This window comes from Poromitra crassiceps, assembly GCF_964638095.1.
Source record: "Poromitra crassiceps genome assembly, contig: HAP1_SCAFFOLD_297, whole genome shotgun sequence".
NCBI classification, from domain to species: domain Eukaryota; kingdom Metazoa; phylum Chordata; class Actinopteri; order Beryciformes; family Melamphaidae; genus Poromitra; species Poromitra crassiceps.
Genome location: NW_028152104.1, coordinates 1 through 144,179, shown reverse-complemented (window position 1 = coordinate 144,179; position 144,179 = coordinate 1). Strand labels below are relative to the sequence as shown.

Here is a 144,179-nt window from a genome sequence, read left to right as displayed (position 1 = left end):
GGCGAGGCTCTGACTGACGACCATGTTTAGGCCGTTAGCCTAACAAGGGTAGTGAGCCCCTCTAGAGTGCTCGCCCCCCACCCGACTCGCTATAAAACACAGAGACAACATCTACGTCACATCTCTAAGCCCGTGTGCCACTCCCACTTATTTCAGTGTCTGCCCCTGGGACTTTGATTATGAGATCACTGATGACGACATCATCACCAGCGGGGACTGATGACATCACCAGTGACATCACTGACATAATCACCAGCGGGACAGACAGAAACACCAAACAGACAGAGCCGGCTCCCTTTTATTATGTCCATTATATATCTATTTTTTACATGCATTCACCAGGGATCCTAACTGCATCCTAATGTATGTAGGAGTAGTTATTTTACATTATGTTACCTATGGATGGAATTATAGTGAGAACCCCGTGATCTGTAATTGATTGGTTTTCCTGTCCCCTGCCTTGAAGCTATTTCAGAAGCCTTTTAAAGCTAGGTTTTGGCTCTTTCAATTAACACACATGTGACATTAGCTTACCTTTAAAAAGCTAAGACGTGTATTAATGTTAACGCATGTGTGTGAGTGTGACAGCACCAAGCAACACTGAAAACAACATTAGCTTTGCTTCTAAAAGCTAAGCAAGCTTGTCATCCCTGGTCATCCCTTTACTAGCGCTAGCATGAGCTAACCACAGCAGAAGGTAAATAAACCGGAGTTGATCATCTAACATAACATTAGCGTTAGTTTCTAAAAGTGACGGTAGCCTGTTGATGGAAGCAGAAGGTTAGCCTGGCTAGCAGAAGCTAGGTAAACACACTCGCCTGGAGTTTAATGTGACATTAGCTTGTTCTTCTAGGATTAGCATGCTAGTAAAAACCACTCACCTTGAGTTTGCTAAGCTGACGGGCAGCTAGCGACCACAAAGCTGTTTTATACGCCAGTGCAATGCATTGAATGGGAAAATGAATCCAACCCGCATAACCTGCGCTTTGCGCATGCGTAGTAGTGTCTGCAGAGGTGTGCGGTGTGCTTAGTAGAACCGCGCATGCGTAGTAGTGTCTGCAGGGGTGGGCGTGGTGCTCGAGAGAACAGCCAATGGCGAGTCTGAACCATTCCATGGGCTTTTCACAGTAACCTCGGCAACCCGGCTAAACTGGGTTGTAGAGATTGTACAACTCCTCTCCATTCGATGGGGGCATTTGAATGCAATTCCTTTCCATTCAATGAGGTGATTCATAGTAGATCGGGTGTCTTCTTCTATTGTTTTATGGCGCTTGGCAAACAGCTTTTTGTGCATTACTGCCACCTACTGGTCCGTCTATTCATAGACATATATAAGGCTAGATGGCTTACCCGCGCTGCCGGTCAATGGAGAGCGACGTCGTCGCATGGTGGCCATCTTGCTACGGCACCACAGCTTTATATATATCTATGGGTTAAAAAAACGCTAACATTTTATTATTATTTTTGGCTCCAAATTACACCAAACTTAAACTGAAGCATCATCATCATGAGATGAATTCACGCACCTAGTTTCATGCAGTTTCATCCATTTTGCTAGGAGCTATGAGCATCTGTTGTTGGGTTAGTATTATCACATCAGATGATCATAACTCCTAGGGAAATGGATGAAACTGCATGAAACTTTGTGCCTGAATCCCTCTCATGGCATAGATGCTTCGGTATAATTTTGGTGTAATTTGGAGCCCATCAAAAATATAGTGTTTTTAGTGTTTTTTGTTTTGTTGTTGCCATATCTCGGGAACGGAATATGCTTGTAATAAACCAAACCGTTTGTAAATCCGTCAAGATTTCAGCAAGTTATGAGTATTTTTGTCTGTGCACCCTCCAACAGCTACCAGAGAACGTACCAGAAAGCCTGCCGTAGCAAGATGGCGGCGCTTCAACGACGCTGGTGACTCCGCCTTAAAGGATGGGTTTTCCGTGGGGAATATGAATATATATTAAATCTCACGCCCCTAAGGTTTTCGAATCCGTTGAAATTTTTGAAATTGGATATTCACTGCCAGAGATATCAAGCATCTCTCACATATTTTTTGGGCCAGCCGACGCGTTTCGCGTCATCTGGCCTAAGTCCGCCTTGCGGAAGTCGTGCACCTATGAACTACAACTGTTGTTGGCCATGGTCCCGCCTCTAGAGGTCCTCCACGCCCCTTCAGAGGCCTTGACCAAAACAAAAACGCAGCCATCTTGTCAACCGCCTAGCCTGCTGTAGCTAATATTAGCTTCCCATAGTTCCTTGCAAAGAGACCATTATCTCGGGAACGGAAGCACTAATCGACACGGGACTGGCGGCATTGGAAAGCTCGTCAAATTTTACATCTAGTAGTAGGTGGGTTGAAGTAACGAAATCAACGCTGAGCAATGTACCCGTTTTTACACATTTTTACAGAAAATAGTTACAACATCAGATGCGCGTAACTCCTACGAAAATGCCTTAAAATGCATGAAAATTTTTTTATGAAGACATCTCCCGACATATATACTACCGTTTACATTTGGTGCAATTTGGAGGCAATTGATTTTCGATTTATTTTCGATTTATTTCTTCTTCTCTCCATGTCTTCTCTCCATGTCTTCTTCTTCTTTGAGTTTTATGGCGGTTGGCAAACATATATGTGCATTACCGCCACCTACTGGAGTTTGATATCAGCCAAACGCCTGAGGGGTGGGCATGGAAACGAAGGCCACGCGAGCCCAGTGCATTGTGGGAAATGTAGTATTTCGAGTCCCCGCACCCCCGCCCCCACCACCCCCCCCCCCCCCACACACAGAGTGGATTTCTGGTGATATCTCAGGCTGTAAACAACCAATTTCAAAAATTTCAACGGATTCTAAAACCTTAGGGGCGTGAGATTTAATATATATTCATATTCCCCACGGAAAACCCGGCCTTTAAGCCATCTAGCCTTATATATGTCTATGCGTCTATTGCCAAAGGGAAGTTTCTTCTTCTTCTGACAGCTTTCCGGCAGACTAGATGCCTTACGGCACAAATGTATGTCACAAGTTGAAAAATTATATTAAATCATATTATATTATAGAACACATAAAATAATAATTAGATAGATAGATAGATAGATAGATAGATAGATAGATAGATAGATAGATAGATACATACATACATACATACATACATACATATACATACTGTTGGAGCCAAATTCTACTTTTGTCTGTTTGTGATCTGACTGTGTGTGTGTACATGCAATCCTGACATTGGACACTGGGTGGAGCATGGTATGGGAGAGAAAAGTGCATATAGGTATGCTCCCAGGTGAGGGGAATCAGGTGCTGATTGGGAAAGCACACAGTTTTCGACCGTGCTGCAGTGTTTGGTGCTGCTCCATGCCTTTCACTATTACCGTGTTTGTTCATTTTCTCCGTGTTATCAGTATTATGTGAAGTCATGAGTTTGGTTACTGGGCATCATAGCGTGACTGTTGCTGTTGGACTATGCTGTACATATGGTGAGCAATGACAAACATGCATTGCCAAATAAATGGAGGGTCGGTGAGACATCCAATTATAACAGTGAATGGACATTGATTTCTTGGACTTGAACACGCGTCTGAAACTACTCCCAATTCGCCCCTCAGTGGCTTTATTATTTTGGTTTAATTTAGCCTCTACACATACGGTCTCAGCACTCTGTCTGATTTTGGATTTTTTTTTTTTTTTTTTTTCAAAATCAGACTTGACACCAGAGAGGCTGAATACCGCACTGAGTCAATGCGGTCTTAGCCTCTCTGGTGTCAACACTCTGTCTGATTTTGGATTTTTTTTTTTTTTTTTTCCAAAATCAGACTTGACACCAGAGAGGCTGAATACCGCACTGAGTCAATGCGGTCTTAGCCTCTCTGGTGTCAACACTCTTGTCTGATTTTGGATTTTTTTTTTTTTTTTTTTTCCAAAATCAGACTTGACACCAGAGAGGCTGAATACCGCACTGAGTCAATGCGGTCTTAGCCTCTCTGGTGTCAACACTCTGTCTGATTTTGGATTTTTTTTTTTTTTTTTTCCAAAATCAGACTTGACACCAGAGAGGCTGAATACCGCACTGAGTCAATGCGGTCTTAGCCTCTCTGGTCTCAACACTCTGTCTGATTTTTTTTTTTTTTTTTTTTTTTTTTTTTCCAAAATCAGACTTGACACCAGAGAGGCTGAATACCGCACTGAGTCAATGCGGTCTTAGCCTCTCTGGTCTCAACACTCTGTCTGATTTTGGATTTTTTTTTTTTTTTTCCAAAATCAGACTTGACACCAGAGAGGCTGAATACTGCACTGAGTCAATGCGGTCTTAGCCTCTCTGGTGTCAACACTCTGTCTGATTTTGGATTTTTTTTTTTTTTTTCCAAAATCAGACTTGACACCAGAGAGGCTGAATACCGCACTGAGTCAATGCGGTCTTAGCCTCTCTGGTCTCAACACTCTGTCTGATTTTGGATTTTTTTTTTCTCCAAAATCAGACTTGACACCTGTTATGTGACCAGCTCTCCTCCTCCTCCTCTTCTTCTCTCTCTCTCTCTGATCTCAACTACTCTCTCTCTCTCTCCCCCCTCCCTCTGGTGTTTCTGCTCTAATCACCTGAGCAGGAACACCTGGAGTTGATCAGCCCTGCAGGGTTAAATGGAGGCTGGAGTAGAGAGCAGGCAGATCTCTCTCTGACCCACACATGCTCACAGCAGCTCCTGGAGAGGAATCTCTTCTCTCCAGTGGTGACTTTTCTTTGTTACTTTCTTTGTTATTTTGGTTTAGGCTGGAGTCCCCGGTAGTCCTGTTTTCGGTTTAGTTATAGGTTAACTCTTCTTGTTTTTAGGTTTATACTGGCTCCAACGGCCCAAAGGGGTTGGCCCAGGCCCTTTTTGATGAGTTTGGCCGGATCTCCAGTCTGTTTGGTTTGTATTATTTGTGACTTGAATATTTTTGGGTTTATTTAAATAAATATTCTTTACCAATTTGCAACCTTGTCTGGCGTCCTTAATATGTTTTGGTCTTCTGTTGAGCCATTTGTTGACATGATTTGAAGACCGTAACATATTATGGGGGCTCGTCCAAACTTTTTTGTGATCCATGCGTAATCCCATTGTTTCATCTTTTTAGGGAGCGCTGTTTTTCCGTGCTGGCGTTGTGCGGTTTTTGTGCTGGTGGCTCTGATTCCTTGGGCCTCGGTGCTGTAGCTGATTTTGCGGTGGGTACTGTGATTGCAAGCTGTGTCAGTAACTTTTTTTTCCATGTGTCTGGTATGACATGTGTGTGTTGCTGGGCACTTTGTTTTTTTCACTAAAGTACCTTACAGGCACGCAGTTACTTTTTGTTCACAATTTGTGTTAAAGCAATTATTTTTCCTCCACATATTGAGCGTTATGTGTGTTAACAGTGTGGAGTGTTGCTTGAACAGTTGGTAGGCTATTGGTGCGCTATTTTTTCGGCTTTAGTGCCTGTTGCTTGTTTGGCAAGCTGTTGCGCGCACGCGTGGCGGACGCCGCTCATATTGCTGCTGTGTGTGGGCAGTGATTTTCTATTTTGTGTGCTGCTATTTTTGAGCTGTGTGGAGTATCAGGCTTATTTACACCTGGTTTTTGGAGCTGACGGGGACACAATTTTTGAAGTCTAGTCCAGATAATGGGAGACTTTGATTTAGAGGAGTTTGTGGGACAACCAACACTTGGGGTTTTTCATAAGTGCAAAAAAGTTGATTTGATTGCTATCGCCGAACATTTCGGCATCACTGTTTCAAAGCAATCAAACAAGCAAGCGATCAAAACAGAGCTGTTTTCCATGTTAACTAAGAAGGAGCTTTTGCCTTGTGCGTCGCCAGAGGATAAGCAGTCTCCGGCGGGGGTGCATGGCCCAGGGGAAGCGATCCGAATTAAGGAATTAGATCTTGAGATGCGCCGTTTAGCATTGCAGGAGATGGAGATGAATTTGGAACTTCGGAGGATGGAGGAGGAAACTAAAAGTCAGCAGTTACGCGTACAGGAGCTTGAATTGCAGCGGGCTTCCTCCTCCACTACATCCGAACACCGGTCAGAATCTCGTCGATCTGATGAGTTTGATGTGAATCGCTGCATTCGCATGGTTCCTCCTTTTAGTGGGAAAGATGTGGATAAGTATTTCGTCCTGTTTGAGCGTGTTGCAGTAACATTAAAATGGCCCAAACACATCTGGCCTCTGCTTCTCCAGTGCGTGCTTACCGGTAAAGCGCAGGAGGCGTATGCATCCTTGTCTCCTGAATCAAGTCTTGACTATGAACATGTCAAGGTCGCTGTGCTTCGAGCGTATGAGTTGGTTCCTGAGGCGTATCGGCAGAAATTTCGCCGGTTCAAGAAAATGGAAAACCAAACATATGTTGAGTTTGGTCGTGAGAAAGAAGCTCTGTTTGATCGCTGGTGCCACTCTAAAAATGTAACTGATTTTGACAAACTCCGTGATCTGTTACTGCTGGAGGAGTTTAGAAACTGTTTACCAGATAAAATTGCTACTTATATCAATGAGCAGAAAGTTTCCAAACTGTCTGAGGCAGCTGTCCTTGCAGATGAGTATGTACTCACTCACAGGGAGACGTTTGAGAGGGGTCATTCCTCCTCTGAGCGTAATGTCCAGATGTCCAAATCTTCTTTTTTCCCAGCTAGGCAAAGTGGAGAGTGGGAAGGAAGGCCTAGTGGTAAAGAGGGGGTGGGGGCTAAGGACAGGCCTGTTTGCGCTTACTGTAAGAAGCGGGGTCACACCATGAGTACTTGTTTTGCCCTGGACAGTAAGAACAGAAATAAATCCTCAAAAGCAATTGTTCTGATGAAAACAGAATTCCCACCCAGAGCAGTGACAGCAGTGAAAGTTGAAACCCCGCCCAGTCTACCTGTTCCAGTGAGTGCTGATCCAGTGTTTGCTCCTTTCATCATGAAGGGGTGTGTTTCTCTGATGGATGGAGGGCCCACAATGCCTGTCACCATCTTGAGAGACACTGCAGCTTCCCAGTCAGTCATTTTGGGGAATGTATTGCCGTTCTCAGAGAAATCCTCTGTCAGGTCTGAGGCTTTAGTCCAGGGGTTTGGGATGGAGTTTGTGGGGGTTCCCCTGCATTTCATTTACCTGGATTCAGACCTAGTTAAGGGGCGCGTGAAGGTGGGGGTTCGTTCTGAGTTCCCAATAGAAGGCGTGTCTTTTATTTTGGGCAACGATTTGGCTGGGGGTAAAGTGCTTGTTAATCCTGAGGTTACGGCTGTGCCTCTGTCTGAGCATCCAGATGAGTTGGAACTCAAATTTCCAAAAGTCTTTCCTGTCTGTGCTGTGACCCGTGCGATGGCAAAAAAGCAGAAAGAGGATTTATCTGGGATGGAGGAGGAAGTGGAGTTGACTCATAGCTTCATGGCTAGTTTTGATCAGCTCACTTCACCTCCTGTTTCTCCTCCGGTTCAGAGTGCCTCTCCGGTGTCTTCTAATTCACCTCCGGTTGTTTTTCCTCCTCCTGTGAGTAAGCCAGGCTCGGACATACACATGTCACAGGAACAGCTTGTTGTTGAGCAAAAACGAGATCCGTCTCTAACCCCACTTTTTGAGGCTGTTGTTCCAGTGGATGATGTAGAGAAAATGCCCACTGGTTATTTTTTGAAAGGGGAGGTGCTCATGCGTAAATGGACACCGTTGCGCATATCCACAGAGGATGACTGGGGTATTGTGAACCAAATTGTAGTCCCACAGACCTGTCACGGGGTGACTGTGTGTGGGTGTGGGTCATCTCTCCTTCACTGCACTCTGTATGAATGCACCCATCCAATTCCGTCCCTCACCTGGTGATTAGTGTAAATGTTTCCACCTGGGGTGATTGGCGCACCTGGGGTGAGCTGTGGGTTTTCTTGGCCACACAAACTGCCATATATACAGGTGGAGAGTGGAGAGAAGACAGAGCAAACCGGCAGAGCAAACCGGCACGAGCAAGTGACAGATGGGCTTGGACGGGACGGAGACAGGACAGCCAGGGCCATGAGTGGTACGAGAGCTGGTGACGAGGCCATGAGTGGTACGAGAGCTGGTGACGAGGCGGTGCGTGGGACAGCACGGCGGACCGGATTGAGGAAAAGAGAGAGGACGCCCTGTGGAAATGGTAGAGGGGTGAACTACGCTTCACTCCTCTCTGAGCTAAGTACCTCTCTATAAATCTACAAGTTGATACACGTCATTGGAACTCATTGTGGCACTGCTGTATGTGCTTGGGACAACTAGTTATTTTTGGCTTAAATACGTTTGGTTTGCTGTGGCCTCATATTTGGAGTTGTTTTGAGTTTGGAGGAGTATTGGCCTCGTACTTTCGTTTATTTCGTTTATTTATTGAAAACATTAGTTTACTAGCTGTCCCAACACACGCGACTCTACTTCGCCTATGAGGCTGAATATTCGCCTATTGCCTCTAATTGACATGTTTGGTCGTAGGCTTTCCTGAACGCTGGACCCGCCGACAAAGGAAGCTGCCCTCCGACGATCCGGGCTGCAAAACCCCTGCTGCGGGTTGGACTGAGTTTAAAGACTTTTAGCCGGGACTCTTTTTATCTTTTTAACTGTCAAAATAAATGCCTCTTGAGAACTTTGAACCTGTGTCTGCGTGCTGGTTTGGACAGAGTGCTCCCCAGTAAAGAGGAATATTGAACAACTGAGGGGTTTCTCCCCCTGGTTACAGACCTACAGAAGTGAAATTCTGAAATTGGCTCATGATAATCCACTTGCTGGACATTTGGGGGTAAACAAAACTTTTGATCGTGTCTTGCGATGTTTTTTCTGGCCGGGGCTAAAAGGGGACGTGAGGCAACATTGTAAAACATGTCATATCTGCCAGGTCGCTGGTAAACCAAATCAAGCCATCCCTCCGTACCCGCTCTATCCAATACCAGTTGTTGGTGAGCCGTTTGAACGCGTAATTGTGGACTGTGTTGGGCCACTTCCCCGCACAAAGAGTGGTAACCAGTTCCTTTTAACAATTATGTGTTCTGCGACTCGTTTTCCTGAAGCCATTCCTTTGCGTAAGATTACTGCCCCTGTGATCGTGAAGGCTTTGGTGAATTTATTTTCAATGTTTGGGTTACCCAAAGTGATACAAACTGATCAAGGCTCAAATTTCATGTCGCGAGTTTTTGCGCAGGTTATGAAGCAACTTGATGTCACTCACAGGTCAAGCGCATACCTCCCAGAAAGTCAGGGGGCGATTGAACGCTTTCACCAGACTTTAAAGTCTATGCTTCGGGCTTACTGTCTGGAGTTTGAAAAGGACTGGGACGAGGGGGTTCACCTACTCCTTTTTGCGTCTCGTGAGGTGGTGCAGGAGTCCTTGGGCTTCAGTCCGACGGAGCTCGTGTTTGCACATACGGTGCGCGGGCCTCTTAAACTCTTGCAAGAGAAGTGGCTGGGTGACAGTGAACCGCAAAACTTGCTTGACTATGTTTGTAATTTCGCTTCAAACTTCATCGTGCTTGCGAATTGGCAAGGCAGAACATGGCTGTCGCGCAGTCCAGAATGAAGAGATGGTTTGACAAAAACGCTAAAACCAGGAGTTTTGCTCCAGGAGATAAGGTTTTGGTGTTGTTGCCCATACTTGGTTCTGCACTGCAGGCAGTTACACTGGTCCTTATCTTGTCAAAGAGAATATTAATGACCGAGACTACATTATTGCCACTCCGGAGCGCAGGCGGCGAAAGAGGCTATGTCATATTAACATGCTGAAACCTTATCTGGACAGGGAGGCTGACCTGTCATGTCCTGTCGGGGCTGAGGAGCTGTCCAGTGCTGAAAGTCAAAAGACCGGGGTGGTTCTGGCGCTGTCCAGCGCGGAACGTCCTGAATCCCAGGCTGATTCACTGTTGCCTGATGTCGAAACCGATGACGTGGCTGGTTTGTCCAGTGCTGTTGTTCATGGACGACTGAAAAATTCCGAAAGGTTGACTAAACTTGATAACTGTTTTGCACATTTGATTCCATGTCAGCGCGAGGATGTGGTCAGTCTAATTGAATCTCATTTGTCTCTGTTTTCAGACGTGCCGAGCCAAACCCATGTATTACAACATGACATTGATGTGGGGGATTCACCGCCGATAAAACAACATGCGTATAGGGTGAATCCTGATAAACGTGTCCGTCTGCAGAAGCAGGTGAATTATATGCTGGAGAACGGCATAGCCGTACCGAGCTTGAGTTCTTGGAGTTCACCGTGCCTCTTAGCTGACAAAGCTGATGGCTCAGACCGATTTTGCACCGATTTTCGTAAAGTAAATGGAGTCACAAAGCCTGATTGTTTTCCACTTCCCCGGGTCGAGGATTGTGTAGACCATGTCGGCAGTGCCAGTTATGTCACAAAACTGGACATGTTAAAAGGATATTGGCAGGTGCCGCTCACTCCCCGGGCAAAAGAGATTTGTGCATTTGTGACTCCTGATGCTTTCCTTGAGTATACGGTAATGCCTTTTGGCGTGCGTAATGCCCCCGCTACATTTCAACGCTTGGTCAACACAGTCTTGTCAGGGTTGCCAGGCTGTGAAGCTTATCTGGACGACATTGTGGTTTTTTCCACATCTTGGGATGACCACATTCAGCAGCTTCATGCTGTGTTTGGGAGGCTGCGCGACGCCAATCTCACACTTAACCTTGCAAAGTGTGAGTTTGGTCAGGCTACTGTGACGTACTTGGGCAAAATTGTGGGTCGAGGCCAAGTTAAACCGGTGTACTCCAAGGTTGAGGCTGTTGTGTCGTTCCCTGCTCCTGTTTCTAGACGCAGTCTGATGCGTTTTTTGGGCATGGCAGGCTACTACAGGGGTTTTTGTAAAAACTTTTCGACCGTAGCGGCTCCGCTCACTGATATGTTAAGCCCAAAGGTGCGTTATCAATGGTCTCCATCTTGTCAGTCTTCATTTGAGAGTGTGAAGGCTTTGCTGATAAATGCACCTATGCTTGCGGCGCCTGTGTTTGAGCGGCCGTTTAAACTTGCTGTTGATGCAAGTGATGTAGGAGCCGGTGCTGTCCTCCTGCAAGATGGAGATGATGGCGTGGAGCACCCGGTTTCGTACTACTCCAAGAAATTTAACCGGCATCAACGGGGGTACGCTGTATCAGACTTGACACCAGAGAGGCTGAATACCGCACTGAGTCAATGCGGTCTTAGCCTCTCTGGTGTCAGCACTCTGTCTGATTTTGGATTTTTTTTTTTTCAGACAGAGTGTTGACACCAGAGAGGCTAAGACCGCATTGACTCAGTGCGGTATTCAGCCTCTCTGGTGTCAAGTCTGATTTTGGAAAAAAAAAAAAAAAAAAAATCAAAATCAGACAGAGTGTTGACACCAGAGAGGCTAAGACCGCATTGACTCAGTGCGGTATTCAGCCTCTCTGGTGTCAAGTCTGATTTTGGAAAAAAAAAAAAAAAAAAAATCAAAATCAGACAGAGTGTTGACACCAGAGAGGCTAAGACCGCATTGACTCAGTGCGGTATTCAGCCTCTCTGGTGTCAAGTCTGATTTTGGAAAAAAAAAAAAAAAAATACAAAATCAGACAGTGTTGACACCAGAGAGGCTAAGACCGCATTGACTCAGTGCAGTATTCAGCCTCTCTGGTGTCAAGTCTGATTTTGGAGAAGAAAAAAAAAAAATCCAAAATCAGACAGAGTGTTGACACCAGAGAGGCTAAGACCGCATTGACTCAGTGCGGTATTCAGCCTCTCTGGTGTCAAGTCTGATTTTGGAAAAAAAAAAAAAAAAAAAATCAAAATCAGACAGAGTGTTGACACCAGAGAGGCTAAGACCGCATTGACTCAGTGCGGTATTCAGCCTCTCTGGTGTCAAGTCTGATTTTGGAAAAAAAAAAAAAAAAATACAAAATCAGACAGTGTTGACACCAGAGAGGCTAAGACCGCATTGACTCAGTGCAGTATTCAGCCTCTCTGGTGTCAAGTCTGATTTTGGAGAAGAAAAAAAAAAAATCCAAAATCAGACAGAGTGTTGACACCAGAGAGGCTAAGACCGCATTGACTCAGTGCGGTATTCAGCCTCTCTGGTGTCAAGTCTGATTTTGGAAAAAAAAAAAAAAAATCCAAAATCAGACAGAGTGTTGAGACCAGAGAGGCTAAGACCGCATTGACTCAGTGCGGTATTCAGCCTCTCTGGTGTCAAGTCTGATTTTGGAAAAAAAAAAAATCAAAAATCAGACAGTGTTGACACCAGAGAGGCTAAGACCGCATTGACTCAGTGCAGTATTCAGCCTCTCTGGTGTCAAGTCTGATTTTGGAGAAGAAAAAAAAAATCCAAAATCAGACAGAGTGTTGACACCAGAGAGGCTAATACCGCATTGACTCAGTGCGGTATTCAGCCTCTCTGGTGTCAAGTCTGATTTTGGAAAAAAAAAAAAAAAATCCAAAATCAGACAGTGTTGACACCACAGAGGCTAAGACCGCATTGACTCAGTGCAGTATTCAGCCTCTCTGGTGTCAAGTCTGATTTTGGAGAAGAAAAAAAAAATCCAAAATCAGACAGAGTGTTGACACCAGAGAGGCTAAGACCGCATTGACTCAGTGCGGTATTCAGCCTCTCTGGTGTCAAGTCTGATTTTGGAAAAAAAAAAAAAAAAAAAAAATCCAAAATCAGACAGTGTTGACACCAGAGAGGCTAATACCGCATTGACTCAGTGCGGTATTCAGCCTCTCTGGTGTCAAGTCTGATTTTGGAAAAAAAAAAAAAAAAAAATCCAAAATCAGACAGAGTGTTGACACCAGAGAGGCTAAGACCGGATTGACTCAGTGCGGTATTCAGCCTCTCTGGTGTCAAGTCTGATTTTGGAGAAAGAAAAAAAAATCCAAAATCAGACAGAGTGTTGAGACCAGAGAGGCTAATACCGCATTGACTCAGTGCGGTATTCAGCCTCTCTGGTGTCAAGTCTGATTTTGGAGAAGAAAAAAAAAATCCAAAATCAGACAGAGTGTTGAGACCAGAGAGGCTAATACCGCATTGACTCAGTGCGGTATTCAGCCTCTCTGGTGTCAAGTCTGATTTTGGAGAAGAAAAAAAAAATCCAAAATCAGACAGAGTGTTGACACCAGAGAGGCTAAGACCGCATTGACTCAATGCGGTCTTAGCCTCTCTGGTGTCAGCACTCTGTCTGATTTTGGATTTTTTTTTTTTCAGACAGAGTGTTGACACCAGAGAGGCTAAGACCGCATTGACTCAGTGCGGTATTCAGCCTCTCTGGTGTCAAGTCTGATTTTGGAAAAAAAAAAAAAAAAAAAATCAAAATCAGACAGAGTGTTGACACCAGAGAGGCTAAGACCGCATTGACTCAGTGCGGTATTCAGCCTCTCTGGTGTCAAGTCTGATTTTGGAAAAAAAAAAAAAAAAAATACAAAATCAGACAGTGTTGACACCAGAGAGGCTAAGACCGCATTGACTCAGTGCAGTATTCAGCCTCTCTGGTGTCAAGTCTGATTTTGGAGAAGAAAAAAAAAAAATCCAAAATCAGACAGAGTGTTGACACCAGAGAGGCTAAGACCGCATTGACTCAGTGCGGTATTCAGCCTCTCTGGTGTCAAGTCTGATTTTGGAAAAAAAAAAAAAAAATCCAAAATCAGACAGAGTGTTGAGACCAGAGAGGCTAAGACCGCATTGACTCAGTGCGGTATTCAGCCTCTCTGGTGTCAAGTCTGATTTTGGAAAAAAAAAAAAAAAAAATCAAAAATCAGACAGTGTTGACACCAGAGAGGCTAAGACCGCATTGACTCAGTGCAGTATTCAGCCTCTCTGGTGTCAAGTCTGATTTTGGAGAAGAAAAAAAAAATCCAAAATCAGACAGAGTGTTGACACCAGAGAGGCTAATACCGCATTGACTCAGTGCGGTATTCAGCCTCTCTGGTGTCAAGTCTGATTTTGGAAAAAAAAAAAAAAAATCCAAAATCAGACAGTGTTGACACCACAGAGGCTAAGACCGCATTGACTCAGTGCAGTATTCAGCCTCTCTGGTGTCAAGTCTGATTTTGGAGAAGAAAAAAAAAATCCAAAATCAGACAGAGTGTTGACACCAGAGAGGCTAAGACCGCATTGACTCAGTGCGGTATTCAGCCTCTCTGGTGTCAAGTCTGATTTTGGAAAAAAAAAAAAAAAAAAAAAATCCAAAATCAGACAGTGTTGACACCAGAGAGGCTAATACCGCATTGACTCAGTGCGGTATTCAGCCTCTCTGGTGTCAAGTCTGATTTTGGAAAAAAAAAAAAAAAAAAATCCAAAATCAGACAGAGTGTTGACACCAGAGAGGCTAAGACCGGATTGACTCAGTGCGGTATTCAGCCTCTCTGGTGTCAAGTCTGATTTTGGAGAAAGAAAAAAAAATCCAAAATCAGACAGAGTGTTGAGACCAGAGAGGCTAATACCGCATTGACTCAGTGCGGTATTCAGCCTCTCTGGTGTCAAGTCTGATTTTGGAGAAGAAAAAAAAAATCCAAAATCAGACAGAGTGTTGAGACCAGAGAGGCTAATACCGCATTGACTCAGTGCGGTATTCAGCCTCTCTGGTGTCAAGTCTGATTTTGGAGAAGAAAAAAAAAATCCAAAATCAGACAGAGTGTTGACACCAGAGAGGCTAAGACCGCATTGACTCAGTGCGGTATTCAGCCTCTCTGGTGTCAAGTCTGATTTTGGAGAAGAAAAAAAAAATCCAAAATCAGACAGAGTGTTGACACCAGAGAGGCTAAGACCGCATTGACTCAGTGCGGTATTCAGCCTCTCTGGTGTCAAGTCTGATTTTGAAAAAAAAAAAAAAAAAAAAAAAATCAAAATCAGACAGAGTGTTGACACCAGAGAGGCTAAGACCGCATTGACTCAGTGCGGTATTCAGCCTCTCTGGTGTCAAGTCTGATTTTGGAAAAAAAAAAAAAATCAAAAATCAGACAGTGTTGACACCAGAGAGGCTAAGACCGCATTGACTCAGTGCAGTATTCAGCCTCTCTGGTGTCAAGTCTGATTTTGGAGAAGAAAAAAAAAATCCAAAATCAGACAGAGTGTTGAGACCAGAGAGGCTAATACCGCATTGACTCAGTGCGGTATTCAGCCTCTCTGGTGTCAAGTCTGATTTTGGAAAAAAAAAAAAAAAAATCCAAAATCAGACAGAGTGTTGACACCAGAGAGGCTAAGACCGGATTGACTCAGTGCGGTATTCAGCCTCTCTGGTGTCAAGTCTGATTTTGGAGAAGAAAAAAAAAAATCAAAAATCAGACAGTGTTGACACCAGAGAGGCTGAATACCGCACTGAGTCAATCCGGTCTTAGCCTCTCTGGTGTCAACACTCTGTCTGATTTTGGATTTTTTTTTTTTTTTTTTTTCCAAAATCAGACTTGACACCAGAGAGGCTGAATACCGCACTGAGTCAATGCGGTCTTAGCCTCTCTGGTCTCAACACTCTGTCTGATTTTGGATTTTTTTTTTTCTTCTCCAAAATCAGACTTGACACCAGAGAGGCTGAATAGTGCACTGAGTCAATGCGGTCTTAGCCTCTCTGGTGTCAACACTGTCTGATTTTGTATTTTTTTTTTTTCCAAAATCAGACTTGACACCAGAGAGGCTGAATACCGCACTGAGTCAATGCGGTCTTAGCCTCTCTGGTGTCAACACTCTGTCTGATTTTGATTTTTTTTTTTTTTTTTTTCCAAAATCAGACTTGACACCAGAGAGGCTGAATACCGCACTGAGTCAATGCGGTCTTAGCCTCTCTGGTGTCAACACTCTGTCTGATTTTGATTTTTTTTTTTTTTTCCAAAATCAGACTTGACACCAGAGAGGCTGAATACCGCACTGAGTCAATGCGGTCTTAGCCTCTCTGGTGTCAACACTCTGTCTGATTTTGGATTTTTTTTTTTTTTTTTCCAAAATCAGACTTGACACCAGAGAGGCTGAATACCGCACTGAGTCAATGCGGTCTTAGCCTCTCTGGTGTCAACACTCTGTCTGATTTTGATTTTTTTTTTTTTTTTTTCCAAAATCAGACTTGACACCAGAGAGGCTGAATACCGCACTGAGTCAATGCGGTCTTAGCCTCTCTGGTGTCAACACTCTGTCTGATTTTGGATTTTTTTTTTTTTTTTTTTTCCAAAATCAGACTTGACACCAGAGAGGCTGAATACCGCTTGGGTCAATGCGGTCTTAGCCTCTCTGGTCTCAACACTCTTGTCTGATTTTGGATTTTTTTTTTTTTTTCCAAAATCAGACTTGACACCAGAGAGGCTGAATACCGCACTGAGTCAATGCGGTCTTAGCCTCTCTGGTGTCAACACTCTGTCTGATTTTGGATTTTTTTTTTCTTCTCCAAAATCAGACTTGACACCAGAGAGGCTGAATACCGCACTGAGTCAATGCGGTATTAGCCTCTCTGGTCTCAACACTCTGTCTGATTTTGGATTTTTTTTTCTTTCTCCAAAATCAGACTTGACACCAGAGAGGCTGAATACCGCACTGAGTCAATCCGGTCTTAGCCTCTCTGGTGTCAACACTCTGTCTGATTTTGGATTTTTTTTTTTTTTTTTTCCAAAATCAGACTTGACACCAGAGAGGCTGAATACCGCACTGAGTCAATCCGGTCTTAGCCTCTCTGGTGTCAACACTCTGTCTGATTTTGGATTTTTTTTTTTTTTTTTCCAAAATCAGACTTGACACCAGAGAGGCTGAATACCGCACTGAGTCAATGCGGTATTAGCCTCTCTGGTCTCAACACTCTGTCTGATTTTGGATTTTTTTTTTCTTCTCCAAAATCAGACTTGACACCAGAGAGGCTGAATACTGCACTGAGTCAATCCGGTCTTAGCCTCTCTGGTGTCAACACTCTGTCTGATTTTGGATTTTTTTTTTTTTTTTTCCAAAATCAGACTTGACACCAGAGAGGCTGAATACCGCACTGAGTCAATGCGGTATTAGCCTCTCTGGTCTCAACACTCTGTCTGATTTTGGATTTTTTTTTTCTTCTCCAAAATCAGACTTGACACCAGAGAGGCTGAATACTGCACTGAGTCAATGCGGTCTTAGCCTCTCTGGTGTCAACACTGTCTGATTTTTGATTTTTTTTTTTTTTTCCAAAATCAGACTTGACACCAGAGAGGCTGAATACCGCACTGAGTCAATGCGGTCTTAGCCTCTCTGGTGTCAACACTCTGTCTGATTTTGATTTTTTTTTTTTTTTTTTTTTTTTCAAAATCAGACTTGACACCAGAGAGGCTGAATACCGCACTGAGTCAATGCGGTCTTAGCCTCTCTGGTGTCAACACTCTGTCTGATTTTGGATTTTTTTTTTTCTTCTCCAAAATCAGACTTGACACCAGAGAGGCTGAATACCGCACTGAGTCAATGCGGTCTTAGCCTCTCTGGTGTCAACACTCTGTCTGATTTTGGATTTTTTTTTTCTTCTCCAAAATCAGACTTGACACCAGAGAGGCTGAATACCGCACTGAGTCAATGCGGTATTAGCCTCTCTGGTCTCAACACTCTGTCTGATTTTGGATTTTTTTTTTCTTCTCCAAAATCAGACTTGACACCAGAGAGGCTGAATACCGCACTGAGTCAATGCGGTATTAGCCTCTCTGGTCTCAACACTCTGTCTGATTTTGGATTTTTTTTTCTTTCTCCAAAATCAGACTTGACACCAGAGAGGCTGAATACCGCACTGAGTCAATCCGGTCTTAGCCTCTCTGGTGTCAACACTCTGTCTGATTTTGGATTTTTTTTTTTTTTTTTTCCAAAATCAGACTTGACACCAGAGAGGCTGAATACCGCACTGAGTCAATGCGGTATTAGCCTCTCTGGTGTCAACACTCTGTCTGATTTTGGATTTTTTTTTTTTTTTTTTCCAAAATCAGACTTGACACCAGAGAGGCTGAATACCGCACTGAGTCAATGCGGTCTTAGCCTCTCTGGTGTCAACACTGTCTGATTTTTGATTTTTTTTTTTTTTTTCCAAAATCAGACTTGACACCAGAGAGGCTGAATACCGCACTGAGTCAATGCGGTCTTAGCCTCTCTGGTGTCAACACTCTGTCTGATTTTGATTTTTTTTTTTTTTTTTTTTTTTTCAAAATCAGACTTGACACCAGAGAGGCTGAATACCGCACTGAGTCAATGCGGTCTTAGCCTCTCTGGTGTCAACACTCTGTCTGATTTTGGATTTTTTTTTTTTTTTTTTCCAAAATCAGACTTGACACCAGAGAGGCTGAATACCGCACTGAGTCAATGCGGTCTTAGCCTCTCTGGTGTCAACACTCTGTCTGATTTTGGATTTTTTTTTTCTTCTCCAAAATCAGACTTGACACCAGAGAGGCTGAATACTGCACTGAGTCAATGCGGTCTTAGCCTCTGTGGTGTCAACACTGTCTGATTTTGGATTTTTTTTTTTTTTTTTCCAAAATCAGACTTGACACCAGAGAGGCTGAATACCGCACTGAGTCAATGCGGTATTAGCCTCTCTGGTGTCAACACTCTGTCTGATTTTGGATTTTTTTTTTCTTCTCCAAAATCAGACTTGACACCAGAGAGGCTGAATACTGCACTGAGTCAATGCGGTCTTAGCCTCTCTGGTGTCAACACTGTCTGATTTTTGATTTTTTTTTTTTTTTTTTCCAAAATCAGACTTGACACCAGAGAGGCTGAATACCGCACTGAGTCAATGCGGTATTAGCCTCTCTGGTCTCAACACTCTGTCTGATTTTGGATTTTTTTTTTCTTCTCCAAAATCAGACTTGACACCAGAGAGGCTGAATACCGCACTGAGTCAATGCGGTCTTAGCCTCTCTGGTGTCAACACTCTGTCTGATTTTGGATTTTTTTTTTTTTTTTTCCAAAATCAGACTTGACACCAGAGAGGCTGAATACCGCACTGAGTCAATGCAGTCTTAGCCTCTCTGGTCTCAACACTCTGTCTGATTTTGGATTTTTTTTTTTTTTTCCAAAATCAGACTTGACACCAGAGAGGCTGAATACCGCACTGAGTCAATGCGGTATTAGCCTCTCTGGTGTCAACACTCTGTCTGATTTTGGATTTTTTTTTCTTCTCCAAAATCAGACTTGACACCAGAGAGGCTGAATACTGCACTGAGTCAATGCGGTCTTAGCCTCTCTGGTGTCAACACTGTCTGATTTTTTTTTTTTTTTTTTTTTTTTTCCAAAATCAGACTTGACACCAGAGAGGCTGAATACCGCACTGAGTCAATGCGGTCTTAGCCTCTCTGGTGTCAACACTCTGTCTGATTTTGTTTTTTTTTTTTTTTTTTTTTTTCCAAAATCAGACTTGACACCAGAGAGGCTGAATACCGCACTGAGTCAATCCGGTCTTAGCCTCTCTGGTGTCAACACTCTGTCTGATTTTGGATTTTTTTTTTTTTTTTTTTTTCCAAAATCAGACTTGACACCAGAGAGGCTGAATACCGCACTGAGTCAATGCGGTCTTAGCCTCTCTGGTGTCAACACTCTGTCTGATTTTGGATTTTTTTTTTCTTCTCCAAAATCAGACTTGACACCAGAGAGGCTGAATACCGCACTGAGTCAATGCGGTATTAGCCTCTCTGGTCTCAACACTCTGTCTGATTTTGGATTTTTTTTTTCTTCTCCAAAATCAGACTTGACACCAGAGAGGCTGAATACCGCACTGAGTCAATGCGGTCTTAGCCTCTCTGGTGTCAACACTCTGTCTGATTTTGGATTTTTTTTTTCTTCTCCAAAATCAGACTTGACACCAGAGAGGCTGAATACCGCACTGAGTCAATGCGGTATTAGCCTCTCTGGTCTCAACACTCTGTCTGATTTTGGATTTTTTTTTTCTTCTCCAAAATCAGACTTGACACCAGAGAGGCTGAATACCGCACTGAGTCAATGCGGTATTAGCCTCTCTGGTCTCAACACTCTGTCTGATTTTGATTTTTTTTTTTTTTTTTTTTTTTTCAAAATCAGACTTGACACCAGAGAGGCTGAATACCGCACTGAGTCAATACGGTATTAGCCTCTCTGGTCTCAACACTCTGTCTGATTTTGGATTTTTTTTTTCTTCTCCAAAATCAGACTTGACACCAGAGAGGCTGAATACTGCACTGAGTCAATGCGGTCTTAGCCTCTCTGGTGTCAACACTGTCTGATTTTTGATTTTTTTTTTTTTTTCCAAAATCAGACTTGACACCAGAGAGGCTGAATACCGCACTGAGTCAATGCGGTCTTAGCCTCTCTGGTGTCAACACTCTGTCTGATTTTGATTTTGATTTTTTTTTTTTTTTTTCAAAATCAGACTTGACACCAGAGAGGCTGAATACCGCACTGAGTCAATGCGGTCTTAGCCTCTCTGGTGTCAACACTCTGTCTGATTTTGGATTTTTTTTTTTCTTCTCCAAAATCAGACTTGACACCAGAGAGGCTGAATACCGCACTGAGTCAATGCGGTCTTAGCCTCTCTGGTGTCAACACTCTGTCTGATTTTGGATTTTTTTTTTCTTCTCCAAAATCAGACTTGACACCAGAGAGGCTGAATACCGCACTGAGTCAATGCGGTATTAGCCTCTCTGGTCTCAACACTCTGTCTGATTTTGGATTTTTTTTTTCTTCTCCAAAATCAGACTTGACACCAGAGAGGCTGAATACCGCACTGAGTCAATGCGGTCTTAGCCTCTCTGGTGTCAACACTCTGTCTGATTTTGATTTTTTTTTTTTTTTTTTTTTTTTCAAAATCAGACTTGACACCAGAGAGGCTGAATACCGCACTGAGTCAATGCGGTCTTAGCCTCTCTGGTGTCAACACTCTGTCTGATTTTGGATTTTTTTTTTTCTTCTCCAAAATCAGACTTGACACCAGAGAGGCTGAATACCGCACTGAGTCAATGCGGTCTTAGCCTCTCTGGTGTCAACACTCTGTCTGATTTTGGATTTTTTTTTTCTTCTCCAAAATCAGACTTGACACCAGAGAGGCTGAATACCGCACTGAGTCAATGCGGTATTAGCCTCTCTGGTCTCAACACTCTGTCTGATTTTGGATTTTTTTTTTCTTCTCCAAAATCAGACTTGACACCAGAGAGGCTGAATACCGCACTGAGTCAATGCGGTATTAGCCTCTCTGGTCTCAACACTCTGTCTGATTTTGATTTTTTTTTTTTTTTTTTTTTTTTCAAAATCAGACTTGACACCAGAGAGGCTGAATACCGCACTGAGTCAATACGGTATTAGCCTCTCTGGTCTCAACACTCTGTCTGATTTTGGATTTTTTTTTTCTTCTCCAAAATCAGACTTGACACCAGAGAGGCTGAATACTGCACTGAGTCAATGCGGTCTTAGCCTCTCTGGTGTCAACACTGTCTGATTTTTGATTTTTTTTTTTTTTTCCAAAATCAGACTTGACACCAGAGAGGCTGAATACCGCACTGAGTCAATGCGGTCTTAGCCTCTCTGGTGTCAACACTCTGTCTGATTTTGATTTTTTTTTTTTTTTTTTTTTTTCAAAATCAGACTTGACACCAGAGAGGCTGAATACCGCACTGAGTCAATGCGGTCTTAGCCTCTCTGGTGTCAACACTCTGTCTGATTTTGGATTTTTTTTTTTCTTCTCCAAAATCAGACTTGACACCAGAGAGGCTGAATACCGCACTGAGTCAATGCGGTCTTAGCCTCTCTGGTGTCAACACTCTGTCTGATTTTGGATTTTTTTTTTCTTCTCCAAAATCAGACTTGACACCAGAGAGGCTGAATACCGCACTGAGTCAATGCGGTATTAGCCTCTCTGGTCTCAACACTCTGTCTGATTTTGGATTTTTTTTTTCTTCTCCAAAATCAGACTTGACACCAGAGAGGCTGAATACCGCACTGAGTCAATGCGGTATTAGCCTCTCTGGTCTCAACACTCTGTCTGATTTTGGATTTTTTTTTCTTTCTCCAAAATCAGACTTGACACCAGAGAGGCTGAATACCGCACTGAGTCAATCCGGTCTTAGCCTCTCTGGTGTCAACACTCTGTCTGATTTTGGATTTTTTTTTTTTTTTTTCCAAAATCAGACTTGACACCAGAGAGGCTGAATACCGCACTGAGTCAATGCGGTATTAGCCTCTCTGGTGTCAACACTCTGTCTGATTTTGGATTTTTTTTTTCTTCTCCAAAATCAGACTTGACACCAGAGAGGCTGAATACTGCACTGAGTCAATGCGGTCTTAGCCTCTGTGGTGTCAACACTGTCTGATTTTGGATTTTTTTTTTTTTTTTTCCAAAATCAGACTTGACACCAGAGAGGCTGAATACCGCACTGAGTCAATGCGGTATTAGCCTCTCTGGTGTCAACACTCTGTCTGATTTTGGATTTTTTTTTTCTTCTCCAAAATCAGACTTGACACCAGAGAGGCTGAATACTGCACTGAGTCAATGCGGTCTTAGCCTCTCTGGTGTCAACACTGTCTGATTTTTGATTTTTTTTTTTTTTTTTTCCAAAATCAGACTTGACACCAGAGAGGCTGAATACCGCACTGAGTCAATGCGGTATTAGCCTCTCTGGTCTCAACACTCTGTCTGATTTTGGATTTTTTTTTTCTTCTCCAAAATCAGACTTGACACCAGAGAGGCTGAATACCGCACTGAGTCAATGCGGTCTTAGCCTCTCTGGTGTCAACACTCTGTCTGATTTTGGATTTTTTTTTTTTTTTTTCCAAAATCAGACTTGACACCAGAGAGGCTGAATACCGCACTGAGTCAATGCAGTCTTAGCCTCTCTGGTCTCAACACTCTGTCTGATTTTGGATTTTTTTTTTTTTTTTCCAAAATCAGACTTGACACCAGAGAGGCTGAATACCGCACTGAGTCAATGCGGTCTTAGCCTCTCTGGTGTCAACACTCTGTCTGATTTTGGATTTTTTTTTTTCTTCTCCAAAATCAGACTTGACACCAGAGAGGCTGAATACCGCACTGAGTCAATGCGGTCTTAGCCTCTCTGGTGTCAACACTCTGTCTGATTTTGGATTTTTTTTTTCTTCTCCAAAATCAGACTTGACACCAGAGAGGCTGAATACCGCACTGAGTCAATGCGGTATTAGCCTCTCTGGTCTCAACACTCTGTCTGATTTTGGATTTTTTTTTTCTTCTCCAAAATCAGACTTGACACCAGAGAGGCTGAATACCGCACTGAGTCAATGCGGTATTAGCCTCTCTGGTCTCAACACTCTGTCTGATTTTGATTTTTTTTTTTTTTTTTTTTTTTTCAAAATCAGACTTGACACCAGAGAGGCTGAATACCGCACTGAGTCAATACGGTATTAGCCTCTCTGGTCTCAACACTCTGTCTGATTTTGGATTTTTTTTTTCTTCTCCAAAATCAGACTTGACACCAGAGAGGCTGAATACTGCACTGAGTCAATGCGGTCTTAGCCTCTCTGGTGTCAACACTGTCTGATTTTTGATTTTTTTTTTTTTTCCAAAATCAGACTTGACACCAGAGAGGCTGAATACCGCACTGAGTCAATGCGGTCTTAGCCTCTCTGGTGTCAACACTCTGTCTGATTTTGATTTTTTTTTTTTTTTTTTTTTTTTCAAAATCAGACTTGACACCAGAGAGGCTGAATACCGCACTGAGTCAATGCGGTCTTAGCCTCTCTGGTGTCAACACTCTGTCTGATTTTGGATTTTTTTTTTCTTCTCCAAAATCAGACTTGACACCAGAGAGGCTGAATACCGCACTGAGTCAATGCGGTATTAGCCTCTCTGGTCTCAACACTCTGTCTGATTTTGGATTTTTTTTTTCTTCTCCAAAATCAGACTTGACACCAGAGAGGCTGAATACCGCACTGAGTCAATGCGGTATTAGCCTCTCTGGTCTCAACACTCTGTCTGATTTTGATTTTTTTTTTTTTTTTTTTTTTTTCAAAATCAGACTTGACACCAGAGAGGCTGAATACCGCACTGAGTCAATACGGTATTAGCCTCTCTGGTCTCAACACTCTGTCTGATTTTGGATTTTTTTTTTCTTCTCCAAAATCAGACTTGACACCAGAGAGGCTGAATACTGCACTGAGTCAATGCGGTCTTAGCCTCTCTGGTGTCAACACTGTCTGATTTTTGATTTTTTTTTTTTTTTCCAAAATCAGACTTGACACCAGAGAGGCTGAATACCGCACTGAGTCAATGCGGTCTTAGCCTCTCTGGTGTCAACACTCTGTCTGATTTTGATTTTTTTTTTTTTTTTTTTTTTTCAAAATCAGACTTGACACCAGAGAGGCTGAATACCGCACTGAGTCAATGCGGTCTTAGCCTCTCTGGTGTCAACACTCTGTCTGATTTTGGATTTTTTTTTTTCTTCTCCAAAATCAGACTTGACACCAGAGAGGCTGAATACCGCACTGAGTCAATGCGGTCTTAGCCTCTCTGGTGTCAACACTCTGTCTGATTTTGGATTTTTTTTTTCTTCTCCAAAATCAGACTTGACACCAGAGAGGCTGAATACCGCACTGAGTCAATGCGGTATTAGCCTCTCTGGTCTCAACACTCTGTCTGATTTTGGATTTTTTTTTTCTTCTCCAAAATCAGACTTGACACCAGAGAGGCTGAATACCGCACTGAGTCAATGCGGTATTAGCCTCTCTGGTCTCAACACTCTGTCTGATTTTGGATTTTTTTTTCTTTCTCCAAAATCAGACTTGACACCAGAGAGGCTGAATACCGCACTGAGTCAATCCGGTCTTAGCCTCTCTGGTGTCAACACTCTGTCTGATTTTGGATTTTTTTTTTTTTTTTTTCCAAAATCAGACTTGACACCAGAGAGGCTGAATACCGCACTGAGTCAATGCGGTATTAGCCTCTCTGGTGTCAACACTCTGTCTGATTTTGGATTTTTTTTTTTTTTTTTTTTTCCAAAATCAGACTTGACACCAGAGAGGCTGAATACCGCACTGAGTCAATGCGGTCTTAGCCTCTCTGGTGTCAACACTCTGTCTGATTTTGGATTTTTTTTTTCTTCTCCAAAATCAGACTTGACACCAGAGAGGCTGAATACTGCACTGAGTCAATGCGGTCTTAGCCTCTGTGGTGTCAACACTGTCTGATTTTGGATTTTTTTTTTTTTTTTTCCAAAATCAGACTTGACACCAGAGAGGCTGAATACCGCACTGAGTCAATGCGGTATTAGCCTCTCTGGTGTCAACACTCTGTCTGATTTTGGATTTTTTTTTTCTTCTCCAAAATCAGACTTGACACCAGAGAGGCTGAATACTGCACTGAGTCAATGCGGTCTTAGCCTCTCTGGTGTCAACACTGTCTGATTTTTGATTTTTTTTTTTTTTTTTTCCAAAATCAGACTTGACACCAGAGAGGCTGAATACCGCACTGAGTCAATGCGGTATTAGCCTCTCTGGTCTCAACACTCTGTCTGATTTTGGATTTTTTTTTTCTTCTCCAAAATCAGACTTGACACCAGAGAGGCTGAATACCGCACTGAGTCAATGCGGTCTTAGCCTCTCTGGTGTCAACACTCTGTCTGATTTTGGATTTTTTTTTTTTTTTTTCCAAAATCAGACTTGACACCAGAGAGGCTGAATACCGCACTGAGTCAATGCAGTCTTAGCCTCTCTGGTCTCAACACTCTGTCTGATTTTGGATTTTTTTTTTTTTTTCCAAAATCAGACTTGACACCAGAGAGGCTGAATACCGCACTGAGTCAATGCGGTCTTAGCCTCTCTGGTGTCAACACTCTGTCTGATTTTGGATTTTTTTTTTTCTTCTCCAAAATCAGACTTGACACCAGAGAGGCTGAATACCGCACTGAGTCAATGCGGTCTTAGCCTCTCTGGTGTCAACACTCTGTCTGATTTTGGATTTTTTTTTTCTTCTCCAAAATCAGACTTGACACCAGAGAGGCTGAATACCGCACTGAGTCAATGCGGTATTAGCCTCTCTGGTCTCAACACTCTGTCTGATTTTGGATTTTTTTTTTCTTCTCCAAAATCAGACTTGACACCAGAGAGGCTGAATACCGCACTGAGTCAATGCGGTATTAGCCTCTCTGGTCTCAACACTCTGTCTGATTTTGATTTTTTTTTTTTTTTTTTTTTTTTCAAAATCAGACTTGACACCAGAGAGGCTGAATACCGCACTGAGTCAATACGGTATTAGCCTCTCTGGTCTCAACACTCTGTCTGATTTTGGATTTTTTTTTTCTTCTCCAAAATCAGACTTGACACCAGAGAGGCTGAATACTGCACTGAGTCAATGCGGTCTTAGCCTCTCTGGTGTCAACACTGTCTGATTTTTGATTTTTTTTTTTTTTTCCAAAATCAGACTTGACACCAGAGAGGCTGAATACCGCACTGAGTCAATGCGGTCTTAGCCTCTCTGGTGTCAACACTCTGTCTGATTTTGATTTTTTTTTTTTTTTTTTTTTTTCAAAATCAGACTTGACACCAGAGAGGCTGAATACCGCACTGAGTCAATGCGGTCTTAGCCTCTCTGGTGTCAACACTCTGTCTGATTTTGGATTTTTTTTTTTCTTCTCCAAAATCAGACTTGACACCAGAGAGGCTGAATACCGCACTGAGTCAATGCGGTCTTAGCCTCTCTGGTGTCAACACTCTGTCTGATTTTGGATTTTTTTTTTCTTCTCCAAAATCAGACTTGACACCAGAGAGGCTGAATACCGCACTGAGTCAATGCGGTATTAGCCTCTCTGGTCTCAACACTCTGTCTGATTTTGGATTTTTTTTTTCTTCTCCAAAATCAGACTTGACACCAGAGAGGCTGAATACCGCACTGAGTCAATGCGGTATTAGCCTCTCTGGTCTCAACACTCTGTCTGATTTTGGATTTTTTTTTCTTTCTCCAAAATCAGACTTGACACCAGAGAGGCTGAATACCGCACTGAGTCAATCCGGTCTTAGCCTCTCTGGTGTCAACACTCTGTCTGATTTTGGATTTTTTTTTTTTTTTTTTCCAAAATCAGACTTGACACCAGAGAGGCTGAATACCGCACTGAGTCAATGCGGTATTAGCCTCTCTGGTGTCAACACTCTGTCTGATTTTGGATTTTTTTTTTTTTTTTTTTTTTCCAAAATCAGACTTGACACCAGAGAGGCTGAATACCGCACTGAGTCAATGCGGTCTTAGCCTCTCTGGTGTCAACACTCTGTCTGATTTTGGATTTTTTTTTTCTTCTCCAAAATCAGACTTGACACCAGAGAGGCTGAATACTGCACTGAGTCAATGCGGTCTTAGCCTCTGTGGTGTCAACACTGTCTGATTTTGGATTTTTTTTTTTTTTTTTCCAAAATCAGACTTGACACCAGAGAGGCTGAATACCGCACTGAGTCAATGCGGTATTAGCCTCTCTGGTGTCAACACTCTGTCTGATTTTGGATTTTTTTTTTCTTCTCCAAAATCAGACTTGACACCAGAGAGGCTGAATACTGCACTGAGTCAATGCGGTCTTAGCCTCTCTGGTGTCAACACTGTCTGATTTTTGATTTTTTTTTTTTTTTTTTCCAAAATCAGACTTGACACCAGAGAGGCTGAATACCGCACTGAGTCAATGCGGTATTAGCCTCTCTGGTCTCAACACTCTGTCTGATTTTGGATTTTTTTTTTCTTCTCCAAAATCAGACTTGACACCAGAGAGGCTGAATACCGCACTGAGTCAATGCGGTCTTAGCCTCTCTGGTGTCAACACTCTGTCTGATTTTGGATTTTTTTTTTTTTTTTTCCAAAATCAGACTTGACACCAGAGAGGCTGAATACCGCACTGAGTCAATGCAGTCTTAGCCTCTCTGGTCTCAACACTCTGTCTGATTTTGGATTTTTTTTTTTTTTTCCAAAATCAGACTTGACACCAGAGAGGCTGAATACCGCACTGAGTCAATGCGGTCTTAGCCTCTCTGGTGTCAACACTCTGTCTGATTTTGGATTTTTTTTTTTCTTCTCCAAAATCAGACTTGACACCAGAGAGGCTGAATACCGCACTGAGTCAATGCGGTCTTAGCCTCTCTGGTGTCAACACTCTGTCTGATTTTGGATTTTTTTTTTCTTCTCCAAAATCAGACTTGACACCAGAGAGGCTGAATACCGCACTGAGTCAATGCGGTATTAGCCTCTCTGGTCTCAACACTCTGTCTGATTTTGGATTTTTTTTTTCTTCTCCAAAATCAGACTTGACACCAGAGAGGCTGAATACCGCACTGAGTCAATGCGGTATTAGCCTCTCTGGTCTCAACACTCTGTCTGATTTTGATTTTTTTTTTTTTTTTTTTTTTTTCAAAATCAGACTTGACACCAGAGAGGCTGAATACCGCACTGAGTCAATACGGTATTAGCCTCTCTGGTCTCAACACTCTGTCTGATTTTGGATTTTTTTTTTCTTCTCCAAAATCAGACTTGACACCAGAGAGGCTGAATACTGCACTGAGTCAATGCGGTCTTAGCCTCTCTGGTGTCAACACTGTCTGATTTTTGATTTTTTTTTTTTTTCCAAAATCAGACTTGACACCAGAGAGGCTGAATACCGCACTGAGTCAATGCGGTCTTAGCCTCTCTGGTGTCAACACTCTGTCTGATTTTGATTTTTTTTTTTTTTTTTTTTTTTTTCAAAATCAGACTTGACACCAGAGAGGCTGAATACCGCACTGAGTCAATGCGGTCTTAGCCTCTCTGGTGTCAACACTCTGTCTGATTTTGGATTTTTTTTTTCTTCTCCAAAATCAGACTTGACACCAGAGAGGCTGAATACCGCACTGAGTCAATGCGGTATTAGCCTCTCTGGTCTCAACACTCTGTCTGATTTTGGATTTTTTTTTTCTTCTCCAAAATCAGACTTGACACCAGAGAGGCTGAATACCGCACTGAGTCAATGCGGTATTAGCCTCTCTGGTCTCAACACTCTGTCTGATTTTGATTTTTTTTTTTTTTTTTTTTTTTCAAAATCAGACTTGACACCAGAGAGGCTGAATACCGCACTGAGTCAATACGGTATTAGCCTCTCTGGTCTCAACACTCTGTCTGATTTTGGATTTTTTTTTTCTTCTCCAAAATCAGACTTGACACCAGAGAGGCTGAATACTGCACTGAGTCAATGCGGTCTTAGCCTCTCTGGTGTCAACACTGTCTGATTTTTGATTTTTTTTTTTTTTTCCAAAATCAGACTTGACACCAGAGAGGCTGAATACCGCACTGAGTCAATGCGGTCTTAGCCTCTCTGGTGTCAACACTCTGTCTGATTTTGATTTTTTTTTTTTTTTTTTTTTTTCAAAATCAGACTTGACACCAGAGAGGCTGAATACCGCACTGAGTCAATGCGGTCTTAGCCTCTCTGGTGTCAACACTCTGTCTGATTTTGGATTTTTTTTTTTCTTCTCCAAAATCAGACTTGACACCAGAGAGGCTGAATACCGCACTGAGTCAATGCGGTCTTAGCCTCTCTGGTGTCAACACTCTGTCTGATTTTGGATTTTTTTTTTCTTCTCCAAAATCAGACTTGACACCAGAGAGGCTGAATACCGCACTGAGTCAATGCGGTATTAGCCTCTCTGGTCTCAACACTCTGTCTGATTTTGGATTTTTTTTTTCTTCTCCAAAATCAGACTTGACACCAGAGAGGCTGAATACCGCACTGAGTCAATGCGGTATTAGCCTCTCTGGTCTCAACACTCTGTCTGATTTTGGATTTTTTTTTCTTTCTCCAAAATCAGACTTGACACCAGAGAGGCTGAATACCGCACTGAGTCAATCCGGTCTTAGCCTCTCTGGTGTCAACACTCTGTCTGATTTTGGATTTTTTTTTTTTTTTTTTCCAAAATCAGACTTGACACCAGAGAGGCTGAATACCGCACTGAGTCAATGCGGTATTAGCCTCTCTGGTGTCAACACTCTGTCTGATTTTGGATTTTTTTTTTTTTTTTTTTTTTCCAAAATCAGACTTGACACCAGAGAGGCTGAATACCGCACTGAGTCAATGCGGTCTTAGCCTCTCTGGTGTCAACACTCTGTCTGATTTTGGATTTTTTTTTTCTTCTCCAAAATCAGACTTGACACCAGAGAGGCTGAATACTGCACTGAGTCAATGCGGTCTTAGCCTCTGTGGTGTCAACACTGTCTGATTTTGGATTTTTTTTTTTTTTTTTCCAAAATCAGACTTGACACCAGAGAGGCTGAATACCGCACTGAGTCAATGCGGTATTAGCCTCTCTGGTGTCAACACTCTGTCTGATTTTGGATTTTTTTTTTCTTCTCCAAAATCAGACTTGACACCAGAGAGGCTGAATACTGCACTGAGTCAATGCGGTCTTAGCCTCTCTGGTGTCAACACTGTCTGATTTTTGATTTTTTTTTTTTTTTTTTCCAAAATCAGACTTGACACCAGAGAGGCTGAATACCGCACTGAGTCAATGCGGTATTAGCCTCTCTGGTCTCAACACTCTGTCTGATTTTGGATTTTTTTTTTCTTCTCCAAAATCAGACTTGACACCAGAGAGGCTGAATACCGCACTGAGTCAATGCGGTCTTAGCCTCTCTGGTGTCAACACTCTGTCTGATTTTGGATTTTTTTTTTTTTTTTTCCAAAATCAGACTTGACACCAGAGAGGCTGAATACCGCACTGAGTCAATGCAGTCTTAGCCTCTCTGGTCTCAACACTCTGTCTGATTTTGGATTTTTTTTTTTTTTTCCAAAATCAGACTTGACACCAGAGAGGCTGAATACCGCACTGAGTCAATGCGGTCTTAGCCTCTCTGGTGTCAACACTCTGTCTGATTTTGGATTTTTTTTTTTCTTCTCCAAAATCAGACTTGACACCAGAGAGGCTGAATACCGCACTGAGTCAATGCGGTCTTAGCCTCTCTGGTGTCAACACTCTGTCTGATTTTGGATTTTTTTTTTCTTCTCCAAAATCAGACTTGACACCAGAGAGGCTGAATACCGCACTGAGTCAATGCGGTATTAGCCTCTCTGGTCTCAACACTCTGTCTGATTTTGGATTTTTTTTTTCTTCTCCAAAATCAGACTTGACACCAGAGAGGCTGAATACCGCACTGAGTCAATGCGGTATTAGCCTCTCTGGTCTCAACACTCTGTCTGATTTTGATTTTTTTTTTTTTTTTTTTTTTTTTCAAAATCAGACTTGACACCAGAGAGGCTGAATACCGCACTGAGTCAATACGGTATTAGCCTCTCTGGTCTCAACACTCTGTCTGATTTTGGATTTTTTTTTTCTTCTCCAAAATCAGACTTGACACCAGAGAGGCTGAATACTGCACTGAGTCAATGCGGTCTTAGCCTCTCTGGTGTCAACACTGTCTGATTTTTGATTTTTTTTTTTTTTCCAAAATCAGACTTGACACCAGAGAGGCTGAATACCGCACTGAGTCAATGCGGTCTTAGCCTCTCTGGTGTCAACACTCTGTCTGATTTTGATTTTTTTTTTTTTTTTTTTTTTTTCAAAATCAGACTTGACACCAGAGAGGCTGAATACCGCACTGAGTCAATGCGGTCTTAGCCTCTCTGGTGTCAACACTCTGTCTGATTTTGGATTTTTTTTTTTCTTCTCCAAAATCAGACTTGACACCAGAGAGGCTGAATACCGCACTGAGTCAATGCGGTCTTAGCCTCTCTGGTGTCAACACTCTGTCTGATTTTGGATTTTTTTTTTCTTCTCCAAAATCAGACTTGACACCAGAGAGGCTGAATACCGCACTGAGTCAATGCGGTATTAGCCTCTCTGGTCTCAACACTCTGTCTGATTTTGGATTTTTTTTTTCTTCTCCAAAATCAGACTTGACACCAGAGAGGCTGAATACCGCACTGAGTCAATGCGGTATTAGCCTCTCTGGTCTCAACACTCTGTCTGATTTTGGATTTTTTTTTCTTTCTCCAAAATCAGACTTGACACCAGAGAGGCTGAATACCGCACTGAGTCAATCCGGTCTTAGCCTCTCTGGTGTCAACACTCTGTCTGATTTTGGATTTTTTTTTTTTTTTTTTCCAAAATCAGACTTGACACCAGAGAGGCTGAATACCGCACTGAGTCAATGCGGTATTAGCCTCTCTGGTGTCAACACTCTGTCTGATTTTGGATTTTTTTTTTTTTTTTTTTTCCAAAATCAGACTTGACACCAGAGAGGCTGAATACCGCACTGAGTCAATGCGGTCTTAGCCTCTCTGGTGTCAACACTCTGTCTGATTTTGGATTTTTTTTTTCTTCTCCAAAATCAGACTTGACACCAGAGAGGCTGAATACTGCACTGAGTCAATGCGGTCTTAGCCTCTGTGGTGTCAACACTGTCTGATTTTGGATTTTTTTTTTTTTTTTTCCAAAATCAGACTTGACACCAGAGAGGCTGAATACCGCACTGAGTCAATGCGGTATTAGCCTCTCTGGTGTCAACACTCTGTCTGATTTTGGATTTTTTTTTTCTTCTCCAAAATCAGACTTGACACCAGAGAGGCTGAATACTGCACTGAGTCAATGCGGTCTTAGCCTCTCTGGTGTCAACACTGTCTGATTTTTGATTTTTTTTTTTTTTTTTTCCAAAATCAGACTTGACACCAGAGAGGCTGAATACCGCACTGAGTCAATGCGGTATTAGCCTCTCTGGTCTCAACACTCTGTCTGATTTTGGATTTTTTTTTTCTTCTCCAAAATCAGACTTGACACCAGAGAGGCTGAATACCGCACTGAGTCAATGCGGTCTTAGCCTCTCTGGTGTCAACACTCTGTCTGATTTTGGATTTTTTTTTTTTTTTTTCCAAAATCAGACTTGACACCAGAGAGGCTGAATACCGCACTGAGTCAATGCAGTCTTAGCCTCTCTGGTCTCAACACTCTGTCTGATTTTGGATTTTTTTTTTTTTTTCCAAAATCAGACTTGACACCAGAGAGGCTGAATACCGCACTGAGTCAATGCGGTATTAGCCTCTCTGGTGTCAACACTCTGTCTGATTTTGGATTTTTTTTTCTTCTCCAAAATCAGACTTGACACCAGAGAGGCTGAATACCGCACTGAGTCAATGCGGTCTTAGCCTCTCTGGTGTCAACACTGTCTGATTTTTTTTTTTTTTTTTTTTTTTTTCCAAAATCAGACTTGACACCAGAGAGGCTGAATACCGCACTGAGTCAATGCGGTCTTAGCCTCTCTGGTGTCAACACTGTCTGATTTTTTTTTTTTTTTTTTTTTTTTTCCAAAATCAGACTTGACACCAGAGAGGCTGAATACCGCACTGAGTCAATCCGGTCTTAGCCTCTCTGGTGTCAACACTCTGTCTGATTTTGGATTTTTTTTTTTTTTTTTTTTCCAAAATCAGACTTGACACCAGAGAGGCTGAATACCGCACTGAGTCAATGCGGTCTTAGCCTCTCTGGTCTCAACACTCTGTCTGATTTTGGATTTTTTTTTTTCTTCTCCAAAATCAGACTTGACACCAGAGAGGCTGAATACTGCACTGAGTCAATGCGGTCTTAGCCTCTCTGGTGTCAACACTGTCTGATTTTGTATTTTTTTTTTTTTTTTCCAAAATCAGACTTGACACCAGAGAGGCTGAATACCGCACTGAGTCAATGCGGTATTAGCCTCTCTGGTCTCAACACTCTGTCTGATTTTGGATTTTTTTTTTCTTCTCCAAAATCAGACTTGACACCAGAGAGGCTGAATACCGCACTGAGTCAATGCGGTATTAGCCTCTCTGGTCTCAACACTCTGTCTGATTTTGGATTTTTTTTTCTTTCTCCAAAATCAGACTTGACACCAGAGAGGCTGAATACCGCACTGAGTCAATCCGGTCTTAGCCTCTCTGGTGTCAACACTCTGTCTGATTTTGGATTTTTTTTTTTTTTTTTTCCAAAATCAGACTTGACACCAGAGAGGCTGAATACCGCACTGAGTCAATGCGGTATTAGCCTCTCTGGTGTCAACACTCTGTCTGATTTTGGATTTTTTTTTTTTTTTTTTTTTTCCAAAATCAGACTTGACACCAGAGAGGCTGAATACCGCACTGAGTCAATACGGTATTAGCCTCTCTGGTCTCAACACTCTGTCTGATTTTGGATTTTTTTTTTCTTCTCCAAAATCAGACTTGACACCAGAGAGGCTGAATACTGCACTGAGTCAATGCGGTCTTAGCCTCTCTGGTGTCAACACTGTCTGATTTTTGATTTTTTTTTTTTTTTTCCAAAATCAGACTTGACACCAGAGAGGCTGAATACCGCACTGAGTCAATGCGGTCTTAGCCTCTCTGGTGTCAACACTCTGTCTGATTTTGATTTTTTTTTTTTTTTTTTTTTTTTCAAAATCAGACTTGACACCAGAGAGGCTGAATACCGCACTGAGTCAATGCGGTCTTAGCCTCTCTGGTGTCAACACTCTGTCTGATTTTGGATTTTTTTTTTTCTTCTCCAAAATCAGACTTGACACCAGAGAGGCTGAATACCGCACTGAGTCAATGCGGTCTTAGCCTCTCTGGTGTCAACACTCTGTCTGATTTTGGATTTTTTTTTTCTTCTCCAAAATCAGACTTGACACCAGAGAGGCTGAATACCGCACTGAGTCAATGCGGTATTAGCCTCTCTGGTCTCAACACTCTGTCTGATTTTGGATTTTTTTTTTCTTCTCCAAAATCAGACTTGACACCAGAGAGGCTGAATACCGCACTGAGTCAATGCGGTATTAGCCTCTCTGGTCTCAACACTCTGTCTGATTTTGATTTTTTTTTTTTTTTTTTTTTTTTCAAAATCAGACTTGACACCAGAGAGGCTAAATACCGCACTGAGTCAATACGGTATTAGCCTCTCTGGTCTCAACACTCTGTCTGATTTTGGATTTTTTTTTTCTTCTCCAAAATCAGACTTGACACCAGAGAGGCTGAATACTGCACTGAGTCAATGCGGTCTTAGCCTCTCTGGTGTCAACACTGTCTGATTTTTGATTTTTTTTTTTTTTCCAAAATCAGACTTGACACCAGAGAGGCTGAATACCGCACTGAGTCAATGCGGTCTTAGCCTCTCTGGTGTCAACACTCTGTCTGATTTTGATTTTTTTTTTTTTTTTTTTTTTTTCAAAATCAGACTTGACACCAGAGAGGCTGAATACCGCACTGAGTCAATGCGGTCTTAGCCTCTCTGGTGTCAACACTCTGTCTGATTTTGGATTTTTTTTTTTCTTCTCCAAAATCAGACTTGACACCAGAGAGGCTGAATACCGCACTGAGTCAATGCGGTCTTAGCCTCTCTGGTGTCAACACTCTGTCTGATTTTGGATTTTTTTTTTCTTCTCCAAAATCAGACTTGACACCAGAGAGGCTGAATACCGCACTGAGTCAATGCGGTATTAGCCTCTCTGGTCTCAACACTCTGTCTGATTTTGGATTTTTTTTTCTTTCTCCAAAATCAGACTTGACACCAGAGAGGCTGAATACCGCACTGAGTCAATCCGGTCTTAGCCTCTCTGGTGTCAACACTCTGTCTGATTTTGGATTTTTTTTTTTTTTTTTTCCAAAATCAGACTTGACACCAGAGAGGCTGAATACCGCACTGAGTCAATGCGGTATTAGCCTCTCTGGTGTCAACACTCTGTCTGATTTTGGATTTTTTTTTTTTTTTTTTTTTTCCAAAATCAGACTTGACACCAGAGAGGCTGAATACCGCACTGAGTCAATACGGTATTAGCCTCTCTGGTCTCAACACTCTGTCTGATTTTGGATTTTTTTTTTCTTCTCCAAAATCAGACTTGACACCAGAGAGGCTGAATACTGCACTGAGTCAATGCGGTCTTAGCCTCTCTGGTGTCAACACTGTCTGATTTTTGATTTTTTTTTTTTTTTTCCAAAATCAGACTTGACACCAGAGAGGCTGAATACCGCACTGAGTCAATGCGGTCTTAGCCTCTCTGGTGTCAACACTCTGTCTGATTTTGATTTTTTTTTTTTTTTTTTTTTTTTTCAAAATCAGACTTGACACCAGAGAGGCTGAATACCGCACTGAGTCAATGCGGTCTTAGCCTCTCTGGTGTCAACACTCTGTCTGATTTTGGATTTTTTTTTTTCTTCTCCAAAATCAGACTTGACACCAGAGAGGCTGAATACCGCACTGAGTCAATGCGGTCTTAGCCTCTCTGGTGTCAACACTCTGTCTGATTTTGGATTTTTTTTTTCTTCTCCAAAATCAGACTTGACACCAGAGAGGCTGAATACCGCACTGAGTCAATGCGGTATTAGCCTCTCTGGTCTCAACACTCTGTCTGATTTTGGATTTTTTTTTTCTTCTCCAAAATCAGACTTGACACCAGAGAGGCTGAATACCGCACTGAGTCAATGCGGTATTAGCCTCTCTGGTCTCAACACTCTGTCTGATTTTGATTTTTTTTTTTTTTTTTTTTTTTTCAAAATCAGACTTGACACCAGAGAGGCTGAATACCGCACTGAGTCAATACGGTATTAGCCTCTCTGGTCTCAACACTCTGTCTGATTTTGGATTTTTTTTTTCTTCTCCAAAATCAGACTTGACACCAGAGAGGCTGAATACTGCACTGAGTCAATGCGGTCTTAGCCTCTCTGGTGTCAACACTGTCTGATTTTTGATTTTTTTTTTTTTTCCAAAATCAGACTTGACACCAGAGAGGCTGAATACCGCACTGAGTCAATGCGGTCTTAGCCTCTCTGGTGTCAACACTCTGTCTGATTTTGATTTTTTTTTTTTTTTTTTTTTTTTCAAAATCAGACTTGACACCAGAGAGGCTGAATACCGCACTGAGTCAATGCGGTCTTAGCCTCTCTGGTGTCAACACTCTGTCTGATTTTGGATTTTTTTTTTTCTTCTCCAAAATCAGACTTGACACCAGAGAGGCTGAATACCGCACTGAGTCAATGCGGTCTTAGCCTCTCTGGTGTCAACACTCTGTCTGATTTTGGATTTTTTTTTTCTTCTCCAAAATCAGACTTGACACCAGAGAGGCTGAATACCGCACTGAGTCAATGCGGTATTAGCCTCTCTGGTCTCAACACTCTGTCTGATTTTGGATTTTTTTTTCTTTCTCCAAAATCAGACTTGACACCAGAGAGGCTGAATACCGCACTGAGTCAATCCGGTCTTAGCCTCTCTGGTGTCAACACTCTGTCTGATTTTGGATTTTTTTTTTTTTTTTTTCCAAAATCAGACTTGACACCAGAGAGGCTGAATACCGCACTGAGTCAATGCGGTATTAGCCTCTCTGGTGTCAACACTCTGTCTGATTTTGGATTTTTTTTTTTTTTTTTTTTTTCCAAAATCAGACTTGACACCAGAGAGGCTGAATACCGCACTGAGTCAATGCGGTCTTAGCCTCTCTGGTGTCAACACTCTGTCTGATTTTGGATTTTTTTTTTCTTCTCCAAAATCAGACTTGACACCAGAGAGGCTGAATACTGCACTGAGTCAATGCGGTCTTAGCCTCTGTGGTGTCAACACTGTCTGATTTTGGATTTTTTTTTTTTTTTCCAAAATCAGACTTGACACCAGAGAGGCTGAATACCGCACTGAGTCAATGCGGTATTAGCCTCTCTGGTGTCAACACTCTGTCTGATTTTGGATTTTTTTTTTCTTCTCCAAAATCAGACTTGACACCAGAGAGGCTGAATACTGCACTGAGTCAATGCGGTCTTAGCCTCTCTGGTGTCAACACTGTCTGATTTTTGATTTTTTTTTTTTTTTTTTTTCCAAAATCAGACTTGACACCAGAGAGGCTGAATACCGCACTGAGTCAATGCGGTATTAGCCTCTCTGGTCTCAACACTCTGTCTGATTTTGGATTTTTTTTTTCTTCTCCAAAATCAGACTTGACACCAGAGAGGCTGAATACCGCACTGAGTCAATGCGGTCTTAGCCTCTCTGGTGTCAACACTCTGTCTGATTTTGGATTTTTTTTTTTTTTTTTCCAAAATCAGACTTGACACCAGAGAGGCTGAATACCGCACTGAGTCAATGCAGTCTTAGCCTCTCTGGTCTCAACACTCTGTCTGATTTTGGATTTTTTTTTTTTTTTCCAAAATCAGACTTGACACCAGAGAGGCTGAATACCGCACTGAGTCAATGCGGTATTAGCCTCTCTGGTGTCAACACTCTGTCTGATTTTGGATTTTTTTTTCTTCTCCAAAATCAGACTTGACACCAGAGAGGCTGAATACTGCACTGAGTCAATGCGGTCTTAGCCTCTCTGGTGTCAACACTGTCTGATTTTTTTTTTTTTTTTTTTTTTTTCCAAAATCAGACTTGACACCAGAGAGGCTGAATACCGCACTGAGTCAATGCGGTCTTAGCCTCTCTGGTGTCAACACTCTGTCTGATTTTGGATTTTTTTTTTTTTTTTTTTCCAAAATCAGACTTGACACCAGAGAGGCTGAATACCGCACTGAGTCAATGCGGTCTTAGCCTCTCTGGTCTCAACACTCTGTCTGATTTTGGATTTTTTTTTTTCTTCTCCAAAATCAGACTTGACACCAGAGAGGCTGAATACTGCACTGAGTCAATGCGGTCTTAGCCTCTCTGGTGTCAACACTGTCTGATTTTGTATTTTTTTTTTTTTTTCCAAAATCAGACTTGACACCAGAGAGGCTGAATACCGCACTGAGTCAATGCGGTCTTAGCCTCTCTGGTGTCAACACTCTGTCTGATTTTGATTTTTTTTTTTTTTTTTCCAAAATCAGACTTGACACCAGAGAGGCTGAATACCGCACTGAGTCAATGCGGTCTTAGCCTCTCTGGTGTCAACACTCTGTCTGATTTTGATTTTTTTTTTTTTTTTTTCCAAAATCAGACTTGACACCAGAGAGGCTGAATACCGCACTGAGTCAATGCGGTCTTAGCCTCTCTGGTGTCAACACTCTGTCTGATTTTGGATTTTTTTTTTTTTTTTTTTCCAAAATCAGACTTGACACCAGAGAGGCTGAATACCGCACTGAGTCAATGCGGTCTTAGCCTCTCTGGTCTCAACACTCTGTCTGATTTTGGATTTTTTTTTTTTTTTTCCAAAATCAGACTTGACACCAGAGAGGCTGAATACCGCACTGAGTCAATGCGGTCTTAGCCTCTCTGGTGTCAACACTCTGTCTGATTTTGGATTTTTTTTTTTCTTCTCCAAAATCAGACTTGACACCAGAGAGGCTGAATACCGCACTGAGTCAATGCGGTCTTAGCCTCTCTGGTGTCAACACTCTGTCTGATTTTGGATTTTTTTTTTTTTTTTCCAAAATCAGACTTGACACCAGAGAGGCTGAATACCGCACTGAGTCAATGCAGTCTTAGCCTCTCTGGTCTCAACACTCTGTCTGATTTTGGATTTTTTTTTTTTTTTCCAAAATCAGACTTGACACCAGAGAGGCTGAATACCGCACTGAGTCAATGCGGTATTAGCCTCTCTGGTGTCAACACTCTGTCTGATTTTGGATTTTTTTTTCTTCTCCAAAATCAGACTTGACACCAGAGAGGCTGAATACTGCACTGAGTCAATGCGGTCTTAGCCTCTCTGGTGTCAACACTGTCTGATTTTTTTTTTTTTTTTTTTTTTTTTCCAAAATCAGACTTGACACCAGAGAGGCTGAATACCGCACTGAGTCAATGCGGTCTTAGCCTCTCTGGTGTCAACACTCTGTCTGATTTTGGATTTTTTTTTTTTTTTTTTTTTCCAAAATCAGACTTGACACCAGAGAGGCTGAATACCGCACTGAGTCAATCCGGTCTTAGCCTCTCTGGTGTCAAGTCTGATTTTGGAAAAAAAAAAAAAAAAAATCCAAAATCAGACAGAGTGTTGAGACCAGAGAGGCTAAGACCGGATTGACTCAGTGCGGTATTCAGCCTCTCTGGTGTCAAGTCTGATTTTGGAAAAAAAAAAAAAAAATCAAAAATCAGACAGTGTTGACACCAGAGAGGCTAAGACCGCATTGACTCAGTGCGGTATTCAGCCTCTCTGGTGTCAAGTCTGATTTTGGAAAAAAAAAAAAAAAAAATCCAAAATCAGACAGAGTGTTGAGACCAGAGAGGCTAAGACTGCATTGACTCAGTGCGGTATTCAGCCTCTCTGGTGTCAAGTCTGATTTTGGAAAAAAAAAAAAAAAAAATCCAAAATCAGACAGAGTGTTGACACCAGAGAGGTTAAGACCGCATTGACTCAGTGCGGTATTCAGCCTCTCTGGTGTCAAGTCTGATTTTGGAGAAGAAAAAAAAAATCCAAAATCAGACAGAGTGTTGAGACCAGAGAGGCTAATACCGCATTGACTCAGTGCGGTATTCAGCCTCTCTGGTGTCAAGTCTGATTTTGGAAAAAAAAAAAAAAATCCAAAATCAGACAGTGTTGACACCACAGAGGCTAAGACCGCATTGACTCAGTGCAGTATTCAGCCTCTCTGGTGTCAAGTCTGATTTTGGAGAAGAAAAAAAAAATCCAAAATCAGACAGAGTGTTGACACCAGAGAGGCTAAGACCGCATTGACTCAGTGCGGTATTCAGCCTCTCTGGTGTCAAGTCTGATTTTGGAAAAAAAAAAAAAAAAATCCAAAATCAGACAGAGTGTTGACACCAGAGAGGCTAAGACCGCATTGACTCAGTGCGGTATTCAGCCTCTCTGGTGTCAAGTCTGATTTTGGAAAAAAAAAAAATCAAAATCAAAATCAGACAGAGTGTTGACACCAGAGAGGCTAAGACCGCATTGACTCAGTGCGGTATTCAGCCTCTCTGGTGTCAAGTCTGATTTTGGGAAAAAAAAAAAAAAAAAATCAAAATCAGACAGAGTGTTGAGACCAGAGAGGCTAAGACCGCATTGACTCAGTGCAGTATTCAGCCTCTCTGGTGTCAAGTCTGATTTTGGAGAAGAAAAAAAAAATCCAAAATCAGACAGAGTGTTGACACCAGAGAGGCTAATACCGCATTGACTCAGTGCGGTATTCAGCCTCTCTGGTGTCAAGTCTGATTTTGGAAAAAAAAAAAAAAAAAATCCAAAATCAGACAGAGTGTTGACACCAGAGAGGCTAAGACCGGATTGACTCAGTGCGGTATTCAGCCTCTCTGGTGTCAAGTCTGATTTTGGAAAAAAAAAAAAAAAAATCAAAAATCAGACAGTGTTGACACCAGAGAGGCTAAGACCGCATTGACTCAGTGCGGTATTCAGCCTCTCTGGTGTCAAGTCTGATTTTGGAAAAAAAAAAAAAAAAAAATCCAAAATCAGACAGAGTGTTGAGACCAGAGAGGCTAAGACTGCATTGACTCAGTGCGGTATTCAGCCTCTCTGGTGTCAAGTCTGATTTTGGAAAAAAAAAAAAAAAATCCAAAATCAGACAGAGTGTTGACACCAGAGAGGTTAAGACCGCATTGACTCAGTGCGGTATTCAGCCTCTCTGGTGTCAAGTCTGATTTTGGAGAAGAAAAAAAAAATCCAAAATCAGACAGAGTGTTGAGACCAGAGAGGCTAATACCGCATTGACTCAGTGCGGTATTCAGCCTCTCTGGTGTCAAGTCTGATTTTGGAGAAGAAAAAAAAAATCCAAAATCAGACAGAGTGTTGACACCAGAGAGGCTAAGACCGCATTGACTCAGTGCGGTATTCAGCCTCTCTGGTGTCAACACTGTCTGATTTTTGATTTTTTTTTTTTTTTCCAAAATCAGACTTGACACCAGAGAGGCTGAATACCGCACTGAGTCAATGCGGTCTTAGCCTCTCTGGTGTCAACACTCTGTCTGATTTTGATTTTTTTTTTTTTTTTTTTTTTTTCAAAATCAGACTTGACACCAGAGAGGCTGAATACCGCACTGAGTCAATGCGGTCTTAGCCTCTCTGGTGTCAACACTCTGTCTGATTTTGGATTTTTTTTTTTCTTCTCCAAAATCAGACTTGACACCAGAGAGGCTGAATACCGCACTGAGTCAATGCGGTCTTAGCCTCTCTGGTGTCAACACTCTGTCTGATTTTGGATTTTTTTTTTCTTCTCCAAAATCAGACTTGACACCAGAGAGGCTGAATACCGCACTGAGTCAATGCGGTATTAGCCTCTCTGGTCTCAACACTCTGTCTGATTTTGGATTTTTTTTTTCTTCTCCAAAATCAGACTTGACACCAGAGAGGCTGAATACCGCACTGAGTCAATGCGGTATTAGCCTCTCTGGTCTCAACACTGTCTGATTTTGGATTTTTTTTTCTTTCTCCAAAATCAGACTTGACACCAGAGAGGCTGAATACCGCACTGAGTCAATCCGGTCTTAGCCTCTCTGGTGTCAACACTCTGTCTGATTTTGGATTTTTTTTTTTTTTTTTTCCAAAATCAGACTTGACACCAGAGAGGCTGAATACCGCACTGAGTCAATGCGGTATTAGCCTCTCTGGTGTCAACACTCTGTCTGATTTTGGATTTTTTTTTTTTTTTTTTTTTCCAAAATCAGACTTGACACCAGAGAGGCTGAATACCGCACTGAGTCAATGCGGTCTTAGCCTCTCTGGTGTCAACACTCTGTCTGATTTTGGATTTTTTTTTTCTTCTCCAAAATCAGACTTGACACCAGAGAGGCTGAATACTGCACTGAGTCAATGCGGTCTTAGCCTCTGTGGTGTCAACACTGTCTGATTTTTGATTTTTTTTTTTTTTTTTCCAAAATCAGACTTGACACCAGAGAGGCTGAATACCGCACTGAGTCAATGCGGTCTTAGCCTCTCTGGTGTCAACACTCTGTCTGATTTTGATTTTTTTTTTTTTTTTTTTTTTTTTTTCCAAAATCAGACTTGACACCAGAGAGGCTGAATACCGCACTGAGTCAATGCGGTCTTAGCCTCTCTGGTGTCAACACTCTGTCTGATTTTGGATTTTTTTTTTTCTTCTCCAAAATCAGACTTGACACCAGAGAGGCTGAATACTGCACTGAGTCAATGCGGTCTTAGCCTCTCTGGTGTCAACACTGTCTGATTTTGGATTTTTTTTTTTTTTTTTTCCAAAATCAGACTTGACACCAGAGAGGCTGAATACCGCACTGAGTCAATGCGGTCTTAGCCTCTCTGGTGTCAACACTCTGTCTGATTTTGATTTTTTTTTTTTTTTTTTTCCAAAATCAGACTTGACACCAGAGAGGCTGAATACCGCACTGAGTCAATGCGGTCTTAGCCTCTCTGGTGTCAACACTCTGTCTGATTTTGATTTTTTTTTTTTTTTTTTTTCCAAAATCAGACTTGACCCAGAGAGGCTGAATACCGCACTGAGTCAATGCAGTCTTAGCCTCTCTGGTCTCAACACTCTGTCTGATTTTGGATTTTTTTTTTTTTTTTTCCAAAATCAGACTTGACACCAGAGAGGCTGAATACCGCACTGAGTCAATGCGGTCTTAGCCTCTCTGGTGTCAACACTCTGTCTGATTTTGATTTTTTTTTTTTTTTTTTCCAAAATCAGACTTGACACCAGAGAGGCTGAATACCGCACTGAGTCAATGCGGTCTTAGCCTCTCTGGTGTCAACACTCTGTCTGATTTTGATTTTTTTTTTTTTTTTTTTTTTTCCAAAATCAGACTTGACACCAGAGAGGCTGAATACCGCACTGAGTCAATGCGGTCTTAGCCTCTCTGGTGTCAACACTCTGTCTGATTTTGGATTTTTTTTCTTCTTCTCCAAAATCAGACTTGACACCAGAGAGGCTGAATACCGCACTGAGTCAATGCGGTATTAGCCTCTCTGGTCTCAACACTGTCTGATTTTTGATTTTTTTTTTTTTTCCCAAAATCAGACTTGACACCAGAGAGGCTGAATACCGCACTGAGTCAATGCGGTATTCAGCCTCTCTGGTGTCAAGTCTGATTTTGGAAAAAAAAAAAGAAAATCCAAAATCAGACAGAGTGTTGACACACTAGAGATGCTAAGACCGCATTGACTCAGTGCGGTATTCAGCCTCTCTGGTGTCAAGTCTGATTTTGGAGAAGAAAAAAAAAATCCAAAATCAGACAGAGTGTTGACACCAGAGAGGCTAAGACCGCATTGACTCAGTGCGGTATTCAGCCTCTCTGGTGTCAAGTCTGATTTTGGAAAAAAAAAAAAAATCCAAAATCAGACAGAGTGTTGAGACCAGAGAGGCTAAGACCGGATTGACTCAGTGCGGTATTCAGCCTCTCTGGTGTCAAGTCTGATTTTGGAGAAAGAAAAAAAAAATCCAAAATCAGACAGAGTGTTGAGACCAGAGAGGCTAATACCGCATTGACTCAGTGCGGTATTCAGCCTCTCTGGTGTCAAGTCTGATTTTGGAAAAAAAAATCCAAAATCCAAAATCAGACAGAGTGTTGACACCAGAGAGGCTAAGACCGCATTGACTCAGTGCGGTATTCAGCCTCTCTGGTGTCAAGTCTGATTTTGGAAAAAAAAAAAAAAATCCAAAATCAGACAGAGTGTTGAGACCAGAGAGGCTAAGACCGCATTGACTCAGTGCAGTATTCAGCCTCTCTGGTGTCAAGTCTGATTTTGGAGAAGAAAAAAAAAATCCAAAATCAGACAGAGTGTTGACACCAGAGAGGCTAATACCGCATTGACTCAGTGCGGTATTCAGCCTCTCTGGTGTCAAGTCTGATTTTGGAAAAAAAAAAAAAAAATCCAAAATCAGACAGAGTGTTGAGACCAGAGAGGCTAAGACTGCATTGACTCAGTGCGGTATTCAGCCTCTCTGGTGTCAAGTCTGATTTTGGAAAAAAAAAAAAGAAAATCCAAAATCAGACAGAGTGTTGACACCAGAGAGGCTAAGACCGCATTGACTCAGTGCGGTATTCAGCCTCTCTGGTGTCAAGTCTGATTTTGGAAAAAAAAAAAAAAAAAATCAAAATCAGACAGAGTGTTGACACCAGAGAGGCTAAGACCGCATTGACTCAGTGCGGTATTCAGCCTCTCTGGTGTCAAGTCTGATTTTGGAAAAAAAAAAAAAAAATCAAAAATCAGACAGTGTTGACACCAGAGAGGCTAAGACCGCATTGACTCAGTGCAGTATTCAGCCTCTCTGGTGTCAAGTCTGATTTTGGAGAAGAAAAAAAAAATCCAAAATCAGACAGAGTGTTGACACCAGAGAGGCTAAGACCGCATTGACTCAGTGCGGTATTCAGCCTCTCTGGTGTCAAGTCTGATTTTGGAAAAAAAAAAAAAAAAATCCAAAATCAGACAGAGTGTTGACACCAGAGAGGCTAAGACCGCATTGACTCAGTGCGGTATTCAGCCTCTCTGGTGTCAAGTCTGATTTTGGAAAAAAAAAAAAAAAAAATCCAAAATCAGACAGAGTGTTGACACCAGAGAGGCTAAGACCGGATTGACTCAGTGCGGTATTCAGCCTCTCTGGTGTCAAGTCTGATTTTGGAAAAAAAAAAAAAAATCAAAAATCAGACAGTGTTGACACCAGAGAGGCTAAGACCGCATTGACTCAGTGCGGTATTCAGCCTCTCTGGTGTCAAGTCTGATTTTGGAAAAAAAAAAAAAAAAATCCAAAATCAGACAGAGTGTTGAGACCAGAGAGGCTAAGACTGCATTGACTCAGTGCGGTATTCAGCCTCTCTGGTGTCAAGTCTGATTTTGGAAAAAAAAAAAAAAAAATCCAAAATCAGACAGAGTGTTGACACCAGAGAGGTTAAGACCGCATTGACTCAGTGCGGTATTCAGCCTCTCTGGTGTCAAGTCTGATTTTGGAGAAGAAAAAAAAAATCCAAAATCAGACAGAGTGTTGAGACCAGAGAGGCTAATACCGCATTGACTCAGTGCGGTATTCAGCCTCTCTGGTGTCAAGTCTGATTTTGGAAAAAAAAAAAAAATCCAAAATCAGACAGTGTTGACACCACAGAGGCTAAGACCGCATTGACTCAGTGCAGTATTCAGCCTCTCTGGTGTCAAGTCTGATTTTGGAGAAGAAAAAAAAAATCCAAAATCAGACAGAGTGTTGAGACCAGAGAGGCTAATACCGCATTGACTCAGTGCGGTATTCAGCCTCTCTGGTGTCAAGTCTGATTTTGGAAAAAAAAAAAAAAAAAAAATCCAAAATCAGACAGAGTGTTGACACCAGAGAGGCTAAGACCGGATTGACTCAGTGCGGTATTCAGCCTCTCTGGTGTCAAGTCTGATTTTGGAAAAAAAAAAAAAAAATCAAAAATCAGACAGTGTTGACACCAGAGAGGCTAAGACCGCATTGACTCAGTGCGGTATTCAGCCTCTCTGGTGTCAAGTCTGATTTTGGAAAAAAAAAAAAAAAAAATCCAAAATCAGACAGAGTGTTGAGACCAGAGAGGCTAAGACTGCATTGACTCAGTGCGGTATTCAGCCTCTCTGGTGTCAAGTCTGATTTTGGAAAAAAAAAAAAAAAAATCCAAAATCAGACAGAGTGTTGACACCAGAGAGGTTAAGACCGCATTGACTCAGTGCGGTATTCAGCCTCTCTGGTGTCAAGTCTGATTTTGGAGAAGAAAAAAAAAATCCAAAATCAGACAGAGTGTTGAGACCAGAGAGGCTAATACCGCATTGACTCAGTGCGGTATTCAGCCTCTCTGGTGTCAAGTCTGATTTTGGAAAAAAAAAAAAAAATCCAAAATCAGACAGTGTTGACACCACAGAGGCTAAGACCGCATTGACTCAGTGCAGTATTCAGCCTCTCTGGTGTCAAGTCTGATTTTGGAGAAGAAAAAAAAAATCCAAAATCAGACAGAGTGTTGACACCAGAGAGGCTAAGACCGCATTGACTCAGTGCGGTATTCAGCCTCTCTGGTGTCAAGTCTGATTTTGGAAAAAAAAAAAAAAAAAATCCAAAATCAGACAGAGTGTTGACACCAGAGAGGCTAAGACCGCATTGACTCAGTGCGGTATTCAGCCTCTCTGGTGTCAAGTCTGATTTTGGAAAAAAAAAATCAAAATCAAAATCAGACAGAGTGTTGACACCAGAGAGGCTAAGACCGCATTGACTCAGTGCGGTATTCAGCCTCTCTGGTGTCAAGTCTGATTTTGGGGAAAAAAAAAAAAAAAAATCAAAATCAGACAGAGTGTTGAGACCAGAGAGGCTAAGACCGCATTGACTCAGTGCAGTATTCAGCCTCTCTGGTGTCAAGTCTGATTTTGGAGAAGAAAAAAAAAATCCAAAATCAGACAGAGTGTTGACACCAGAGAGGCTAATACCGCATTGACTCAGTGCGGTATTCAGCCTCTCTGGTGTCAAGTCTGATTTTGGGAAAAAAAAAAAAAAAAATCCAAAATCAGACAGAGTGTTGAGACCAGAGAGGCTAAGACTGCATTGACTCAGTGCGGTATTCAGCCTCTCTGGTGTCAAGTCTGATTTTGGAAAAAAAAAAAAGAAAATCCAAAATCAGACAGAGTGTTGACACCAGAGAGGCTAAGACCGCATTGACTCAGTGCGGTATTCAGCCTCTCTGGTGTCAAGTCTGATTTTTGAAAAAAAAAAAAAAAAAAATCAAAATCAGACAGAGTGTTGACACCAGAGAGGCTAAGACCGCATTGACTCAGTGCGGTATTCAGCCTCTCTGGTGTCAAGTCTGATTTTGGAAAAAAAAAAAAAAAATCAAAAATCAGACAGTGTTGACACCAGAGAGGCTAAGACCGCATTGACTCAGTGCAGTATTCAGCCTCTCTGGTGTCAAGTCTGATTTTGGAGAAGAAAAAAAAAATCCAAAATCAGACAGAGTGTTGACACCAGAGAGGCTAAGACCGCATTGACTCAGTGCGGTATTCAGCCTCTCTGGTGTCAAGTCTGATTTTGGAAAAAAAAAAGAAAAAAAAATCCAAAATCAGACAGAGTGTTGACACCAGAGAGGCTAAGACCGCATTGACTCAGTGCGGTATTCAGCCTCTCTGGTGTCAAGTCTGATTTTGGAAAAAAAAAAAAAAAAATCCAAAATCAGACAGAGTGTTGAGACCAGAGAGGCTAATACCGCATTGACTCAGTGCGGTATTCAGCCTCTCTGGTGTCAAGTCTGATTTTGGAAAAAAAAAAAAAAAAAAATCCAAAATCAGACAGAGTGTTGACACCAGAGAGGCTAAGACCGGATTGACTCAGTGCGGTATTCAGCCTCTCTGGTGTCAAGTCTGATTTTGGAAAAAAAAAAAAAAAATCAAAAATCAGACAGTGTTGACACCAGAGAGGCTAAGACCGCATTGACTCAGTGCGGTATTCAGCCTCTCTGGTGTCAAGTCTGATTTTGGAAAAAAAAAAAAAAAATCAAAAATCAGACAGTGTTGACACCAGAGAGGCTAAGACCGCATTGACTCAGTGCAGTATTCAGCCTCTCTGGTGTCAAGTCTGATTTTGGAGAAGAAAAAAAAAATCCAAAATCAGACAGAGTGTTGACACCAGAGAGGCTAAGACCGCATTGACTCAGTGCGGTATTCAGCCTCTCTGGTGTCAAGTCTGATTTTGGAGAAGAAAAAAAAAATCCAAAATCAGACAGAGTGTTGAGACCAGAGAGGCTAATACCGCATTGACTCAGTGCGGTATTCAGCCTCTCTGGTGTCAAGTCTGATTTTGGAGAAGAAAAAAAAAATCCAAAATCAGACAGAGTGTTGACACCAGAGAGGCTGAATACCGCACTGAGTCAATGCGGTCTTAGCCTCTCTGGTGTCAACACTCTGTCTGATTTTGGATTTTTTTTTTCTTCTCCAAAATCAGACTTGACACCAGAGAGGCTAATACCGCATTGACTCAGTGCGGTATTCAGCCTCTCTGGTGTCAAGTCTGATTTTGGAAAAAAAAAAAAAAATCCAAAATCAGACAGAGTGTTGAGACCAGAGAGGCTAAGACTGCATTGACTCAGTGCGGTATTCAGCCTCTCTGGTGTCAAGTCTGATTTTGGAAAAAAAAAAAAGAAAATCCAAAATCAGACAGAGTGTTGACACCAGAGAGGCTAAGACCGCATTGACTCAGTGCGGTATTCAGCCTCTCTGGTGTCAAGTCTGATTTTTGAAAAAAAAAAAAAAAAAAATCAAAATCAGACAGAGTGTTGACACCAGAGAGGCTAAGACCGCATTGACTCAGTGCGGTATTCAGCCTCTCTGGTGTCAAGTCTGATTTTGGAAAAAAAAAAAAAAAATCAAAAATCAGACAGTGTTGACACCAGAGAGGCTAAGACCGCATTGACTCAGTGCAGTATTCAGCCTCTCTGGTGTCAAGTCTGATTTTGGAGAAGAAAAAAAAAATCCAAAATCAGACAGAGTGTTGACACCAGAGAGGCTAAGACCGCATTGACTCAGTGCGGTATTCAGCCTCTCTGGTGTCAAGTCTGATTTTGGAAAAAGAAAAAAAAAAAAATCCAAAATCAGACAGAGTGTTGACACCAGAGAGGCTAAGACCGCATTGACTCAGTGCGGTATTCAGCCTCTCTGGTGTCAAGTCTGATTTTGGAAAAAAAAAAAAAAAAATCCAAAATCAGACAGAGTGTTGAGACCAGAGAGGCTAATACCGCATTGACTCAGTGCGGTATTCAGCCTCTCTGGTGTCAAGTCTGATTTTGGAAAAAAAAAAAAAAAAAAATCCAAAATCAGACAGAGTGTTGACACCAGAGAGGCTAAGACCGGATTGACTCAGTGCGGTATTCAGCCTCTCTGGTGTCAAGTCTGATTTTGGAAAAAAAAAAAAAAAATCAAAAATCAGACAGTGTTGACACCAGAGAGGCTAAGACCGCATTGACTCAGTGCGGTATTCAGCCTCTCTGGTGTCAAGTCTGATTTTGGAAAAAAAAAAAAAAAAAATCCAAAATCAGACAGAGTGTTGAGACCAGAGAGGCTAAGACTGCATTGACTCAGTGCGGTATTCAGCCTCTCTGGTGTCAAGTCTGATTTTGGAAAAAAAAAAAAAAAATCCAAAATCAGACAGAGTGTTGACACCAGAGAGGTTAAGACCGCATTGACTCAGTGCGGTATTCAGCCTCTCTGGTGTCAAGTCTGATTTTGGAGAAGAAAAAAAAAATCCAAAATCAGACAGAGTGTTGAGACCAGAGAGGCTAATACCGCATTGACTCAGTGCGGTATTCAGCCTCTCTGGTGTCAAGTCTGATTTTGGAGAAGAAAAAAAAAATCCAAAATCAGACAGAGTGTTGACACCAGAGAGGCTGAATACCGCACTGAGTCAATGCGGTCTTAGCCTCTCTGGTGTCAACACTCTGTCTGATTTTGGATTTTTTTTTTCTTCTCCAAAATCAGACTTGACACCAGAGAGGCTAATACCGCATTGACTCAGTGCGGTATTCAGCCTCTCTGGTGTCAAGTCTGATTTTGGAAAAAAAAAAAAAAAATCCAAAATCAGACAGAGTGTTGAGACCAGAGAGGCTAAGACTGCATTGACTCAGTGCGGTATTCAGCCTCTCTGGTGTCAAGTCTGATTTTGGAAAAAAAAAAAAGAAAATCCAAAATCAGACAGAGTGTTGACACCAGAGAGGCTAAGACCGCATTGACTCAGTGCGGTATTCAGCCTCTCTGGTGTCAAGTCTGATTTTTGAAAAAAAAAAAAAAAAAAAATCAAAATCAGACAGAGTGTTGACACCAGAGAGGCTAAGACCGCATTGACTCAGTGCGGTATTCAGCCTCTCTGGTGTCAAGTCTGATTTTGGAAAAAAAAAAAAAAATCAAAAATCAGACAGTGTTGACACCAGAGAGGCTAAGACCGCATTGACTCAGTGCAGTATTCAGCCTCTCTGGTGTCAAGTCTGATTTTGGAGAAGAAAAAAAAAATCCAAAATCAGACAGAGTGTTGACACCAGAGAGGCTAAGACCGCATTGACTCAGTGCGGTATTCAGCCTCTCTGGTGTCAAGTCTGATTTTGGAAAAAAAAAAAAAAAAAAAATCCAAAATCAGACAGAGTGTTGACACCAGAGAGGCTAAGACCGCATTGACTCAGTGCGGTATTCAGCCTCTCTGGTGTCAAGTCTGATTTTGGAAAAAAAAAAAAAAAAATCCAAAATCAGACAGAGTGTTGAGACCAGAGAGGCTAATACCGCATTGACTCAGTGCGGTATTCAGCCTCTCTGGTGTCAAGTCTGATTTTGGAAAAAAAAAAAAAAAAAAATCCAAAATCAGACAGAGTGTTGACACCAGAGAGGCTAAGACCGGATTGACTCAGTGCGGTATTCAGCCTCTCTGGTGTCAAGTCTGATTTTGGAAAAAAAAAAAAAAAATCAAAAATCAGACAGTGTTGACACCAGAGAGGCTAAGACCGCATTGACTCAGTGCGGTATTCAGCCTCTCTGGTGTCAAGTCTGATTTTGGAAAAAAAAAAAAAAAAAAATCCAAAATCAGACAGAGTGTTGAGACCAGAGAGGCTAAGACTGCATTGACTCAGTGCGGTATTCAGCCTCTCTGGTGTCAAGTCTGATTTTGGAAAAAAAAAAAAAAAATCCAAAATCAGACAGAGTGTTGACACCAGAGAGGTTAAGACCGCATTGACTCAGTGCGGTATTCAGCCTCTCTGGTGTCAAGTCTGATTTTGGAGAAGAAAAAAAAAATCCAAAATCAGACAGAGTGTTGAGACCAGAGAGGCTAATACCGCATTGACTCAGTGCGGTATTCAGCCTCTCTGGTGTCAAGTCTGATTTTGGAGAAGAAAAAAAAAATCCAAAATCAGACAGAGTGTTGACACCAGAGAGGCTAAGACCGCATTGACTCAGTGCGGTATTCAGCCTCTCTGGTGTCAAGTCTGATTTTGGAAAAAAAAAAAAAAAAAATCCAAAATCAGACAGAGTGTTGACACCAGAGAGGCTAAGACCGCATTGACTCAGTGCGGTATTCAGCCTCTCTGGTGTCAAGTCTGATTTTGGAAAAAAAAAAAAAAAAAAATCCAAAATCAGACAGAGTGTTGACACCAGAGAGGCTAAGACCGGATTGACTCAGTGCGGTATTCAGCCTCTCTGGTGTCAAGTCTGATTTTGGAAAAAAAAAAAAAAAATCAAAAATCAGACAGTGTTGACACCAGAGAGGCTAAGACCGCATTGACTCAGTGCGGTATTCAGCCTCTCTGGTGTCAAGTCTGATTTTGGAAAAAAAAAAAAAAAAAATCCAAAATCAGACAGAGTGTTGAGACCAGAGAGGCTAAGACTGCATTGACTCAGTGCGGTATTCAGCCTCTCTGGTGTCAAGTCTGATTTTGGAAAAAAAAAAAAAAAAATCCAAAATCAGACAGAGTGTTGACACCAGAGAGGTTAAGACCGCATTGACTCAGTGCGGTATTCAGCCTCTCTGGTGTCAAGTCTGATTTTGGAGAAGAAAAAAAAAATCCAAAATCAGACAGAGTGTTGAGACCAGAGAGGCTAATACCGCATTGACTCAGTGCGGTATTCAGCCTCTCTGGTGTCAAGTCTGATTTTGGAGAAGAAAAAAAAAATCCAAAATCAGACAGAGTGTTGACACCAGAGAGGCTAAGACCGCATTGACTCAGTGCGGTATTCAGCCTCTCTGGTGTCAACACTGTCTGATTTTGGATTTTTTTTTTTTTTTTCCAAAATCAGACTTGACACCAGAGAGGCTGAATACCGCACTGAGTCAATGCGGTCTTAGCCTCTCTGGTGTCAACACTGTCTGATTTTTGATTTTTTTTTTTTTTTTCCAAAATCAGACTTGACACCAGAGAGGCTGAATACCGCACTGAGTCAATCCGGTCTTAGCCTCTCTGGTGTCAACACTCTGTCTGATTTTGGATTTTTTTTTTTTTTTTTTTTCCAAAATCAGACTTGACACCAGAGAGGCTGAATACCGCACTGAGTCAATGCGGTATTAGCCTCTCTGGTCTCAACACTCTGTCTGATTTTGGATTTTTTTTTTCTTCTCCAAAATCAGACTTGACACCAGAGAGGCTGAATACTGCACTGAGTCAATGCGGTCTTAGCCTCTGTGGTGTCAACACTGTCTGATTTTGGATTTTTTTTTTTTTTTCCAAAATCAGACTTGACACCAGAGAGGCTGAATACCGCACTGAGTCAATGCGGTATTAGCCTCTCTGGTCTCAACACTCTGTCTGATTTTGGATTTTTTTTTTCTTCTCCAAAATCAGACTTGACACCAGAGAGGCTGAATACCGCACTGAGTCAATGCGGTCTTAACCTCTCTGGTGTCAACACTCTGTCTGATTTTGGATTTTTTTTTTTTTTTTTCCAAAATCAGACTTGACACCAGAGAGGCTGAATACCGCACTGAGTCAATGCAGTCTTAGCCTCTCTGGTCTCAACACTCTGTCTGATTTTGGATTTTTTTTTTTTTTTTTTCCAAAATCAGACTTGACACCAGAGAGGCTGAATACCGCACTGAGTCAATGCGGTCTTAGCCTCTCTGGTGTCAACACTGTCTGATTTTTGATTTTTTTTTTTTTTTTCCAAAATCAGACTTGACACCAGAGAGGCTGAATACCGCACTGAGTCAATCCGGTCTTAGCCTCTCTGGTGTCAACACTCTGTCTGATTTTGGATTTTTTTTTTTTTTTTTTTCCAAAATCAGACTTGACACCAGAGAGGCTGAATACCGCACTGAGTCAATGCGGTCTTAGCCTCTCTGGTGTCAACACTCTGTCTGATTTTGGATTTTTTTTTTTTTTTTTTCCAAAATCAGACTTGACACCAGAGAGGCTGAATACCGCACTGAGTCAATGCGGTCTTAGCCTCTCTGGTGTCAACACTCTGTCTGATTTTGGATTTTTTTTTTCTTCTCCAAAATCAGACTTGACACCAGAGAGGCTGAATACTGCACTGAGTCAATGCGGTCTTAGCCTCTCTGGTGTCAACACTGTCTGATTTTTGATTTTTTTTTTTTTTTTCCAAAATCAGACTTGACACCAGAGAGGCTGAATACCGCACTGAGTCAATGCGGTCTTAGCCTCTCTGGTGTCAACACTCTGTCTGATTTTGATTTTTTTTTTTTTTTTTTCCAAAATCAGACTTGACACCAGAGAGGCTGAATACCGCACTGAGTCAATGCGGTCTTAGCCTCTCTGATGTCAACACTCTGTCTGATTTTGGATTTTCTTTTTTTTTTTTCCAAAATCAGACTTGACACCAGAGAGGCTGAATACCGCACTGAGTCAATGCAGTCTTAGCCTCTCTGGTCTCAACACTCTGTCTGATTTTGGATTTTTTTTTTTTTTTTTCCAAAATCAGACTTGACACCAGAGAGGCTGAATACCGCACTGAGTCAATGCGGTATTAGCCTCTCTGGTGTCAACACTCTGTCTGATTTTGGATTTTTTTTTTCTTCTCCAAAATCAGACTTGACACCAGAGAGGCTGAATACTGCACTGAGTCAATGCGGTCTTAGCCTCTCTGGTCTCAACACTCTGTCTGATTTTGGATTTTTTTTTTTTTTTCCAAAATCAGACTTGACACCAGAGAGGCTGAATACCGCACTGAGTCAATGCGGTCTTAGCCTCTCTGGTGTCAACACTCTGTCTGATTTTGGATTTTGGATTTTTTTTTCCAAAATCAGACTTGACACCAGAGAGGCTGAATACCGCACTGAGTCAATGCGGTATTAGCCTCTCTGGTCTCAACACTCTGTCTGATTTTGGATTTTTTTTTTCTTTCTCCAAAATCAGACTTGACACCAGAGAGGCTGAATACCGCACTGAGTCAATCCGGTCTTAGCCTCTCTGGTCTCAACACTCTGTCTGATTTTGGATTTTTTTTTTTTTCCAAAATCAGACTTGACACCAGAGAGGCTGAATACCGCACTGAGTCAATGCGGTCTTAGCCTCTCTGGTGTCAACACTCTGTCTGATTTTGGATTTTTTTTTTCTTCTCCAAAATCAGACTTGACACCAGAGAGGCTGAATACCGCACTGAGTCAATGCGGTCTTAGCATCTCTAGTGTGTCAACACTCTGTCTGATTTTGGATTTTCTTTTTTTTTTTTCCAAAATCAGACTTGACACCAGAGAGGCTGAATACCGCATTGACTCAGTGCGGTATTCAGCCTCTCTGGTGTCAAGTCTGATTTTGGGAAAAAAAAAAAAAATCAAAAATCAGACAGTGTTGAGACCAGAGAGGCTAATACCGCATTGACTCAGTGCGGTATTCAGCCTCTCTGGTGTCAAGTCTGATTTTGGAGAAGAAGAAAAAAAATCCAAAATCAGACAGAGTGTTGACACCAGAGAGGCTAAGACCGCATTGACTCAGTGCGGTATTCAGCCTCTCTGGTGTCAAGTCTGATTTTGGAAAAAAAAAAAAAAAAAAAAAAATCAAAATCAGACAGAGTGTTGACACCAGAGAGGCTAAGACCGCATTGACTCAGTGCGGTATTCAGCCTCTCTGGTGTCAAGTCTGATTTTGGAAAAAAAAAAAAAAAAAATCAAAATCAGACAGAGTGTTGACACCAGAGAGGCTAAGACCGCATTGACTCAGTGCGGTATTCAGCCTCTCTGGTGTCAAGTCTGATTTTGGAAAAAAAAAAAAAAATACAAAATCAGACAGTGTTGACACCAGAGAGGCTAAGACCGCATTGACTCAGTGCAGTATTCAGCCTCTCTGGTGTCAAGTCTGATTTTGGAGAAGAAAAAAAAAAATCCAAAATCAGACAGAGTGTTGAGACCAGAGAGGCTAAGACCGCATTGACTCAGTGCGGTATTCAGCCTCTCTGGTGTCAAGTCTGATTTTGGAAAAAAAAAAAAAAAAAAAATCCAAAATCAGACAGAGTGTTGACACCAGAGAGGCTAAGACCGGATTGACTCAGTGCGGTATTCAGCCTCTCTGGTGTCAAGTCTGATTTTGGAAAAAAAAAAAAAAAAAAATCCAAAATCAGACAGAGTGTTGACACCAGAGAGGCTAAGACCGCATTGACTCAGTGCGGTATTCAGCCTCTCTGGTGTCAAGTCTGATTTTGGAAAAAAAAAAAAAAAAAAAAAAAAATCAGACAGTGTTGACACCAGAGAGGCTAAGACCGCATTGACTCAGTGCAGTATTCAGCCTCTCTGGTGTCAAGTCTGATTTTGGAGAAGAAAAAAAAATCCAAAATCAGACAGAGTGTTGACACCAGAGAGGCTAATACCGCATTGACTCAGTGCGGTATTCAGCCTCTCTGGTGTCAAGTCTGATTTTGGAAAAAAAAAAAAAAATCCAAAATCAGACAGAGTGTTGAGACCAGAGAGGCTAAGACTGCATTGACTCAGTGCGGTATTCAGCCTCTCTGGTGTCAAGTCTGATTTTGGAAAAAAAAAAAAAAAAATCCAAAATCAGACAGAGTGTTGACACCAGAGAGGCTAAGACCGCATTGACTCAGTGCGGTATTCAGCCTCTCTGGTGTCAAGTCTGATTTTGGAGAAGAAAAAAAAAAATCCAAAATCAGACAGAGTGTTGACACCAGAGAGGCTAAGACCGCATTGACTCAGTGCGGTATTCAGCCTCTCTGGTGTCAAGTCTGATTTTGGAAAAAAAAAAAAAAATCCAAAATCAGACAGAGTGTTGAGACCAGAGAGGCTAAGACCGCATTGACTCAGTGCGGTATTCAGCCTCTCTGGTGTCAAGTCTGATTTTGGAAAAAAAAAAAAAAAAAATCCAAAATCAGACAGAGTGTTGACACCAGAGAGGCTAAGACCGCATTGACTCAGTGCGGTATTCAGCCTCTCTGGTGTCAAGTCTGATTTTGGAAAAAAAAAAAAAAAAAATCAAAATCAGACAGAGTGTTGACACCAGAGAGGCTAAGACCGCATTGACTCAGTGCGGTATTCAGCCTCTCTGGTGTCAAGTCTGATTTTGGAAAAAAAAAAAAAAAAATCAAAATCAGACAGAGTGTTGACACCAGAGAGGCTAAGACCGCATTGACTCAGTGCGGTATTCAGCCTCTCTGGTGTCAAGTCTGATTTTGGAAAAAAAAAAAAAAATACAAAATCAGACAGAGTGTTGAGACCAGAGAGGCTAAGACCGCATTGACTCAGTGCGGTATTCAGCCTCTCTGGTGTCAAGTCTGATTTTGGAAAAAAAAAAAAAAAAAAAATCCAAAATCAGACAGAGTGTTGACACCAGAGAGGCTAAGACCGCATTGACTCAGTGCGGTATTCAGCCTCTCTGGTGTCAAGTCTGATTTTGGAAAAAAAAAAAAAAAAAAAAAAAATCAGACAGTGTTGACACCAGAGAGGCTAAGACCGCATTGACTCAGTGCAGTATTCAGCCTCTCTGGTGTCAAGTCTGATTTTGGAGAAGAAAAAAAAATCCAAAATCAGACAGAGTGTTGACACCAGAGAGGCTAATACCGCATTGACTCAGTGCGGTATTCAGCCTCTCTGGTGTCAAGTCTGATTTTGGAAAAAAAAAAAAGAAAATCCAAAATCAGACAGTGTTGACACCAGAGAGGCTAAGACCGCATTGACTCAGTGCGGTATTCAGCCTCTCTGGTGTCAAGTCTGATTTTGGAAAAAAAAAAAAGAAAATCCAAAATCAGACAGTGTTGACACCAGAGAGGCTAAGACCGCATTGACTCAGTGCAGTATTCAGCCTCTCTGGTGTCAAGTCTGATTTTGGAGAAGAAAAAAAAAAATCCAAAATCAGACAGAGTGTTGAGACCAGAGAGGCTAATACCGCATTGACTCAGTGCGGTATTCAGCCTCTCTGGTGTCAAGTCTGATTTTGGAAAAAAAAAAAAAAAAAAAAATCCAAAATCAGACAGAGTGTTGACACCAGAGAGGCTAATACCGCATTGACTCAGTGCGGTATTCAGCCTCTCTGGTGTCAAGTCTGATTTTGGAAAAAAAAAAAAAAAAAATCCAAAATCAGACAGAGTGTTGACACCAGAGAGGCTAAGACCGGATTGACTCAGTGCGGTATTCAGCCTCTCTGGTGTCAAGTCTGATTTTGGAGAAAGAAAAAAAAATCCAAAATCAGACAGAGTGTTGAGACCAGAGAGGCTAATACCGCATTGACTCAGTGCGGTATTCAGCCTCTCTGGTGTCAAGTCTGATTTTGGAGAAGAAAAAAAAAATCCAAAATCAGACAGAGTGTTGAGACCAGAGAGGCTAATACCGCATTGACTCAGTGCGGTATTCAGCCTCTCTGGTGTCAAGTCTGATTTTGGAGAAGAAAAAAAAAATCCAAAATCAGACAGAGTGTTGACACCAGAGAGGCTAAGACCGCATTGACTCAGTGCGGTATTCAGCCTCTCTGGTGTCAAGTCTGATTTTGGAGAAGAAAAAAAAAAATCCAAAATCAGACAGAGTGTTGACACCAGAGAGGCTAAGACCGCATTGACTCAGTGCGGTATTCAGCCTCTCTGGTGTCAAGTCTGATTTTGAAAAAAAAAAAAAAAAAAAAAAAATCAAAATCAGACAGAGTGTTGACACCAGAGAGGCTAAGACCGCATTGACTCAGTGCGGTATTCAGCCTCTCTGGTGTCAAGTCTGATTTTGGAAAAAAAAAAAAAATCAAAAATCAGACAGTGTTGACACCAGAGAGGCTAAGACCGCATTGACTCAGTGCAGTATTCAGCCTCTCTGGTGTCAAGTCTGATTTTGGAGAAGAAAAAAAAAATCCAAAATCAGACAGAGTGTTGAGACCAGAGAGGCTAATACCGTATTGACTCAGTGCGGTATTCAGCCTCTCTGGTGTCAAGTCTGATTTTGAAAAAAAAAAAAAAAAAAAAAAAAATCAAAATCAGACAGAGTGTTGAGACCAGAGAGGCTAATACCGCATTGACTCAGTGCGGTATTCAGCCTCTCTGGTGTCAAGTCTGATTTTGGAGAAGAAAAAAAAAATCCAAAATCAGACAGAGTGTTGAGACCAGAGAGGCTAATACCGCATTGACTCAGTGCGGTATTCAGCCTCTCTGGTGTCAAGTCTGATTTTGGAGAAGAAAAAAAAAATCCAAAATCAGACAGTGTTGACACCAGAGAGGCTAAGACCGCATTGACTCAGTGCAGTATTCAGCCTCTCTGGTGTCAAGTCTGATTTTGGAGAAGAAAAAAAAAAATCCAAAATCAGACAGAGTGTTGACACCAGAGAGGCTAAGACCGCATTGACTCAGTGCGGTATTCAGCCTCTCTGGTGTCAAGTCTGATTTTGAAAAAAAAAAAAAAAAAAAAAAAAATCAAAATCAGACAGAGTGTTGACACCAGAGAGGCTAAGACCGCATTGACTCAGTGCGGTATTCAGCCTCTCTGGTGTCAAGTCTGATTTTGGAAAAAAAAAAAAAAATCAAAAATCAGACAGTGTTGACACCAGAGAGGCTAAGACCGCATTGACTCAGTGCAGTATTCAGCCTCTCTGGTGTCAAGTCTGATTTTGGAGAAGAAAAAAAAAATCCAAAATCAGACAGAGTGTTGAGACCAGAGAGGCTAATACCGCATTGACTCAGTGCGGTATTCAGCCTCTCTGGTGTCAAGTCTGATTTTGGAAAAAAAAAAAAAAAAATCCAAAATCAGACAGAGTGTTGACACCAGAGAGGCTAAGACCGGATTGACTCAGTGCGGTATTCAGCCTCTCTGGTGTCAAGTCTGATTTTGGAGAAAGAAAAAAAAATCCAAAATCAGACAGAGTGTTGAGACCAGAGAGGCTAATACCGCATTGACTCAGTGCGGTATTCAGCCTCTCTGGTGTCAAGTCTGATTTTGGAGAAGAAAAAAAAAATCCAAAATCAGACAGAGTGTTGACACCAGAGAGGCTAAGACCGCATTGACTCAGTGCGGTATTCAGCCTCTCTGGTGTCAAGTCTGATTTTGGAGAAGAAAAAAAAAAATCCAAAATCAGACAGAGTGTTGACACCAGAGAGGCTAAGACCGCATTGACTCAGTGCGGTATTCAGCCTCTCTGGTGTCAAGTCTGATTTTGAAAAAAAAAAAAAAAAAAAAAAAATCAAAATCAGACAGAGTGTTGACACCAGAGAGGCTAAGACCGCATTGACTCAGTGCGGTATTCAGCCTCTCTGGTGTCAAGTCTGATTTTGGAAAAAAAAAAAAAAATCAAAAATCAGACAGTGTTGACACCAGAGAGGCTGAATACCGCACTGAGTCAATGCGGTCTTAGCCTCTCTGGTGTCAACACTCTGTCTGATTTTGGATTTTTTTTTTCTTCTCCAAAATCAGACTTGACACCAGAGAGGCTGAATACCGCACTGAGTCAATGCGGTATTAGCCTCTCTGGTCTCAACACTCTGTCTGATTTTGGATTTTTTTTTTCTTCTCCAAAATCAGACTTGACACCAGAGAGGCTGAATACCGCACTGAGTCAATGCGGTCTTAACCTCTCTGGTGTCAAGTCTGATTTTGGAGAAGAAAAAAAAAAATCCAAAATCAGACAGAGTGTTGACACCAGAGAGGCTAAGACCGCATTGACTCAGTGCGGTATTCAGCCTCTCTGGTGTCAAGTCTGATTTTGGAGAAGAAAAAAAAAATCCAAAATCAGACAGAGTGTTGAGACCAGAGAGGCTAATACCGCATTGACTCAGTGCGGTATTCAGCCTCTCTGGTGTCAAGTCTGATTTTGGAAAAAAAAAAAAAAAAAATCAAAAATCAGACAGTGTTGACACCAGAGAGGCTAAGACCGCATTGACTCAGTGCAGTATTCAGCCTCTCTGGTGTCAAGTCTGATTTTGGAGAAGAAAAAAAAAATCCAAAATCAGACAGAGTGTTGACACCAGAGAGGCTAATACCGCATTGACTCAGTGCGGTATTCAGCCTCTCTGGTGTCAAGTCTGATTTTGGAAAAAAAAAAAAAAAATCCAAAATCAGACAGTGTTGACACCACAGAGGCTAAGACCGCATTGACTCAGTGCAGTATTCAGCCTCTCTGGTGTCAAGTCTGATTTTGGAGAAGAAAAAAAAAATCCAAAAATCAGACAGAGTGTTGACACCAGAGAGGCTAAGACCGCATTGACTCAGTGCGGTATTCAGCCTCTCTGGTGTCAAGTCTGATTTTGGAGAAGAAAAAAAAAAATCCAAAATCAGACAGAGTGTTGACACCAGAGAGGCTAAGACCGCATTGACTCAGTGCGGTATTCAGCCTCTCTGGTGTCAAGTCTGATTTTGAAAAAAAAAAAAAAAAAAAAAAAATCAAAATCAGACAGAGTGTTGACACCAGAGAGGCTAAGACCGCATTGACTCAGTGCGGTATTCAGCCTCTCTGGTGTCAAGTCTGATTTTGGAAAAAAAAAAAAAATCAAAAATCAGACAGTGTTGACACCAGAGAGGCTAAGACCGCATTGACTCAGTGCAGTATTCAGCCTCTCTGGTGTCAAGTCTGATTTTGGAGAAGAAAAAAAAAATCCAAAATCAGACAGAGTGTTGAGACCAGAGAGGCTAATACCGTATTGACTCAGTGCGGTATTCAGCCTCTCTGGTGTCAAGTCTGATTTTGAAAAAAAAAAAAAAAAAAAAAAAAATCAAAATCAGACAGAGTGTTGAGACCAGAGAGGCTAATACCGCATTGACTCAGTGCGGTATTCAGCCTCTCTGGTGTCAAGTCTGATTTTGGAGAAGAAAAAAAAAATCCAAAATCAGACAGAGTGTTGAGACCAGAGAGGCTAATACCGCATTGACTCAGTGCGGTATTCAGCCTCTCTGGTGTCAAGTCTGATTTTGGAGAAGAAAAAAAAAATCCAAAATCAGACAGTGTTGACACCAGAGAGGCTAAGACCGCATTGACTCAGTGCAGTATTCAGCCTCTCTGGTGTTAAGTCTGATTTTGGAGAAGAAAAAAAAAAATCCAAAATCAGACAGAGTGTTGACACCAGAGAGGCTAAGACCGCATTGACTCAGTGCGGTATTCAGCCTCTCTGGTGTCAAGTCTGATTTTGAAAAAAAAAAAAAAAAAAAAAAAAATCAAAATCAGACAGAGTGTTGACACCAGAGAGGCTAAGACCGCATTGACTCAGTGCGGTATTCAGCCTCTCTGGTGTCAAGTCTGATTTTGGAAAAAAAAAAAAAAATCAAAAATCAGACAGTGTTGACACCAGAGAGGCTAAGACCGCATTGACTCAGTGCAGTATTCAGCCTCTCTGGTGTCAAGTCTGATTTTGGAGAAGAAAAAAAAAATCCAAAATCAGACAGAGTGTTGAGACCAGAGAGGCTAATACCGCATTGACTCAGTGCGGTATTCAGCCTCTCTGGTGTCAAGTCTGATTTTGGAAAAAAAAAAAAAAAAATCCAAAATCAGACAGAGTGTTGACACCAGAGAGGCTAAGACCGGATTGACTCAGTGCGGTATTCAGCCTCTCTGGTGTCAAGTCTGATTTTGGAGAAAGAAAAAAAAATCCAAAATCAGACAGAGTGTTGAGACCAGAGAGGCTAATACCGCATTGACTCAGTGCGGTATTCAGCCTCTCTGGTGTCAAGTCTGATTTTGGAGAAGAAAAAAAAAATCCAAAATCAGACAGAGTGTTGACACCAGAGAGGCTAAGACCGCATTGACTCAGTGCGGTATTCAGCCTCTCTGGTGTCAAGTCTGATTTTGGAGAAGAAAAAAAAAAATCCAAAATCAGACAGAGTGTTGACACCAGAGAGGCTAAGACCGCATTGACTCAGTGCGGTATTCAGCCTCTCTGGTGTCAAGTCTGATTTTGAAAAAAAAAAAAAAAAAAAAAAAATCAAAATCAGACAGAGTGTTGACACCAGAGAGGCTAAGACCGCATTGACTCAGTGCGGTATTCAGCCTCTCTGGTGTCAAGTCTGATTTTGGAAAAAAAAAAAAAAATCAAAAATCAGACAGTGTTGACACCAGAGAGGCTGAATACCGCACTGAGTCAATGCGGTCTTAGCCTCTCTGGTGTCAACACTCTGTCTGATTTTGGATTTTTTTTTTCTTCTCCAAAATCAGACTTGACACCAGAGAGGCTGAATACCGCACTGAGTCAATGCGGTATTAGCCTCTCTGGTCTCAACACTCTGTCTGATTTTGGATTTTTTTTTTCTTCTCCAAAATCAGACTTGACACCAGAGAGGCTGAATACCGCACTGAGTCAATGCGGTCTTAACCTCTCTGGTGTCAAGTCTGATTTTGGAGAAGAAAAAAAAAAATCCAAAATCAGACAGAGTGTTGACACCAGAGAGGCTAAGACCGCATTGACTCAGTGCGGTATTCAGCCTCTCTGGTGTCAAGTCTGATTTTGGAGAAGAAAAAAAAAATCCAAAATCAGACAGAGTGTTGAGACCAGAGAGGCTAATACCGCATTGACTCAGTGCGGTATTCAGCCTCTCTGGTGTCAAGTCTGATTTTGGAAAAAAAAAAAAAAAAAATCAAAAATCAGACAGTGTTGACACCAGAGAGGCTAAGACCGCATTGACTCAGTGCAGTATTCAGCCTCTCTGGTGTCAAGTCTGATTTTGGAGAAGAAAAAAAAAATCCAAAATCAGACAGAGTGTTGACACCAGAGAGGCTAATACCGCATTGACTCAGTGCGGTATTCAGCCTCTCTGGTGTCAAGTCTGATTTTGGAAAAAAAAAAAAAAAATCCAAAATCAGACAGTGTTGACACCACAGAGGCTAAGACCGCATTGACTCAGTGCAGTATTCAGCCTCTCTGGTGTCAAGTCTGATTTTGGAGAAGAAAAAAAAAATCCAAAATCAGACAGAGTGTTGACACCAGAGAGGCTAAGACCGCATTGACTCAGTGCAGTATTCAGCCTCTCTGGTGTCAAGTCTGATTTTGGAGAAGAAAAAAAAAATCCAAAATCAGACAGAGTGTTGACACCAGAGAGGCTAAGACCGCATTGACTCAGTGCGGTATTCAGCCTCTCTGGTGTCAAGTCTGATTTTGGAAAAAAAAAAAAAAAAAAAAAATCCAAAATCAGACAGAGTGTTGACACCAGAGAGGCTAATACCGCATTGACTCAGTGCGGTATTCAGCCTCTCTGGTGTCAAGTCTGATTTTGGAAAAAAAAAAAAAAAAAATCCAAAATCAGACAGAGTGTTGACACCAGAGAGGCTAAGACCGGATTGACTCAGTGCGGTATTCAGCCTCTCTGGTGTCAAGTCTGATTTTGGAGAAAGAAAAAAAAATCCAAAATCAGACAGAGTGTTGAGACCAGAGAGGCTAATACCGCATTGACTCAGTGCGGTATTCAGCCTCTCTGGTGTCAAGTCTGATTTTGGAGAAGGAAAAAAAAATCCAAAATCAGACAGAGTGTTGAGACCAGAGAGGCTAATACCGCATTGACTCAGTGCGGTATTCAGCCTCTCTGGTGTCAAGTCTGATTTTGGAGAAGAAAAAAAAAATCCAAAATCAGACAGAGTGTTGACACCAGAGAGGCTAAGACCGCATTGACTCAGTGCGGTATTCAGCCTCTCTGGTGTCAAGTCTGATTTTGGAGAAGAAAAAAAAAATCCAAAATCAGACAGAGTGTTGACACCAGAGAGGCTAAGACCGCATTGACTCAGTGCGGTATTCAGCCTCTCTGGTGTCAAGTCTGATTTTGAAAAAAAAAAAAAAAAAAAAAAAAAAAATCAGACAGAGTGTTGACACCAGAGAGGCTAAGACCGCATTGACTCAGTGCGGTATTCAGCCTCTCTGGTGTCAAGTCTGATTTTGGAAAAAAAAAAAAAAATCAAAAATCAGACAGTGTTGACACCAGAGAGGCTAAGACCGCATTGACTCAGTGCAGTATTCAGCCTCTCTGGTGTCAAGTCTGATTTTGGAGAAGAAAAAAAAAATCCAAAATCAGACAGAGTGTTGAGACCAGAGAGGCTAATACCGCATTGACTCAGTGCGGTATTCAGCCTCTCTGGTGTCAAGTCTGATTTTGGAAAAAAAAAAAAAAAAAATCCAAAATCAGACAGAGTGTTGACACCAGAGAGGCTAAGACCGGATTGACTCAGTGCGGTATTCAGCCTCTCTGGTGTCAAGTCTGATTTTGGAAAAAAAAAAAAAAAAAATCCAAAATCAGACAGAGTGTTGACACCAGAGAGGCTAAGACCGGATTGACTCAGTGCGGTATTCAGCCTCTCTGGTGTCAAGTCTGATTTTGGAGAAAGAAAAAAAAATCCAAAATCAGACAGAGTGTTGAGACCAGAGAGGCTAATACCGCATTGACTCAGTGCGGTATTCAGCCTCTCTGGTGTCAAGTCTGATTTTGGAGAAGAAAAAAAAAATCCAAAATCAGACAGAGTGTTGACACCAGAGAGGCTAAGACCGCATTGACTCAGTGCGGTATTCAGCCTCTCTGGTGTCAAGTCTGATTTTGGAGAAGAAAAAAAAAATCCAAAATCAGACAGAGTGTTGACACCAGAGAGGCTAAGACCGCATTGACTCAGTGCGGTATTCAGCCTCTCTGGTGTCAAGTCTGATTTTGAAAAAAAAAAAAAAAAAAAAAAATCAAAATCAGACAGAGTGTTGACACCAGAGAGGCTAAGACCGCATTGACTCAGTGCGGTATTCAGCCTCTCTGGTGTCAAGTCTGATTTTGGAAAAAAAAAAATCAAAATCAAAATCAGACAGAGTGTTGACACCAGAGAGGCTAAGACCGCATTGACTCAGTGCGGTATTCAGCCTCTCTGGTGTCAACACTGTCTGATTTTTGATTTTTTTTTTTCTTCTCCAAAATCAGACTTGACACCAGAGAGGCTGAATACCGCACTGAGTCAATCCGGTCTTAGCCTCTCTGGTGTCAACACTCTGTCTGATTTTGGATTTTTTTTTTTTTTTTTTCCAAAATCAGACTTGACACCAGAGAGGCTGAATACCGCACTGAGTCAATGCGGTATTAGCCTCTCTGGTCTCAACACTCTGTCTGATTTTGGATTTTTTTTTTCTTCTCCAAAATCAGACTTGACACCAGAGAGGCTGAATACTGCACTGAGTCAATGCGGTCTTAGCCTCTCTGGTGTCAACACTGTCTGATTTTTGATTTTTTTTTTTTTTCCAAAATCAGACTTGACACCAGAGAGGCTGAATACCGCACTGAGTCAATGCGGTCTTAGCCTCTCTGGTGTCAACACTGTCTGATTTTGATTTTTTTTTTTTTTTTTTTTTTTTCAAAATCAGACTTGACACCAGAGAGGCTGAATACCGCACTGAGTCAATGCGGTCTTAGCCTCTCTGGTGTCAACACTCTGTCTGATTTTGGATTTTTTTTTTCTTCTCCAAAATCAGACTTGACACCAGAGAGGCTGAATACCGCACTGAGTCAATGCGGTCTTAGCCTCTCTGGTGTCAACACTCTGTCTGATTTTGGATTTTTTTTTTCTTCTCCAAAATCAGACTTGACACCAGAGAGGCTGAATACCGCACTGAGTCAATGCGGTATTAGCCTCTCTGGTCTCAACACTCTGTCTGATTTTGGATTTTTTTTTTCTTCTCCAAAATCAGACTTGACACCAGAGAGGCTGAATACCGCACTGAGTCAATGCGGTATTAGCCTCTCTGGTCTCAACACTCTGTCTGATTTTGGATTTTTTTTTCTTTCTCCAAAATCAGACTTGACACCAGAGAGGCTGAATACCGCACTGAGTCAATCCGGTCTTAGCCTCTCTGGTGTCAACACTCTGTCTGATTTTGGATTTTTTTTTTTTTTTTTTCCAAAATCAGACTTGACACCAGAGAGGCTGAATACCGCACTGAGTCAATGCGGTATTAGCCTCTCTGGTGTCAACACTGTCTGATTTTGGATTTTTTTTTTTTTTTTTTTTTTCCAAAATCAGACTTGACACCAGAGAGGCTGAATACCGCACTGAGTCAATGCGGTCTTAGCCTCTCTGGTGTCAACACTCTGTCTGATTTTGGATTTTTTTTTTCTTCTCCAAAATCAGACTTGACACCAGAGAGGCTGAATACTGCACTGAGTCAATGCGGTCTTAGCCTCTGTGGTGTCAACACTGTCTGATTTTGGATTTTTTTTTTTTTTTTCCAAAATCAGACTTGACACCAGAGAGGCTGAATACCGCACTGAGTCAATGCGGTATTAGCCTCTCTGGTGTCAACACTCTGTCTGATTTTGGATTTTTTTTTTCTTCTCCAAAATCAGACTTGACACCAGAGAGGCTGAATACTGCACTGAGTCAATGCGGTCTTAGCCTCTCTGGTGTCAACACTGTCTGATTTTTGATTTTTTTTTTTTTTTTTCCAAAATCAGACTTGACACCAGAGAGGCTGAATACCGCACTGAGTCAATGCGGTCTTAGCCTCTCTGGTCTCAACACTCTGTCTGATTTTGGATTTTTTTTTTTTTTTTCCAAAATCAGACTTGACACCAGAGAGGCTGAATACCGCACTGAGTCAATGCGGTCTTAGCCTCTCTGGTGTCAACACTCTGTCTGATTTTGGATTTTTTTTTTTTCTTCTCCAAAATCAGACTTGACACCAGAGAGGCTGAATACTGCACTGAGTCAATGCGGTCTTAGCCTCTCTGGTGTCAACACTGTCTGATTTTGTATTTTTTTTTTTTTTTTTCCAAAATCAGACTTGACACCAGAGAGGCTGAATACCGCACTGAGTCAATGCGGTCTTAGCCTCTCTGGTGTCAACACTCTGTCTGATTTTGATTTTTTTTTTTTTTTTTTTTCCAAAATCAGACTTGACACCAGAGAGGCTGAATACCGCACTGAGTCAATGCGGTCTTAGCCTCTCTGGTGTCAACACTCTGTCTGAAAAAAAAAAAATCCAAAATCAGACAGAGTGCTGACACCAGAGAGGCTAAGACCGCATTGACTCAGTGCGGTATTCAGCCTCTCTGGTGTCAAGTCTGATACAGCGTACCCCCGTTGATGCCGGTTAAATTTCTTGGAGTAGTACGAAACCGGGTGCTCCACGCCATCATCTCCATCTTGCAGGAGGACAGCACCGGCTCCTACATCACTTGCATCAACAGCAAGTTTAAACGGCCGCTCAAACACAGGCGCCGCAAGCATAGGTGCATTTATCAGCAAAGCCTTCACACTCTCAAATGAAGACTGACAAGATGGAGACCATTGATAACGCACCTTTGGGCTTAACATATCAGTGAGCGGAGCCGCTACGGTCGAAAAGTTTTTACAAAAACCCCTGTAGTAGCCTGCCATGCCCAAAAAACGCATCAGACTGCGTCTAGAAACAGGAGCAGGGAACGACACAACAGCCTCAACCTTGGAGTACACCGGTTTAACTTGGCCTCGACCCACAATTTTGCCCAAGTACGTCACAGTAGCCTGACCAAACTCACACTTTGCAAGGTTAAGTGTGAGATTGGCGTCGCGCAGCCTCCCAAACACAGCATGAAGCTGCTGAATGTGGTCATCCCAAGATGTGGAAAAAACCACAATGTCGTCCAGATAAGCTTCACAGCCTGGCAACCCTGACAAGACTGTGTTGACCAAGCGTTGAAATGTAGCGGGGGCATTACGCACGCCAAAAGGCATTACCGTATACTCAAGGAAAGCATCAGGAGTCACAAATGCACAAATCTCTTTTGCCCGGGGAGTGAGCGGCACCTGCCAATATCCTTTTAACATGTCCAGTTTTGTGACATAACTGGCACTGCCGACATGGTCTACACAATCCTCGACCCGGGGAAGTGGAAAACAATCAGGCTTTGTGACTCCATTTACTTTACGAAAATCGGTGCAAAATCGGTCTGAGCCATCAGCTTTGTCAGCTAAGAGGCACGGTGAACTCCAAGAACTCAAGCTCGGTACGGCTATGCCGTTCTCCAGCATATAATTCACCTGCTTCTGCAGACGGACACGTTTATCAGGATTCACCCTATACGCATGTTGTTTTATCGGCGGTGAATCCCCCACATCAATGTCATGTTGTAATACATGGGTTTGGCTCGGCACGTCTGAAAACAGAGACAAATGAGATTCAATTAGACTGACCACATCCTCGCGCTGACATGGAATCAAATGTGCAAAACAGTTATCAAGTTTAGTCAACCTTTCGGAATTTTTCAGTCGTCCATGAACAACAGCACTGGACAAACCAGCCACGTCATCGGTTTCGACATCAGGCAACAGTGAATCAGCCTGGGATTCAGGACGTTCCGCGCTGGACAGCGCCAGAACCACCCCGGTCTTTTGACTTTCAGCACTGGACAGCTCCTCAGCCCCGACAGGACATGACAGGTCAGCCTCCCTGTCCAGATAAGGTTTCAGCATGTTAATATGACATAGCCTCTTTCGCCGCCTGCGCTCCGGAGTGGCAATAATGTAGTCTCGGTCATTAATATTCTCTTTGACAAGATAAGGACCAGTGTAACTGCCTGCAGTGCAGAACCAAGTATGGGCAACAACACCAAAACCTTATCTCCTGGAGCAAAACTCCTGGTTTTAGCGTTTTTGTCAAACCATCTCTTCATTCTGGACTGCGCGACAGCCATGTTCTGCCTTGCCAATTCGCAAGCACGATGAAGTTTGAAGCGAAATTACAAACATAGTCAAGCAAGTTTTGCGGTTCACTGTCACCCAGCCACTTCTCTTGCAAGAGTTTAAGAGGCCCGCGCACCGTATGTGCAAACACGAGCTCCGTCGGACTGAAGCCCAAGGACTCCTGCACCACCTCACGAGACGCAAAAAGGAGTAGGTGAACCCCCTCGTCCCAGTCCTTTTCAAACTCCAGACAGTAAGCCCGAAGCATAGACTTTAAAGTCTGGTGAAAGCGTTCAATCGCCCCCTGACTTTCTGGGAGGTATGCGCTTGACCTGTGAGTGACATCAAGTTGCTTCATAACCTGCGCAAAAACTCGCGACATGAAATTTGAGCCTTGATCAGTTTGTATCACTTTGGGTAACCCAAACATTGAAAATAAATTCACCAAAGCCTTCACGATCACAGGGGCAGTAATCTTACGCAAAGGAATGGCTTCAGGAAAACGAGTCGCAGAACACATAATTGTTAAAAGGAACTGGTTACCACTCTTTGTGCGGGGAAGTGGCCCAACACAGTCCACAATTACGCGTTCAAACGGCTCACCAACAACTGGTATTGGATAGAGCGGGTACGGAGGGATGGCTTGATTTGGTTTACCAGCGACCTGGCAGATATGACATGTTTTACAATGTTGCCTCACGTCCCCTTTTAGCCCCGGCCAGAAAAAACATCGCAAGACACGATCAAAAGTTTTGTTTACCCCCAAATGTCCAGCAAGTGGATTATCATGAGCCAATTTCAGAATTTCACTTCTGTAGGTCTGTAACCAGGGGGAGAAACCCCTCAGTTGTTCAATATTCCTCTTTACTGGGGAGCACTCTGTCCAAACCAGCACGCAGACACAGGTTCAAAGTTCTCAAGAGGCATTTATTTTGACAGTTAAAAAGATAAAAAGAGTCCCGGCTAAAAGTCTTTAAACTCAGTCCAACCCGCAGCAGGGGTTTTGCAGCCCGGATCGTCGGAGGGCAGCTTCCTTTGTCGGCGGGTCCAGCGTTCAGGAAAGCCTACGACCAAACATGTCAATTAGAGGCAATAGGCGAATATTCAGCCTCATAGGCGAAGTAGAGTCGCGTGTGTTGGGACAGCTAGTAAACTAATGTTTTCAATAAATAAACGAAATAAACGAAAGTACGAGGCCAATACTCCTCCAAACTCAAAACAACTCCAAATATGAGGCCACAGCAAACCAAACGTATTTAAGCCAAAAATAACTAGTTGTCCCAAGCACATACAGCAGTGCCACAATGAGTTCCAATGACGTGTATCAACTTGTAGATTTATAGAGAGGTACTTAGCTCAGAGAGGAGTGAAGCGTAGTTCACCCCTCTACCATTTCCACAGGGCGTCCTCTCTCTTTTCCTCAATCCGGTCCGCCGTGCTGTCCCACGCACCGCCTCGTCACCAGCTCTCGTACCACTCATGGCCTCGTCACCAGCTCTCGTACCACTCATGGCCCTGGCTGTCCTGTCTCCGTCCCGTCCAAGCCCATCTGTCACTTGCTCGTGCCGGTTTGCTCTGCCGGTTTGCTCTGTCTTCTCTCCACTCTCCACCTGTATATATGGCAGTTTGTGTGGCCAAGAAAACCCACAGCTCACCCCAGGTGCGCCAATCACCCCAGGTGGAAACATTTACACTAATCACCAGGTGAGGGACGGAATTGGATGGGTGCATTCATACAGAGTGCAGTGAAGGAGAGATGACCCACACCCACACACAGTCACCCCGTGACAGGTCTGTGGGACTACAATTTGGTTCACAATACCCCAGTCATCCTCTGTGGATATGCGCAACGGTGTCCATTTACGCATGAGCACCTCCCCTTTCAAAAAATAACCAGTGGGCATTTTCTCTACATCATCCACTGGAACAACAGCCTCAAAAAGTGGGGTTAGAGACGGATCTCGTTTTTGCTCAACAACAAGCTGTTCCTGTGACATGTGTATGTCCGAGCCTGGCTTACTCACAGGAGGAGGAAAAACAACCGGAGGTGAATTAGAAGACACCGGAGAGGCACTCTGAACCGGAGGAGAAACAGGAGGTGAAGTGAGCTGATCAAAACTAGCCATGAAGCTATGAGTCAACTCCACTTCCTCCTCCATCCCAGATAAATCCTCTTTCTGCTTTTTTGCCATCGCACGGGTCACAGCACAGACAGGAAAGACTTTTGGAAATTTGAGTTCCAACTCATCTGGATGCTCAGACAGAGGCACAGCCGTAACCTCAGGATTAACAAGCACTTTACCCCCAGCCAAATCGTTGCCCAAAATAAAAGACACGCCTTCTATTGGGAACTCAGAACGAACCCCCACCTTCACGCGCCCCTTAACTAGGTCTGAATCCAGGTAAATGAAATGCAGGGGAACCCCCACAAACTCCATCCCAAACCCCTGGACTAAAGCCTCAGACCTGACAGAGGATTTCTCTGAGAACGGCAATACATTCCCCAAAATGACTGACTGGGAAGCTGCAGTGTCTCTCAAGATGGTGACAGGCATTGTGGGCCCTCCATCCATCAGAGAAACACACCCCTTCATGATGAAAGGAGCAAACACTGGATCAGCACTCACTGGAACAGGTAGACTGGGCGGGGTTTCAACTTTCACTGCTGTCACTGCTCTGGGTGGGAATTCTGTTTTCATCAGAACAATTGCTTTTGAGGATTTATTTCTGTTCTTACTGTCCAGGGCAAAACAAGTACTCATGGTGTGACCCCGCTTCTTACAGTAAGCGCAAACAGGCCTGTCCTTAGCCCCCACCCCCTCTTTACCACTAGGCCTTCCTTCCCACTCTCCACTTTGCCTAGCTGGGAAAAAAGAAGATTTGGACATCTGGACATTACGCTCAGAGGAGGAATGACCCCTCTCAAACGTCTCCCTGTGAGTGAGTACATACTCATCTGCAAGGACAGCTGCCTCAGACAGTTTGGAAACTTTCTGCTCATTGATATAAGTAGCAATTTTATCTGGTAAACAGTTTCTAAACTCCTCCAGCAGTAACAGATCACGGAGTTTGTCAAAATCAGTTACATTTTTAGAGTGGCACCAGCGATCAAACAGAGCTTCTTTCTCACGACCAAACTCAACATATGTTTGGTTTTCCATTTTCTTGAACCGGCGAAATTTCTGCCGATACGCCTCAGGAACCAACTCATACGCTCGAAGCACAGCGACCTTGACATGTTCATAGTCAAGACTTGATTCAGGAGACAAGGATGCATACGCCTCCTGCGCTTTACCGGTAAGCACGCACTGGAGAAGCAGAGGCCAGATGTGTTTGGGCCATTTTAATGTTACTGCAACACGCTCAAACAGGACGAAATACTTATCCACATCTTTCCCACTAAAAGGAGGAACCATGCGAATGCAGCGATTCACATCAAACTCATCAGATCGACGAGATTCTGACCGGTGTTCGGATGTAGTGGAGGAGGAAGCCCGCTGCAATTCAAGCTCCTGTACGCGTAACTGCTGACTTTTAGTTTCCTCCTCCATCCTCCGAAGTTCCAAATTCATCTCCATCTCCTGCAATGCTAAACGGCGCATCTCAAGATCTAATTCCTTAATTCGGATCGCTTCCCCTGGGCCATGCACCCCCGCCGGAGACTGCTTATCCTCTGGCGACGCACAAGGCAAAAGCTCCTTCTTAGTTAACATGGAAAACAGCTCTGTTTTGATCGCTTGCTTGTTTGATTGCTTTGAAACAGTGATGCCGAAATGTTCGGCGATAGCAATCAAATCAACTTTTTTGCACTTATGAAAAACCCCAAGTGTTGGTTGTCCCACAAACTCCTCTAAATCAAAGTCTCCCATTATCTGGACTAGACTTCAAAAATTGTGTCCCCGTCAGCTCCAAAAACCAGGTGTAAATAAGCCTGATACTCCACACAGCTCAAAAATAGCAGCACACAAAATAGAAAATCACTGCCCACACACAGCAGCAATATGAGCGGCGTCCGCCACGCGTGCGCGCAACAGCTTGCCAAACAAGCAACAGGCACTAAAGCCGAAAAAATAGCGCACCAATAGCCTACCAACTGTTCAAGCAACACTCCACACTGTTAACACACATAACGCTCAATATGTGGAGGAAAAATAATTGCTTTAACACAAATTGTGAACAAAAAGTAACTGCGTGCCTGTAAGGTACTTTAGTGAAAAAAACAAAGTGCCCAGCAACACACACATGTCATACCAGACACATGGAAAAAAAAGTTACTGACACAGCTTGCAATCACAGTACCCACCGCAAAATCAGCTACAGCACCGAGGCCCAAGGAATCAGAGCCACCAGCACAAAAACCGCACAACGCCAGCACGGAAAAACAGCGCTCCCTAAAAAGATGAAACAATGGGATTACGCATGGATCACAAAAAAGTTTGGACGAGCCCCCATAATATGTTACGGTCTTCAAATCATGTCAACAAATGGCTCAACAGAAGACCAAAACATATTAAGGACGCCAGACAAGGTTGCAAATTGGTAAAGAATATTTATTTAAATAAACCCAAAAATATTCAAGTCACAAATAATACAAACCAAACAGACTGGAGATCCGGCCAAACTCATCAAAAAGGGCCTGGGCCAACCCCTTTGGGCCGTTGGAGCCAGTATAAACCTAAAAACAAGAAGAGTTAACCTATAACTAAACCGAAAACAGGACTACCGGGGACTCCACTACCGGGGACTCCAGCCTAAACCAAAATAACAAAGAAAGTAACAAAGAAAAGTCACCACTGGAGAGAAGAGATTCCTCTCCAGGAGCTGCTGTGAGCATGTGTGGGTCAGAGAGAGATCTGCCTGCTCTCTACTCCAGCCTCCATTTAACCCTGCAGGGCTGATCAACTCCAGGTGTTCCTGCTCAGGTGATTAGAGCAGAAACACCAGAGGGAGGGGGGAGAGAGAGAGAGAGAAGAAGAGGAGGAGGAGGAGAGCTGGTCACATAACAGGTGTCAAGTCTGATTTTGGAGAAAAAAAAAATCCAAAATCAGACAGAGTGTTGAGACCAGAGAGGCTAAGACCGCATTGACTCAGTGCGGTATTCAGCCTCTCTGGTGTCAAGTCTGATTTTGGAAAAAAAAAAAAAAAATCCAAAATCAGACAGAGTGTTGACACCAGAGAGGCTAAGACCGCATTGACTCAGTGCAGTATTCAGCCTCTCTGGTGTCAAGTCTGATTTTGGAAAAAAAAAAAAAAAATCCAAAATCAGACAGAGTGTTGAGACCAGAGAGGCTAAGACCGCATTGACTCAGTGCGGTATTCAGCCTCTCTGGTGTCAAGTCTGATTTTGGAAAAAAAAAAAAAAAAAAAAAAAAAAAAATCAGACAGAGTGTTGAGACCAGAGAGGCTAAGACCGCATTGACTCAGTGCGGTATTCAGCCTCTCTGGTGTCAAGTCTGATTTTGGAAAAAAAAAAAAAAAAAATCCAAAATCAGACAGAGTGTTGACACCAGAGAGGCTAAGACCGCATTGACTCAGTGCGGTATTCAGCCTCTCTGGTGTCAAGTCTGATTTTGGAAAAAAAAAAAAAAAAAAAATCCAAAATCAGACAAGAGTGTTGACACCAGAGAGGCTAAGACCGCATTGACTCAGTGCGGTATTCAGCCTCTCTGGTGTCAAGTCTGATTTTGGAAAAAAAAAAAAAAAAAATCCAAAATCAGACAGAGTGTTGACACCAGAGAGGCTAAGACCGCATTGACTCAGTGCGGTATTCAGCCTCTCTGGTGTCAAGTCTGATTTTGGAAAAAAAAAAAAAAAAAATCCAAAATCAGACAGAGTGCTGAGACCGTATGTGTAGAGGCTAAATTAAACCAAAATAATAAAGCCACTGAGGGGCGAATTGGGAGTAGTTTCAGACGCGTGTTCAAGTCCAAGAAATCAATGTCCATTCACTGTTATAATTGGATGTCTCACCGACCCTCCATTTATTTGGCAATGCATGTTTGTCATTGCTCACCATATGTACAGCATAGTCCAACAGCAACAGTCACGCTATGATGCCCAGTAACCAAACTCATGACTTCACATAATACTGATAACACGGAGAAAATGAACAAACACGGTAATAGTGAAAGGCATGGAGCAGCACCAAACACTGCAGCACGGTCGAAAACTGTGTGCTTTCCCAATCAGCACCTGATTCCCCTCACCTGGGAGCATACCTATATGCACTTTTCTCTCCCATACCATGCTCCACCCAGTGTCCAATGTCAGGATTGCATGTACACACACACAGTCAGATCACAAACAGACAAAAGTAGAATTTGGCTCCAACAGTATGTATATGTATGTATGTATGTATGTATGTATCTATCTATCTATCTATCTATCTATCTATCTATCTATCTATCTATCTATCTAATTATTATTTTATGTGTTCTATAATATAATATGATTTAATATAATTTTTCAACTTGTGACATACATTTGTGCCGTAAGGCATCTAGTCTGCCGGAAAGCTGTCAGAAGAAGAAGAAACTTCCCTTTGGCAATAGACGCATAGACATATATAAGGCTAGATGGCTTAAGGCGGAGTCACCAGCGTCGTTGAAGCGCCGCCATCTTGCTACGGCAGGCTTTCTGGTACGTTCTCTGGTAGCTGTTGGAGGGTGCACAGACAAAAATACTCATAACTTGCTGAAATCTTGACGGATTTACAAACGGTTTGGTTTATTACAAGCATATTCCGTTCCCGAGATATGGCAACAACAAAACAAAAAACACTAAAAACACTATATTTTTGATGGGCTCCAAATTACACCAAAATTATACCGAAGCATCTATGCCATGAGAGGGATTCAGGCACAAAGTTTCATGCAGTTTCATCCATTTCCCTAGGAGTTATGATCATCTGATGTGATAATACTAACCCAACAACAGATGCTCATAGCTCCTAGCAAAATGGATGAAACTGCATGAAACTAGGTGCGTGAATTCATCTCATGATGATGATGCTTCAGTTTAAGTTTGGTGTAATTTGGAGCCAAACATAATAATAAAATGTTAGCGTTTTTTTAACCCATAGATATATATAAAGCTGTGGTGCCGTAGCAAGATGGCCACCATGCGACGACGTCGCTCTCCATTGACCGGCAGCGCGGGTAAGCCATCTAGCCTTATATATGTCTATGAATAGACGGACCAGTAGGTGGCAGTAATGCACAAAAAGCTGTTTGCCAAGCGCCATAAAACAATAGAAGAAGACACCCGATCTACTATGAATCACCTCATTGAATGGAAAGGAATTGCATTCAAATGCCCCCATCGAATGGAGAGGAGTTGTACAATCTCTACAACCCAGTTTAGCCGGGTTGCCGAGGTTACTGTGAAAAGCCCATGGAATGGTTCAGACTCGCCATTGGCTGTTCTCTCGAGCACCACGCCCACCCCTGCAGACACTACTACGCATGCGCGGTTCTACTAAGCACACCGCACACCTCTGCAGACACTACTACGCATGCGCAAAGCGCAGGTTATGCGGGTTGGATTCATTTTCCCATTCAATGCATTGCACTGGCGTATAAAACAGCTTTGTGGTCGCTAGCTGCCCGTCAGCTTAGCAAACTCAAGGTGAGTGGTTTTTACTAGCATGCTAATCCTAGAAGAACAAGCTAATGTCACATTAAACTCCAGGCGAGTGTGTTTACCTAGCTTCTGCTAGCCAGGCTAACCTTCTGCTTCCATCAACAGGCTACCGTCACTTTTAGAAACTAACGCTAATGTTATGTTAGATGATCAACTCCGGTTTATTTACCTTCTGCTGTGGTTAGCTCATGCTAGCGCTAGTAAAGGGATGACCAGGGATGACAAGCTTGCTTAGCTTTTAGAAGCAAAGCTAATGTTGTTTTCAGTGTTGCTTGGTGCTGTCACACTCACACACATGCGTTAACATTAATACACGTCTTAGCTTTTTAAAGGTAAGCTAATGTCACATGTGTGTTAATTGAAAGAGCCAAAACCTAGCTTTAAAAGGCTTCTGAAATAGCTTCAAGGCAGGGGACAGGAAAACCAATCAATTACAGATCACGGGGTTCTCACTATAATTCCATCCATAGGTAACATAATGTAAAATAACTACTCCTACATACATTAGGATGCAGTTAGGATCCCTGGTGAATGCATGTAAAAAATAGATATATAATGGACATAATAAAAGGGAGCCGGCTCTGTCTGTTTGGTGTTTCTGTCTGTCCCGCTGGTGATTATGTCAGTGATGTCACTGGTGATGTCATCAGTCCCCGCTGGTGATGATGTCGTCATCAGTGATCTCATAATCAAAGTCCCAGGGGCAGACACTGAAATAAGTGGGAGTGGCACACGGGCTTAGAGATGTGACGTAGATGTTGTCTCTGTGTTTTATAGCGAGTCGGGTGGGGGGCGAGCACTCTAGAGGGGCTCACTACCCTTGTTAGGCTAACGGCCTAAACATGGTCGTCAGTCAGAGCCTCGCCCCGCCCTCCCCGTATGACGGCGGGTGGAGCCCCGTCCTACGGGGAGGGGGCGAATGTGACTCAGCGCTGACGAGAGTTGTGACTGGTCGTTGCCTTGGCTCATCGTCGTAAAGTCGCCTTTCAAAGCATGACGTTAGATTATAACGAACTAGTTGTGTGGCTTAGCCTTCCCAAATGTTGAGGGTCGTTTTTTAGAATTTAATACATAGAATTGGGAACGTTACATTCAATTTCATTCAGACTGCCTGGCAGACAATCTCCGCCATTTTCACACGGAGCTTCCACAGGAGGAGGGAGGGTGGAAGGAGGGAGGGCATAGTGGCGTCCGAGCATGTAGGGCTAGCTGGCGCCGCCAGGCGGCGAGACGGCTCCAATTCGAGGCGGACGGATGACCATGTTTAGGCCTTAAGGCTACCATTTGTTTTCTCAGAGGCAGAGGGATACAGTGCCGGCTCTAACTGTGGTATATTGGGAGTGAGTGGTACTGACTTTACTAGGTGCACATTATCAGATAATAATGGACACCCTGCAGCCAATCAGAATTGAGTATTCACCCAGACCATGGTATAAATATTTATATATATATGTATGCCCCCTTTAGGGTGATAACTACCACTTATGTTCATTTAGGTTTCCGATTGCTATATTACATGGAGTGTCTGGTGTGGGAGATTTGATCTGTCAAAAGCAGGGGAACAAAGGCTCGCTCCTGGCCAATCCTGACGCTTGACTGCTGCATAGGCGGGCACAGGGCGTGGTCTGCCTAAAACCGCGGTGCAATCCATAATTACGCCTCCAAGGCAGGGGACAGGAAAACCAGTCGATTACAGATCACGGCGTTCTCAAAGTGGACTCCAGAGATGCCAGGGGTCCTTGAGGGCCTTCCAGGCAGTCCCCAGCAAAAAGGGGGATACTTTATTGTGACGTCACCAAACGTTCCACAGTGCATGTGCTTAAAAGGGAATGCCATGAATGGATTGTGATTTCAAAATGTCTTCCATTAGCTTTAGTGTCATACAATAACATTCTTGCTGCCTTAGTTTGCACCCTTTGAACTCTTCTTACACTATCACAAAGAAATGAGGTATCCTCTTTGTCAGTAAAGCAGTACCAATAATGTTCTTAGGTAAGTGGCAAATGTGAGGAAACTAAGATAACTGGCTTCACCATAAATTGTTACATATTTTTGCCTTTGTAACCACATCTTGAACATCTCTTCGGGCTTTCTTCTAGTGGAGCCAAGAACCTTGATTTCTGTCTTCCTATATTAAGAACAAGCTTCAGGGATGCAAACTAGTAAAAATTTTATCCAAAAATTGAGCATTTAAGTGACTACATATCAAAATATGCAAAATTCTTACTTTTTCTTCCTCATTCACACAAGTTCTCTCACTTGCTCTCTCTAACACAATATTTTATATTTCTCATGTTATTTCTTGCAGAAAGATGGTTAAAGTAAAGAAAATTTTTTATGTCAAATGGAGAAGCTGTGTGGTGGACCAGGGGAGAACCATGAAGTCGGTAAGGAGGCACAACATCCTCCAGTCTCCTACCAGCTCTATGGAGGAGATAGGAGGATGTCCAGGCGGCGATCGAGCAGCACCAGCATCAATGGCTGAAGCCCCTCTAGAACCTGAGGGCGGTGCTCTTCCACCACCTTCCAAACTTCGTAAGCTCGAGGATGTGCAGGTAGGGATGTTAATGGTTTATCGACAATTGATTAATCGATCGTACATAATTAGATCATTCAAATATTATGTTAACAGATTAATCTACAATGTAGGCTATGTGCTAATTTCTAATTTTTATTTTCTTTGCTGAAATGATTTAAAGGCCGGGTTTTCCGTGGGGAATATGAATATATATTAAATCTCACGCCCCTAAGGTTTTAGAATCCGTTGAAATTTTTGAAATTGGTTGTTTACAGCCTGAGATATCACCAGAAATCCACTCTGTGTGTGTGGGGGGGGGGGGGGTGGTGGGGGGGGGGGTGCGGGGACTCGAAATACTACATTTCCCACAATGCACTGGGCTCGCGTGGCCTTCGTTTCCATGCCCACCCCTCAGGCGTTTGGCTGATATCAAACTCCAGTAGGTGGCGGTAATGCACATATATGTTTGCCAACCGCCATAAAACTCAAAGAAGAAGAAGACATGGAGAGAAGACATGGAGAGAAGAAGAAATAAATCGAAAATAAATCGAAAATCAATTGCCTCCAAATTGCACCAAATGTAAACGGTAGTATATATGTCGGGAGATGTCTTCATAAAAAAATTTTCATGCATTTTAAGGCATTTTCGTAGGAGTTACGCGCATCTGATGTTGTAACTATTTTCTGTAAAAATGTGTAAAAACGGGTACATTGCTCAGCGTTGATTTCGTTACTTCAACCCACCTACTACTAGATGTAAAATTTGACGAGCTTTCCAATGCCGCCAGTCCCGTGTCGATTAGTGCTTCCGTTCCCGAGATAATGGTCTCTTTGCAAGGAACTATGGGAAGCTAATATTAGCTACAGCAGGCTAGGCGGTTGACAAGATGGCTGCGTTTTTGTTTTGGTCAAGGCCTCTGAAGGGGCGTGGAGGACCTCTAGAGGCGGGACCATGGCCAACAACAGTTGTAGTTCATAGGTGCACGACTTCCGCAAGGCGGACTTAGGCCAGATGACGCGAAACGCGTCGGCTGGCCCAAAAAATATGTGAGAGATGCTTGATATCTCTGGCAGTGAATATCCAATTTCAAAAATTTCAACGGATTCGAAAACCTTAGGGGCGTGAGATTTAATATATATTCATATTCCCCACGGAAAACCCATCCTTTAACACCACGAGGGTGAAATTTAACTTTCACTGCTCATACAGAGGAAGAAGAAAGCCAAGCTAGCAGACAGAAAGTCCAGTGTGGGAGAATTACCCCGCAAAAGACAACAGTAATCATTGTAATACAATGTTGAAATATGTCACGTCCACAAGCACAATGACAGCTAACGCAGGAAGTTTAGTTGGTTGATCGACTTTTTGGGTCGGCCTAAAGACAGTTGTAAAACCCTGCATTTTGTAGTTTCTATTTAGCATGTCAAAAGCGTTTGTTTTTTTTCAATCTAATGATTCATCGATTAATCAATTGTTAACATGACCATTTAATCGATTACGAGAATTGATCACAATTTGCATCCCTATCTGCAGGCATGGATTGAAATCCGGCCCAGTCTGCATGTGCCAGCTGTGGAGTCCCTCTGCCCACCCCTAAGTCCATGCTGCCACATATGTCAGTGTGCTTTAAAGGAAGAAATCTGGAAATGTGGTGATTGTGACAATGGAACCAATGCATTGGATTTATAGGCTAATGTGTGCACACCATCTAATGGCCATGTCATGTTGGTAGCGCGCTACACATACCTCTTCATTGCGTTGGCAGAGCAGATTGTGTCCCGTCCCAGTGGAAAGAGCGGCTGTGACGTCAGCGCTGGTGAGTTGCCGTTCCTGATCGGCAATGAGCGTGTGAGTGTGATTCACAGGTTGTTTTTTCCACACCGGCAAGAACCGGCGAGGAATAGGCTGTGATGTGGATCCCGCTGAACCCGTGGCCCTCTGCGATGAGCTGCCTGTGGCCTCGCACAGATCGGTACCGCTTAGCTGGCTGTGATGAAATGTGGATCCCTCTTCGTGCACGACACGCTGAGTAGATTGTCCCGGGCCGATGGCTGTAGTCTCCCGTCACCTGGTCTCCGCAGCTTATGACAGCAGGCGCACTCTGCCACTATGCACCTGCAGCTCCAGCCAAACACACTCCAGTGCTGTATATGGCTGGTTGATCCCGAACAACGGTCCAATACGAGTCAAAAATAAAGCCAGTTTTCGACTAATGTAGAGGCTAAATTAAACCAAAATAATAAAGCCACTGAGGGGCGAATTGGGAGTAGTTTCAGACGCGTGTTCAAGTCCAAGAAATCAATGTCCATTCACTGTTATAATTGGATGTCTCACCGACCCTCCATTTATTTGGCAATGCATGTTTGTCATTGCTCACCATATGTACAGCATAGTCCAACAGCAACAGTCACGCTATGATGCCCAGTAACCAAACTCATGACTTCACATAATACTGATAACACGGAGAAAATGAACAAACACGGTAATAGTGAAAGGCATGGAGCAGCACCAAACACTGCAGCACGGTCGAAAACTGTGTGCTTTCCCAATCAGCACCTGATTCCCCTCACCTGGGAGCATCCCTATATGCACTTTTCTCTCCCATACCATGCTCCACCCAGTGTCCAATGTCAGGATTGCATGTACACACACACAGTCAGATCACAAACAGACAAAAGTAGAATTTGGCTCCAACAGTATGTATATGTATGTATGTATGTATCTATCTATCTATCTATCTATCTATCTATCTATCTATCTATCTATCTTATTATTATTTTATGTGTTCTATAATATAATATGATTTAATATAATTTTTCAACTTGTGACATACATTTGTGCCGTAAGGCATCTAGTCTGCCGGAAAGCTGTCAGAAGAAGAAGAAACTTCCCTTTGGCAATAGACGGACCAGTAGGTGGCAGTAATGCACAAAAAGCTGTTTGCCAAGCGCCATAAAACAATAGAAGAAGACACCCGATCTACTATGAATCACCTCATTGAATGGAAAGGAATTGCATTCAAATGCCCCCATCGAATGGAGAGGAGTTGTACAATCTCTACAGCCCAGTTTAGCCGGGTTGCCGAGGTTACTGTGAAAAGCCCATGGAATGGTTCAGACTCGCCATTGGCTGTTCTCTCGAGCACCACGCCCACCCCTGCAGACACTACTACGCATGCGCGGTTCTACTAAGCACACCGCACACCTCTGCAGACACTACTACGCATGCGCAAAGCGCAGGTTATGCGGGTTGGATTCATTTTCCCATTCAATGCATTGCACTGGCGTATAAAACAGCTTTGTGGTCGCTAGCTGCCCGTCAGCTTAGCAAACTCAAGGTGAGTGGTTTTTACTAGCATGCTAATCCTAGAAGAACAAGCTAATGTCACATTAAACTCCAGGCGAGTGTGTTTACCTAGCTTCTGCTAGCCAGGCTAACCTTCTGCTTCCATCAACAGGCTACCGTCACTTTTAGAAACTAACGCTAATGTTATGTTAGATGATCAACTCCGGTTTATTTACCTTCTGCTGTGGTTAGCTCATGCTAGCGCTAGTAAAGGGATGACCAGGGATGACAGGCTTGCTTAGCTTTTAGAAGCAAAGCTAATGTTGTTTTCAGTGTTGCTTGGTGCTGTCACACTCACACACATGCGTTAACATTAATACACGTCTTAGCTTTTTAAAGGTAAGCTAATGTCATGTGTGTTAATTGAAAGAGCCAAAACCTAGCTTTAAAAGGCTTCTGAAATAGCTTCAAGGCAGGGGACAGGAAAACCAATCAATTACAGATCACGGGGTTCTCACTATAATTCCATCCATAGGTAACATAATGTAAAATAACTACTCCTACATACATTAGGATGCAGTTAGGATCCCTGGTGAATGCATGTAAAAAATAGATATATAATGGACATAATAAAAGGGAGCCGGCTCTGTCTGTTTGGTGTTTCTGTCTGTCCCGCTGGTGATTATGTCAGTGATGTCACTGGTGATGATGTCATCAGTCCCCGCTGGTGATGATGTCGTCATCAGTGATCTCATAATCAAAGTCCCAGGGGCAGACACTGAAATAAGTGGGAGTGGCACACGGGCTTAGAGATGTGACGTAGATGTTGTCTCTGTGTTTTATAGCGAGTCGGGGGGGGGGCGAGCACTCTAGAGGGGCTCACTACCCTTGTTAGGCTAACGGCCTAAACATGGTCGTCCGTCAGAGCCTCGCCCCGCCCTCCCCGTATGACGGCGGGTGGAGCCCCGTCCTACGGGGAGGGGGCGAATGTGACTCAGCGCTGACGAGAGTTGTGACTGGTCGTTGCCTTGGCTCATCGTCGTAAAGTCGCCTTTCAAAGCATGACGTTAGATTATAACGAACTAGTTGTGTGGCTTAGCCTTCCCAAATGTTGAGGGTCGTTTTTTAGAATTTAATACATAGAATTGGGAACGTTACATTCAATTTCATTCAGACTGCCTGGCAGACAATCTCCGCCATTTTCACACGGAGCTTCCACAGGAGGAGGGAGGGTGGAAGGAGGGAGGGCATAGTGGCGTCCGAGCATGTAGGGCTAGCTGGCGCCGCCAGGCGGCGAGACGGCTCCAATTCGAGGCGGACGGATGACCATGTTTAGGCCTTAAGGCTACCATTTGTTTTCTCAGAGGCAGAGGGATACAGTGCCGGCTCTAACTGTGGTATATTGGGAGTGAGTGGTACTGACTTTACTAGGTGCACATTATCAGATAATAATGGACACCCTGCAGCCAATCAGAATTGAGTATTCACCCAGACCATGGTATAAATATTTATATATATATGTATGCCCCCTTTAGGGCGATAACTACCACTTATGTTCATTTAGGTTTCCGATTGCTATATTACATGGAGTGTCTGGTGTGGGAGATTTGATCTGTCAAAAGCAGGGGAACAAAGGCTCGCTCCTGGCCAATCCTGACGCTTGACTGCTGCATAGGCGGGCACAGGGCGTGGTCTGCCTAAAACCGCGGTGCAATCCATAATTACGCCTCCAAGGCAGGGGACAGGAAAACCAGTCGATTACAGATCACAGCGTTCTCAAAGTGGACTCCAGAGATGCCAGGGGTCCTTGAGGGCCTTCCAGGCAGTCCCCAGCAAAAAGGGGGATACTTTATTGTGACGTCACCAAACGTTCCACAGTGCATGTGCTTAAAAGGGAATGCCATGAATGGATTGTGATTTCAAAATGTCTTCCATTAGCTTTAGTGTCATACAATAACATTCTTGCTGCCTTAGTTTGCACCCTTTGAACTCTTCTTACACTATCACAAAGAAATGAGGTATCCTCTTTGTCAGTAAAGCAGTACCAATAATGTTCTTAGGTAAGTGGCAAATGTGAGGAAACTAAGATAACTGGCTTCACCATAAATTGTTACATATTTTTGCCTTTGTAACCACATCTTGAACATCTCTTCGGGCTTTCTTCTAGTGGAGCCAAGAACCTTGATTTCTGTCTTCCTATATTAAGAACAAGCTTCAGGGATGCAAACTAGTAAAAATGTTATCCAAAAATTGAGCATTTAAGTGACTACATATCAAAATATGCAAAATTCTTACTTTTTCTTCCTCATTCACACAAGTTCTCTCACTTGCTCTCTCTAACACAATATTTTATATTTCTCATGTTATTTCTTGCAGAAAGATGGTTAAAGTAAAGAAAAAAATTTATGTCAAATGGAGAAGCTGTGTGGTGGACCAGGGGAGAACCATGAAGTCGGTAAGGAGGCACAACATCCTCCAGTCTCCTACCAGCTCTATGGAGGAGATAGGAGGATGTCCAGGCGGCGATCGAGCAGCACCAGCATCAATGAAGTTTAGTTGGTTGATCGACTTTTTGGGTCGGCCTAAAGACAGGTGTAAAACCCTGCATTTTGTATTTTCTATTTAGCATGTCAAAAGCGTTTTTTTTTTTTCAATCTAATGATTCATCGATTAATCATCGATTACGAGAATTGATCACAATTTGCATCCCTATCTGCAGGCATGGATTGAAATCCGGCCCAGTCTGCATGTGCCAGCTGTGGAGTCCCTCTGCCCACCCCTAAGTCCATGCTGCCACATATGTCAGTGTGCTTTAAAGGAAGAAATCTGGAAATGTGGTGATTGTGACAATCAGGCTGTACTCTGCACCCCCTGCACCATTAGAGAACACAGCAAATTCAACCTTGTGCATGAAATGGAGATGTGGGATGTAAGTATTTTCCATTTTCTACCACTATGTTACAAATTATAGAAGCTCAAATCTTCCAAGAAACCATTGTTTTGCAGAAAAGAGCAAAGGGGAAGGGGACTTTTTCTAAACTATCAAGCAATTAATCAATGACTCAATGCATGTTACTCAGCACGAGGTGTTCCATGGGGAATTATGCCTACCCCACACTACAGGATTTTCAAATCCTTGAAGATTATAAAAATATTGAGAGCCCACACACTACAGGACAGAGAGAGCCAATTTTTTAACATTTCAATCTTGGGACACACACACAATCGCGTCTGTTCAAACGCAACCCCACACACTAGAAGATTATGCCGAAGATTCACCTTGGAAGCAGGGCTCGACGTTAACTTTTAAAATGCCTATTCAGTGTGCGCACCGGGTGTAGTAGTAGTAATAATGATAATAATAATAATACATTTGTGTCATTTCGTTTTCTAAACAAATCTTATTTTTTGTTTTTATAATGCATTTGCACTGAAAGGATTTGTTTAACTAATATTTGCGCGGACAGCCGCGTCCATTCGGGGTGTGGGCCTACTGTGCACGGCCAGGCGAAAACCGTCTGCACAGGTGCCTTGTGTGGAGGGGCGCGTCTGCTGATTTGACTCACTTTTCCGTGCGGACACTCGCCGATGCGGGAAGCATGAGACCTAAGCGCTTGTTGTAGGCTACATGCTTTGCAGTATAGCATTAGTTTTCCGTCCCGTTCAAAGACGCACGGGTATTTCACCTCGATGACAATTTCCTCGTTCTTTGTTTCTGTGCGGGGCTGCGGGCGAACGCGGACCAGATTATTTTGCGAAAAACTAATGGAAACGCAGCTACTACTGGCTCTCTGCTCAAGATGCAATCGCCTGTCGGGTTGTAAATATCTAACATGTTAGATATGCCCGATTCACAATCGGGAAGAGGCAGTCTTCCCGATTGTGAATCTTTGAACCCCACACACTACAGGATCATTTGGGAAGATTATCTGCCCGACGCGCATCAAATCGGGAGCACCCCCGAGAAAATCGGGAGGGGGCAATCTTGGCCATAATCTTGCAAATTATCCTGTAGTGTGGGGTAGGCATTAGTGTCAAAATGAGTGTCAAGTTCCTCCCTGAGCAGCAGGTGTCAGTTATCTAGGCTGATTACTGCATTCAAGCTCAGTCTTGCTGTGACTCAGTGGGCGTGACCCCACAGTGACTTCTGCCTCTGTGACATCACATGCATACCCTCTATAGAGACAGTCCGCATGTCTGGGAACGCCCACAAAATGTTAAACGGCTGGTGCGCGAGTGGGGTAAAACCGCCAATATATCTCATGGGCTGACTCACCAAAAGACGGTGCTGTGGCTCTAAACTACATGTTTGGGGGTTCTAGAGCAGAACACAAGACGTCTGCTCAGATGTGCGTTTACTTCGGTGGTTAAATCCCCGATCGTGTCTGCCTGGGCTGGGCTATCAGCTAAATTATAACTTTGCTGAATGGATAGAACGGGGGAATTTACCCCACCCTGACCACGCCCCCAGCAAGGCTGAACCAGCTAACCCAGCGTCTATTGTGGGCGTTCCTAGAGCCTGTATGGGCGTTCCCAAACATGCAGACTGTCTCTATTGAAGTAAATATTAACATGTCAGCTCTTTATGGTATATTTACTATAGGGTAACGCATACGTGAAGAGGGTGCCAAATGGCTTCAGGTGGGATTGGAAAAGGCATGATGGACACACCTGCATGACATCCTACAAACGACAGCTGCATGTATTTGATCAGAAAGGTATTCCGTTTTGGTGTTCCATGGCAGAACCTATTCAGAATACTGCAAATGTGTGTTTTAAAAAAAGGTGTTCTGATCAGTGTTTAAAACTACAACTTAAAGCATACGTTTAGAACTCTGGACCACTATTTGATACTAAGCTATGCTGTGGAAGCAGAGACATGCAGGGTCTAGTTTATGTAAGGAACATGTATTTTCATAGAAAATACACAGTTATTGGCTGTTCTTTTTCAATATTCCATATAATACCAGATTTTCTGGACAAAAGTGCTTGATTCTATGATTTCTACAGTGTGAACAATGTTTATATTTTGTATACAGCAAGATACAGTATGTAGCATCACAGAGCATCATAATGTGCAGTCGGAACAATTAATCTAACACACTAATTATAAAAACACAGCCCCCTGTGTAGGCGCCAAATGGGTCATGGTTTGTTTCTTGTATGATTATTTGAGTGTAATATTGTATGTGTCCAGGGGGCGTCGCTGTGACGACTACCTGGGCTCAGGTAAGCTATTTAATGCTCTTTCCACTGGGTGTCGTTAGGTGTTTGAACCCGGAAGGGCGAACGGTTTTTACCGCACTGCGTGCTCTCGTGCCGGTAATGTTTGTGCTACATTTGCTTTCTGTAGAAAAGAACTTTGCTGTATTCATATCGGTGAAATGGAATAAATGGATGGGTTCCGAACATCAAGGACAAGCCTTCTTCGTCGTTCTTATACAGCACTCAGTGCAATGTTATCGTATATATTAACATCAGCACAGCTAGCGAGTCAGCCACAACTCAACCCGGTAATTCAAGCACCTCGGTGGCTTACAGTATAGGGCTGTGAGCCTGCCTCAACATTAGTAAAAACCGTGCCAAGTTCACAACCGGACTTTGTTACTTGTTCCGTGGACACGTTGGTAGCGTTGTACACGGGAGGACAGCTGCCGTGGATAGGCCGGGTGGCTGCCTGGATCTCGGCAGCGCTGCTAACGCTATTTGGATTAGCTTGAATGCTACGTCAGGCAACCGGAGGAGGACCGGGACAGCTGCTCGGACAGGCCGGGGTAGCTTCCAGGATCTCGGCTGGCGTTGCGGGTGCTGCGTCAGTCAACCGAACCGGAGGAGGGCCACGTGAGCTGCCGCGGACAGGCCGGGGTAGCTGCTTGGTGCTCGGCCTCTTGGCTACGGAGGAGGACGTCTGCATCCGTCTGTCTGCATACATCCATAGGGGGTGGCTACAGTGTTAATGCTCTTAGCATCTCACCTGTGGATTATCTCTTAGCACATTGGATTTTGAGGTATTGACATGTTACTTTTCGTTTTGCATTGACTGTTGTTCTTTACGGACTGACCGACTTGTCGTTTCGTTATGGGAGACGTGAGCGTGCCTCCGGAAGAGACTGCAGGGACTTGTGTGCAAGCCGCTAGTAAACCTGCTAGTGTGATTAGCGATTTTGAGACACAAAAGGGAAAAAATGAAGCTTTGTTTAAAGGAAAAATGCGTTGTAATTATGATTATATGTTTAATGCAAACAGGTGGGTTTCACATAATGCACTTGAAAAATGTAATGATAATGAAGGTAATGTATTTGAAAATGGTCATGTTGTTGTGCAGGACGTTACTCCTACTGACTGTAAACGCTCCAGTGGTAATGGTGCTAGGTCCAGCACCATATCCAAAATGATAATTCAGACAGAGGCTGAAAGGGCAGTACTTGTGATCTGTGCAGCAGCTTTAAAGAAGAAGCATGCTCAGGAGGACGAAGCAAGGGTGCTGAGAAGGCAAGCCTTGGAGGAGCGGCAACTACAGCTGAAGAGGAAGTTGGAGCAGCTCGATATTGACACTGAGCTAGCTGTTTGTGATGCTAAGCTGGCAGTGTTTCGTGCAGCTGAGCATAAACGTTCCTCTCGAGCGTCCTCAAAGAGGAACACACCACCACAACCACCAACACAGCAGCCGCAGCAACCCTCACAACCACAACCACCAACACAGCAGCCGCAGCAACCCCCACAATCACCACCACCACAGGCCGATCTGCAGCAGGAGAAGGTCGGTGAGGTCTACGCCTCCATGAGAGAGTCGAACTCGCGGGAGGAGGGGGCCGTCGTTGAGTTTGAGGCCTCCACGAGGGAGGAGGAACCGCAGCAGGAGGCGGCGGTGATCTGTGAGGTTCTGGAGGAGGAACCACAACAGGAGCGGGAGGTGGCAGCTGTCTGTGAGGTTCTGGAGGAGGAACCACAACAGGAGCGGGAGGTGGCAGCTGTCTGTGTGGTTCTGGAGGAGGAACCACAGCAGGAGCGGAAGGAGGATGCCCACCAGGCCGACCTACAGCAGGAGCGAGAGGCGGCGCTCGGTGAGGCAAACCCACAACAGGAGCGGGAGGAGAAGCCACATCAGGTGTTGGAGGAGGCTTTTAGTGACGTTGAAGCTTCCATGGCTGAAAAGGAGTGGTGCCAGGACCGCTCACTTCTTCCAGCCAGCCCAACCTGCTGCGACGGAGAGGCGATGGAGCAGCCGGCCTCTCGTCGTTTGGCAGTGCTACAAGAGAAGGAGCAACATTCTCGCCCCCCAGAACGCTGTCTTCAGCTGGAGGAGAGATGCACCGTGGAGCTGGACAGTATGTGCTTTGACCTTAAACCTCCTTAGTTGTCTTTCATTAATTCATTTGGCTCCTTTGGTTTATTTTGTGTAATTGTTCATGACCTCCTGTCATTCCCAATTAGGAGCGGGTATGTAGGCGCCAAATGGGTCATGGTTTGTTTCTTGTATGATTATTTGAGTGTAATATTGTATGTGTCCAGGGGGCGTCGCTGTGACGACTACCTGGGCTCAGGTAAGCTATTTAATGCTCTTTCCACTGGGTGTCGTTAGGTGTTTGAACCCGGAAGGGCGAACGGTTTTTACCGCACTGCGTGCTCTCGTGCCGGTAATGTTTGTGCTACATTTGCTTTCTGTAGAAAAGAACTTTGCTGTATTCATATCGGTGAAATGGAATAAATGGATGGGTTCCGAACATCAAGGACAAGCCTTCTTCGTCGTTCTTATACAGCACTCAGTGCAATGTTATCGTATATATTAACATCAGCACAGCTAGCGAGTCAGCCACAACTCAACCCGGTAATTCAAGCACCTCGGTGGCTTACAGTATAGGGCTGTGAGCCTGCCTCAACACCCTGAAAGATTAATCATTTGTAAAATCCTTTTTGTTGCAGCAAGAATGCATGTTGTTGTTTGCACATTCTGTATGTGCGAATCAGAACATGCAACTCCTATCCGTTTGGGGTTGTGGCCAGCTTCACCCAGACGCCCACAAACAGCCATATCCTTGAGTCTGATGAGACTAATTTCTCTTCTCCAACTGGAATGTGGGGTCTCCATGAGGGGAATCATTTCAGCGATCCAGGAAGCCTTTCCTTCAACTCAGGTGGATCTTATGTTATGAATATGGAATTCCTTTTCTACCACATTAGCAGGGCTCACATTATTGGCATCTTATTAATCTTCAAATTCCTATTTTGTTGCGTTTTAGCTGCTTGAACTGTATAGCATTTTGGTGAAGGAATGCTATGAAGAGTTCAGGCACTGGCAGTTCCAGCAGATGGCCTGCTCTGTTTTGGCACCAAGACTGACTGATGGAGCCAGCTGTCCCATGTGTCCAAAGGTACAGTAATAATTGTTATGGCATGTCTGGATGTGCATTATTATTTCATGTGCGTATATTTAATCATTGCTTGTATTATATTAGGAAAATGGAACCCTCTGTGTGGCTGCCGACGCGCTGTTTGGACTTCCACGGAAAAAGTCGTCAGGGGAAAGTTTTGAGCCTCCAAAACATGAAGATAGATTTTTCCTCAATCAGAGTGAAGTGGACAGTTTTGTTGAACATGCAAACCCTCAACCAGAGGTAGGACTATAGTTTCATTTGAGAGAAGAATTCCACCTACATGTGATAGTTTTAAGAAAGCGATCTGCTTTGTTACTCATGTCAAATCAATGTAACATGCTTAGTGATGAAAGGATTCTGTCTTTTCCCCTCAAAGGGGGGGTGTCCTGGATTCCATGCTGGGAGTGCAATCCGGTCAAGAGTCAGGTTCAAAAAGCTGGATGAAACTGGCGTATTCGGGCTCACCTGCAGGCATGAGCATCCAGTCAAGTTTCTAAACTTGAAATCTGGAGAAAGGTATTTGATTTTTGCAAGAACTAATGCTAAATATATGCTTAAATACATCATTTATTTGATTTAAGTTAAGTTATCCTTTATTTATCCCCATGGGGAAATTCATCCTCTGCATTTGACCCATCCTCTACTAGGAACCTTCCTAGAACTAGGAGCAGTGTGAATCTAACTCTTTTTGCTTAATTTCTTCAGACTGTCAAATGCTGTCCTCTTGCTGAAGGAATTCAGTAGAGAGCAGGAGGAGCGCCAGCTGAAAATGGTTTTCATGTACGACATCGCGTGCAAACTCAAACCCCACCTACAGGTAACACTACATATTTAAGTTACGGTACTATTGCAGAGCAAATGTGAAAGGTTTTAAAATCATTGCATCTATATCTATCTATCTATATATCCATCTAATTTCTGCATCTCTGTCTGTCTCTATCTCTGTGTGTCTGTCTCGGTCTGTCTCTCTCCCTCTGTCTGTGTCTGTCTCTCTGTCTGCCTGCTTATCTGTAACTGACTGTCTGTCTGCCTCTGTCTGTCTGTGTCCTACTTCCGGATTTCCCCCTTGATTTGATGGAAGCAGGTAATAAAGCATTTTACCTGGAACCAAATGCAACCTTGTTTTTGTTACAGAGCTGGGGGATAAGTCAAAAATGTCTTTGCTGGGGTCAAGAGGGTGTGGGATCAGTCAATTGACTATGTGTAGTTATGAATTAAAGTTGTGTTTTCTTTACTTTTTCTGCCATTTCTTTAGCGCCACTATCCTGACCTGATGAACAACAAGGTCAGTGTTCCATTCTTATGGGCACAATCTTGCATGTCAGGTTAGGAACATTTTCTACCTGGATCAGAAAGTAGATGTTTGCTAGTTGAGCCTGATGCACAGTCTATTTTCCATAGACTGTGCTTTAATAAGTACAAAAAACTACCGCACTAGACTCGGGGTCCCCACGGGTCCTTAAAATCATTGAAATCTATGCCTTAAAAGTTTGTGGAAATAGACATTGAAGGTGCTTGAATTTAGGGTAGCATTGTGTCTCCACAGTACTTTTTTTTTGCTGTATTGCATAAGAGAAGGTAAGAGACCACAGCACAGTTGAGAAGTGTTCACACATTCAAGCCTCTCTCTTTTTAATTGTCTGTGAGCCTGCTAGTTCTCATCATAATTTCTTCATAGTTGTAACAGTAATTAACCTTGATCCATGTCTCTAACTATGCCGTGTTGGCTCCCTGAAATTTCCTGATCATGATCGGGCAAGTCGTTGAGGAGGACATGAATACACCAACTAAGCATGATTAATATTTTACAGATGTTTTATGTCGTGTTTACAGTTCCAGTTCAACACTCGATTCCACAAGGGAACAGGACTGGCTGATGGGGAGCAGAGTGAGCGCTTGTGGTCCTACCTGCGAAAATTTGGAAAAATCACAAAGGAGATGACCCCATCTCATCGCACAGACCTCCTTACAGATGCTCTCCTGCACTACTCTGCCAAAGTGCAACAGAAGCAAAGTGAGTTGTTTGTGTGTGTGTGTGTGTGTGTGTGTGTGTGTGTGTGTGTGTGTGTGTGTGTGTGTGTGTGTGATACACACTATAATTGCTTTGGACGGCTGGACTTGACAAAATAGGAATCTGCATATTAAAGCCTAGGGTGGGGTTGGTATTTTTGTTAAGGATGAGTTACTTCAGTATTTCAAGGTTAACATTGTTGATAAGGCAGTAGATGATATTTTTGCTTTAAGATTTGAACACCGAGTTTCACAATATTTTTTTGTTACTTTTTCATGCTACCTATCACCCGAAGGCGCTGCACGGGGAAGGGACTTGGGGGATCGGTGTAAAGTGCCTGACCATTTCCTAAATTTAAAGCCAATGCTCAAAGGTACCCTACAGTTCAGCCCCCAGTTGATCTAAATAAAAGTAGGCGACCTAGAGTCTTCCCTGATAACTTTCTTTCATCAGAGTTGTGTTGCACTGTTTTACTAGAAATTATCAGACATATGGGTTGTTGGGATAATCAGGAGGATGTGGATCTCTGCTACAGTTCACTGTGCAGTGTTCTCTATGCAGAGATAGATAGACACTCTTCCACTAAGACTTCTGGCTTACCTACAAGTCTAGGACATCAACTAAAAGGTAAAGCTTTTTGGAACTGTGAATTAAATCCATTATGGGCTGATGTAAGAACTACTGAAAATAAATTTCTAAAATGCCGAAAAAATGCCTCAGGGATGCATTTATAAGCAGTGTCAACACATCTCTGAAAAAAAGACTACGTTTCTTTAAGCAGAGATTCAACAGGGGCCAAGCGATGCATTTGGAACAGCTTCAGTGTAAAAATCCAAAATAAGTTAAATTACCGTAACCGTTTGGGCCCTAGGAAAGCTGTCGGAATACTTATGGGGATTTGGATAATGAGACTGAAAGTGTCCCGAAGATATGGGAAAGTGAATTTGCCAATAATTTCCCCCCTTGCTCTCAAGTACCCCCTGTAGTAGCTCTACATATGCGTACCCCGCTTTGGGAACCACTGCTCTACATAGAAAAGTCGATAATCCAGCCTCTGTCTTTGGTTAAATCTTAGCACTGTATTTCTCTTTTTGTAGTAACAGGCATTCCTCAGCGACTTCTGAAGGCCGAGAAAATAAAGGAGGAGTCAAAGAAAGAGTTGACAAACCTCATGAAGTCTTTGCCAGGTATTTAAACTATGTCTTCATTTTGTGTTAATTATTGTCATGCAATTATTATCTTCACACTGTACTTCTATGGGTGTCTTTTTACATGGCAATTCATTTTTGGTTTGATATACTGTATACTCCTGTACTCCGTAACATGTTCTCTCATTTACATTATGTCATTTAGCAAATGCTTTTATCCAAAGCGACTTACAATATCACATTCTGCTATGCAACACCATCTACAACAGTTCCACTTTTGAAGCAAGAAAGTAGCATTAGTAAGAGTAGCATTCGTTTTTCAGAGTTTTTTTCTTCAATTTTTTTGGGTGGGGGGGGGGGTAGATTAAGAGGGGTTAGTTACTTTACTTTTACTTTACTTTATTTATATTTGGCAGACGCCTTTATCCAAAGCGACATACAACCAGGTTAAAACAGTACAGCAATAACAAGAAAAAATTAATAAAAGTTTTAAACGAAAAAATGTATAAACGGCAATTAAATTAGAACATATTTACAGACAATAGACGTGCGGATGAGAAGAATAGGAGGATAGCAAGATAGAAGAGAGAAGAGATAAAAGTGCATAAGGATGAAAGTGCATAGGAGCTAGAGGGTTAACACAGTTGTAACACAGTTACAGTAAGCAGTGTTGGGCAGTTACTTTCAAAATGTAATAGACTACATATTACTAGTTACTTTCATTTGAAAGTAATAAGTTACTTTACAATATTACTTTCTGTGTAGAGTAACTTGTTACTTATTACACTACTTTTGCATTACTTTCACCAAAATAACAGCAGTAGCAGAATGACATCGCTGCCCCGGAACCATCCCGAAAAATAATTTCAACCGCCTTGAAGTCAGTGTAAACAATGCAAAATTCTAAATTTTATTCTTTTCCTTTGTTATTATCATCTATAGTGGTTTTTTGCATAAAAACACAGTTTGATTAGGAAATGATTGTATCTTTTTTTAAATATGTGCTTTGATTGAATCAAATGTAACTCAAATTGTAACTTGAGTTACTTGACAAAGTAACTGGTATAATACTACTGAAATCCTATAAGTAATAAGTTATATTACTGAGTTACTGCTAAAAGTAATATATTACATGTAATATGTTACTTTTGTAATGAGTTACCCCCAACACTGACAGTAAGTAATCCGATGGGACAAGGGATATTCTCTCTACTTGTATTTGGTTAGAAATCAACTTTCCCTGAGTGTTTCTTTTACTTACCCCTATAAAAAATGTTTTTGAGTTTCCTACAGTACTATGGGTGGGGGTTTGTTAACTCACTAACTTTTGCAATAGCGTGCTTGTTGAAACCTGTTTAGCCACGATGAAGTTACAGTTGCTTCCCTCAACATGCGCTAAGGGGACTTCTCTGTTTGAGCGAAAGGTGGGAGAGTCTTTTACTAGTACAGAGATGAATAGCTAATTGATGACCACTAGTAAAATAAGCTGTCATATAAACAAAGCCCTATAATATCAAGAAAGTGCCGTATACTGTATACTGTATATGCACCTACGGGCGAGTTGCGGTATTTACTGATGTGGCACTTTACTTCCCCAGGCAAGCCTATAGGCGTTGATTCCTGTATCAAATCTCCCATCAACAGTCCTGAAGATTATTGTGAATAAATATGTACATTTGCTCTAGATGCAGAAAAACCCTGGCTGTTGATACTGGCTCAGTATACATTATCCCGCTTAGAACACGGCCTACAACTAAATCATTCAATAATCTGACAAAAATAATTATTCAAATATTTTAATAGCGTTTTCAACACAAAGTGGTTTCATTCGTAATTGGCACACAAGACACCACAGCTGCAACTGGTTGGCCTAATTAGTAGGCTAGTGGTTGCTGACAAAAGGCTCTTATCAACTGATTAATACCAGGTGTGGCAGAGCAGCGGTCGGTCGTCGAGAAATAATGACCGGTGAATATTGTTGATTGACCAATCAGAATCGAGTATTCGAGAGAGCCGTGTTCTAATATGAATTAACTGCTTGCAAGGAGCACCTTCATAACCTCTTGAGTGTTCACTTACTCACTGACTAACAACATTTGGCATATTTAAAAGCACTGGATAACTAAATAATTCCAAATTCTGTTATATTTTCAGAACTAAGACAAATACTGTGATGATATTTTTGCTTTATCGACCCGTACTAGTATTAACACACTTTATCTAGAGTAAGACATAAGCCAGCTTATACCATGGTCTGGGTGAATACTCGATTCTGATTTGCTGTAGCGTGTCCATTATTTTGTTATAATGTAAACCTAGCTAAGTCCTGGCAAACGTCTGTTCACAATTCATATCCATGTGCCATGTCCTCAGCAGAGCCGTTTGAGCTCTATACCACCGTTCAGTGTTAATATGTCACTTTCATAAATTTAGAAGAAAAAAAAGGTCAAAGTAACCATTTGGGTTACCCTTGTGTGCTCAGTTGATCAAAATGACGGGCATTTACGGAGATCTGACGTTTACATTTGTCAGCTGACCGAAGCGCTCGAGCGCAACCATAACAACAACAAGGAAGCAGTCACCTGTCATAAACAAACGAAAATCTGAATTATCTTAGCCTAAAAGGCTGCATTCCACAGGATGCCGACTGCCCCTATGAACTTACTGATACTGTAGCCTATGAGCGATCAGCCACATGCTGCGGCCGTCTGAGTCTATTTCATCCTGTGAAAATCTTGAGCAGCCTAGGGGATTTTGTCTCCGGTTCTCAAAGTTATGACAACTAGATTTAGATTGCAAAATGCATGAAAATGAATGAATGAAATGAATGGACTTGTTTTGTTTCTTTGGTTAGTGACTATGGTATAAGCGGGTTAATGCACTTGGAGGTGTCCATTATCAGAAATTAATGGACTGCGCCTCTGCATTGTCCATTAATTTCTGAGAATGGACACTTCATCGCGCATGAACCCTTACATATGATCTATTACCTTGAATACAGTTCTATGGAGATTAAACATGTTTAATATCAGAGCCCCCATACACCGTGCAGTCATTGATACAGTAGGTAGGAGAACTCCTTGCGTCTCAATCCTTGTCTCAGCATCCGTATCCTTTTTCCATGGTTTTTCATTTAAAGTTTGCCTTTTTTTTTTTTATCTAATAATTGAACCATTGACCTCTAACCACCACTGTTGGAGAAACACTAAGCTAATCTATGTTTTGTTTTTACATGCTATTTTCAAGGTACCACTGTTGAAGACATCAGGAGTTGGGGGAAGGATCTGGAGGCTTCTCTGAAGAAGCAAGAGGTTTCCTTTTCCTGGGAGGAGACTTATGTCGAAAATCTCTACCAGTTTCAGAGGGGACAGTAAGTCAATGCTTTATTGGGTTATATAAAAATGTAATGTAATTTTTTTTTTTTTTTTTATATAACACATCGATGTTAACAACAACAATTTAGACTATTAAAAAAGTTTTTTCCGAAGACCCATTGCTTGAAGATTTTCTTGCCTCCTTGGTTTTGCAGTAAACCTATGCTATACCCCCCCCCACCCCTTTTTTACTTCTCTCTTTTCTTAGATGGCAACTTACAACATCTCAAGGAGGAGCTCAAGTTGTGGATTTGATCTCGAGAACGGAAAAGTAGGCGTCATAATGTCAAAACAAATTAAAGTAATCATTTTGCTGTGATTTTAGCAGCCAGGAATACCACTGCCCAGTTGGGTGTGGGGTAGATAGGTAGACAGGCATGGACATTTAAGAGTGTGCTATAAGAATGGCCTCTTGCATAAATGACTTCATGGAATCATTGTAACATGTCTTTCATATGTTGTGTCTGTGTGTGTGCGGGTGTGTATTAGGGCGCAGAGAAAGATCTGTGCTCTAGAAAAGAAGAACCACGTGGAGCAGAGGTGGTCGCTCACCTCCCCTCAGGCCAGGCGTTCCTCTTTTCAGCAATGGAGAAGCGAGCCATGGAGGTGTTAGACAACATCTTTAACCTCAATGTGGAGCGCAAGTTCATGTGTGGCCTGGTCAGGAAATATGCAGGTGAGATGATTAGTTATTAGTAGAGCGGATTAGCAGAATAATTGTGCACTTTTTGAGAAAAGCATGTACCGTAAATTCCGGACTATAAGACGCACCGGTGTATAAGCCGCGGGACCAAAATTGACTATTTTTTTCTTCTATAAGCCGCACCGGTCTATAAGCCGCGGGTGTTTTGATGTTTAATTACCATATGAAAGGGTTCGTGCACAGAGAGGAATGTCGGGAAAGCGATGGCTGTTTGGGGAAGCTCCCATTTATTAACATTTCAACAAAACAAAACAAAAGTCAGGTCACTAATCCCCAGACAAAATCACACAACAATAGGCTATATGTGCAGCAAACCTGTAACCAGAGAAGTCAAGTCACTAATGCTCGTCTTCCTCTTCTTCCTGCGTACTGAAACCACCAAAGTCCTCATCTTCAGTGTCGGAAACGAACAGGTTCAGGGTGGCTTCGTCAACCACTCTCCTCTCTCCTTCATTGTCACTCAAAACCAACGAACTCCTCTTCATCTATAGCTGTGTTTCCATTACAGTTTTTCGCAAAAGAATTGCGATATTTCTACAACTTCGACAATGTACAATTGCGACTTGTAGGCGTTTCCATTGAAGTTGCGTTTGAGTGATTCCCCGTTGCAGCAGCTGCCACAGTGATTACGCACGGGGATCTGCCCCATATCCCGTCCCCTGCATGCTCAAATCCAACCAATGGTCAATGGAAATCCCAACATGAAGTTACAATGCATATAAACGAGCCTGATTATCAATTCAAAAGAAAATGAGTCGCAAAATGTTGCTGGCTGCGTGAATGCAGTCAGCGCGACAGGCAGAGGAAAAAAGGTAGCCTAATAGCCTACAACTGGTCCGATTTAGAGATGGAGGGGGGAAAAGGCTGATTTGGTTCTATAATTGCACCTGAAACGTGTGCAATGTATTAGCCTACTCACAGTCACTGTATTCACTTCAGACAGCACCACCGCACCAGTGTGTGCTTTTCATCCTCTCATCTCGCCGCTGTGCCAAATGCGCGCACACAGGCAGCCTGCTGTCACCATGGACCGATTTCTGCCAAACATTATCTAATTTGCCCGGCTACGCTTTTGCACAACACTCGTCTTTCTGCTAGGTAGCGTTGCTTCAAAGTTTTCCACTTGCTGCGGAGGTTTTGACACGGCTATCGAACCTTACTTACCAAACTTATTTTCCGCTCCTTTTCCAAGGGATAATATGGGTCACATGACGTGCAAATGCGAAAAATGTGTTTCCATTACACTTTTGCGATAAACTGCTATATCGACACGTCTGAAAAACCACCTCATGATCATCTACTGCTCGTTCTCATGCTGTCGAGAACGAGCAAAGCTTTTTTTTGGTGAAAGAATCCTCCAGGGCGCTTCTTGTTAACAGTCCGAGTGAGTGGCAGGTCGAACGTCAAAGGCACTTCATCCATATTTATGATCTGCTCCGGTTCGATGGAATATTCCTTGATCTTCCTTTGTGTGAATTCCCCGAAGTTTGTGATTTTCTCCTGGTAGTCGGGGGAGGGAGTTGATGGGCTTGTGGCCGTTTGCTTACCGTAATTACCATATGTAAGTGGTCACGCACAGAGGGTATTGTCGGGAAAGAGATGGCTGTTTGAGGAAGCTCCCATTTACCGTATTACCGTAACATTTCAACAAAACAACATAACACAACACCACCGTTGTTTATTTTTACAGTGCACACAGTGTCCGCGGTGTGGTGAAAAGAGGGCAAGAGAGGAAATTAAAACAGAAGTGGATTTATAGTTAGAAAGAGTGCTAAAAAAGAGAGTTTTTTTTTTTTTTTTTTTTTTTTCTGAAAAAATCCATAGATAAGACGCACCGTTATATAAGCCGCAGGGGCCAAAAAACGGGAAAAAAGCCGCGGCTTATAGTCCGGAATTTACGGTAATTCCTCACATAGTGAGTGAATACCACAAGGATTATTTTCAGATGTGGAGGGAAGTCTGATTTGACCTCAACTCCAAGATGGCCACCATTTTCTGGTGTAAAATGTACAAATCTGCTTATAACAATTGTACATTTTTTGAGAAAAGCACGAACTCTCTCACAAAGTGAATGAACACTAAGGTTTATTTTCAGATGTGGAAGGAAGTCAGATTTGACCTCAAATCCAAGTTGGCTGCCATTTCCCCAAGATTAATGTACAAATGTGCTTATAACAATTGTGCACTTCTTCAAAGAAGCATGACATTTCTCACATACTAAGTGACCATAAGGGTCAGTAAGATGGAGGGAAGTAAGATTTGACCAAAAAAAAACAAGATGGCTACCATTTTCCCAAATCTAATGTAAATTGGGAAAATGGCGTCCATCTGGGATTTGAGGTCAAATCTGACTTCCCTCCATATCTGTCAATAAACCTTATGGTATTCACTCACTATGTGGGACAGTTCATGCTTCTTTGAAGAAGTGCACACTTGCACATTTGTACATAAGACTTGGGGAAATGCCAGCCATCTTGGATTTGAGGTCAAATCTGACTTCCCTCCACATCAGAAAATAGTCCTTATGGTATTCCAAAAGTGCACAATTCTCTTATTTTTGGGTGCTAATCCGCTATACTATATGCTCTTGTGACACGGATAAATGCTCGGGGAAGGGGGGGGGGGGGGGGGGGGATAATGAAAAGAAAATAAATAGTTATACTACAGGGGCCACATTACAGAAACTCCCTATCTTATGTCTTAAGTTAGGATAGGACTAGTTTAAGGTAGGATTTTTTCTGATTTGGTATTACAGAAGCAAATCCTAACTAACTTTAGGAATCCTATCTTATCTTGCTAAATCCTATCTTATGTCTTGTTAGGAAATCCTAAATACTCATCCAGCATCGGTTATCAACTTTTCTGTCTGTTACCCTAGCAACCACTAGCAACAGACACCTCCTCCTTTCTCAACTCGCGGGGGAAGTAGGAGCGCTAGTAGGCTAACGATGTGTGTTGTTGTTCCTCCCCCCTTGGAAACTGTATGTACCGAGGAGCCAAATTGCTGATGGCTGTTGCTACCTCAGTTAAATTACGTGACATAGCAGGTTGAGATATTTTGGATATGTCGGCCACTTCAGTTTGAAAATCTCCCTTCGCAAAAAAAAGTGCAAGAGCCCCGTGTCGCCTAGTCGGTCTCTCCAACACAGGTCTCAGCTCCTCGGCTAGCTGCAGTATCATGTCATCTAACTAGATGTTCTAGAAATTAATGTACCAGTCCAGTCCACTAGCCCCCAATTAAGTTATATATGGCTTTGAGCCGCTCTTGTTTTATATCTTCTTATTATTAAAGCCTTACCACAGCAGTACAACAGACCCTTTTGCACAGATTTTTTACTTATTTCCCATACTCTGTTTTTGTAAATGTATCCCCTTTCATTTGCTTTTAATAGACACTATTATGTGTGGATCTATTTTTTTTATATACATCAAATGCACAACCTGTTAATCTGCAGATGTGTATTTTTCTTGTATGCAGGTATTTTTAATCTGTTCAAGTTAACCATGCTCTGACTTTTTTCTCTCTCAGGTTGAGGCTATTATGTTTTTAATAATACAACAAATTAGACAATATTTTTCCAGTTTTTTGTGTGGCTTTGGCTTTGAACCACCGACCGTAAATATGGATAGTGATTCTGGTAACATCCTGACCTTTGACCTTTGCCTCCAGATGTTTTTGGTGGGACTGACCGGCGGTATCGCCTCAGGGAAGAGCACAGTGTCTTCAATGCTGCGGGAGCTCGGATGCCCCATCATTGATGCTGATGTGGTGGCCAGGAAAGGTAGGCCACTCCCTCTCTCTCTGCTGGTCCTTTAGGCCATGCCCTCTCTCTCTGCCGGTCCTTTCCAGTGCAACCTCTTCCGGTTCACAGAATGAATATACTGTATAGAGATACTGTAGAGAATTAGTGTTGTCACGGTACCAATAATTCAGTAGTCGGTACCGGTACTAGTGAATTTCCACGGTACTCGGTACCAATTTCGGTACCACGGTAAAAAAAACAGACTGATATTTCTTCAACATATTCTCTTTTATTAAAGTATGCAACCATTTCCAATGAACAAATGGCATGTAGCCTTCAACTTTAAAACAAAACAATGTGCTTCTGCTTACTTCTTATATTCAACTCTGTATGGCAGTGAGAGCAGACAGTGCAACACCAGTGGCATGTAGCCCTCAAGTATTGTTTATTGAATTAAAAAAACAAAACGATACGCTCGGTACCATGCAAAAACAGGTACCGAAGTACCGAAAACAATGTAGTACTGACTAAAGGTGCTCTTATACTCGAGCAAAGCTCCGTGGGGTGGGGCCCTGCGAGTCTCCGTGCAGACCTCGCGCTGGGGCAGATGCCATTATACTCAGAAAGTGATCAGCATGTATTGTACAATGGTGAGAACAGCCCGTGAAAAGTCGCAATGAAACGCTATTATGTGCAGTACTGAGTGCGCTTTCACTCTCAAACGACCGCACATCAGCACATGAAGGAATCAAATCACCAAACTTGTTTTTACTGAAAGCCGTTTTACTTCTCAGCCCTGATAGCCTACTCTGTGCTGCTTTTAATCTCTCTCAATAATGCTCTCAACACAACACATTTACTTGGTGAAATTACTAAAAACGAACAGTTGCAAATCAAAGTTTATAGCCTACCACATGGGTCAAGAAATGTGGCGAAAACACAGCTCAGTGTTCAGGGTTCAGTGGCTTGAAAGCGGACATGTTTGGAGAGAAGCCGTGCGCTGCTCGCGCTGTTAGAAAAAAAATCAGGCACAAGGCGAGCGCCAGACGGAGCTAGCAAATAACCACGCCCAACAAATTTACGTCATTTGACGCGCCCGGCCCTCGCTCCACCCCCGCGCCCTTCATGGCAGGGTGAGCATAATTCAGCCTTTAGTACCGAAGTACCGAAAACCGTGACAACACTAATAGAGAATATATATAATATAGGGATAAAATAGGGATGTAACGATAACCGGTTTTAATGATAACCATGATAAAATTCCTTATGATACCGTACCGTTTCAAATTTTCATTATCGTTAAAACCGTGGTACCGTGATTACAGTGTGTTGAAAAACATGGTAAATACTGTCCATTATCAACCAAAGTTGGCAACCTTCTCCCAGATGCAAATGTGCAGCCTTGGAGAAATGATTTCAGTGAGTTTATCACTCCTTTTTGGGTCTGAGTTTTCAATATAAAACGTCGTAAAATGATTTCAGTGAGTCTCGATAATGACGATAACCGTGATAATTTTGGTCACGATAATCGTGATGTGAAATTTTCATACCGTTACATCTCTAGTGTGCAATACAACATAACAGCAAAAAGACATAGGACAATTGGGCAGTGTTAAAACTAGACATTAGGTGATTAAGAAGACAAGACAGTACAACAGTACAGCAGTTTACCTTGAGTTGGGAGGTTGGGTTTAGTTAGTGTGTAATTATGTGACATGTATGATGTCAAGTGGCATTTGTTAAGCACCAACTTCTCACTGCCTGTGCCTCGGTAACAGTGGTGGAGCCCCACAGTGCTGCCTACTGCCGCATCGTCGACCACTTCGGCCCAGAGATCCTGCTGGAGAGCGGGGAGATCGACAGGCAGAAGCTGGGGCAGCTCATCTTCGCCAGTGAGGAAAAGAGGAAGCTGCTGAACTCCATCACTCACCCAGAGATCCACAAAGCCATGCTCAAAGAGATCCTCCTCTACTTCCTCAGAGGTGAGGGAGGAATCAGGCTTACATGGCTCAGTTACAGGTTGACTTGGGGGGGATTAGCTCACTGTGAGGCAGCACTGGCCATCAGATTTGAGGCTGTTCTTCACAAAGCTTCCTAAGTAGGGATGGGGCCGATCCAATATCGATACCAACATAATTCACGGATCGGAATTGGATTGGAATTTTTGTTTTGTTGTTTTTTGCAATTCCAGCGCGGGGGCGCTGGCCGTAATTTGCCCATGTATAATGGTATCCTTCTTTGCCTTGTATATTTTCTTAATTTTGTCTGCTTTTTGCAAGGTATATTTAAAAAAAAAAATCTTTTAATTGGCCAAATCTTTGCCTATGCTGTATATTCAAGAAGAATAACGGTATCGGAATAATATCGGTATCGGCAGATATCCAAATTCAGGTATCGGAATCGAATCGGAAGTGAAAAATGTGGATCGGTGCATCCCTACTGAATACACTTTTATTTTGCCTCACAGTCAAAAGCAAACTTCTTGGAACAGTGAGATAAACCATGAGAACAGTGAGAGAGAGAGAGAGAAAAAAGTAGAGAAGACCAGCTTCAGCTCAGTCCCAGTCCTTGTGCTTTAGGCTGTTGATTATATGTCTTTGGAGTATTATATTGCCTTGTGTGGTGGGAACATTCACCAGCTTGACTGTGAATGTTTCTGTTCCCCTCCAGGCCACAGTGGGGTGCTGTGTGACGGGCAGCAGCAGAGCATCACCTCTCCAGAGCAGCCGCTGAACCTGCCGCCACCTGGGCCTCCGACCCACGACGACAAACAGACAGTCCGACACGTACTGCTGTGTCTGCTGCTATTTGTCAGCCTGCTAGCGGTGCGGATACAATACTGTTATTAATGTTCAAGAGTGTGTGTGTGTGTTTGAGAGAGAGAGAGAGAGAGAGAGAGAGAGAGAGAGAGAGAGAGACAGAGTTAGAGAGAGAGAGAGACAGAGTAAGAGAGACTGTTTATGTTTAACTGTTTATGTAAGACAGAGTTCAAGTACCAAAAGCAGTGAGTGAAAAGGTAATCCGGCTAAATCAGATGTAGACACAATCCAGATATCAGACGCATGTGAATGATCCTGGCAGGTGTACAGAAGGACAGCATGTCACATCCAAATGTGCTGCTCACTTGTTTCAGCTCCCACAGGTTGCCAAGTTACTGGCAGGGGGGGGGGGGGGGGGGGGATTTCAGGCACTAATGCAGGGTCTAAAATTAATTGCTAATTAATGTTAATCGATAAGCTTCACACTGGATGATATTAGGGGTGCACCGATCGATCGGCAAGCAATCTGTATCGGCCGATTTTGACCTCAAATATGCGATCAAATAATCAACCTAAAATAACCTTTCCAAACTTTCTTTGAGGAGTTTATATATCGGTGATCGGTAATCGGTGATCGGTCGATGATCGGTTGGGCAGATATTTCCCATAGGCGATCGGTGACAAAAAACGTGATCGGTGCACCCCTAGATGATATCATTTGAATCATGGTCGTTGTAGTTCATATAACACTTTCATTAAAGCTATAGTGCGTCACTTTTGTAGTGCAGAACCTTTGTCTCCCCGTTCTGGCAGCGAATGTGCCATTTGCACAGTACGTGACTCCATATGGTGATGTATTCTGAGTGAAACAGGATATACACAGTAGAGTGTGGAGGAGTGTGGGATATACACAGTAGAGTGTGGAGGAGTGTGATTTGACCGTTGAAAAATGGGCGTGTCTGCGGTAAGGGACTGGGTGCTGCCCTGCCCGAGCCTCTGAGGAGAGGGAGACAGCAGTCCGCTGATGTGTTCTATCAGACAAATCTGAAACCTACCGCTCACATTTCATAGAGAGGCAAAGTGGAACGTCACTTCCTGCTTCAGCACTGTACCAGAGATTTTCATCCACCATTTATTTTCCCATAGACATTTCGTAAAAATGCTTATAAAATAGTTTTACTTTGTCGAACCAAACGGTTCAGCTAACGCTATAATCGGGAGAGACCATAGACCATTTCACTCGGACCAAAAAAAACATCGAAAAAATATTTTCTTTAAACCCGCTTTTTTTTTACGCTTTGGTCCCAGTGAAATGTTATGCGATCTCTCCTGTCTCTAAATATATCTGTACCGTTTGGTTTGAACCAGAGCCATGTAGATAGAAGAGTCCCGACATCTCCATTCACTCCAATGGACCAGTTTTTTACTCTGAAGAGTTCCAGGAAGTAAGGTCCTGGATTAAGCAGCACTGTCGAGTTGCAGCAAAATAGACAGTTTGTGTTGTAGCTACTCAGAAAGGGTTTTCCCCCCTCGAATCAAATTGTACATTATCAGCTTTATTTTAGCAGCATGCAAAAGTAGCGTAAGACCCATTCCTGGCTGTTCATTGGCTAATGAGTCTCGCATTTTGGTCCTCCGCTGATGCCACTCTCTCTCTAGAGGACACTAGTTTGAACCAGTAAAACTATTTTTATACGCATTTTACGAAATGTGTATGGGAAAGTGAATGGCAGATGAAAATCTCTGGTACAGTGCTGAAGCAGGAAGTAGGCGGTCACTTTGCCTCTCTATAACGGTCTATGTACAAACACAATATAATGTTAATACAGCCCCTTGGACTGCGTACTCCCTGGCTGCTTCACTGCACTGAGCTGCAGAGGACTGGGTGGTTGGCTGCCTCCAGGCGGAGAGAGCAGGCACTGGTCTTGAAGCGGGCCACGAACTGCGGTAAATGGCGATATTCCTGGAATGCGAGTTAATGAGCCAATCACATGTCCCTCATCTACATGAAATGAGGACATTGCTTGGAATTTTCTTCTAGCCATGAAGATTGATTGACAGCTGTCATGTCATGATATTATTGGTTGAAATTGCATTGAAATTTGATAGTACTAGCTGTCGCTGACGTATGCACATGTAGATTTGGTTATAAGTGAAGACAAAGCCTAGCCGTAGCCTACTGTCATGGCTGTAAAACAGTGGATGAATTGTTTTAGAGCGTCACACAACACAACCTCCAGGAAATGACTTGTTTCAGTATCAGAATTTGATCAATTTGCTCCGATAACATTTGGAAAGTCTAGAAGAGCCGCACATGATTTCATTATTTATACTCATTCAAGTTAGCAGATGGCTAACTGGAAGTTAGAAGCTCTGATCTCAGCAGGAATAACAGAGAAAGTTACTTACAGTATGAACTTTATATGGGAAACACTGCAACATGTATGGATTTCTGAATGTCTCTCTCTCTCTCTCTCTCTCTCTCTCCCCCTCCCTCCCTCTGTCTATAGAATCTGTCCAGTTGTTTGTGGTGGTTGTTCAACAGAGATCCAGGAAGACTTTATCTAGAACTACAGTTCTTCTGTGCTGTGGCCAACTATGGACAGGTACCTGCGTGCGTGCACGCGCATTGTGTATGTGTGACATGTTTACTGTTGCCTTGTATATTTTAAAAATCTATGTTGTTACATCTCACGATGCATTTTAATAATCTGTTAATAAGCCATAGGCCAGGGTTCAACCAGTGGCCTCATTTTGGAAAATAAATCATACAGGAATCTTTTATTTTTTGTGTATCAGTGTTCTGGGGGAAACTAATACTACAGTAGTAAGTCACAAACCTACAATGTTTACTTTGCCTACTGCAACAAACAGAGGTGTAAATGTGGTGGTTAAGAAAGATGATGTCTGAATAGAGCCCATAATGTGTTGTCCACATGTCTGAAACACACATTTTTATTTTTAGTCTACTTCACACTTCACAGACTGTGCAATTAAGTAATGTGATATGAATAGGCACATAACTGCTAGCCCCCTTGGAGCCTCCTTTTGTACCCCTCTCCTGCTCTTCCCCCTTCCTCTGCTTACTAGCCTTTGCTCTCTTCCTCACTAGTATGGGGCAGGATGCTGTAAGAGTGAACTCTTCCCTCTGCACACAGGTCCCAGAGCTGGCCAAGTGTTCAGTGCTGATGAGGGAGCGCAGCCGAGTGGAGGAGACGATCCAGGCCATGCAACGAGCCGGTGCAGGCAGTCTGCAGGTGACTGAATGGACTGTGTGTGCTGAGAAGAAATGAACGGTCCTCAGGGCATGCTGTTATTGTTCAGAGCTGTTTCACAAGTCTCACAAGTCTCTGTCAGAGCTTTTGAGTCTTCACTTGAGAAGTTCATCCAAGTCCAAGCTTTCACTGAGGCTCAAACCCAAAACCTCCAAATTGAGGTCTGGCCATTGGTTTACTATGGGTACACCCTTGTGTACTCAGATGTCAAATATGGTCTGACAGAGAAGTCTGGAAATTTTAGTCTGGAAAAGAATGGCATTTTGAAATGGAAAATGTGTAGGAACCCTGACTATATGGTTTGGACCAAACAAAACTAACTTGTGTGTGTGCTGACTGAGTAGTGTAGTACAGTGAGTCAGACTATTCTCCTCTAAATAGTCCTATTTCCTCAGGTAATCTCTGACTTCGACATGACCCTCACCAGATTTGCCCACAATGGGAAGAGAGCCACCACCCACAGTAAGCACACAGGCTTATTGTCATCAGAAGCATCTTGTCCAAACTGTTTGGTGATGACAAGTTTGAAACTGCTTCAAACCTTTTTTCCTTGTATTTTTCCAGACATCCTGGATAACCGGTTGTTGATTAATGAAGACTGCACTAGAAAGGTAAGGAAGCATTCATTATTATACACAATTTAAAAAATAATAGGTCTATTTTACACTTCCTCCGTAGTACCTCTGGTTGTTTGATTGGTTGTTGTGCTATATCCGCTGGGCCCTATCGTCGTACAGGTGCTATCGCACTGGTTTGCGCGCCTCTTAATCTTATGCTATCTTCCCTGCATCTTATGCTATCGTCTGCCTCACGCAAGTGTCATTTTGCACTTTGGCCACAATACCATCCAGTTTTGCGCCGGGATCTGAGCGCAGACACAGGTGTGCTTTTGCCACAATAGGATTCCCTGTGTTTGACTCTCATCCTGCACCTACATGTATGACTGTTAAGTCTGTGCAGAAACCTTTCAATTAATATTAGAGACACCCCACTCCAGGCTCCGCCAATAGAGTACCGCAGGGATGACGTATTTGTGTAGGCTTAACCAGAAATCGCCGCCATTTTGGTTCATCAGGGGAAAGGTCTATGGGGTTTTAGAATGGGGATTTCACTTAAATGCATAAAAAAAGTTTATGGGAAGTTGGGAACGTGAATTTGGGTTCAGCAGGATAATCTTCAAACAATCACTTTTATGCCTTGTGAAGCGTTTTCTAAATAAGGTGTTTAAAAAAATTAATTTACTTTCCAAAAGTCATAAAAGTTATTAACATTTGTGAAGATTATCCTGCTGAACCCAGATTTGCGTTCCTATAAACCTTTGTTAACCACAGACTTTATGCATTTAAGTGAAATCCCCATTCTAAAACCCCATTCACTTTTCCTCTTACAAACCCTCTCTATTGTAAGAAATTTAACTCTTCTGGTCTCCTAAATGGGCGTGGTTCTCGGCTTGCGATTGGCTGTCTGTCAATTATTGGCTGACCAGTCTCCTAAGGGGGCGTGACAGTGGCGAAACCTCCATGGCACAAATACAGGAAGTGACTGCAAGTTGGGGTGTCTCTATGTTATGGTATGTGTGTTGCGGTGTCTCTATGTTATGGTATGTGTGTTGGGGTGTCTCTATGTTATGGTATGTGTGTCTGCTCCTTCTACGTTGCAGATGAAGGAGCTGCTGAACACCTACTATCCTATAGAGATTGATGCTAGCCGGACTGCTGAGGAGAAGCTGCCACTCATGGTGGAATGGTAAGGATTCGAGACAGACCAATAGAAATAAGGGACTGTCTGATATTTACGTGGGGTGGGGTAAAATATGATATATATATTTTTTAAATCCACTGCCCTCCCTGACATTTAGATTATTTTCTCTCTGCCCTCCCCCACCCAGTCCAGCCTTTTATCATTTTATACACAACTTAGTTTGTTTGAAATAAAACAGCAACTTTTTATCACACGACCGTCATATCTGGTGAGATATTGAGAGCCTGATTTAAATTGTATTCCTATATGCGCAGCAGCAAGGGCAGCAACGTTTCATGTGATTTGAGTTGTTATAGAAAATATAGCCTATATGCACGGCAGATATTGATTTGGTTCCTGTTACAATTGTGATTTAATGAGACGTGCGGCGGGTCTGCGCATGGACAGATATCACTGATCATAGTATAGTGCCATTTTAATGCATTTAATGTCAATCAAAAGATACAGGTGAAATAGGCTATAGCTGATATTGATCGATTGTTGAAGTTTTTCTTTACTCTGTAGGCTACTCCTCCATTACGTGACTGCAAGCCTTCTATTTAACCTACACAAAATTATGAGAACAATATTCTTCAAAGGCGCAGCACAGAAAGGAATGTGTATGTGCAGGTGCGCCCGTCACCAGTGGGCTAATGTTTTCATTTTCTTATCATCATATAATTTGGTTGTGTGGTCAGTTATAGTTGACTAATGAGCAGAGATGGGAAGTCATCAGAAACCACTGAGATTTGATGTGCTTCTCCAGCACACCGGACCTTTTGGACAATGATGGTGTCAGCTTCCTCCTGCTGAGTTTGTAGATCATATCGGCTCCTTCTTTCTTCCAACCTGATCTCAATGGGGCATGGCTCCTCCCCTGTCACATGGCTCCTCCCCTGTCACCACCAACTTGTAGATGGAAAAGCCGATCTTGGGTCAGCTCACATAAGAGCTAAGGGATGGTGTTTCTAGCTGAGCTCTGTCTCTGTGACATCTCAGGTGATGGACTTGATACTGTAATCATAGCACATGTCTAAGATGAGGTAGACGTCACTGTCTGATAGATATAAAGTCAGCCGTGTCATAACATTTTTGATGAAATCAGCATCAGCTGGCCAGTGGATGGTCCAAAGAAGGGCTGATCCATCAATGACAGTGACATCTGCAACACTGGCATTCCTCCTGGAGATTTTGACTTGGAGTGACTTCTTCAGTGTAGACTTGGATTTACAAATTCACATTCCGTCCTCGGTAAACATGGCAGTTGGGACTGGTGCCAGCTCATAGGCGAGGACATCCTTCATGTCAACTTCATGGTCACTAGACAACAGTGTGATTACCCTTGAATCGATGGCATTTAGGTCATAAATTGTGGAGATGCCAACTTGGATTGATTTGGTTGTTGTCATTGTCTTCACTTTGTTTGAGATGGTGAGACTTTGTTTGAGATGGTGTTGTAAGATCCCTCTGACCAGGTCTTCTCAACATCTTCTAACATTGCCTCCTAACATTGGGGACGGCTTTAGCTCAGGAGGTAGAGCGGGTCGGCCAATGACGCAAGGGTTGGCGGTTCGATCCCCGCTCCCTCCCAGCTGCTGTCGTTGTGTCCTTGGGCAAGACACTTAACCCCAAATTGCTCCCGATGGTGTGTAGGCACCCTGCGTGGCAGCCTGCCGCCATTGGTGTATGAATGGGTGAATGTAGACTATCTACTCATTGTAAAGCGCTTTGGATAAAAGCGCTATATAAATGCAGACCATCCTCAATCTTTATGGCACTGTCTACAATAGACAGTTGGTAGGGTGATCTTGATGTTCATGATGCTTTCCCCTGGGTGTTCATTGGGATCCAATGGATGGAGGCAGGTTTCCAGTTTCTGACAAAGTCCTTGACTTTGGCATGTGCTTAACCCATGGCTTTAGCCTCCACCTTGTGATAGAGATGAACCTATCTGTCTTATCCTCTTCTATCTCCTTCATGTCTGACACAATCTTGCAGCATATGTGGTGGCTCAGGGCCCATATCTTCAGTGCCTATGGCTTCACGGTAATCCAATGATCCCTCCATCACTGTGGCCGTACCTCATGAAAGTGGACTCTATGAACTGGTTGCTCCACAGGCCATTCCATATTCCACTAATGTGTCGCATCACATGCTGCTCCTGGAGAAAATTGCTTTGTGGAGAAAGCTTCTCCATGGAATGAAGATACTGTAGTATGGCCATACCTGATATGGTTGACATGGCCAGCTGCAAAGTAGTAGGTAAGCATCTTCTGGAATGTGGTCAGATGGAGAAGCCAGTCACCCTCACGTTCAGCCCAGATGTATGACATCATCAGCATCATTGGTTTCACCAAGACCTAAACCCAAAGTCTGGCTGTTCTGGTCTGACTCATAATCTGATCCAAGGCTGCTTTCTGGAAATTTCTTACCGGAACTCCAGAGAGCCCACTATCAGCCATCAGTGAACATATAGCCCCAACAAAACTCATCAATGTGTGCATACTCCCAAGTAGGGATGTAACGATAACCGGTTTAATGATAACCGTGATACAATTCCTTACAATAACTGTACCGTTTAAAATTTTCATTATCATTAAAACTGTGGTACCGTGATTACCGTGGTACCGTGATTACAGTGCTTTGAAAAACATGGTAAATACTGTCCATCATCAACCAAAGTTGGCAACAGTCTCCCAGATGCAAACGTGCAGCCTTTGAGAAATGATTTCAGTGAGTGTATCAATCCTTTTTGGATCTGAGTTTTCAGTATAAAATGTTGTAAAATGATTTCAGTGAGTCTCTCAGTACTTTTTGAACATTTTCAGCATTTTCTTTATGAATACAGTGATAATACAATAATCGTGATAATTTTAGTCACGATAATCATGATGTGAAATTTTCATACCGTTATATCTCTCCCCCCAAGACGTTTTAAGCGGCACAGCTGCATCTATAAGTGACGTGTGTCTGTTTGAGGCGAGATGTGTGTGAGGCGAGATGCAGTGTCCCAGCCATTGGGGTGGCCCAAGTGGGGCACAGACTCAAGAAAGGGTAGCACTGATTGTGGCATTTAGGAAGGATGTAGAAAGTTTTCCCTCACCAAAATTTAGCCTAACTTCACTCTAGCTTAAAAATAAGCCCACTACAGCCTCTGAAAGACAGTATTGTTGGCCACAGATGCCAGCATCCTCAGGATTTTGGGGTGGCCAATTAGATTTCAGGGGTGGCCAGTGCCACCCCTGGCCACTCCCTAGAAACTCCCCTGCCGAGATGTGCACACAGGATTTGAGCAGTGCACCTAGACCCCTCCCCCCGGCTGTACAAGGAATTGAGAGTGGAGACAGAAAGTGTCGCAGCTCAAAGCCAGTGAAACATGCACACACCCACACAGTCGCGCACATGCACACACACACACACACAGACACACACACACACACACACACCACTCAACCACTCTACTACCATCTCTGCAGGGACTGACCCGCAGAGGAGAGAGGGGAGCGGGCACAGTCCCTGCAGAGATGGTGAGAGTGGTTGAGTGAGAACACGGTGAAGGAAGGAGACCGGGAGATGGCAGAGGAGGGAGGGGGGGAGGGAGGGGTGGGGGGATGGGATGGGGGGTGGGGGGATGGGGGGGAGGGAGGCGGGGGGATGGGATGGGGGAGGAGGAGAGGGAGGGGAGGGGTGGGGGGATGAGAGGGATGAGAGGAGGAGGAGGAGGGAGGAGAGGAGGAGGGAGGGGATGAGGGAGGTGGGGGGTGGAGAGGGAGGGTGGGGATGGGGAGGGAGGAGGAGGGGGAGGAGAGGGGTGGGGAGACGACTTCAAATCCCCTGCAGGAATCGAACCTGCACTTCTCCGCATACAATGCGGTTGTTAAGGTGACTGCCTTAACCCCTAGACCATCAGCCTAGGTAACTTACAATGGATCTCTAGGCGGTTTTGTTATGGCTTTCCCAATGAAAGACTTGAAAAGGTTTTAGTGTCCGTACCGGGATTCAAACCACAAACCTTTGGGTTGGAAGGCATTGTCTTTCACCACTGGACTACAGCCCAGCTCAAACACACAGAACATGCAGCAAGTAACATAGATGTGCTTAAGATTAGGGTTTTCTTAACCACGACCATACCCTAACCCAATCGATATGTTTTAGAAACATAAATAGAAACGACTTAATTTTCTAATGCTAGAGCATGCATTCTCAATTGCTGCAATTAGTCAGATGATAACATTCTCATTCCAAAAGTATTTTTTCAGTGTTTGAATTTTGGAGAAACTTCCACTTCCTGTGGGACTGAACTGAAAAGGAATTTAAGTCACGGCTGGTCTTGTACTGTTCTCTACAGGTGGACTAAAGTGCATGAGCTGTTGATCCAGCAGAAGATCAGGAAGGACATGCTACCCCAGGCCGTCAAGGACTCCAGCGCTATGCTCAGGTCCACACAGCTCACAGGACACATTTACAAAGACCCTGTCCCAGAGACAAATATGAGCTTGGCAATAATGTCTACAAATGTCTCTACAGTCGAGTTTTGGACATTTGACATTTTCCTCAAGCCACCACATGATTGTCTCCAGACATAAAGCTAAACAATAGGACATTTGTTTGCCCATTGTTGCCAATGTTGTAGCCCTCTGCACAAAGAAAACTCTTGCAAATCTGAGGCTGTGATGAAAACATTAAAATAGCAGTTCAATAGAGCTGTTGTCATGGCTGTGACTGGTTGCAAGACAGTTTCTAATCACGGTGGATAAAGGGTTAAATAACCCTAACCCTAATTTGACTTGGATAAATAAATCGCGGTGGATAAAGTTAGAGCTGCACTTCAGTCAAATGAACAGCATGGCATATTTTCACACTATAGAAAAGTGTTCGCTTGGATATGATAGCTAATGTTGAATTCAGATGACGCAAACTTTAATATCTAGATTCATAGAAGAAACTAACTACTCAAAATCCCTCACAAAGATCTGCAGATGTTTTTAACCAATGGTTTTGTGGAGATTTGGTCTCATTTATCAGATGGTTCCTTCGCTGCCCTTTACTATTATATGTTTAAAAACAACAGCACATCAAATATATTTGAGATGTGTGAAGTAGTTGAAAAAACCTGCAGATTTCAAAATCCAGCCCATTGGTTCAGGTGTCTAATGAGGTGTGTTTGTGTGTGTCTGTCTTCAGGGAAGGTCATAAGGTGTTCTTTGACCGTTTGGCCGAGCACCAGGTTCCTCTGTTGATCTTCTCGGCCGGCGTAGGTGACATCCTGGAGGAGGTGATCGGCCAGAACCACGTCTTCCACCCCAACGTCCGCATCATCTCCAACTACATGGACTTTGACCACAGCGTGAGTGTTTGTGCACTTCATAATATGAAATGTTTTGTGTAATAAATACATAGATACTAGAGATCACCCGGTATGCCCATAGACCAGTGACAGCCTGATGACCATAATATATCTGTGCAGGTTAATCAGATTGATCAATATCTAAGAAAAACTCACTTTCCAGGCTGCAACAAAACATAAGTACTAATAACCAGTGTTGGGGAGTAGTGAACTACATGTAGTTGAACTATGTAGTTTAACTACATTTTGTAGTGGCTTGCTGGTAGTTCAAACTACAATTTTGGGCAATAAAATGAAAGGAACAGGCACAGCTCCAGGATTTTTTAAATAATATTGGTGTAGATGTGTAGATACTATGAGAGGTATCCACCTGATCATAATCCACATCTACAACCCAGAAGAGAGGATGAATACAGCAACCCTAACTGAACACTGTCTTGTTGTTAAGGGGATACTGCGAGCCTTCAAAGGTCAGCTGATCCACACCTTCAACAAGCGGGAGGGCGCTCTGCAGCACGCAGCCACGCTTAGCGAGCTGCAGGACCGTCCCAACGTGCTGCTGCTGGGGGACGCTCTTTCCACTGGGTGTCGTTAGGTGTTTGAACCCGGAAGGGCGAACGGTTTTTACCGCACTGCGTGCTCTCGTGCCGGTAATGTTTGTGCTACATTTGCTTTCTGTAGAAAAGAACTTTGCTGTATTCATATCGGTGAAATGGAATAAATGGATGGGTTCCGAACATCAAGGACAAGCCTTCTTCGTCGTTCTTATACAGCACTCAGTGCAATGTTATCGTATATATTAACATCAGCACAGCTAGCGAGTCAGCCACAACTCAACCCGGTAATTCAAGCACCTCGGTGGCTTACAGTATAGGGCTGTGAGCCTGCCTCAACACCCTGAAAGATTAATCATTTGTAAAATCCTTTTTGTTGCAGCAAGAATGCATGTTGTTGTTTGCACATTCTGTATGTGCGAATCAGAACATGCAACTCCTATCCGTTTGGGGTTGTGGCCAGCTTCACCCAGACGCCCACAAACAGCCATATCCTTGAGTCTGATGAGACTAATTTCTCTTCTCCAACTGGAATGTGGGGTCTCCATGAGGGGAATCATTTCAGCGATCCAGGAAGCCTTTCCTTCAACTCAGGTGGATCTTATGTTATGAATATGGAATTCCTTTTCTACCACATTAGCAGGGCTCACATTATTGGCATCTTATTAATCTTCAAATTCCTATTTTGTTGCGTTTTAGCTGCTTGAACTGTATAGCATTTTGGTGAAGGAATGCTATGAAGAGTTCAGGCACTGGCAGTTCCAGCAGATGGCCTGCTCTGTTTTGGCACCAAGACTGACTGATGGAGCCAGCTGTCCCATGTGTCCAAAGGTACAGTAATAATTGTTATGGCATGTCTGGATGTGCATTATTATTTCATGTGCGTATATTTAATCATTGCTTGTATTATATTAGGAAAATGGAACCCTCTGTGTGGCTGCCGACGCGCTGTTTGGACTTCCACGGAAAAAGTCGTCAGGGGAAAGTTTTGAGCCTCCAAAACATGAAGATAGATTTTTCCTCAATCAGAGTGAAGTGGACAGTTTTGTTGAACATGCAAACCCTCAACCAGAGGTAGGACTATAGTTTCATTTGAGAGAAGAATTCCACCTACATGTGATAGTTTTAAGAAAGCGATCTGCTTTGTTACTCATGTCAAATCAATGTAACATGCTTAGTGATGAAAGGATTCTGTCTTTTCCCCTCAAAGGGGGGGTGTCCTGGATTCCATGCTGGGAGTGCAATCCGGTCAAGAGTCAGGTTCAAAAAGCTGGATGAAACTGGCGTATTCGGGCTCACCTGCAGGCATGAGCATCCAGTCAAGTTTCTAAACTTGAAATCTGGAGAAAGGTATTTGATTTTTGCAAGAACTAATGCTAAATATATGCTTAAATACATCATTTATTTGATTTAAGTTAAGTTATCCTTTATTTATCCCCATGGGGAAATTCATCCTCTGCATTTGACCCATCCTCTACTAGGAACCTTCCTAGAACTAGGAGCAGTGTGAATCTAACTCTTTTTGCTTAATTTCTTCAGACTGTCAAATGCTGTCCTCTTGCTGAAGGAATTCAGTAGAGAGCAGGAGGAGCGCCAGCTGAAAATGGTTTTCATGTACGACATCGCGTGCAAACTCAAACCCCACCTACAGGTAACACTACATATTTAAGTTACGGTACTATTGCAGAGCAAATGTGAAAGGTTTTAAAATCATTGCATCTATATCTATCTATCTATATATCCATCTAATTTCTGCATCTCTGTCTGTCTCTATCTCTGTGTGTCTGTCTCGGTCTGTCTCTCTCCCTCTGTCTGTGTCTGTCTCTCTGTCTGCCTGCTTATCTGTAACTGACTGTCTGTCTGCCTCTGTCTGTCTGTGTCCTACTTCCGGATTTCCCCCTTGATTTGATGGAAGCAGGTAATAAAGCATTTTACCTGGAACCAAATGCAACCTTGTTTTTGTTACAGAGCTGGGGGATAAGTCAAAAATGTCTTTGCTGGGGTCAAGAGGGTGTGGGATCAGTCAATTGACTATGTGTAGTTATGAATTAAAGTTGTGTTTTCTTTACTTTTTCTGCCATTTCTTTAGCGCCACTATCCTGACCTGATGAACAACAAGGTCAGTGTTCCATTCTTATGGGCACAATCTTGCATGTCAGGTTAGGAACATTTTCTACCTGGATCAGAAAGTAGATGTTTGCTAGTTGAGCCTGATGCACAGTCTATTTTCCATAGACTGTGCTTTAATAAGTACAAAAAACTACCGCACTAGACTCGGGGTCCCCACGGGTCCTTAACACATTGAATGCCAGCCATGTTTTCATTCCTGTAGGTAAGTTGTGCCAGGGGTGTTTTTGACGATTCTGGCTCATTTTAGAAACAGACGAGGATTCTTTTCTGTTAAGAATTCATGAACACCAATCATCTAAAAATAACTAATAGAATGTGTGCTTTCTCTGTCTAAAAGAGTTAGTTTGCAGAGTTAGTAGTTATGTAGATATTAGCCGTTGAGTACAGCATGGTTTCAGCGTCTGGAAATTTATTCAGAGATAAATGGCTTTTTGTGAAACAGTCACTTTAACCATTCATTTTTGGCATCAGTAAGACCGTCAGACATTCTAAACAATAGTTTTGAACAGTAATTTCCTCCATAACAACAGGAAACACCCCTCTCATTCAAACTCCTCCCTCCGTGTGTCTTGTGTCCTCCTGGCTGTACAGCGGGCGTGTCAGAAGCGCTTTTGCTGCTGCCTGCCTGTGTGCCTGCCTGCCTGCTTGCCTGCGTGCAGACGCTCCTTGTGCGAGTCAAGATGGGCCGGGGAATGCGTGGGCGATGGGCAGATGTTGATTCTGGCCTTTCTGAGGTGTTTCAAAGTGTGTTTCACCTATGATCTATTTTGCAAATCGCTCTCCGCTCTCTGTGTGCTGCTGCCGGTGCGCGGCCGCTCTCAGGCAAGACAAGTCTTGAATGGATTACTGTGAAATCGCCACGGCATTTCCTTGAACGGCTTGGTCCCGCGGCAGTTTTTTCTTTGATTTCGGTCGTCTGGGGGAGCACTGTCAACACTTAGTGGGTCGGTAAAATAGATTATACACATTATCTTGCTCCAATAGTGATCTCGAAGATGTAAAAGTTGTTGATTGATGTACCACCGTCAAAAAAAAAAAAATGTTTATGTAAGACGAGTTAGCTCGTCCTTGGCACTTAAGCGCTGGATTATGTAAGACGAGTTAGGTCGTCTCTGGCACTTAATGTGTTAAAATCATTGAAATCTATGCCTTAAAAGTTTGTGGAAATAGACATTGAAGGTGCTTGAATTTAGGGTAGCATTGTGTCTCCACAGTACTTTTTTTTTGCTGTATTGCATAAGAGAAGGTAAGAGACCACAGCACAGTTGAGAAGTGTTCACACATTCAAGCCTCTCTCTTTTTAATTGTCTGTGAGCCTGCTAGTTCTCATCATAATTTCTTCATAGTTGTAACAGTAATTAACCTTGATCCATGTCTCTAACTATGCCGTGTTGGCTCCCTGAAATTTCCTGATCATGATCGGGCAAGTCGTTGAGGAGGACATGAATACACCAACTAAGCATGATTAATATTTTACAGATGTTTTATGTCGTGTTTACAGTTCCAGTTCAACACTCGATTCCACAAGGGAACAGGACTGGCTGATGGGGAGCAGAGTGAGCGCTTGTGGTCCTACCTGCGAAAATTTGGAAAAATCACAAAGGAGATGACCCCATCTCATCGCACAGACCTCCTTACAGATGCTCTCCTGCACTACTCTGCCAAAGTGCAACAGAAGCAAAGTGAGTTGTTTGTGTGTGTGTGTGTGTGTGTGTGTGTGTGTGTGTGTGTGTGTGTGTGTGATACACACTATAATTGCTTTGGACGGCTGGACTTGACAAAATAGGAATCTGCATATTAAAGCCTAGGGTGGGGTTGGTATTTTTGTTAAGGATGAGTTACTTCAGTATTTCAAGGTTAACATTGTTGATAAGGCAGTAGATGATATTTTTGCTTTAAGATTTGAACACCGAGTTTCACAATATTTTTTTGTTACTTTTTCATGCTACCTATCACCCGAAGGCGCTGCACGGGGAAGGGACTTGGGGGATCGGTGTAAAGTGCCTGACCATTTCCTAAATTTAAAGCCAATGCTCAAAGGTACCCTACAGTTCAGCCCCCAGTTGATCTAAATAAAAGTAGGCGACCTAGAGTCTTCCCTGATAACTTTCTTTCATCAGAGTTGTGTTGCACTGTTTTACTAGAAATTATCAGACATATGGGTTGTTGGGATAATCAGGAGGATGTGGATCTCTGCTACAGTTCACTGTGCAGTGTTCTCTATGCAGAGATAGATAGACACTCTTCCACTAAGACTTCTGGCTTACCTACAAGTCTAGGACATCAACTAAAAGGTAAAGCTTTTTGGAACTGTGAATTAAATCCATTATGGGCTGATGTAAGAACTACTGAAAATAAATTTCTAAAATGCCGAAAAAATGCCTCAGGGATGCATTTATAAGCAGTGTCAACACATCTCTGAAAAAAAGACTACGTTTCTTTAAGCAGAGATTCAACAGGGGCCAAGCGATGCATTTGGAACAGCTTCAGTGTAAAAATCCAAAATAAGTTAAATTACCGTAACCGTTTGGGCCCTAGGAAAGCTGTCGGAATACTTATGGGGATTTGGATAATGAGACTGAAAGTGTCCCGAAGATATGGGAAAGTGAATTTGCCAATAATTTCCCCCCTTGCTCTCAAGTACCCCCTGTAGTAGCTCTACATATGCGTACCCCGCTTTGGGAACCACTGCTCTACATAGAAAAGTCAATAATCCAGCCTCTGTCTTTGGTTAAATCTTAGCACTGTATTTCTCTTTTTGTAGTAACAGGCATTCCTCAGCGACTTCTGAAGGCCGAGAAAATAAAGGAGGAGTCAAAGAAAGAGTTGACAAACCTCATGAAGTCTTTGCCAGGTATTTAAACTATGTCTTCATTTTGTGTTAATTATTGTCATGCAATTATTATCTTCACACTGTACTTCTATGGGTGTCTTTTTACATGGCAATTCATTTTTGGTTTGATATACTGTATACTCCTGTACTCCGTAACATGTTCTCTCATTTACATTATGTCATTTAGCAAATGCTTTTATCCAAAGCGACTTACAATATCACATTCTGCTATGCAACACCATCTACAACAGTTCCACTTTTGAAGCAAGAAAGTAGCATTAGTAAGAGTAGCATTCGTTTTTCAGAGTTTTTTTCTTCAATTTTTTTGGGTGGGGGGGGGGGTAGATTAAGAGGGGTTAGTTACTTTACTTTTACTTTACTTTATTTATATTTGGCAGACGCCTTTATCCAAAGCGACATACAACCAGGTTAAAACAGTACAGCAATAACAAGAAAAAATTAATAAAAGTTTTAAACGAAAAAATGTATAAACGGCAATTAAATTAGAACATATTTACAGACAATAGACGTGCGGATGAGAAGAATAGGAGGATAGCAAGATAGAAGAGAGAAGAGATAAAAGTGCATAAGGATGAAAGTGCATAGGAGCTAGAGGGTTAACACAGTTGTAACACAGTTACAGTAAGCAGTGTTGGGCAGTTACTTTCAAAATGTAATAGACTACATATTACTAGTTACTTTCATTTGAAAGTAATAAGTTACTTTACAATATTACTTTCTGTGTAGAGTAACTTGTTACTTATTACACTACTTTTGCATTACTTTCACCAAAATAACAGCAGTAGCAGAATGACATCGCTGCCCCGGAACCATCCCGAAAAATAATTTCAACCGCCTTGAAGTCAGTGTAAACAATGCAAAATTCTAAATTTTATTCTTTTCCTTTGTTATTATCATCTATAGTGGTTTTTTGCATAAAAACACAGTTTGATTAGGAAATGATTGTATCTTTTTTTAAATATGTGCTTTGATTGAATCAAATGTAACTCAAATTGTAACTTGAGTTACTTGACAAAGTAACTGGTATAATACTACTGAAATCCTATAAGTAATAAGTTATATTACTGAGTTACTGCTAAAAGTAATATATTACATGTAATATGTTACTTTTGTAATGAGTTACCCCCAACACTGACAGTAAGTAATCCGATGGGACAAGGGATATTCTCTCTACTTGTATTTGGTTAGAAATCAACTTTCCCTGAGTGTTTCTTTTACTTACCCCTATAAAAAATGTTTTTGAGTTTCCTACAGTACTATGGGTGGGGGTTTGTTAACTCACTAACTTTTGCAATAGCGTGCTTGTTGAAACCTGTTTAGCCACGATGAAGTTACAGTTGCTTCCCTCAACATGCGCTAAGGGGACTTCTCTGTTTGAGCGAAAGGTGGGAGAGTCTTTTACTAGTACAGAGATGAATAGCTAATTGATGACCACTAGTAAAATAAGCTGTCATATAAACAAAGCCCTATAATATCAAGAAAGTGCCGTATACTGTATACTGTATATGCACCTACGGGCGAGTTGCGGTATTTACTGATGTGGCACTTTACTTCCCCAGGCAAGCCTATAGGCGTTGATTCCTGTATCAAATCTCCCATCAACAGTCCTGAAGATTATTGTGAATAAATATGTACATTTGCTCTAGATGCAGAAAAACCCTGGCTGTTGATACTGGCTCAGTATACATTATCCCGCTTAGAACACGGCCTACAACTAAATCATTCAATAATCTGACAAAAATAATTATTCAAATATTTTAATAGCGTTTTCAACACAAAGTGGTTTCATTCGTAATTGGCACACAAGACACCACAGCTGCAACTGGTTGGCCTAATTAGTAGGCTAGTGGTTGCTGACAAAAGGCTCTTATCAACTGATTAATACCAGGTGTGGCAGAGCAGCGGTCGGTCGTCGAGAAATAATGACCGGTGAATATTGTTGATTGACCAATCAGAATCGAGTATTCGAGACAGCCGTGTTCTAATATGAATTAACTGCTTGCAAGGAGCACCTTCATAACCTCTTGAGTGTTCACTTACTCACTGACTAACAACATTTGGCATATTTAAAAGCACTGGATAACTAAATAATTCCAAATTCTGTTATATTTTCAGAACTAAGACAAATACTGTGATGATATTTTTGCTTTATCGACCCGTACTAGTATTAACACACTTTATCTAGAGTAAGACATAAGCCAGCTTATACCATGGTCTGGGTGAATACTCGATTCTGATTTGCTGTAGCGTGTCCATTATTTTGTTATAATGTAAACCTAGCTAAGTCCTGGCAAACGTCTGTTCACAATTCATATCCATGTGCCATGTCCTCAGCAGAGCCGTTTGAGCTCTATACCACCGTTCAGTGTTAATATGTCACTTTCATAAATTTAGAAGAAAAAAAAGGTCAAAGTAACCATTTGGGTTACCCTTGTGTGCTCAGTTGATCAAAATGACGGGCATTTACGGAGATCTGACGTTTACATTTGTCAGCTGACCGAAGCGCTCGAGCGCAACCATAACAACAACAAGGAAGCAGTCACCTGTCATAAACAAACGAAAATCTGAATTATCTTAGCCTAAAAGGCTGCATTCCACAGGATGCCGACTGCCCCTATGAACTTACTGATACTGTAGCCTATGAGCGATCAGCCACATGCTGCGGCCGTCTGAGTCTATTTCATCCTGTGAAAATCTTGAGCAGCCTAGGGGATTTTGTCTCCGGTTCTCAAAGTTATGACAACTAGATTTAGATTGCAAAATGCATGAAAATGAATGAATGAAATGAATGGACTTGTTTTGTTTCTTTGGTTAGTGACTATGGTATAAGCGGGTTAATGCACTTGGAGGTGTCCATTATCAGAAATTAATGGACTGCGCCTCTGCATTGTCCATTAATTTCTGAGAATGGACACTTCATCGCGCATGAACCCTTACATATGATCTATTACCTTGAATACAGTTCTATGGAGATTAAACATGTTTAATATCAGAGCCCCCATACACCGTGCAGTCATTGATACAGTAGGTAGGAGAACTCCTTGCGTCTCAATCCTTGTCTCAGCATCCGTATCCTTTTTCCATGGTTTTTCATTTAAAGTTTGCCTTTTTTTTTTTTATCTAATAATTGAACCATTGACCTCTAACCACCACTGTTGGAGAAACACTAAGCTAATCTATGTTTTGTTTTTACATGCTATTTTCAAGGTACCACTGTTGAAGACATCAGGAGTTGGGGGAAGGATCTGGAGGCTTCTCTGAAGAAGCAAGAGGTTTCCTTTTCCTGGGAGGAGACTTATGTCGAAAATCTCTACCAGTTTCAGAGGGGACAGTAAGTCAATGCTTTATTGGGTTATATAAAAATGTAATGTAATTTTTTTTTTTTTTTTTATATAACACATCGATGTTAACAACAACAATTTAGACTATTAAAAAAGTTTTTTCCGAAGACCCATTGCTTGAAGATTTTCTTGCCTCCTTGGTTTTGCAGTAAACCTATGCTATACCCCCCCCCACCCCTTTTTTACTTCTCTCTTTTCTTAGATGGCAACTTACAACATCTCAAGGAGGAGCTCAAGTTGTGGATTTGATCTCGAGAACGGAAAAGTAGGCGTCATAATGTCAAAACAAATTAAAGTAATCATTTTGCTGTGATTTTAGCAGCCAGGAATACCACTGCCCAGTTGGGTGTGGGGTAGATAGGTAGACAGGCATGGACATTTAAGAGTGTGCTATAAGAATGGCCTCTTGCATAAATGACTTCATGGAATCATTGTAACATGTCTTTCATATGTTGTGTCTGTGTGTGTGCGGGTGTGTATTAGGGCGCAGAGAAAGATCTGTGCTCTAGAAAAGAAGAACCACGTGGAGCAGAGGTGGTCGCTCACCTCCCCTCAGGCCAGGCGTTCCTCTTTTCAGCAATGGAGAAGCGAGCCATGGAGGTGTTAGACAACATCTTTAACCTCAATGTGGAGCGCAAGTTCATGTGTGGCCTGGTCAGGAAATATGCAGGTGAGATGATTAGTTATTAGTAGAGCGGATTAGCAGAATAATTGTGCACTTTTTGAGAAAAGCATGTACCGTAAATTCCGGACTATAAGACGCACCGGTGTATAAGCCGCGGGACCAAAATTGACTATTTTTTTCTTCTATAAGCCGCACCGGTCTATAAGCCGCGGGTGTTTTGATGTTTAATTACCATATGAAAGGGTTCGTGCACAGAGAGGAATGTCGGGAAAGCGATGGCTGTTTGGGGAAGCTCCCATTTATTAACATTTCAACAAAACAAAACAAAAGTCAGGTCACTAATCCCCAGACAAAATCACACAACAATAGGCTATATGTGCAGCAAACCTGTAACCAGAGAAGTCAAGTCACTAATGCTCGTCTTCCTCTTCTTCCTGCGTACTGAAACCACCAAAGTCCTCATCTTCAGTGTCGGAAACGAACAGGTTCAGGGTGGCTTCGTCAACCACTCTCCTCTCTCCTTCATTGTCACTCAAAACCAACGAACTCCTCTTCATCTATAGCTGTGTTTCCATTACAGTTTTTCGCAAAAGAATTGCGATATTTCTACAACTTCGACAATGTACAATTGCGACTTGTAGGCGTTTCCATTGAAGTTGCGTTTGAGTGATTCCCCGTTGCAGCAGCTGCCACAGTGATTACGCACGGGGATCTGCCCCATATCCCGTCCCCTGCATGCTCAAATCCAACCAATGGTCAATGGAAATCCCAACATGAAGTTACAATGCATATAAACGAGCCTGATTATCAATTCAAAAGAAAATGAGTCGCAAAATGTTGCTGGCTGCGTGAATGCAGTCAGCGCGACAGGCAGAGGAAAAAAGGTAGCCTAATAGCCTACAACTGGTCCGATTTAGAGATGGAGGGGGGAAAAGGCTGATTTGGTTCTATAATTGCACCTGAAACGTGTGCAATGTATTAGCCTACTCACAGTCACTGTATTCACTTCAGACAGCACCACCGCACCAGTGTGTGCTTTTCATCCTCTCATCTCGCCGCTGTGCCAAATGCGCGCACACAGGCAGCCTGCTGTCACCATGGACCGATTTCTGCCAAACATTATCTAATTTGCCCGGCTACGCTTTTGCACAACACTCGTCTTTCTGCTAGGTAGCGTTGCTTCAAAGTTTTCCACTTGCTGCGGAGGTTTTGACACGGCTATCGAACCTTACTTACCAAACTTATTTTCCGCTCCTTTTCCAAGGGATAATATGGGTCACATGACGTGCAAATGCGAAAAATGTGTTTCCATTACACTTTTGCGATAAACTGCTATATCGACACGTCTGAAAAACCACCTCATGATCATCTACTGCTCGTTCTCATGCTGTCGAGAACGAGCAAAGCTTTTTTTTGGTGAAAGAATCCTCCAGGGCGCTTCTTGTTAACAGTCCGAGTGAGTGGCAGGTCGAACGTCAAAGGCACTTCATCCATATTTATGATCTGCTCCGGTTCGATGGAATATTCCTTGATCTTCCTTTGTGTGAATTCCCCGAAGTTTGTGATTTTCTCCTGGTAGTCGGGGGAGGGAGTTGATGGGCTTGTGGCCGTTTGCTTACCGTAATTACCATATGTAAGTGGTCACGCACAGAGGGTATTGTCGGGAAAGAGATGGCTGTTTGAGGAAGCTCCCATTTACCGTATTACCGTAACATTTCAACAAAACAACATAACACAACACCACCGTTGTTTATTTTTACAGTGCACACAGTGTCCGCGGTGTGGTGAAAAGAGGGCAAGAGAGGAAATTAAAACAGAAGTGGATTTATAGTTAGAAAGAGTGCTAAAAAAGAGAGTTTTTTTTTTTTTTTTTTTTTTTTCTGAAAAAATCCATAGATAAGACGCACCGTTATATAAGCCGCAGGGGCCAAAAAACGGGAAAAAAGCCGCGGCTTATAGTCCGGAATTTACGGTAATTCCTCACATAGTGAGTGAATACCACAAGGATTATTTTCAGATGTGGAGGGAAGTCTGATTTGACCTCAACTCCAAGATGGCCACCATTTTCTGGTGTAAAATGTACAAATCTGCTTATAACAATTGTACATTTTTTGAGAAAAGCACGAACTCTCTCACAAAGTGAATGAACACTAAGGTTTATTTTCAGATGTGGAAGGAAGTCAGATTTGACCTCAAATCCAAGTTGGCTGCCATTTCCCCAAGATTAATGTACAAATGTGCTTATAACAATTGTGCACTTCTTCAAAGAAGCATGACATTTCTCACATACTAAGTGACCATAAGGGTCAGTAAGATGGAGGGAAGTAAGATTTGACCAAAAAAAAACAAGATGGCTACCATTTTCCCAAATCTAATGTAAATTGGGAAAATGGCGTCCATCTGGGATTTGAGGTCAAATCTGACTTCCCTCCATATCTGTCAATAAACCTTATGGTATTCACTCACTATGTGGGACAGTTCATGCTTCTTTGAAGAAGTGCACACTTGCACATTTGTACATAAGACTTGGGGAAATGCCAGCCATCTTGGATTTGAGGTCAAATCTGACTTCCCTCCACATCAGAAAATAGTCCTTATGGTATTCCAAAAGTGCACAATTCTCTTATTTTTGGGTGCTAATCCGCTATACTATATGCTCTTGTGACACGGATAAATGCTCGGGGAAGGGGGGGGGGGGGGGGGGGGATAATGAAAAGAAAATAAATAGTTATACTACAGGGGCCACATTACAGAAACTCCCTATCTTATGTCTTAAGTTAGGATAGGACTAGTTTAAGGTAGGATTTTTTCTGATTTGGTATTACAGAAGCAAATCCTAACTAACTTTAGGAATCCTATCTTATCTTGCTAAATCCTATCTTATGTCTTGTTAGGAAATCCTAAATACTCATCCAGCATCGGTTATCAACTTTTCTGTCTGTTACCCTAGCAACCACTAGCAACAGACACCTCCTCCTTTCTCAACTCGCGGGGGAAGTAGGAGCGCTAGTAGGCTAACAATGTGTGTTGTTGTTCCTCCCCCCTTGGAAACTGTATGTACCGAGGAGCCAAATTGCTGATGGCTGTTGCTACCTCAGTTAAATTACGTGACATAGCAGGTTGAGATATTTTGGATATGTCGGCCACTTCAGTTTGAAAATCTCCCTTCGCAAAAAAAAGTGCAAGAGCCCCGTGTCGCCTAGTCGGTCTCTCCAACACAGGTCTCAGCTCCTCGGCTAGCTGCAGTATCATGTCATCTAACTAGATGTTCTAGAAATTAATGTACCAGTCCAGTCCACTAGCCCCCAATTAAGTTATATATGGCTTTGAGCCGCTCTTGTTTTATATCTTCTTATTATTAAAGCCTTACCACAGCAGTACAACAGACCCTTTTGCACAGATTTTTTACTTATTTCCCATACTCTGTTTTTGTAAATGTATCCCCTTTCATTTGCTTTTAATAGACACTATTATGTGTGGATCTATTTTTTTTATATACATCAAATGCACAACCTGTTAATCTGCAGATGTGTATTTTTCTTGTATGCAGGTATTTTTAATCTGTTCAAGTTAACCATGCTCTGACTTTTTTCTCTCTCAGGTTGAGGCTATTATGTTTTTAATAATACAACAAATTAGACAATATTTTTCCAGTTTTTTGTGTGGCTTTGGCTTTGAACCACCGACCGTAAATATGGATAGTGATTCTGGTAACATCCTGACCTTTGACCTTTGCCTCCAGATGTTTTTGGTGGGACTGACCGGCGGTATCGCCTCAGGGAAGAGCACAGTGTCTTCAATGCTGCGGGAGCTCGGATGCCCCATCATTGATGCTGATGTGGTGGCCAGGAAAGGTAGGCCACTCCCTCTCTCTCTGCTGGTCCTTTAGGCCATGCCCTCTCTCTCTGCCGGTCCTTTCCAGTGCAACCTCTTCCGGTTCACAGAATGAATATACTGTATAGAGATACTGTAGAGAATTAGTGTTGTCACGGTACCAATAATTCAGTAGTCGGTACCGGTACTAGTGAATTTCCACGGTACTCGGTACCAATTTCGGTACCACGGTAAAAAAAACAGACTGATATTTCTTCAACATATTCTCTTTTATTAAAGTATGCAACCATTTCCAATGAACAAATGGCATGTAGCCTTCAACTTTAAAACAAAACAATGTGCTTCTGCTTACTTCTTATATTCAACTCTGTATGGCAGTGAGAGCAGACAGTGCAACACCAGTGGCATGTAGCCCTCAAGTATTGTTTATTGAATTAAAAAAACAAAACGATACGCTCGGTACCATGCAAAAACAGGTACCGAAGTACCGAAAACAATGTAGTACTGACTAAAGGTGCTCTTATACTCGAGCAAAGCTCCGTGGGGTGGGGCCCTGCGAGTCTCCGTGCAGACCTCGCGCTGGGGCAGATGCCATTATACTCAGAAAGTGATCAGCATGTATTGTACAATGGTGAGAACAGCCCGTGAAAAGTCGCAATGAAACGCTATTATGTGCAGTACTGAGTGCGCTTTCACTCTCAAACGACCGCACATCAGCACATGAAGGAATCAAATCACCAAACTTGTTTTTACTGAAAGCCGTTTTACTTCTCAGCCCTGATAGCCTACTCTGTGCTGCTTTTAATCTCTCTCAATAATGCTCTCAACACAACACATTTACTTGGTGAAATTACTAAAAACGAACAGTTGCAAATCAAAGTTTATAGCCTACCACATGGGTCAAGAAATGTGGCGAAAACACAGCTCAGTGTTCAGGGTTCAGTGGCTTGAAAGCGGACATGTTTGGAGAGAAGCCGTGCGCTGCTCGCGCTGTTAGAAAAAAAATCAGGCACAAGGCGAGCGCCAGACGGAGCTAGCAAATAACCACGCCCAACAAATTTACGTCATTTGACGCGCCCGGCCCTCGCTCCACCCCCGCGCCCTTCATGGCAGGGTGAGCATAATTCAGCCTTTAGTACCGAAGTACCGAAAACCGTGACAACACTAATAGAGAATATATATAATATAGGGATAAAATAGGGATGTAACGATAACCGGTTTTAATGATAACCATGATAAAATTCCTTATGATACCGTACCGTTTCAAATTTTCATTATCGTTAAAACCGTGGTACCGTGATTACAGTGTGTTGAAAAACATGGTAAATACTGTCCATTATCAACCAAAGTTGGCAACCTTCTCCCAGATGCAAATGTGCAGCCTTGGAGAAATGATTTCAGTGAGTTTATCACTCCTTTTTGGGTCTGAGTTTTCAATATAAAACGTCGTAAAATGATTTCAGTGAGTCTCGATAATGACGATAACCGTGATAATTTTGGTCACGATAATCGTGATGTGAAATTTTCATACCGTTACATCTCTAGTGTGCAATACAACATAACAGCAAAAAGACATAGGACAATTGGGCAGTGTTAAAACTAGACATTAGGTGATTAAGAAGACAAGACAGTACAACAGTACAGCAGTTTACCTTGAGTTGGGAGGTTGGGTTTAGTTAGTGTGTAATTATGTGACATGTATGATGTCAAGTGGCATTTGTTAAGCACCAACTTCTCACTGCCTGTGCCTCGGTAACAGTGGTGGAGCCCCACAGTGCTGCCTACTGCCGCATCGTCGACCACTTCGGCCCAGAGATCCTGCTGGAGAGCGGGGAGATCGACAGGCAGAAGCTGGGGCAGCTCATCTTCGCCAGTGAGGAAAAGAGGAAGCTGCTGAACTCCATCACTCACCCAGAGATCCACAAAGCCATGCTCAAAGAGATCCTCCTCTACTTCCTCAGAGGTGAGGGAGGAATCAGGCTTACATGGCTCAGTTACAGGTTGACTTGGGGGGGATTAGCTCACTGTGAGGCAGCACTGGCCATCAGATTTGAGGCTGTTCTTCACAAAGCTTCCTAAGTAGGGATGGGGCCGATCCAATATCGATACCAACATAATTCACGGATCGGAATTGGATTGGAATTTTTGTTTTGTTGTTTTTTGCAATTCCAGCGCGGGGGCGCTGGCCGTAATTTGCCCATGTATAATGGTATCCTTCTTTGCCTTGTATATTTTCTTAATTTTGTCTGCTTTTTGCAAGGTATATTTAAAAAAAAAAATCTTTTAATTGGCCAAATCTTTGCCTATGCTGTATATTCAAGAAGAATAACGGTATCGGAATAATATCGGTATCGGCAGATATCCAAATTCAGGTATCGGAATCGAATCGGAAGTGAAAAATGTGGATCGGTGCATCCCTACTGAATACACTTTTATTTTGCCTCACAGTCAAAAGCAAACTTCTTGGAACAGTGAGATAAACCATGAGAACAGTGAGAGAGAGAGAGAGAAAAAAGTAGAGAAGACCAGCTTCAGCTCAGTCCCAGTCCTTGTGCTTTAGGCTGTTGATTATATGTCTTTGGAGTATTATATTGCCTTGTGTGGTGGGAACATTCACCAGCTTGACTGTGAATGTTTCTGTTCCCCTCCAGGCCACAGTGGGGTGCTGTGTGACGGGCAGCAGCAGAGCATCACCTCTCCAGAGCAGCCGCTGAACCTGCCGCCACCTGGGCCTCCGACCCACGACGACAAACAGACAGTCCGACACGTACTGCTGTGTCTGCTGCTATTTGTCAGCCTGCTAGCGGTGCGGATACAATACTGTTATTAATGTTCAAGAGTGTGTGTGTGTGTTTGAGAGAGAGAGAGAGAGAGAGAGAGAGAGAGAGAGAGAGAGAGAGAGAGAGACAGAGTTAGAGAGAGAGAGAGACAGAGTAAGAGAGACTGTTTATGTTTAACTGTTTATGTAAGACAGAGTTCAAGTACCAAAAGCAGTGAGTGAAAAGGTAATCCGGCTAAATCAGATGTAGACACAATCCAGATATCAGACGCATGTGAATGATCCTGGCAGGTGTACAGAAGGACAGCATGTCACATCCAAATGTGCTGCTCACTTGTTTCAGCTCCCACAGGTTGCCAAGTTACTGGCAGGGGGGGGGGGGGGGGGGGATTTCAGGCACTAATGCAGGGTCTAAAATTAATTGCTAATTAATGTTAATCGATAAGCTTCACACTGGATGATATTAGGGGTGCACCGATCGATCGGCAAGCAATCTGTATCGGCCGATTTTGACCTCAAATATGCGATCAAATAATCAACCTAAAATAACCTTTCCAAACTTTCTTTGAGGAGTTTATATATCGGTGATCGGTAATCGGTGATCGGTCGATGATCGGTTGGGCAGATATTTCCCATAGGCGATCGGTGACAAAAAACGTGATCGGTGCACCCCTAGATGATATCATTTGAATCATGGTCGTTGTAGTTCATATAACACTTTCATTAAAGCTATAGTGCGTCACTTTTGTAGTGCAGAACCTTTGTCTCCCCGTTCTGGCAGCGAATGTGCCATTTGCACAGTACGTGACTCCATATGGTGATGTATTCTGAGTGAAACAGGATATACACAGTAGAGTGTGGAGGAGTGTGGGATATACACAGTAGAGTGTGGAGGAGTGTGATTTGACCGTTGAAAAATGGGCGTGTCTGCGGTAAGGGACTGGGTGCTGCCCTGCCCGAGCCTCTGAGGAGAGGGAGACAGCAGTCCGCTGATGTGTTCTATCAGACAAATCTGAAACCTACCGCTCACATTTCATAGAGAGGCAAAGTGGAACGTCACTTCCTGCTTCAGCACTGTACCAGAGATTTTCATCCACCATTTATTTTCCCATAGACATTTCGTAAAAATGCTTATAAAATAGTTTTACTTTGTCGAACCAAACGGTTCAGCTAACGCTATAATCGGGAGAGACCATAGACCATTTCACTCGGACCAAAAAAAACATCGAAAAAATATTTTCTTTAAACCCGCTTTTTTTTTACGCTTTGGTCCCAGTGAAATGTTATGCGATCTCTCCTGTCTCTAAATATATCTGTACCGTTTGGTTTGAACCAGAGCCATGTAGATAGAAGAGTCCCGACATCTCCATTCACTCCAATGGACCAGTTTTTTACTCTGAAGAGTTCCAGGAAGTAAGGTCCTGGATTAAGCAGCACTGTCGAGTTGCAGCAAAATAGACAGTTTGTGTTGTAGCTACTCAGAAAGGGTTTTCCCCCCTTGAATCAAATTGTACATTATCAGCTTTATTTTAGCAGCATGCAAAAGTAGCGTAAGACCCATTCCTGGCTGTTCATTGGCTAATGAGTCTCGCATTTTGGTCCTCCGCTGATGCCACTCTCTCTCTAGAGGACACTAGTTTGAACCAGTAAAACTATTTTTATACGCATTTTACGAAATGTGTATGGGAAAGTGAATGGCAGATGAAAATCTCTGGTACAGTGCTGAAGCAGGAAGTAGGCGGTCACTTTGCCTCTCTATAACGGTCTATGTACAAACACAATATAATGTTAATACAGCCCCTTGGACTGCGTACTCCCTGGCTGCTTCACTGCACTGAGCTGCAGAGGACTGGGTGGTTGGCTGCCTCCAGGCGGAGAGAGCAGGCACTGGTCTTGAAGCGGGCCACGAACTGCGGTAAATGGCGATATTCCTGGAATGCGAGTTAATGAGCCAATCACATGTCCCTCATCTACATGAAATGAGGACATTGCTTGGAATTTTCTTCTAGCCATGAAGATTGATTGACAGCTGTCATGTCATGATATTATTGGTTGAAATTGCATTGAAATTTGATAGTACTAGCTGTCGCTGACGTATGCACATGTAGATTTGGTTATAAGTGAAGACAAAGCCTAGCCGTAGCCTACTGTCATGGCTGTAAAACAGTGGATGAATTGTTTTAGAGCGTCACACAACACAACCTCCAGGAAATGACTTGTTTCAGTATCAGAATTTGATCAATTTGCTCCGATAACATTTGGAAAGTCTAGAAGAGCCGCACATGATTTCATTATTTATACTCATTCAAGTTAGCAGATGGCTAACTGGAAGTTAGAAGCTCTGATCTCAGCAGGAATAACAGAGAAAGTTACTTACAGTATGAACTTTATATGGGAAACACTGCAACATGTATGGATTTCTGAATGTCTCTCTCTCTCTCTCTCTCTCTCTCTCCCCCTCCCTCCCTCTGTCTATAGAATCTGTCCAGTTGTTTGTGGTGGTTGTTCAACAGAGATCCAGGAAGACTTTATCTAGAACTACAGTTCTTCTGTGCTGTGGCCAACTATGGACAGGTACCTGCGTGCGTGCACGCGCATTGTGTATGTGTGACATGTTTACTGTTGCCTTGTATATTTTAAAAATCTATGTTGTTACATCTCACGATGCATTTTAATAATCTGTTAATAAGCCATAGGCCAGGGTTCAACCAGTGGCCTCATTTTGGAAAATAAATCATACAGGAATCTTTTATTTTTTGTGTATCAGTGTTCTGGGGGAAACTAATACTACAGTAGTAAGTCACAAACCTACAATGTTTACTTTGCCTACTGCAACAAACAGAGGTGTAAATGTGGTGGTTAAGAAAGATGATGTCTGAATAGAGCCCATAATGTGTTGTCCACATGTCTGAAACACACATTTTTATTTTTAGTCTACTTCACACTTCACAGACTGTGCAATTAAGTAATGTGATATGAATAGGCACATAACTGCTAGCCCCCTTGGAGCCTCCTTTTGTACCCCTCTCCTGCTCTTCCCCCTTCCTCTGCTTACTAGCCTTTGCTCTCTTCCTCACTAGTATGGGGCAGGATGCTGTAAGAGTGAACTCTTCCCTCTGCACACAGGTCCCAGAGCTGGCCAAGTGTTCAGTGCTGATGAGGGAGCGCAGCCGAGTGGAGGAGACGATCCAGGCCATGCAACGAGCCGGTGCAGGCAGTCTGCAGGTGACTGAATGGACTGTGTGTGCTGAGAAGAAATGAACGGTCCTCAGGGCATGCTGTTATTGTTCAGAGCTGTTTCACAAGTCTCACAAGTCTCTGTCAGAGCTTTTGAGTCTTCACTTGAGAAGTTCATCCAAGTCCAAGCTTTCACTGAGGCTCAAACCCAAAACCTCCAAATTGAGGTCTGGCCATTGGTTTACTATGGGTACACCCTTGTGTACTCAGATGTCAAATATGGTCTGACAGAGAAGTCTGGAAATTTTAGTCTGGAAAAGAATGGCATTTTGAAATGGAAAATGTGTAGGAACCCTGACTATATGGTTTGGACCAAACAAAACTAACTTGTGTGTGTGCTGACTGAGTAGTGTAGTACAGTGAGTCAGACTATTCTCCTCTAAATAGTCCTATTTCCTCAGGTAATCTCTGACTTCGACATGACCCTCACCAGATTTGCCCACAATGGGAAGAGAGCCACCACCCACAGTAAGCACACAGGCTTATTGTCATCAGAAGCATCTTGTCCAAACTGTTTGGTGATGACAAGTTTGAAACTGCTTCAAACCTTTTTTCCTTGTATTTTTCCAGACATCCTGGATAACCGGTTGTTGATTAATGAAGACTGCACTAGAAAGGTAAGGAAGCATTCATTATTATACACAATTTAAAAAATAATAGGTCTATTTTACACTTCCTCCGTAGTACCTCTGGTTGTTTGATTGGTTGTTGTGCTATATCCGCTGGGCCCTATCGTCGTACAGGTGCTATCGCACTGGTTTGCGCGCCTCTTAATCTTATGCTATCTTCCCTGCATCTTATGCTATCGTCTGCCTCACGCAAGTGTCATTTTGCACTTTGGCCACAATACCATCCAGTTTTGCGCCGGGATCTGAGCGCAGACACAGGTGTGCTTTTGCCACAATAGGATTCCCTGTGTTTGACTCTCATCCTGCACCTACATGTATGACTGTTAAGTCTGTGCAGAAACCTTTCAATTAATATTAGAGACACCCCACTCCAGGCTCCGCCAATAGAGTACCGCAGGGATGACGTATTTGTGTAGGCTTAACCAGAAATCGCCGCCATTTTGGTTCATCAGGGGAAAGGTCTATGGGGTTTTAGAATGGGGATTTCACTTAAATGCATAAAAAAAGTTTATGGGAAGTTGGGAACGTGAATTTGGGTTCAGCAGGATAATCTTCAAACAATCACTTTTATGCCTTGTGAAGCGTTTTCTAAATAAGGTGTTTAAAAAAATTAATTTACTTTCCAAAAGTCATAAAAGTTATTAACATTTGTGAAGATTATCCTGCTGAACCCAGATTTGCGTTCCTATAAACCTTTGTTAACCACAGACTTTATGCATTTAAGTGAAATCCCCATTCTAAAACCCCATTCACTTTTCCTCTTACAAACCCTCTCTATTGTAAGAAATTGAACTCTTCTGGTCTCCTAAATGGGCGTGGTTCTCGGCTTGCGATTGGCTGTCTGTCAATTATTGGCTGACCAGTCTCCTAAGGGGGCGTGACAGTGGCGAAACCTCCATGGCACAAATACAGGAAGTGACTGCAAGTTGGGGTGTCTCTATGTTATGGTATGTGTGTTGCGGTGTCTCTATGTTATGGTATGTGTGTTGGGGTGTCTCTATGTTATGGTATGTGTGTCTGCTCCTTCTACGTTGCAGATGAAGGAGCTGCTGAACACCTACTATCCTATAGAGATTGATGCTAGCCGGACTGCTGAGGAGAAGCTGCCACTCATGGTGGAATGGTAAGGATTCGAGACAGACCAATAGAAATAAGGGACTGTCTGATATTTACGTGGGGTGGGGTAAAATATGATATATATATTTTTTAAATCCACTGCCCTCCCTGACATTTAGATTATTTTCTCTCTGCCCTCCCCCACCCAGTCCAGCCTTTTATCATTTTATACACAACTTAGTTTGTTTGAAATAAAACAGCAACTTTTTATCACACGACCGTCATATCTGGTGAGATATTGAGAGCCTGATTTAAATTGTATTCCTATATGCGCAGCAGCAAGGGCAGCAACGTTTCATGTGATTTGAGTTGTTATAGAAAATATAGCCTATATGCACGGCAGATATTGATTTGGTTCCTGTTACAATTGTGATTTAATGAGACGTGCGGCGGGTCTGCGCATGGACAGATATCACTGATCATAGTATAGTGCCATTTTAATGCATTTAATGTCAATCAAAAGATACAGGTGAAATAGGCTATAGCTGATATTGATCGATTGTTGAAGTTTTTCTTTACTCTGTAGGCTACTCCTCCATTACGTGACTGCAAGCCTTCTATTTAACCTACACAAAATTATGAGAACAATATTCTTCAAAGGCGCAGCACAGAAAGGAATGTGTATGTGCAGGTGCGCCCGTCACCAGTGGGCTAATGTTTTCATTTTCTTATCATCATATAATTTGGTTGTGTGGTCAGTTATAGTTGACTAATGAGCAGAGATGGGAAGTCATCAGAAACCACTGAGATTTGATGTGCTTCTCCAGCACACCGGACCTTTTGGACAATGATGGTGTCAGCTTCCTCCTGCTGAGTTTGTAGATCATATCGGCTCCTTCTTTCTTCCAACCTGATCTCAATGGGGCATGGCTCCTCCCCTGTCACATGGCTCCTCCCCTGTCACCACCAACTTGTAGATGGAAAAGCCGATCTTGGGTCAGCTCACATAAGAGCTAAGGGATGGTGTTTCTAGCTGAGCTCTGTCTCTGTGACATCTCAGGTGATGGACTTGATACTGTAATCATAGCACATGTCTAAGATGAGGTAGACGTCACTGTCTGATAGATATAAAGTCAGCCGTGTCATAACATTTTTGATGAAATCAGCATCAGCTGGCCAGTGGATGGTCCAAAGAAGGGCTGATCCATCAATGACAGTGACATCTGCAACACTGGCATTCCTCCTGGAGATTTTGACTTGGAGTGACTTCTTCAGTGTAGACTTGGATTTACAAATTCACATTCCGTCCTCGGTAAACATGGCAGTTGGGACTGGTGCCAGCTCATAGGCGAGGACATCCTTCATGTCAACTTCATGGTCACTAGACAACAGTGTGATTACCCTTGAATCGATGGCATTTAGGTCATAAATTGTGGAGATGCCAACTTGGATTGATTTGGTTGTTGTCATTGTCTTCACTTTGTTTGAGATGGTGAGACTTTGTTTGAGATGGTGTTGTAAGATCCCTCTGACCAGGTCTTCTCAACATCTTCTAACATTGCCTCCTAACATTGGGGACGGCTTTAGCTCAGGAGGTAGAGCGGGTCGGCCAATGACGCAAGGGTTGGCGGTTCGATCCCCGCTCCCTCCCAGCTGCTGTCGTTGTGTCCTTGGGCAAGACACTTAACCCCAAATTGCTCCCGATGGTGTGTAGGCACCCTGCGTGGCAGCCTGCCGCCATTGGTGTATGAATGGGTGAATGTAGACTATCTACTCATTGTAAAGCGCTTTGGATAAAAGCGCTATATAAATGCAGACCATCCTCAATCTTTATGGCACTGTCTACAATAGACAGTTGGTAGGGTGATCTTGATGTTCATGATGCTTTCCCCTGGGTGTTCATTGGGATCCAATGGATGGAGGCAGGTTTCCAGTTTCTGACAAAGTCCTTGACTTTGGCATGTGCTTAACCCATGGCTTTAGCCTCCACCTTGTGATAGAGATGAACCTATCTGTCTTATCCTCTTCTATCTCCTTCATGTCTGACACAATCTTGCAGCATATGTGGTGGCTCAGGGCCCATATCTTCAGTGCCTATGGCTTCACGGTAATCCAATGATCCCTCCATCACTGTGGCCGTACCTCATGAAAGTGGACTCTATGAACTGGTTGCTCCACAGGCCATTCCATATTCCACTAATGTGTCGCATCACATGCTGCTCCTGGAGAAAATTGCTTTGTGGAGAAAGCTTCTCCATGGAATGAAGATACTGTAGTATGGCCATACCTGATATGGTTGACATGGCCAGCTGCAAAGTAGTAGGTAAGCATCTTCTGGAATGTGGTCAGATGGAGAAGCCAGTCACCCTCACGTTCAGCCCAGATGTATGACATCATCAGCATCATTGGTTTCACCAAGACCTAAACCCAAAGTCTGGCTGTTCTGGTCTGACTCATAATCTGATCCAAGGCTGCTTTCTGGAAATTTCTTACCGGAACTCCAGAGAGCCCACTATCAGCCATCAGTGAACATATAGCCCCAACAAAACTCATCAATGTGTGCATACTCCCAAGTAGGGATGTAACGATAACCGGTTTAATGATAACCGTGATACAATTCCTTACAATAACTGTACCGTTTAAAATTTTCATTATCATTAAAACTGTGGTACCGTGATTACCGTGGTACCGTGATTACAGTGCTTTGAAAAACATGGTAAATACTGTCCATCATCAACCAAAGTTGGCAACAGTCTCCCAGATGCAAACGTGCAGCCTTTGAGAAATGATTTCAGTGAGTGTATCAATCCTTTTTGGATCTGAGTTTTCAGTATAAAATGTTGTAAAATGATTTCAGTGAGTCTCTCAGTACTTTTTGAACATTTTCAGCATTTTCTTTATGAATACAGTGATAATACAATAATCGTGATAATTTTAGTCACGATAATCATGATGTGAAATTTTCATACCGTTATATCTCTCCCCCCAAGACGTTTTAAGCGGCACAGCTGCATCTATAAGTGACGTGTGTCTGTTTGAGGCGAGATGTGTGTGAGGCGAGATGCAGTGTCCCAGCCATTGGGGTGGCCCAAGTGGGGCACAGACTCAAGAAAGGGTAGCACTGATTGTGGCATTTAGGAAGGATGTAGAAAGTTTTCCCTCACCAAAATTTAGCCTAACTTCACTCTAGCTTAAAAATAAGCCCACTACAGCCTCTGAAAGACAGTATTGTTGGCCACAGATGCCAGCATCCTCAGGATTTTGGGGTGGCCAATTAGATTTCAGGGGTGGCCAGTGCCACCCCTGGCCACTCCCTAGAAACTCCCCTGCCGAGATGTGCACACAGGATTTGAGCAGTGCACCTAGACCCCTCCCCCCGGCTGTACAAGGAATTGAGAGTGGAGACAGAAAGTGTCGCAGCTCAAAGCCAGTGAAACATGCACACACCCACACAGTCGCGCACATGCACACACACACACACACAGACACACACACACACACACACACACACACACACACACAGTGCCAGAGAGAGGGGAGTGGGGGAGAAGGGTCTGACTTGTGCAAACATGCACCACTTCAACACCTGGGAGTGATTTATCAGACTAAAAGTCATCTGCTTATTTCATGTTTTTATTGGGGGTGGGGGGGGGGCACATGGCGCGGGAATCAAATAGGCTACATTATACATGACATCCTAGCTCCTTTATGAATAAACATTGGAGAAAGCAAATTTGAGGCATTTGATTTTGCATGAAATCTCATAAATGCCGATTTTTATGGGATTTTGGAACTTAAGGGGTTAATATCTAAAAATGCTCAAGGGTGCTCACCGGGCACCCTCCTGTATTTTGAATAGGTACCCCCAAGGTACAAGAATCAGCAGAGAAAAAAACTTTATCAGACGAAACAAGATTCATCAAAAAAAACAGCCTTTGGCTCCCGGACTACAGTGGAACATGCCGAGTGTGATTCAGTAGGGGGGTTTAATTGATTACAGTTTTTCACAATTGCTTAAACACATTTCCTGATAGACTACCTCACTTTCTCAAAACCCGAAACACAAATCTCAAAACTCACGCACAAAATGCAAAATCCTACACTTCTCTTGCAAAAGCACACTTTGCCCTCAAAACAGTGTTAACTCTTCACTAAATTGTATTTTCTTTTCAAATGACAAACACATACATCATATGAGTAGACATTTCTAAGCACCCATTGAACACTGGTGTGCAGAATGGAAAACACTATATGAATGCTTTATCAGTAGAATTATGCCTTTGCATGTTCAGTTTCAGGTTGTGCACATTGTGTCTAATGTGTTTAAACAATTGTGAAAAACTGTAAAACCAATTTTTGAGGGGTTAAACTACTTGCCACCAGGACTGCTGCCTACATACTGTAACTGGACCCATTTGCAGGGGCTTAGCCTACTGTATGTGTTTGGTTTAGTTCAGTTTTGTCTTGTCAAGTTTTGAATAGAGATCTGTTATTAAGGACAATAAAACCTTTTCGAGTCGTTTGTTGGGGAAAGCCATAACAAAACTGCCTAGAGATCCATTGTGGGGGGTGAGAGAGAGGACGAGGCAGGAGAGAGGCCAAGGCAGGAGAGAGGACAAGGCAGAGAGGACAGGGAGAGGAGAGAGGACAAGGCAGGAGAGAGGACAAGGCAGGAGAGAGGACAGGGAGAGGAGAGAGGAGAGAGGACAAGGCAGGAGAGAGGACTTCAAGGCAGGAGAGAGGACAAGGCAGGAGAGAGGACAGGGAGAAGAGAGGAGAGAGGACAAGGCAGGAGAGAGGACAAGGCAGGAGAGAGGAGAGAGGACAAGGCAGGAGAGAGGACAGGGAGAGGAGAGAGGACAAGGCAGGAGAGAGGACAGGGAGAGGCGGGAGAGAGAGGACAAGGCAGGAGACATGGCACGAGGCAAGAGAGAGGACAAGTAAAGGCTGGCAAGCGGAAGAACAATTAACAGTCCAACACCACCATCATCTCTTTCTCCTCCCCCCCCAACCAACCTGTCCACCCCCCCGTCAACAAAATGCCCTCCTCTGCCATCTCTCTATGTATCTCCCGGCCTCCTTCCTCTCACCCTGTTCCCACTCAACCACTCTACTACCATCTCTGCAGGGACTGACCCGCAGAGGAGAGAGGGGAGCGGGCACAGTCCCTGCAGAGATGGTGAGAGTGGTTGAGTGAGAACACGGTGAAGGAAGGAGACCGGGAGATGGCAGAGGAGGGAGGGGGGGAGGGAGGGGTGGGGGGATGGGATGGGGGTGGGGGGATGGGGGGGAGGGAGGCCAGGAGAGGGGTGGGGGGATGGGATGGGGGAGGAGGAGAGGGAGGGGAGGGGTGGGGGGATGAGAGGGATGAGAGGAGGAGGAGGAGGGAGGAGAGGAGGAGGGAGGGGATGGGGAGGGAGGAGGAGGGGGAGGAGAGGGGTGGGGAGACGACTTCAAATCCCCTGCAGGAATCGAACCTGCACTTCTCCGCATACAATGCGGTTGTTAAGGTGACTGCCTTAACCCCTAGACCATCAGCCTAGGTAACTTACAATGGATCTCTAGGCGGTTTTGTTATGGCTTTCCCAATGAAAGACTTGAAAAGGTTTTAGTGTCCGTACCGGGATTCAAACCACAAACCTTTGGGTTGGAAGGCATTGTCTTTCACCACTGGACTACAGCCCAGCTCAAACACACAGAACATGCAGCAAGTAACATAGATGTGCTTAAGATTAGGGTTTTCTTAACCACGACCATACCCTAACCCAATTGATATGTTTTAGAAACATAAATAGAAACGACTTAATTTTCTAATGCTAGAGCATGCATTCTCAATTGCTGCAATTAGTCAGATGATAACATTCTCATTCCAAAAGTATTTTTTCAGTGTTTGAATTTTGGAGAAACTTCCACTTCCTGTGGGACTGAACTGAAAAGGAATTTAAGTCACGGCTGGTCTTGTACTGTTCTCTACAGGTGGACTAAAGTGCATGAGCTGTTGATCCAGCAGAAGATCAGGAAGGACATGCTACCCCAGGCCGTCAAGGACTCCAGCGCTATGCTCAGGTCCACACAGCTCACAGGACACATTTACAAAGACCCTGTCCCAGAGACAAATATGAGCTTGGCAATAATGTCTACAAATGTCTCTACAGTCGAGTTTTGGACATTTGACATTTTCCTCAAGCCACCACATGATTGTCTCCAGACATAAAGCTAAACAATAGGACATTTGTTTGCCCATTGTTGCCAATGTTGTAGCCCTCTGCACAAAGAAAACTCTTGCAAATCTGAGGCTGTGATGAAAACATTAAAATAGCAGTTCAATAGAGCTGTTGTCATGGCTGTGACTGGTTGCAAGACAGTTTCTAATCACGGTGGATAAAGGGTTAAATAACCCTAACCCTAATTTGACTTGGATAAATAAATCGCGGTGGATAAAGTTAGAGCTGCACTTCAGTCAAATGAACAGCATGGCATATTTTCACACTATAGAAAAGTGTTCGCTTGGATATGATAGCTAATGTTGAATTCAGATGACGCAAACTTTAATATCTAGATTCATAGAAGAAACTAACTACTCAAAATCCCTCACAAAGATCTGCAGATGTTTTTAACCAATGGTTTTGTGGAGATTTGGTCTCATTTATCAGATGGTTCCTTCGCTGCCCTTTACTATTATATGTTTAAAAACAACAGCACATCAAATATATTTGAGATGTGTGAAGTAGTTGAAAAAACCTGCAGATTTCAAAATCCAGCCCATTGGTTCAGGTGTCTAATGAGGTGTGTTTGTGTGTGTCTGTCTTCAGGGAAGGTCATAAGGTGTTCTTTGACCGTTTGGCCGAGCACCAGGTTCCTCTGTTGATCTTCTCGGCCGGCGTAGGTGACATCCTGGAGGAGGTGATCGGCCAGAACCACGTCTTCCACCCCAACGTCCGCATCATCTCCAACTACATGGACTTTGACCACAGCGTGAGTGTTTGTGCACTTCATAATATGAAATGTTTTGTGTAATAAATACATAGATACTAGAGATCACCCGGTATGCCCATAGACCAGTGACAGCCTGATGACCATAATATATCTGTGCAGGTTAATCAGATTGATCAATATCTAAGAAAAACTCACTTTCCAGGCTGCAACAAAACATAAGTACTAATAACCAGTGTTGGGGAGTAGTGAACTACATGTAGTTGAACTATGTAGTTTAACTACATTTTGTAGTGGCTTGCTGGTAGTTCAAACTACAATTTTGGGCAATAAAATGAAAGGAACAGGCACAGCTCCAGGATTTTTTAAATAATATTGGTGTAGATGTGTAGATACTATGAGAGGTATCCACCTGATCATAATCCACATCTACAACCCAGAAGAGAGGATGAATACAGCAACCCTAACTGAACACTGTCTTGTTGTTAAGGGGATACTGCGAGCCTTCAAAGGTCAGCTGATCCACACCTTCAACAAGCGGGAGGGCGCTCTGCAGCACGCAGCCACGCTTAGCGAGCTGCAGGACCGTCCCAACGTGCTGCTGCTGGGGGACGCTCTTTCCACTGGGTGTCGTTAGGTGTTTGAACCCGGAAGGGCGAACGGTTTTTACCGCACTGCGTGCTCTCGTGCCGGTAATGTTTGTGCTACATTTGCTTTCTGTAGAAAAGAACTTTGCTGTATTCATATCGGTGAAATGGAATAAATGGATGGGTTCCGAACATCAAGGACAAGCCTTCTTCGTCGTTCTTATACAGCACTCAGTGCAATGTTATCGTATATATTAACATCAGCACAGCTAGCGAGTCAGCCACAACTCAACCCGGTAATTCAAGCACCTCGGTGGCTTACAGTATAGGGCTGTGAGCCTGCCTCAACACCCTGAAAGATTAATCATTTGTAAAATCCTTTTTGTTGCAGCAAGAATGCATGTTGTTGTTTGCACATTCTGTATGTGCGAATCAGAACATGCAACTCCTATCCGTTTGGGGTTGTGGCCAGCTTCACCCAGACGCCCACAAACAGCCATATCCTTGAGTCTGATGAGACTAATTTCTCTTCTCCAACT

At 42.8% G+C, this 144,179-nt stretch overlaps 3 protein-coding genes across 3 annotated transcripts; all 3 read left to right on the top strand.

Annotated features, from left to right (window-relative positions):
• Positions 1–90,580: 90,580 nt before the first annotated feature.
• Positions 90,581–97,510, top strand: LOC310770999 (uncharacterized protein). Its single transcript, XM_083663687.1, has 10 exons — positions 90,581–90,741; positions 90,847–90,978; positions 91,063–91,221; positions 91,358–91,497; positions 91,687–91,798; positions 92,237–92,266; positions 92,815–92,995; positions 94,090–94,179; positions 94,959–95,020; positions 97,387–97,510. The coding sequence occupies exons 1-9, from the start codon at positions 90,652–90,654 to the stop codon at positions 94,970–94,972; spliced, it is 948 nt and encodes a 315-aa protein (XP_083519813.1). The 5' UTR covers positions 90,581–90,651; the 3' UTR covers positions 94,973–95,020; positions 97,387–97,510.
• Positions 97,511–98,180: 670 nt separating this feature from the next.
• LOC310771006 (uncharacterized protein) lies at positions 98,181–144,148 on the top strand (the record flags this gene model as incomplete). The annotated part of the gene is made up of 15 exons (XM_083663693.1): positions 98,181–98,190; positions 101,888–101,999; positions 103,739–103,942; positions 104,631–104,785; positions 128,328–128,439; positions 130,179–130,382; positions 131,071–131,225; positions 133,677–133,772; positions 134,325–134,423; positions 134,837–134,903; positions 135,006–135,052; positions 136,102–136,187; positions 142,097–142,186; positions 142,933–143,095; positions 144,032–144,148. Exons 1-15 carry the CDS (start codon positions 98,185–98,187, stop codon positions 144,146–144,148), a joined length of 1,713 nt encoding a protein of 570 aa, XP_083519819.1. The 5' UTR covers positions 98,181–98,184.
• LOC310771001 (uncharacterized protein) lies at positions 116,220–123,950 on the top strand. The gene is made up of 10 exons (XM_083663688.1): positions 116,220–116,229; positions 116,335–116,466; positions 116,551–116,709; positions 116,846–116,985; positions 117,175–117,286; positions 117,725–117,754; positions 119,267–119,447; positions 120,530–120,619; positions 121,399–121,460; positions 123,827–123,950. The coding sequence occupies exons 2-9, from the start codon at positions 116,404–116,406 to the stop codon at positions 121,410–121,412; spliced, it is 789 nt and encodes a 262-aa protein (XP_083519814.1). The 5' UTR covers positions 116,220–116,229; positions 116,335–116,403; the 3' UTR covers positions 121,413–121,460; positions 123,827–123,950.
• Positions 144,149–144,179: the final 31 nt, after the last annotated feature.

What these genes read in the sequence shown, in the direction of transcription:
- LOC310771001 (XM_083663688.1), top strand. Translation starts at nt 116,404, where the DNA reads ATGGCCTGCTCTGTTTTGGCACCAAGACTGACTGATGGAGCCAGCTGT. An exon ending in AACTCAAACCCCACCTACAG is followed by an intron (nt 117,287 to 117,724) that starts GTAACACTACAT and finishes CCATTTCTTTAG; the next exon opens with CGCCACTATCCTGACCTGAT. An exon ending in CTGACCTGATGAACAACAAG is followed by an intron (nt 117,755 to 119,266) that starts GTCAGTGTTCCA and finishes TCGTGTTTACAG; the next exon opens with TTCCAGTTCAACACTCGATT.
- LOC310770999 (XM_083663687.1), top strand. Translation starts at nt 90,652, where the DNA reads ATGAGACTAATTTCTCTTCTCCAACTGGAATGTGGGGTCTCCATGAGG. An exon ending in AAGCCTTTCCTTCAACTCAG is followed by an intron (nt 90,742 to 90,846) that starts GTGGATCTTATG and finishes GTTGCGTTTTAG; the next exon opens with CTGCTTGAACTGTATAGCAT. An exon ending in AACTTGAAATCTGGAGAAAG is followed by an intron (nt 91,498 to 91,686) that starts GTATTTGATTTT and finishes TAATTTCTTCAG; the next exon opens with ACTGTCAAATGCTGTCCTCT.